The sequence below is a fragment of the Uloborus diversus genome, chromosome 4 (genome assembly GCF_026930045.1).
Source record: "Uloborus diversus isolate 005 chromosome 4, Udiv.v.3.1, whole genome shotgun sequence".
Classification (NCBI taxonomy): domain Eukaryota; kingdom Metazoa; phylum Arthropoda; class Arachnida; order Araneae; family Uloboridae; genus Uloborus; species Uloborus diversus.
Genome location: NC_072734.1, coordinates 142,468,840 through 142,613,018, shown reverse-complemented (window position 1 = coordinate 142,613,018; position 144,179 = coordinate 142,468,840). Strand labels below are relative to the sequence as shown.

The 144,179-nt window shown below is 33.2% G+C and overlaps 1 protein-coding gene across 2 annotated transcripts; it reads left to right on the top strand.

The window, feature by feature from the left end:
* The first annotated feature begins 27,358 nt into the window (after positions 1 to 27,358).
* Positions 27,359 to 137,470, top strand: LOC129221330 (long-chain fatty acid transport protein 1-like). 2 transcript variants are annotated; one of them, XM_054855797.1, is made up of 12 exons: positions 27,359 to 27,775; positions 116,689 to 116,839; positions 119,032 to 119,269; positions 121,304 to 121,465; positions 124,674 to 124,743; positions 126,175 to 126,376; positions 126,979 to 127,171; positions 128,194 to 128,337; positions 128,932 to 129,069; positions 131,811 to 131,975; positions 134,167 to 134,313; positions 136,212 to 137,470. In XM_054855797.1, the coding sequence occupies exons 1-12, from the start codon at positions 27,528 to 27,530 to the stop codon at positions 136,367 to 136,369; spliced, it is 2,016 nt and encodes a 671-aa protein (XP_054711772.1). In that variant the 5' UTR covers positions 27,359 to 27,527; the 3' UTR covers positions 136,370 to 137,470. The 2 variants fall into 2 exon arrangements, with proteins under 2 accessions (XP_054711772.1, XP_054711773.1); XM_054855798.1 differs by lacking the exon at positions 27,359 to 27,775 and adding an exon at positions 95,542 to 95,860.
* The last annotated feature ends 6,709 nt before the right edge of the window (positions 137,471 to 144,179 follow it).

Sequence of the window (144,179 nt, the reverse complement as noted above, 5' to 3'; positions counted from 1 at the left end):
TGTTGCTTTTTAATATTTCTTTAATCTTATGACACATTTATAGCTAACTATTTTCCTCGTTTAAATATAACATAGTAATATGAAAGAAAACCACCGATTGTGTGTTACACCATATGGAACATTATTGTTTAAAAACAACAAATTTAAATTTGTTACTGTAATAGAAATTCAATAATCATGTATACTAAAAGTGAAAAATAAAAATATTTTACAATGTTTCAATTTTATTCCTCTATTTTAATGATGATACAATTATTTATCAGTTACTGAAGAGATTAATGTGCCAGGAAATCACATGAAAAATATTGTAATTTTTTATGATATTTTAAGCAACTTAGGTTTATATTATTTGTATGTAAGGTAAATGTATTAAGATTATTTATTTAAAACATAACATGTTGCCATGATTATCAATCATCAAATCATACATCAGGAACAGGAAAGAAAGTTAGTATCCACTTATGCCAGAATTTCAGATATAAACCAAATTAGCCACTTACAGTAATAATTAGTGTTTGCTTCTAAACAGTTTATTTTAAATTTAATGTCGATAAATTTCCGATGCAAAAAATGGAAATGCATATACATTTCCCGTAAACAGATTAATGTTTTCTGTTTTACATTTGTGTAAAATTCAAATATTTTTTCAACAAATATTCAATATCTAGCTGAATATTCGGTCTGAACTTTTCCTGAATATTCGGTGCAATTGATATGTTACATGAATTTTTATAATGTACGCGATTGAAAAAAGACTTGTAGTTTATAAATAAAATAGAATTCTGGGTACTTATACTGTATACAGTGTGCTTATAAAAAAATCCATAATACAGCTTAGAATCAACAAATTGTTGGATTCTAGGAAAGGTGGTCAGGGGAGAATTTTTTTGACTTTTTTGGTTCTATTTTGTAGCTTTTGACTGTTTGATCACTTGTGGGGAAGGGGGGAGGAAACATGACACTCCTCTGTATTCACACTTGGTGATACAGCTACAGGAAGGTATAGCATTTAGTACAGAACTTTTGGTTTTGAAAATTGAACCTTTAAATTTAAACTGATTCTATCTCTAACATGTGTCGAAAAACTCGGCTACCCTTAAGTATGTACTCCATCATATAAAATAAAATCCTATGGATTTATGGATTTTAGGTTAGTAAAATTAAGAGAGTGCGTGTACATATGTATAGATGAATGTCACCCATGTAAAAGAAATCACTCGCATATAAAAGAAATAACCAGCTATAGGCTCAAGGCCTATTTATGTGTGAATGTGTCAATATTACTATTGCAATATTACTATTTTGACCAAATCACTCTACTTTATTTTCCATCTTCTGATGAACTCGTAATTGAAAATATACTATACATTTATTTTTTTAATATATCCATCATGGAGCGAGTTTGGATAAATATGTTTAAAGAAGCTTTTAAGTCATGAAATAACTCAGCATAATTAAATTTCATTCTAGTTGCACTAAGGAATCCTTTTATCAACATGAGTGAAATTTCCTTCATCCACTCATAGTTACAATGCTCTAGCATTTTGCTTGAGATGAACTTGGTTTATCAACACAAATAAAAAGGAACACTTATTTGAGTTCTTGTGTTGTTTTACTAAAAAAAATTCATACAGTGAAACCTGTGTAAGTTGACCACTTGCGGTGCAGTACTTTGGTGGTCAACTTAGACAGGTGGTCAACTTATAAAGGGGGTAATGATTTTTTTTTTTTTTTTTTTTGTAATTCTTACACCATGTATTCATTTCTTGACTAATTGACACCTACTCTTTCTGTTCAACTCACTTTCATTGTTTAGCATTACTTAGAAGCAATCTCTAAAAAATATTTGAATAATATCTTAAATTATTTTCCCAGAATGACGTATAATGTGTCATGCAAATTTAAAATTTCAGTAAATTGATCAAAAAAGAAAAAGTCTTATTGTTTATGAAAAGTTACTCATTTTATATTAATAGTTCCTAAAAATTTACAGCTAATCAAAAATTACGAATTTTTCGCTTAACAACAAAAGAAAAACAAGTTTGGAGAATAAAGGGGTTATTAGTAGTTTTCCCAGGTGGTTAAACTCAAAAGGAGATTTAGTTATGCTGCTGTTTCATTTAGTTGGTAAAATGCTGGTCTGGCATCAAAAATATTCTTGGAAAGCTATAAAAAAATAATTTGCTAAATAAAATTTAAAAAAATAAACCAAGTGGTCAACTTACAAAGGGTTTTTTACAATACTCCAAACCAAACTTGGTGTTCTTTAGTGGTCAAGATGGACAGGTGGTCAAGATAGAGAGGTGGTCAAGTTACAGGGGTTTTCCTTCATTATATAAGATAGGACTAATTCCGTTCCTGACAAAAGCGGTCAATATAGACATGTGGTCAACTTACAAAGGTGGTCAACTTTACAGGTTTTACTGTATCTGAGAATTATACAGCGGTATTATATCTGAGCAAACTACATTTGTAAGAAACATGCAACTTATCGACAGCTCTGCTATAACATCCGGAGACTGTCGCTTTGTCCTTGTAATGGACTCATCAGTCTGGAAAAGTGAATAACCAAGCTGGAGACAGTCGCCAACAAAGCTGCAAGGACCAACAAACTGGTAGCAAAAATAGATTTAGCTCATCAGCATGAGTTTTCAGCAGTAGTTCGATTCAACTAATTACGAAGCAGTAAGTTACCGCTCTTATGGCAGGGCTAGGACAGAACTACATGCAACATATCAACAACCTGGTTAGTTTGTTGGCACTCTCGGCTGCAATGAGAAGAACAACATCTGCCTCCTGCTCCGTTATAAACTATTCTAGATTGGTCAGTCCATGCAAAAACCAACCTGCTATAGTCAAGGGGATTTATCCCCAAATTCCTGCTCTTGTCCACCGGTTGTTACTATACACAAGGATGCCCATCCCTCCCCCCAAAAGACACCTGTTAAACAGGCAGGTTCTATAAATATTGCCCCCCCCGCAAAAAAGCAGCAGGGCCCCTAGTAGCCTACTGGATTGTCCTCTCCCCCCTGCAAAAATTTCTTTTTATAGGATTGAGTATTGTTAGATTTTAACTGCTTTAATATTTCTACCTATATTTTGAATTCATCAGATTAAATCTTAAAAATTTATTATTACTAGTAAGTTATTTCTATTAAGTAAGATTTAATTTGTTCATACGTGTTGAGTTTCTATATTTTTCCTCAATTTTTTTTCGAAAACATAACAAAATATTTTCAACATTTAAAATTTGAGTATAAGTTCCTTTATTTATTCATTTTTAGCCTACTTTCACAGTAAAAGTCAGAAAAAGAAGAAAAAAGCATGGAAGAAGGCTTAATGCATCTTAAAAATAACGCGAAAAACAAAAAAAAAAGTCAAAAATAAATAAAATAATTAAATAAATATCGAAAAATTAAAAATTGGAAAGTATAGGGTATTGAGATGGGGAAAAATGTCAGTCGGTCTGTCTGTCTGTCCCCCCCCCTAATAATTTTTGAATGAATCGTCCGATTCGAACAAACTTTTCTTTGTTCGAAAGATCTCGGCGAGGACACCTCAATCCCATATTTCACTTTTTGATTTGAACTATTTTTTGTTCAATTTTGAACAGTTCAAAAAAACTTAACATTAGTGCCTACAGGGAAATTCAAGGCAATTCCGAACTGTGAGGCGAATTTGCTTCAAACAAACTTTGTAGGAAAAAGCTTTTGATGAAAAACTTGTATATAAAATATCTTTTTGATTTGAACAATTTTCCGTTCAATTTTGAACAGTTTAAATCCCTTAACATTAGCGCCTACGGGGAAACTGAAAGTCAATGTAGATTCTGTACTTGAAGGCGGATTTATTTCAAACAAATTTTGTTGGAAATAGCTCTTGACGCCAGACTCCGACTCCGAGAATTTAGGGCACCTGACTCCGACTCCTGTGCCCGACAATTAATCGGACTGCGACTCCCCGACTTCGACTCTGACTTCGTAGCTTTGGCAAAAATGTATACGTGGAGGACAAATGACTGACTAAGATTCTTGATATTCGACTCCAACTCCTTTATCTCAAAATGAGATTGACTCCGACTCCGCAGCTATGGTTTTAACTGTGAAATAAATATTGTTAATATGACTTGTTTTTATTTTCACACTAAAGTTTTAATTTAGGTATTCAGTTTTCGGCGGATAAACTCGAAGTCCTACATAAAGATATGCGCAGACGATTTTTTTTTTGGACAGTGAAAATTATTTCTTTAAGTTGACATTTTATTGTTTTTATTTATTTTGCTAAGTTTATTAATTCATTTAAAAATTATTTTTAGCAACAGGGGAAAAAGAAAGATTTTTTTTTTTGATATGATGTATTTATTTTAATAAGCTTATTAATTTTAATTATTATTTTTTCGTTTTGAAAGCTGTTAAAGAATTTTTTTTAATGAAAAAAAGTGTATTAGCTGCTTTGTTTAAAAGGTGCCGCTATTTTATTTGTTCGTGTTTTGTTTTTCCTTTTTTTACGCATCTAATTTTTCTAGATGAGTAAGGAATATCTTATTCCTAGAAATCAGCTTAAAATATTAAAAAAATATGTTTGAAACAATTTGCGATTTTAGCTATTTTTCAGACTATTGATCAGGTACCTTTCTCCGCACACACCCCACCTCTTAGCCGTAGGCCTTAGAGAAAGTAGTATGGGTATACGGGAAAGTAGGCTCGTTTAGTTCTAGACGGAACTTCTTGTTTTGAAATTCGGTTTCTTGAGCCTTGCATCCGAGCTAAATGGCTTTTTAAATATCTCTTCTCATAAAATCCAACACCACAAATAGAACAGGTAAATTCCATGTTCATTTCGAGCAGAGCAACACCTATGAAGAACAATATTCAACATTCAGAACGAAAGCGCGAAAATATCATTCAGAACAACGGCGGGAATTGCGTCACCATGTCATGTGGTTTCAATATCCAATCAAATAAGACATGAGTAGAAGTCCCCGCGCCACAAAATCACGTGTACGCGCCATCCAATCGTATGAGACATGAGTAAGAGTCCTTTCCTAGGATGCAGGCGCTCGTCATAACTTAGAATCCTAACATTTAACTTTTCTCCTGCAAGTAATTCGGAACTCCAGCGCTCGAATACGCTACCTTGCGGTGATTTATAAAACTGCGAATGCAACTAAAACATTGCCACGTTGCGCTCCACGTGTATCTGTTGACGTAAACGCGGTCAGTTTGTTCTGAGTAACGCATTCAACATGTCTAAGAATGCCTTCAACAACAGAAATTAATTCGTCCCTTAGTAGTATTCTCGAGCTTCTCAAAATAATGTTAGTTTTCCTTATTTCTCTCAAAAAAGTATTAAATGGTGGAAGCGTAAACAAGAAAACTCTGGATTAACAAAATTGGATAACGTTATACCAGGTAAAATTTTTTATTGTTTTGTATGAATTTGTAAGAATATGAGTTTTTTTTAATCTTAAATTAATTTAACTAATCATATTTTACAGCAGCATTTAGTTGGAATGGACAGTATGCAAAATATTTTCTTGAATTTATTATCGTAGAACAAAATGAAAAATGTTTAACCGAGAAAGAATTTACTTTATTCGGAACTCCAGCACTCGAATACGCTACCTTGCGGTGATTTACAAAACTGCAAATGAAACTAAAACATTGCCACGTTGCGTTCCACGTGTGTCTGTTGACGTAAACACAGGCAGTTTGTTCTGAGTATTTATTAACGCAATCGATGTGTCTTAGTTTGCTTTCAGCTACAGAAATTAATTCGTCCCTTAGTAGTATTCTCGAGATTCTCAAAATAATGCTAATTTTCATTATTTCCTTAATAATTGGTAAAAGCGAAAATACTGGATTAACAAACTTGGATAACGTTATACAAGGTAAAATTTTTTATTGTTTTGTATGAATTTGTAAGAATATGGGGTTTTTTTTAATCTTAAATTAATTAAACTTACCATATTTTACAGCAGTTGGAATGGACAGTATGCAAAATATTTTCTTGAATATATTATCGTAGAACAAAATGAATAACCGAGAAAGAATTTACTTTATTCCTTTTATTCTCAGCTGAAAGGTTTCGCCAAATTTGATTAGGGTTATAGTTTAAGTATAGTGCGAGCAAAGTAGCCTTGGCGAGATTTCGCATTTTTAGTTAAACCATTTTTAATTTTTATCATGAGTGGAATAAAATGGTAGTAAGATTACAGAATTCGATAAGTGAAAAGAAATAATGGTCAATCAACTGAAAAGAAAACTACCACCATATATCCGTGAGAATTTTGTTGATGATTTGCATAACATGACACAATTAAATCGTAACTCAGAAATTAGAAAAATCGAAACAGAAAATTTTTAAATTAACCGATTCGGGAATTCGAGAGAAATAACTCAGCTACAAATGGAATACAACAAGCGCTAGCCAAGCAAGGCAAAAAAGTATCATCTTCTTTCGATAACAATTTGTAATGTCATATTGAATTTTCTAGCATTAATTGTTATTCTTGTCAGGCCACAATTATTATTTAGTTTTATCAAGAATTGATAAATATCGAATTCAACATCGTGGAAATAGCTGCTTAGAACTACGAACTACGTAGTTTGCATTAATCTTTGACGTTTAGTAATGCTTCTTGAATTCTCATTACTTTCTACGTGGGCCAGAATATCCACAAGACTTTGAAAATTAATTAAAAAAGAATAAAGCGAAAAAATGATACGTACGAACAAAAATCACAACACTTTTAGCATTTTCTTCGTTACCATGTGCTTTTGTTTTAGTTTTCAATTCCGCCATTAGACAGTGACTTCAGTGCCCCCTATAGTTCATTGGAGTTGCGAATTCCTTTTATTCTCAGCTGAAAGGTTTCGCCAAATTTGTTTAGGGTTATAGTTTTGGAATTGTGCGAGCAAAGTAGCCTTGGCGAGATTTCGCGTTTTTAGTTAAACCATTTTTAATTTTTATCATGAAAGGAATAAAATGATAGTAAGATTACAGAATTCGATAAGTAAAAAGAAATAATGGTCAATCAACTGAAAAGAAAACTACCACCATATATAAACTGTGAGTACACATTTTATTTATTTTGTTCTGAGTGAATTTGAATAAATATCAGTTTTTCAATTCGATGAAAAAAAAAAACGAACTTAACAACATTGACTGGACACTTTTCCTTAACCTAATTCCACATAAATGATTTAAATAACCTTTGTTACTACAGTATCCTACTGAAATAGAAAGTATGCAAATAAATTTTCTTGAAAATATGTATCGCAGAACAGATTGAAAAATCCAGAAAGAACGTTAAGAATTTGACTAATAAAAAATAAAAGTTCGCCAAAAATCTGTTTATAGGGTTATGGTTTTAAAATTGTGTGAAAGAATAATGTATCTTGACAAGATTTCGCATATCAGGTAAATCATTTCCATGACGAATGAATTAAATGCATGATTTCTTTAGATATCCAATCATATAGTCATAGAAATAAATTATCTAGTGTTAAACGTTACTCTTGACAGTCTGCCACGTATGTGCACTATGTGACAAAAATGTCAACAAATGCCGGAAATGTCACGAAACTGAACTTAATATGTATTAATGTACAGAAAAAACGGTACAAAATGAAAATGCCGTTCGAAGCGAACCAAAAATTTATGAATTCCGAATTCAACATCGTGAAAATGGCTTGCTTCAGAACAACTTAATGTGTGTTCTGCATTAATTGTTTACTTTCGTAATACTTTTTGGTTTCTAATCTCTTTCTATATGGGTCAGAATAACCAAAAGACTTTGAAAAATCTTTTCAAATGAATAAAGCGAAAAAATCATACATAACAACAAAAATCACAACACTTTTAGCATTTTCTTCGTTACCACATGCGTTTGTTTTAGTTTTTAATTCCGCCATTAGACAGTGACTGCAGTGCCCCCTATAGTTCGTTGGAGTTGCGAATCGATCACCGCGCGGTTGGTCAGGTTGCGGTAATGACATCACTGGAATTTTTCTGGTTTCCCGGTGGAACAGCTGTGTTTCCGAACGCTTGTAGTTACATCGCGGTAGTTTTACAGCAGACGACGCTCTCGTATACGCTCGTAGAATAATAATAAGAGTAGACCGAGCTATGGCAACCCTTTTGCTGCTCATAAACCAAACGATTCTTCCAGGTAATAGGAACAGGAAACATGCCAAAAGAGTCGCCAAAACGAACTCGTCGCCGCATTTATGCCAACCTCTGGTAATCGTTATTTGGAGTACTGATCACGGATTTATTTACACTTGATTTGATTTACACGAGGCGTGGTGATTATGATCCGCTATAATTGTTTATTTCTGGCATTTAACGGTAAGATTTTTACCTACAGTTTCAATTTAAGATACCGATTAGTACATTTTTGCGTTAACGCAAAACGTTTACGCCATTTCGTTCACACCAACGCTGACAGCTCCAAATGAAATAAAAGTTACCGAAAACTGATCAAAAACTATTACTAATGTCAAAATAATGCATAACTAAAAGAAAAACAGTTCAATCTCTGCACCTGGAAGTTTTTTTTAATGAAAATACATTGTCTTAAAATACATGTCGAGTGCCAAACTATAGATAATGCTGCCATCTAGCAACCATGCTGCCAAAGTCTTCGCCAAGCCCTTCCACTAGTCACATGATACATCTATGAACCAATTTTCTTTATCAGCAAGAATGAGAAAGCTCGGTCTACTCTTATTATTCGAAATGGGAAGATTGGGCGCCGACTATTGGGCGCCGGGAACATCGGGCGTCGAGCACTTTGGGCGCCGGGAACTTTGGGCGCCGAGCGTTTTGGGCGCCGGCAAGCGAATTTTGAAACCCTCTCAATTACAGTGCATTGGCGAAATTCGGAAGCTGCCAAAATGGTTGGCGAGAATTTCGCAGTGCTGCTCTTTGCGGAGCGCAATGCTGCTTATGCTCTGCTCAAGCGCCTCTGCTTGCAACCTGTGTTTGAAAACAAAGTTCATTGTAATAGTCGCGATTGTCATAAAGTTCTGTATTTTTAAAACTCTGAACGATATTCTTGGTCTAATTAAAGAATTATTTGAACACAATATGTATCAAGTTTTTAAATGTTGCAAGTCGTGTATGGATATTACGCTAGTTAAATTTTGTATTGAGACTTATAAATTTTGTTTACAAATGCTACTTGTGCAGTCGTGAAAGCTTGGCTTCATCTTCATACGTTATGGCTTTCATATTTTAACTCGTATTACATTTAAAATCCTTGAAACTTATGTTTTGTCACATACAATCTTATTTTGTGAAACAACCACGAATTTTGTTAGCGTTACTAAAAAGTTGTTATATTGTTGTCTAATATATTGTAAAAAATATATGAATTTTTTAGTATATATTTGACATTTCTTTTAATTCAGTATTGATTCAATGTATTTTAATTCGTAAATATACTTCAGTTTGATTCTTTTGTGTGTTGAAGTTACGCATAATTCAAATTGCAGACGATATTCCTTTTATATTTTCCGAAAAATATTAAAATGCATTTTACTTATGAGTTAAAAACTAGTTGGGTTGTGGAACAGTCAAAAAATATTAAGAATTTTTCCTACCTTTCCTGCAATCCTACTGATGATTAAAAAGTTAAAGTTGAAAATAAAGAATGATAACGGAATATCATATCAATTTATTTTAAATACTAATAAAATCTCGGTTGTGTTTCTTTAAAAAAAAAAAAACCTATATTGTCCCCTCAAAGCAACAGTAAGATATCTTAGTGTTATATCTGTGATTAGGTATGTTACTGTTGTTTTGAAGCTATGATGTATTTTGGTTTTGCATTAAAAAAAATCCGAGTTTAGACCAAAATATCTAGGACAGCATCAAGACAAGTAAAAAAAAAAAAAAAAAAATTCTTAAGATGGAATGGCAGATCTACCATGTTGCAATTGTAAGAACTCCCATAAGGCTAGAAAGATGATTCAAAATTGCAGCCTTTTATTTATTTTTTTTACTTAGTTCTATGATAGACAAAGACTTAATAAACTTTTTAGAAATATCAATATTTTGAAATTTACCAAACTAAACAATGAGATGGGCTGGTCATTTCTCAAGAATAGAAAATGACAGAGCTGCGTTGACGGTCTTTAGTGCGGTCCCATTTGGACAGCGACCAATGGGTAGACCAAAAACAAGATAGGTCGACTGTGTGGACTCTGATTTTGATTTCATTAAAATCAAAAACTGGAGGTCAACGACAAAGAGGAGGACAGCCTGGCGGGATCTCCTGAGAAAGGCCAAGGCTCGCATTGGGCTATCCAGCCAATTATGATGATAATTACAGACAAAGGGGTCCCCAAAAATATATTTCAATGGGCCTCTTAAACCCATAAATCAGCCACTGAAAACTAATCTTCTGGTAACTCTGAAGTAATTTGAAGTGAATATTTACCAAATACTTGAACTACCTATAATCTGTGAAAAGGTAATTGTTTCTTATTCACAGTAACTATTACAATTGGCTAAAATCACATTGGTTTGCTCAAGACATGCATAAGTACAGAAATTCTTAATTTCTTAGTATTCCTGAACTGCTAATACTTCGTATAAGCAGGCTTGTCATTTTGAATTTTTCCAGGGTTTGAGGGGTGGGAGAGGGTGTTTACTCAATGCAAATTTTATTGCAGAAACTACAACCCCTTATATGTAACATTAATTTCTCAAAGCTAGGGGTGAGGCAATTGACCCTCCTAAATGACAGGCCTGCTTATAGGAAGTTTAAATTTCGACGGGGTCAACAAGAGGCCATGTCTGCCTGGTGTAAACCTAACCGGCAGCTCTGTAATGCTGTGATTAGGATTTGCGTAGCCTTCACAATATTCCCAGGTTAGGTTTGCCCCAACTATAGTGGGCCTAGCTTGGAATCTAAGTGATATATTTATGGAGGGCTGAAAAGAATAAGGTTTTGTCAAAATGTCTTCTGTTAAAAGGTTCTCATTCATAAGGGCGTGAGGATTGGTAGGGGCACCATGGGCTCTCACAACCCTTTGCATTGAATCTTATTCAGCTCCCTATTCTGCACAAAGTATGAAGTTTAGAAGACGATTGAATGTCATGGAGAAGCGTGCCATATCTTGCGCTCACTTAGGCTTCAGATCTGGCCCTTCCCCCAATTTTCCTTCCACTGCGCCATAAATTCAAAATTAATTATAATGCAAGAATAATTAACTGCAAGCTCCTTCTGCAAACTTATATGGATTGCTTTGAACCTAAAAAAGAAAAACATGGGTGACTCACATGTTGTAGGGTGCTTACTTTGGCTCAAGAGCCTCCCCCCCCTTTCCCCCGACTACCAATCACTTCTGAAGTGCTCCAAATTCAGAGTTAATTACAATACAATATGAATAGCAACCCTTTCTGCAAGTTTTCCGTATTGCTTCACATGCCATGAATGTAAGGGAAAAAAACGGAAACGAACAAGTTCAAAGGGTGCAAGAATGCACTAGCCAAGGGCACTCACTTTGGCTCCCCTCCCCCCTCTAACTTAACTATCACAGGTGCTATGAATTCAAAGTCAATTATACAATATTTGCTGTAAACTCTTTTGATAGGGAACATTTTAATATAGTTAAGATTTTGGTGCAATCTGCAAATTGTTATCAATTATCAGTTCATTCAGGCAAAATTAACAAGGTCAAAAAAAAAATTTATTTTTTAGAGCTCTGAATATATTATTATCATTAGCATACAAATGAACTCACACCTATTAGACTATAATGATTTAGTACAGTTAAGGAGTGACACAAGCTCGGAGCATAAAACAATCGAAATGGAACAGCTTACAGTTCCTGGGGCCAATGACTACTGATTGCGAGTAGTTGGTGGTAGACAAACGTGTCATTTCAATTTTTTCTAGGAAATGGGGGGGGGGGGGAGTGTGCAAAGGCTGACACTGGTCGCTCAAATTCTCACGAGCCCCACAGAGCATAGGAGCAGTGACTCAACATCTTCCCACCCATCCTTTCCCCTTTTTATTTTTTTTTTTATAAAACTAAAAACTGAGACAGATGAAGGTGAAATTACAAATTAAATGAAAAGGATTATATTCTTTCCTGAGATAAAATGTATTTCTTAGATCATTAAATGGTAGTATTTTTTACAGATTTTCTCACGACATTTTTATTGTTAAAAAACTTTATGAAATAACCAAAATCTTCAACATATTGTTCAGAGAAAACCAATAAATTAAAACATCAACAACATAAGAGAAGCACTTTCAGATCGTATTTCAGTTACTATTCTCAAGAATATAAAAAAAAATCAACAGTCAAAGAAACTCATTTTGAAACAGCATGTATTATCTCCCATGTTTAAATCTGTTCTGCGTCTCTTTCAATGTGAGTTTATTGCGAATGTTTACAGCAAACAGAATTTTCCAAACATAACAACAATACAGACGTAAATTAAGATTCAGAAGAAACCCTACGAAAACGGAAATATTTCACAACACAAAAACGGTAAATCGTGAAATTAAAACGAACTAAAACTTTAAACAGCAATATTTCGCATTGCAATTTCTACCTCACAATTTAAAGGGTCGGCTCTGTTTACATTTTACTCGGGGTTGCTTTAATGTATCCAGGTTACCATGCTGTTTACTAGAACGCGCTCGTTTTTATTTCTCATTTCGCCAATGTACTGTAATTGGTTTTGTTCGGCGATCCTAACCGATCAACCACTGAGTAACCGGCTGCTAACCGCTGCGTTCTATCATCAACCGGTTACCGTATTAATATGTTGATTAGTTGATTGAAGCACGTGATCATTAGATGTCACGTGATCGATTAACCGGTAGCTACCAGTTGAGCTCGTAAAACGCAAGCATTCCTTGCGTTCGACGAACCTCACCGATCGACCGGTTACTAACCGTAGCGTTCTATGATCAACCGGTTACCATTCTAAGCAGTTGATTGGAGCGTGTGATCATTAGCTGTCACGTGATTAACTAACCGGTAGCTACCATAATGTAAGCATTGAGAGTGTTTCAAAATTCGCCGCCGGGACATTGGGCGCCGAGCATTTTAGGCCCCGGGAATACTGGGCACAATATGCTCGGCGCCCAAAGTTCCTGGCGCCTAAAATGCTCGGCACCCAAAGTTCCCGGCGTCCAAAATGCTCGGCGCCCAAAGTTCCCGGCGCCCAATTTATGGCGCCCAATCTGCTGCGCCCAATCTTCCTAGACCGATCATATGCTGCCTTGAAGTCAATGAACAGATGGTAGGTATCAATTCCGTACTCCTTGGTCTTTTCCAGGATTTGTCTTATAGAGTGAATTTGGTCTATGGTAGACTTCCTCTCCAGGAAGCCACATTGATAGTTTCCTACAACTTTTGAAACATACGGAAGAAGTCTACGAAATAGGATGTTGGAAAAAATCTTAAAAGCCACATTCAGAAGTGTGATACCACGGTAGTTGCGACAGTCCAGCCTGTCTCCTTTTTTGTGGATGGTGAAAATTGAACCCTCTTCCCATTCAATGGGCATCTGTTCCTGGTTCCACACATCACTAATGATCTTTAAAAGCTCATTGTTCAACTCCGGTGCATTGACAATAAATAGCTCGGCTTTAATACCATCTGGGCCAGGGGCCCTGTTTCTATTAAGACTTTTTAAGGTATACTCCAATTCCCTTAAGGTAGGTACAGGCATATCTTGTGTTTGTCTAAGAGTACTAGGCACTTCAAAGGTAACAATTTCATCAACCGGGCTGTCATTACCAAACAGCACCTCTTTAAAATGCTCTCTCCATCTAATCATTGTTTCTGTGTTATTACAATTCAATTCACCATTTCTCTTTCTGATAGTTGTAGTTCTGGAGTTAAAATCTTTCCTAATATCATTAACCAATTGATAAAATTTTCGTGCTTCTCTTTGGGTCTTCATATTTTCTATATCTTTGTATTTGTTTTCCATAAAGATTCTTTTCTTTTTCTTATGCATCCTTTTTTTCTTCCCTTCTCAACTCCTTATATAATTCAGCTGAATTTCTAGTAGAGTGTCTTCCAATCATAACCCTGTAAGCTTGGTTTTTTTCTATTAGTCAGTTCTTCACACTCCTCATCATACCAGCCGTTTTCCCTTTTATTTTTCTTAAGCTCTGGTATGGTCCCATTCGCTGCATTGTTAATCACCGTGACGACATCCTTCCATTGGTGTCTTTCATTTTCTACATAGTCTCTGCTTGTAAAACTTTCCTTTAAACAATTCCTATATTCTAAAGAAATTAGTTTGGGTAATTCTCAAAAAATCCAATTCGAGTGAGGTCAACTATTCTTAAATAAAGTGAAACAGTTAACATGATTGCTTTGCTTCAAAAGCAATGAGTGAACCAAGCCAATTCTTTTAAAAGTGGATACTTCTTGATACTAGGTACATGCTAGCATACATAATTTGGTGGCTCACTCATGACTTTGAGGGAAAAAGCCAATTGAAAATGCTACTTTTTAAAGTTTTTTTTTTTTTTTGCCTTGTTTGAGCTCGGATATCTGCTAAAGCCGTGAGCAACTCTCGGAAATAAGTATATGATTAGCTACTGACCACAGTATAGTACTGAGAAAAACATAAAATAGCAATGGTTTCTATTGACTTTAGTAATTAAACGGTCTTAAAGTCGACGATTTTTTTAAAAAATGGCCAAGTTAAGAGCTCAATAACTTTGTGCGTGACGGGTCAACAACTTTGGGACACAGCTGAAGTTATAGACTCATGTCAGAAGCCCATGGGATCTAATCAGCTTTCATAATTTAAGAATTTCAAAAATTATGATTTCAGTATAAAAGAGCGCTTTTTCATGAGTTTACATGCGTGCTACACAAAATCTAATGAGCTCAAAACTCACAAAAATACTAGAACGTATCAACAGCCAAATGTTCTTTAAACTTCTCAAATTTCATGCTTCCAGTATGTTAGAAGTTTCTGCAACTTTAACCACAACATGGCAATTGGTGTCGAAGAGCTAATCCGCCATTTGGGAGCACTATTTTTTGGAGATCCTAGATCCTCAGAACTCAGATGCTGAAAATTTGCATAAGTTAGTTTCAAAGACATCTCTACAACTCTATAAAATTTTATCCAATTCGGAGGTGATCAAACGGACCAACTTTTCCAGGTCCAACTCCCCCATTCCAAAGATTCGGCCGCTTTTTCGGACCTAGAAAGTATTCTGAACACAAAAATTTCTGTCGAAAAATATCGTAATCGCAAATCTATTCTGCAATGTTATGCCTGCCAGGGGTTTAACCACCTGGCAGAGAATTGCTTCAGGCATGTCAGATGTGTGGTGTGCGGTGAAGCACACAACAAAGCAAATTGCCCTAACAGGCAAAATCAGGAAAAATCTTGTTGCGCAAACTGCGGGGAGAACCATGCAGCCTCTTATAGGGGCTGTAAGGCCTTCCCAAAGCCCAAGATCAATTTAGGCAACCGGCGCTACTTCAACCGGGATACTGCCCGCGTTGACCCACGCCGCTCTTACTCTAATACCACTCAAGGCATTCCCGCCACTGAAAATGATCCCCATTTCAATAACTACCCTGAACAAAATTTCACCGATTTATTCTCAATTATACAGGAAATCAATAAAGTTTTCAACATCAATGAACTCATCTCCACTCTCAAGTCAATCCTCCCTATTCTAAAAAGCCAAGGCAACTTGTTAGAGAAATTATCCTCCATAGTTCAAGTTTTAAGCAACTTGGACTAATTTGTCTGTTTTTCCTTTCGCATTTTCAAGTACCTTTTTTCACCCCTCTTTCCCATGCATCTGTGTCCCCCTTAATTGTTCTCCCTTGGAGCCGCCAGGATCTCTCGATCGGCTTTCACTTTGGCCAATCACAGCTATGCCTCCCTTCGGGGAAATTTGAACAAAATATAGCACACAAGTGGATGCGGGGCTCCGCCCCAGGTGCCACAAGCATGAACTTTATACTTCCGTGGCAAACGGACCAATATGAAAAATCAGGCCAGTTGACGAGGAATGACTCTAATATAACATTATGCAAATTTCCCCTGCATCTTTTGTTATTTTCTGACAAATCTGTGTTTCTTTCTTTCTTTCTTTTTTTTTTTGGCTTTTTACTTATATTTTTACCTTTGAGCCTAAATCAATTAATTTATTTTTTAAAGTTTATTACTAAGTAGTGTATATGCAAAAATCACTTATCCAAATGCAATCCTTTTCCTAAAATATAGCATTGATTTATGATAGATATAAAGTAAAAAATAACCGAATTAAAAAGAAAAAAAATACTAAGCACTTTTTATAATGCACTCAAAAGGACAAAATAACTTTTCTGGACCCGAAAGGACAATATTTAAGCATTGCTGTAGTTTTCAATTATTTTAAGAGAATGAATCCACAAACGAGGAAAAGTCTAGACAGGCGGAGAATTTCTTATTATTATCTAACTTTCTGTCATAAATTTGAGTGTTGAAACATGCATATTTTTCTTCGAAAGTTTAGTTTGAAATGACTTGAGCCGCACTCTTCCTCGTTTGTGGAGTTATTTTCTTGGAACAATTGAAAACTACAGAAATCCTCATATAAATAATAGCCGATGATCGAGTAACCCACGTTTTTCAACCATGAAACCTGCGCCACGGCATGATCATTTGATAATATGTTTTGGTATCTTTATTATATTATTATACTAATAATAAAGCTGAAAGTCTCTCTGTCCGGAGGATGTCTGGATGTCTGTGACGCGCATAGCGCCTAAACCGTTCGGCCGATTTTCATGAAATTTGGCACAAAGTTAGTATGTAGCATGGGGGTGTGCACCTCGAAGCGATTTTTCGAAAATTCGATGTGGTTCTTTTTCTATTCCAATTTTAAGAAAAACAATATCATAAGATGGACGAGTAAATTACGAAATTATCGTAACGTGGAACCGTAACATGGGCACAAGCCAATTGGCGAGATATGAAATTATCATAACGTGGAACCGTAAGATGGGTACAAGCCAATTGGCGAGAAAATTCACCATACATTATTTGTAAATATACAGGCGAACCAAAAGACCTTTTGATTTTTCTATTACGGGAAAAGCCGTGCGGGTACCACGAGTTACTAATAATAAAGCTGAAAGTCTCTCTGTCCGGAGGATGTCTGGATGTCTGTGAGGCGCATAGCGCCAAAACCGTTCGGCCGATTTTCATGAAATTTGGCACAAAGTTAGTATTGGGTGAGTGCAAAAGTTCGTGCGGAGTCTATGAAAGAAAGTCATACAGTGATTAGGCAAGCAAAACTCTTTATTCAATCAATGATATATTCTCCATCGCTGTCTATAATCTTCTTCCAACGTTCTGGCAGCATACGGATGCCCCGATCATAAAAACTGCGTGGTTTAGATTCGAAGAACGAAGACACGACGTTTTGTAAGGCATTCAAAGAGTCAAGGTTTTTTTCATTAAAATGATTTTGCAATGACCAGAATAAGTGATAATCCGATGGTGTGATATCAGGAGAATACGGTGGATGAGTTAGGACATCCCATTTCAGGCTGTTCAGTTTGCATAGCATCTGTCTTGAAACGTGTGGTCTAGCGTTATCTTCATGAAAGACTATGCCTTTGCGATTTGACAAACTCGGTCATTTCTGTTTTATTTCTCGGTTCAGATTAGTTGATTGACGACAGTACTTGTTTGAATCAATCGTTTGGCCGGCGGGGAGAAACTCAAAATAAATTATACCCTTGCAATCCCACCAAACACAGAGCATCACCTTCATCGGCTGCAAACTGGCCTTTGCCATTGCGTCACCATGTTCACCTGCCTGTTTCCATGTGCGTTTGTGCTGAACTTGATGTACAGGACCTATTTTTCATCGCCCGTCACTAATCGATCCAAAAACGGCTCGTTTTTGAGCCGCTCGAGTAAAGATACGGCAGCAAAAATTCGCTGGATTTTGTTGCTCTCGGTCAATAAATGGAGCACCCATATATCGAGCTTTAAATCGAATCCGATTTTTTTTTAAACGCCGAAAAGCGGTTGATCGGTCAACGTTAAGTGCTGTAGCAACTTTCTCTGTTGAAATTCGCGGAGTAATCTGAATTAAAGAACGCAAAACGTCGTCATCAATGCCGGAGGGTCGACCTGAGTGTGGCTCGTCTTCCAGCTTAAAGTCTCCGCAACGAAATTTTGCAAACCATTTTTCCACAGTTCATTTAGCTGGTGCTTGATCTTGATAAACGTCTTGAATGTTTTTTACGGCTGCTGCAACGTTTATTCCATTCCGAAACTCGTAAAGCATAACATGCAGTAAATGCACTTTATCAACACTCATTTTAAAAGTAATCTTTCTCGAAGCAGTTTGTATCTGCACAAATTATTTTGATTGGAATGAAAGCTGCACACGTCACCTTTCCAACGATCTGCCTTACGTAGATAGTGGCATTAATGACAACACGTTACGCCCGTTCTAACGCCATCTATTGCAACTCCGCACGAATTTTTGCACTCACCCAATATGTAGCATGGGGGTGTGCACCTCGAAGCGATTTTTCGAAAATTCGATATCGTTCTTTTTCTATTAAAATTTTAAGAGAAAAATATCATAAGATGGACGAGTATATTACGAAATTATCATAACGCGGAACCGTAACATGGGCACAAGCCAATTGGCGAGATACGAAATTATCATAACGTGGAACCGTAAGATGGGTACAAGCCAACTGGTGAGAAAATTCACCAAACATTATTTGTAAATATACAGCCCAGTAAGCAAAATATCTTGCCTCAGTATTGCATAAAGGTTGACATGCAAGAAAAATCATCTTGCATTAATGCTGCCTCAATGTTGTTATGTTACTCCCTTTATGCTGTCAGCAGGCTGCCACAATATTGGCTGACAAGGTGTATGCAACATAATATCAGGAAAATATCAAGGTAGGCTGCTTTTGTAATATTGCATACGTATTGATATGACAGGATAATATCAAGATGTTGTCATGACAGCATAAAATCAAGGTCTAGGCAAGATGATCTTGCTTTTGTAATCTTGCATACGTATTGATATGACAGGATAATATCAAGATATTGTCATGACAGCATGAAATCAAGGTCTAGGCAAGATGATCTTGCTTTTGTAATATTGCATACGTATTGATATGACAGGAAAATGTCAGGATACATTGACATGACAGTATGAAATCAGCACGTTTGCAAGGTGTTTTATCTATTTATTTCTTTGTATTATTTTCACTTGAAACTCGAGAATGAAATTTCATTCTGTAATTATTTCTGTTATTCTTCAAGATAGTTTTCTAGCCTAAGAATATTTCCTTAAAGCTGACATCTGATCGGAAATTCATATAAAGGTATTAATAGTACTCGCAATTTCTATATGTTTTAGATATAGATATTTGGATAGCTTGTGGATGGCTGTTCAATAACCTGAATGTTTAAAAAAAATATCCATCTAAGTCTCATTTATGGATATCTGCTAGATATTTGACTTTTGGATATTACTTGATTTGTTTATATTCAGGTCTCTGTGGCAAAATTCTTTTAATTTAAAGTTTTGTTGATTTCAGGTGAGTTTTTTTTAAATTCATTTCCTTTTAAAATGTGATGAACTAAGAAAACTAACACTTCTTCTTCTAAACTTCATTGTTTATCAACAAAATCGCGATCGCGATACGGCGTGAGTTCGGTGGTAACAATTTTGTACTGGATACTTTTCTTTGCTGTAACTACATTAATTAATATAGCTATTTTCTTTTCTCAGATAAGTGTTTCAGATGCTGCTGATTTTGTGTTTTTCACATTTTAGAACATTTGTTGGTCAGCAAAAGTTAAGTGTTTGTATGTTACCTACCGCTTTTCCGTTTGATTTGAATGTCGGCCATTGCTACTTTGTTTGCTGTTTTAAAAATTTAGTGGAGTATTAAACTGTTTTGAAGTTTTTCTTTTCTTTATTGGTATGTTTCTTTGTTTCTGGTAAATGTATTTTTTTTTACTCAATGATAATTTTTTCACTAATGAGGAGTTAAGTTCACAGGTACCCTAACTTTGATTTCTGTTCGTGTATGTTCGATCTGCATTTCTTCCATAATGTTAACTTTTCATTTTTTTAAACATAAAAATCTATCTTGCAAGTAGGCTAGGTATTAACTTAGATTTCTTTGCATGTGTTGTGTTACTTTGCTGAAAGGATTAAAACTCTAAAGTTGTTTTGTGGAAATGTTTAAGGCTTATTTTCTAGAAATTTTTATGTTCATGAATGTTCAGTTTAACCATTCGATTTAAGCATGCATTCCCCCAAAACATCTATCCAGTTTGTTAATTTTTACAATTGCACATTGCTTGAATATGTGTTTGCATTATAAAGATAAAGATTGCATTTTAGTCTTTCCCCTTGTTGTCGGATGGCACAAAAAGGCCCAATGCTGGGTTTATTATTTGCATTCATGTTTTAGCACCTCATCGTTTACATTAGCAAGATGAGCACTACTATTAATATTATTTCTCCCTAAAAGCTATGAAATCTCATATGCTGGAATTTTGGTTTTACCAATGTATTAAAAGTGTCTCACTTACTCCTCCATAATAATAAGCATTTTTTGGCATGATTTTTTTTTTCAATTTCCCGATTGTTTTATTTAAATTCAAATGGTATTATATTTGCTTGAAAACTCAGCCCACTGTTGACTAAAAAGTGGTTTTGTTTAAAAATGCCAGGTTAATGAGAGTGCATATGTAAAGTTTTTCTCTCAGGTGTTTTCGTCCTGCCAGAATGTAGATGAGTTTTCTGGATTTGACGGGGTTATTAAGTATCAAGTTTTTGGAAAATCTAACATATTAAAATTAGTGTAATGTTTTATAAGTCTCTGAATGCTGTAAATTTTGCAACAATTAAATATGAATCCAAGTTAGCCAACTATTACTCATAAAAGTTTGGCTTCAAAATTCACATTGTATGTATTTGATGTGTAGGTTTCACTAGTGCCATACCAAGTTGCTCTTAGTTCGAGTTCAGAGCATCAACCTTGTTGACATACACTTTACCGAGCACTTAGAATGACACTAAATACTCATAATACAAAATACAAATTATTCTTTTGCAAATATTTAATTATTTTATAGTATGAAAGAGAAAATAGAGAATGAGAAACATCCGGAGAGGAACATTTTACCGCGTTTACCTAATAAAATTGATGTAGTTTCCTTTTTATGTTCCTTCTCTGTCAAGCCAGTTTTTTTTTTTTTTATTGCAGTATCCTGTGTTTGTCAAGTATGTTAATATATAATTCATAAATTGTTATGAAAAACAAGATAGCAAATATTTATTTCTTTATTTTAGCAGAGAAGAAAAAAACCAAGCGGAAAAATTACTGAGAAAAACATTCAAGAGGAACTATTTAAATTAATGTAGTTTCTCTTTTATGTTTGTTCTCTGTGTTTTCGACATCTTTTAAAATTATATCCTTTAACACTCAAACATATAAGGTAAGTATATCTTATAATTTAATAATTCCAAATGTGAAAACACATGCTTTATGCAGCATCAGTCCATTATTTTTGCAATTTTCTCATTTTTTGAATTAAAAAGTTTTCTTGGCTGTTTTTCAGAACAAAAATTAGAAAAGGGAGATGTTTAATTCAAATATTTTGGAACAGTTTGGACTTTTTGGTGAAAAGGTCTTCACGCCAGTTACATCTGCAATTGTGGTTATGGCTGCAATTTTCTTGAGTATTGTATACTCGACTGCAAGCTTACTTGACAATGGAGAAATAAGATGAGACCAAATGAAGGAAATAGTTCATTGTGTCTTTTCCAATATTCGGGGTAAATTACGCTCTACCGTTTAGAAATCAGATTTGTTCGTTAAACCCACGCATACTACCTTTTTTAGGCATAATTTCTGTCAATCTTTAAATATTTTCAATTTTACGAGCGAAGCAGCGCAGAACATTAAAACCATTTGAATCAAACACGCCAGCCAGTAGCAGCTCATACACAGGTGGTGATCTCCTCTTATTTGTGAAGCAGGTAGGGTGAGGAAGCTAGTAAGTGTGACGTTTTATCTGTTAACACGGTTTTTCTTCTGTGTGTCGTGATGATGTCACTGTCCACTTAAGTTGCAGGCAAGTATAGTTCCAAATGTCATGATGTTATTGTAATTGAAATTCTAAATTTTTACATTAAATTCTAAGTATTTTTTTCTGCTGTAATATGTATTAACAAAGTTCCAGATGTTGCATTGGCATTGCCAAAATAAGTATTTTTATAAATTGGTCTTCTCCCAGTATTAATCAAAATTAGGGCAACAGGTTCTGCCATGAAAAGTTGTGGTTAAAAATTAGTTGCGGCACATCAAAACCTGACTAGATAAAATTAAATAAATAATAATAATAAACCTGAATTTTTGACATCTTGAATTAAAATTAAGCTTTTTGCAATCATGAGTGTGCATGTACTGGTGCGTGTGTTTTTGTGTATGTGTATTTGTAAAGATATGTGAATGTTTGAAGGCGTGTGTGTGCGTAAAGACGTGTGTATGTTTGAAGGTGTGTATGTAGGATGCAGAAGCAACCGCACAGTAGGAGCGGATTCTGGTGGTCAGTGCTGCTGGTTAGACCGTGCTTGCTGGAGAAGCAGGACCTGAGCCAGTCAACGGTGGTACTCCCGAGGCTCCTTTTCAAAAATCAAAGGACTAACATCATTCACCGGTGAAGTGAAAACAAGAAGCAATTCCTGATTGCTGAAAACAAACATAGATGTTTTGTCCCTGTCAAATTTTCATGCAATTGTGATGTTTTGTTTGTATGCATTTTTTAAAATGTTAGTCAATAAAAACATTTTACAGTAATTTTGATGACATTAAAGCTTTTTTCACTACGTAGAATTTAGTTAAAAAAAGTAGAGATTGCTGTGTGTAACTCATGTAAAGGAAGAAGCATATAAAGGTAGGTCATTTTGCCTAGGAATATCAAAATTTTATTGAAGTTCAGTTTTCAGATTTGAAATTCGACATCTTTTAAGAGATATGAAACAAAATAAATATTTTCATATTTGTCTATTATTTTTTTTCAGATTATACATGCATTAATCACAATGCATCATAATATTTTAGTGTTATAGTTAATTCTTTTTGAACACTTATCAAATAAACTAAACTTTATTAAGTATTATGCTTTATTAAGTATAAAACTTCGAAAAAGAAAATGATACTTCAAAATTCAGAAAACTAGAATTTGCAAACTAAGATTAAATTTAATTCATTTTTTAGAGGAAATAGGAACCGTTTTGCAGAAAGGAGGGGGAAATACAGTCGAGCCCGCTTATTAGAATATCGGTTAACTGTATATCCTGCTTAATGTAATACATTTTCAATGTACAGAACCATTTATGTCTATTTTAATTCTGTTTAATAGAATATCCGGCATATTAGAGTAATTTTTGTGGAAGACTGGCTATTCCATTAGGCGAGTTTGACTGTATTTGGAAAAAATCGTAACACTGTGCAATAAAACATTTTATAGTGCACAAGTGATAAGAACTCATCCTTTGAGGATCATCAAGTCAATAGAACAAGCCTGTAAATAGAATGTTATTTTTATTAGAATTTTTGTGGCATATACTTTAAATCTATAGACAAACTTACACGTTTTAAGATTGTTTTTTTTATCAGCAAATAAGTTATTTACAAATATTAACACTTTTATTCATAAGTATCAGGAACAGATCTTACTCATGGTGCCAAATAAGTTACTTAAAGTATTAAAGCTTTCGCACTTAACTACAGTTATTAACATTTTTCCGAATTATTATTAGCAGAGATGCTAAATTTAGGTGATTTATTCATCGACACCAAAGAGTTGCTACTTTTTAACTTGTAAAATTGGTTAAAGCAAATTACTTGGAAAGTCTGAAACAGTATGCGAAAAAGTAAAAACTCCTTTTATAGGTACCCACAGGGTGAAAACTCATCCTTTAATGATTATTGAAAAATGAAAAGTCTGTAAATAACTTATGAATCTAGACTTCATTTATTACTAAATTTTGTGGAATATATTTTAAAGCTGTAAACAGATTACAGGTTTAAAAATTACAATTTTTTATATCAATAAATTAATTTATTTGCAAATATAACACTTATATTCATGACAATCGGTGAAAAAAATCTAGAACAGTATGCAAAAAAAAATATTTTATAGGTAGGTATAGAATGAAAATTCCTCCTTTGAAGATTGAAAAAAAAAGAAGAAAAGTTTATAAATGACTTTTATGACTGAAGACTTTATTTAAAACTTATTACTAATTTTTCTGAAGTATATTTTAAAGCTGTAGACAAGTTTACAGGTTTCAAAATCACAATTTTTGTGTATCAATAAATAAGTTATTTGCAAATATAACACTTTAATTCATATTTATCAGTAAAAAGGATCGTCACTGCATTGAGAAAGCAAATTTAAGATATTTTCCAAATAACTTATTTTTTAATACACAAAAAGTTGCGTGTTTTAAACCTGTAAATTTGTTTCCAGCTTTAAAATATATTTAAAAACATGAAATCTATAAAACATCGATTCTAATATCTCCTATACATCTATATGATCAAAAATCCATATCTATAACCCGTTATAAAGACATCCAAAAGCTTTCTGGACATTACATCCTATGAATAGGAAAGAAATATCCTCTACATGTGCATGAGCTATCCAGAATATCCCCTTCATATCTCTGAGATCGCCGCAGAACGTCTGGATATTTTGGATGTCACTGGAAGTTAAAAATTTTCAACCTTTCGACCACTGGTGGATATTCAATTAGACATTCGGACATCCCATGCACATGTTTTGTATTTGGCTCATATCCAGTTCTATGGCTAGTGGATCTCTTGTAGATAACTTTTAAAGATAGGTGGTTGTCTGGGTCAGCATTGAAAATATCCCATGGACAAAACACATGAATTTATCTTAAAGAATAACATAAATAACCATTGAATAAAATTAATCTTACTCATGAGATTGAAGTGATAATACGAAATTCTGGGCTTCATGTCCTTCGTTTCGAAGTCTAGGGACGAAAAAAGTTATTTTCGGCCATTTCTAACATTGATCGCACATCGTCTGCGATATGACTTGTTTAGTACTATATTAATAAACAAATTCAAATATCAGTCATTCATAAGTTATTCCTAAAACAATACTATTCCACACTAATAACTAAGCAACCAACTTAACGAAGCCTAAAGAACGCAACGCCAACGCCACGTGCAGCTCCTCTGAACCGACTGAATCCTAGGTCGAAGGAGGAAGATGTGCCAGCAATTCGAGGGACGCTGGGTAGAAAGAACTGTGCGCATGCGCAAGTATCAACGAAGGTCCACCTGTTCTATTGTGTACTAATTACCTTGACGGCGACAGCATTGACGGTGTCAATATGTATGCAATGTTGTTATTGTAAGGTAATATCAATATTGATATTTTAAGATGAATGCAATGTTGCATACGTGTTGTTATTGTAATATTGCTTTTTAATCTTTATGCAAGCTTTATGCAGTATGAAACACGTCAATATTGACGCCGTCAGTATAATATCAAGATCTGTCAAGATTGATGCAAGAAATTTTGCTATTAGGGAGGCGAACCAAAAGACCTTTTAATTTTTCTATTACGGGCAAAGCCGTGCGGGTACCACTAATGTTTAATATGGAGGGAAAGGCTTTATTGTGACAAGGCTGAACTCGATCCGGTATCTTAACTGTTTTACTGGTAAGACTGTTAATTCAGGGGAATGAAGAATCAAAAAGTGGTTGAAAATTAACGCTATCCACTGGACTTTAAAGTTAATCCACTGGAGTTAGGGTTAAAATTTCAAACATCAAAGTATCACTAAACAGGCAATTGCTTCGTTCAAATATAGAAGAGTAGAAGCAATTTCCACCCGTCATTGTTTGACGGGCGACTTTGTAGTACTTAAATATTGTCCTTTCGGACCCAGAAAAGTTATTTTGTCCTTTTAAGTGCATTATAAAAAGTGCTTAGTATTTATTTTAAAAATCTGTTATTTCATTCTTTTTAGTGTAAATGTATTTCAAAAATGGAATAATGTTACCATCACGAAATTTCACCTCTTTTTTTTCATATAAATGCTTCATACTAAAAAAAGGAAAAAAAACTATATACGCATCTAAAACTTTAAGCATTTAGCACTAAAAATTTATACTTTTTTCCTTCTAGGATTTGTTTGTGTACTAATTTGATTAGAACCATTTAAATATTAAAGGTTTACGAAACTAATTCATATTTCACAACAAACAAGTTACTCATGATAAAAATCCTAATATGTGTCTTTACTTAGCCCCGTTTTCGATTCGTCCTAAGAAACTAAATTCAAAGTGTGTTCTGCCCACTTGCTGCTAAAAAAACTTTTGAATTTTACGTTTACATGTACAATTTCTGAAAAACCCTCATTTTTTTCAAATGTCTCTAAAATCTGTTAAAATTAAAAAGTGGAAGTTTGAAGCTTTCCTTTTCAGGGAATGCAGTGGTTAGTGGTACTAATTAGCAACATAAAAAGAAAACGAAAAAAAAAAAAAAACAAAAACAAAAAACAGAAAGTTGTGTAATAAGGTGGCATTTTTGAGGGAAAAAAATGATTAAAACGCATTTTCTTTTTAAAAGACTGTGGAAAAAAAAACTTTCTCACACATTTCAAAATGTTGCATATCTTTTTAAACAGAAAGAAATAAAATTTTAGATAAAACAAACTGCAACAAAAAACGTTTTACTGTTCCTGAGATAAAGAACTGTAAAGATTTTGTTGAAAATCGCAAGTGAGAAATGATGCCGAGACGCCATCTTTGGTGGCCTGTATCTCGGCCTAGAGTCCCCATCAGGAATTTTTTTCGGCGAAAGCAAAACACACGCTTGTTTTACTTTTTTACGAATTTTAACATATATTAAATGAAGAAAAATCCGAGATTATCAAGGAAACCCCTTGATTGAATTGACATGGATTCTACCTTTTACATTTTTCTTTCTACAATCTTTGTAGCCGTCGGAGAAGTTTCAGTTTCAAGTAGCTTCAAGAGTCTTACTTTTTCTTTCCAACTGAAAATAAGAATTCCTTTTCCATAAATGTAACGAAAATTACCATAGAATGCGTCATGGATCAGCATATGAAAGAATGAAGGTCACGGACCTTAATAAAAAAGGAGCATTTCCTGATCTTTGTTCACTTTTGACATTGAAAAGAATATATCGATAGATCTGTACGAGTCATATCGATTATATTGTTTATGTCATCATGTTTCTTGAAATGATGCAAATCAGTATTTCATTGAAATGCTGAAGTTAAGTTTTTTTATGTGACGTATGTGAAACGTACTAAATTTCTAATGGCGGTTGAAGGAGTAACACGTGAATCAAGTTAATGAATTTCTGAATCACATTTTGTATACTATGATTGCTGAGCGACCGGTGCTCATATTCGAGAATAAAGATATCTTCTTTTGAAAACAAAAATGGAAATCCGCTTCACTCCTCAACGAATCGTTAAAAGACTTGCCCATGAAATATACGAAAACGGGGCATTATATAAAACTGATAATATGATTCGTGCAATTGTATTCTGGGGAATCACCACGGCACTATGGATTGGCAATTATTTTTCCTTTCTTGCATCCATATTTACAGCCTTTTCTATTTATGTTTGCATTGGAGGTTGGAGATTTGTGATTTTATTATACAAAACACTTGGAAGAGACTTGAGGTAAGTTGTTTTTTTCTTTTGTTTGGAAGTTCTTACAGTCATCTTACTCCCGTGTTTACTATTTTGATGTTGAGTGAAGAGGGGAGGGGTGTCCATTTATCTCAACAGCGTATTCAAGATAAAGTGTTTATTTTGGTGCACTTGTACTGATAAATAGGTTGCTAGAGATTAGTCACAATCTACATTTTGATCTGATAGTCTATTTAATTGCAGCAAATGTTACTTCTGCCAAGAAAATAAATAATATTTTTATTTTGTTGTTATAGAAAGTGTGGGATATTGCATTATTGGACATATTGTGCACAGAGATGGCTGTTAAACCATTTTTTGTTTCAAAACTTTTTTGAAAAATAATTAAAGTTTATGAGTATAGGCAAGGCTTTATTTTTAGCCAAAGAAGTGAGGGTGTCCTAAAATCTTGAGAACTTTTTTTAAATAGCTAAATAACTTGAATACCCATCTAATACATGTAAATTCACATAAAGTTGAAAAAGAAGTCTTAATTTGATGGGATTTCAGCTCCTGTGAGCTGTAGTCAAATTAATCCCTGTTAGTATCGTATTTGTGTATAAATCGACCCTCCACTTTTAGATATGGGAGAGGGGGGGGATTTTAAACCAGTGTACAAGTTGCGTTCAGACTCTCTTTAAAAATCGGGATCATTTTGCCTTGGTTTTAGAAATTAAATCTTCTTAAAAAGAGGGAAAATGAAATATAATAAACATTTTCACTATCAAAAATTCATGAATTTTACACTTTTGTACAAAATGGGTTCATTCTCAAGATAAGTCGATCATCCAACTTTTAACCTTATTTTTTGTTCTAAATTTCTAGCCTTATACGCAAGTGCATATGGTATATACTTTGACATTTCAGTTTTTTCAACTGGGCCGTTCCACAAATAATTCAACCCTTTGTCCCGCATGTAATGGTTCATATATTTCATTAAAAAGTAATAATTTTAAAGGGTAATGACAAAATTTTTTTGCTTAAAAAATCACATATAAGTATGTAGTAATTTGTTAAGCAGAAAGTTTGTTCATTAATATTTTAAACTTATTTTTAATGAAATATGAGGAAATACGTGCGGGACAAAAGGACTGTTTTCCGTGGAATGTCCCAACTATGGATTTATTTTGGGATAAAGTTTTGTAGGTGCAAATCCTGTTGTAGCGAAATAGGAACAATTCAACGTTTGCAATATCGGTGTAGTGAAATTTTGTTACAGCGAACTGATTTAGATGGTCTCTCGAATTTAGTTGAAACAAGATTGGACTGTATTATGAATCTTGCTAAATACAGTCGAAGCCCGATTTAACAAATTCATCAGTACCAAAACTTTTATACATTAAATAGAGACTATTCATAATATCGGGGTGAGAAAAAAAATGCACTTACATTATCTAAAAGCCCTAATAAGCAACTTTACAAAAATATCCATGATTAGAAAGTACAGTTTTTATTCAGCATTCGGTGACTTATTACACACTTGTTAATTTGAAATTTTAAAGTACCGAGTAGTAGATGTTTGACGATTTCCTTGATACTTTACTCGAAATGACTCTCTTTCGACTTTGTGGAGAAAAAAAAATGTTGCGTCATTTGCAGCCTGCTGCATGAGACATGTTTTTACAGTTTCCATGCCATGTAAAGCATTTGAAAAAGTTTAAATTTAAGTGTTAATGGGATTTTCATTACCGCCTTCTGCATCAGAATGACTATTCGTTGGTTGCCCTTCATCCATTAAAAATGGCTAATACAAAAGAAAAGTCTTTCTGCTTCGAACAAGATGGATGTTTATTTGGAAAACAATCCAATATTTCCTAACTCAAATTTACAGAAATGTGAAAAAAAAAAAACAAAAAAAAAAAAAAAAAAAGATATATTGGGGCTTAATATTTGGTAAATAAGGGTTTTTGCTTTCATTTTAGTTGAGAAAAAGAATTTTCTTAAAATTGCAAAATTCGTTAACTACCTATAGATTTGTTAAACTGGGGTCCGACTGTATTTGAATTAAATATAATAATGAAATATTTAATTAACTGCACATAAAAATACCATGACAAAAGCAAAAGTTTTGTTGGAGAAAAATGTGGTTGAGGATTATTTGGAACGATTGTTTAATGAACCAGAAAAAATTCTGGCAGGGGTTTTCAAAAATGAAAATTGTTGCTTTCTTTTTTTGTTCATTCCTAAAATGTGAAAATGTCATTCAAAATATTTTAAATGAACATTTGGCATGACTCGGTAATCATTTATTTGTACCACTTGTATAAAAATGCTGAATGATTTGTAAATTTGTATCAATATTACAATGACTTTAAAACAAAGAAAAAGTTTGTGGTGTGGAGTGAAAATGCATTAGGAAAAAGAATCTGTGACATGATATAATAAAAACTTTCATTTAATTCTTCACCAAAAGTTCACAATTCTACATATTATGTTTTGCATATCAAATTTGACATACCAACTTTTGGCAAACAACCACAGATGTATAACTACCGTTATTTTAATCTTGTACCCATTTTTCAAGGTTTTTCTGACTATAATTGAAAACCTGACTTCAGATATATCAATATCTTAATGACTGTAAAGACTATACATTGCTGGCCAAATTATTAGGCTAAGACTTTTAAAAGCAAATTCTTTATTGATTACATAACTATAAACACATTAACAAACAGTGAAATAATTATCTAATATTTAATATGCATTCTCTTGTTCTTGATGAGCATTCTAAGTCTTTTTTGGCATAATTTTCACAAGTTTTACACCATTTCTTAACTTTTTAAAAAAGGAGGTAAAAAATTGTTTATACTCGCTATTATATATACTCACATACGCATACTCACTAATTACCTAAAACTAACTTTAAATATAATAGAACACGCTAATAAAAAGAACTAATGAACTGTTTAAGCTGATTGAGGTTATGTTCCTTGTAGGTAGATAAACCAAGAACATAAACAAAGCAGACTGCTGCCACCTGCAAACATTAAATTGTCCTAAAATAACGTAATAATCAGTGTACAGTATAATTGTACTTTAACAGTAAAATAAATAGTATTTTAGTACAAATAGTGTACAAAAAAAACCTCTTTAAGTCTAATAATTTGGCCTGCACTGTAAATAAGAGCTAGGTCAATTGACCGTTCTTTCAAAACCATGATTTGTGCTGCGTGACCATGATTCTCTTTAGTGTTTTATTTATTTAGACCATTCGAGCCCTGTAAGGGTATACTCGCCGCATGAAGTGAAAAGGGAGGCGCTTGAAACCAGCGCGAGCACTGAGACCACAGGTCTATTGTACTCTATACTCGTCGCATAATATTACTTAAATGTTTAAGCATTGGAAAGTAATTTGGGGCCGCTCATGCTCATTAAGCCATAAGCTAGTTTATTAAAACCTATTCCATTTAAATACTGCTTCAACTATTTAAAAAATACTTGTTGATTAGTTGCTGCCAAAGTTATTTCTTGGGAGATACTTCGGAGGTTATCGTTGTGCTAATTCAGCCTAAAGCAGTTGGAGAAAATCATGAAAGCCACAACAATAATATAAAATGCTTTTGATATGCATTAAAGTTTCCAACTATTTTGGAAATCATGGATGCAAATAATGGATGTTTTTTGAGCCATGAGCATTTCTTGAAAAGTAAAGCAAGAAAATGGCTATAAGACAGTTCAAAGTACATCAAGTAACTTTGGCAGTGTACAGAAATAAGTCATACAAAGCAAGTGTGTTTGAATGCTTATTTTCTCCAAAACCCATTTTTATCAGCACTCGGTTATAACAAGCAAATATCAGAGTCTCGTCGCACTTGTTATATGCGGGTTCAACTATAGTAAAATTTATATAAATCGGATACAGAAAGTATAATAAACTGGGTCGGTATGACTAAGTTTATTATTACCAAATATTCCCCCCTGCCCGAGACACTTTTAGGAGGGTATTGTACCCTGTCCCCTTTCATTCAACATTTAATGTGCCCTTCCTTTTTTTTGCATTTCTCTCTGCGTTCTCCTTGCTCTTCCACAATTTATCAACATTTGATTCCAAAAGCAAAATTTCTTGCTCAGTAGGAGACCATTCACTCAAATATGGCTTTGAAATGTAACTCTCGTTCCCCTTGTCCGCTAGACACGGTATTTTTAATGTATATTAATCATGGTTAATATTGTTAACTTATTAATAAAAATAACCAAAACATTATGTAGTATATTTTGATGTATTGTTACATTATTAATATAAAAAAGAATATAATCCTGTTTTGCTTGTATTTTATATTCATAAAATTATTAGTAATGTAACAACTTTAATTCATAATAAATGTGCGTAATAAATATTAAACATTGCTCAGAAAACGAGCTGATGTGTGCATTATATTAACTCTCTAAATATCGCCAACAGTGGCCAAATTGAAACCAGATAAAAAAAAATCGCGAAATTTGTTGGCGACAAAAGAATGGCGATATATTGCCAAATGTCCGAAATGAAATTATAACACCACTTGAGTTTGCATCGAAATTAACAATGATTTCCCCCCAAAAAGGTGCAAATGACTCCTTTAGAAACACCCGAATGCAACCAAAAGGGGAGGTGCACAACTAAACCCTACTAGGAGTCGAGAGGTAAACTAATTTCAACTTTCTAGGACATACCGCTCTTGAGTTATGCAACATACATCCGCACATACGGACGTCACGAGAAAACTCGTTGTAATTAACTTGGATTGTCAAAATGGATATGTCGTGGGTCTATACGTTCCACGTGTGGTCGGGTTGGAAAAAAAAACTCTACATTCATTCAGGGGTGAGCAAAATGGAAATTAGGCCGATTTTTGAGTGAATTTTTTTTTTTGCGAATACAATATTTCCTTTTTTTGTAAAAGGAAGTAAAAAGAAAATGTCTTATGACTGCACTGACCCCGGTAGCAGAAACTGCGAGACGCGAGACGTGCGTCGCAGATTTTTCGGCGGCCTGCAGATAATTTTACCAAATTACAAAACAAAAGGAAGGGGGAAAAAAATAAATAAAAGAAAAAAAAAAGAAATACAACTTTAACGAGCTGATTTTTGCCTCACATGACTTCCTTTTACTCCATTTTAATGTCATTTTCCCATTATTGGCAATTTTAATGTGATTCAATAGTTTAATCTCTAAATATTAAAAACGATGGCCAAATTAAAACCAGATAAAAAAAAATCGCCAAATTTTCCGCCAAGTTGGCGACAAAACTTGGCGACCAAAAGACTGGCGATATATCGCCAAGTGTCCGCCAAATTGTAACACCACTTAAGTTTGCATTGATATTAACAATGATTTCCCCCCAAAACGGTGCAAAATACCCCCTTAGGAACATCCGAAAGCAACCAAAAGGGGAGGTGCACAACTAGACCCCACTACGAGTCTATGTACCAAATTTCAACTTTCTAGGACATACCATTTTTGAGTTATGCGAGATACATACGCACATACGCACATACATACAGACGTCACGAGAAAAGTCGTTGTAATTACCTTGGTGATGGTCAAAATGGATATTTCGCGTGTCTATACATTCTTAGGCACTTTTCCGCATGTGGTCGAATCGAAAAAAAAACTCAACATTCATTTGGGGGTGAGCAAAATGGAAATTAAGGGCGATTTTTGAGTGAAAATTTTTTCGCGAATACAATTACTTCCTTTTTTGTAAAAGGAAGTAAAAAGATCGTTTGGAGATCGCTTTTTGAGCGATGGATGCTTCAGCATTTCAACTAGAAACATAGTCGCCCTATTTGGTCATTCACAAAATCGAAGTAGAAAAGTGCAAAAGTTTTCAAAAACAAAGATGAATTGGATGTATTATCTTTCTGCCAAGAAATGAAAATAACTTAAAATCTACAGCAAATCGGTTTTTTTATTTTTATTTTTTAAAATAATTTTCTTAAGAAGATAAATTTTATGTGAAAATTTCACCTTATCCTCATTGCTTTGGACGCAAAAGCGCCAAAACTTTTTTACTAAAGTTTAGTCTCATGAGGATTTTTATTTTGAAAATATTTTTTGCAACAAATTCAGAAATTAATATCTTAATTTTTAGCGTAGTCGCCATGTTTGGTCGCCAAGATGTTGGTACGTAAGACTCATGAAGTGCCTACGTTTTCAAAAACGGAATTAGATGTTTATTGCAATGCAAACTGCTGAAAATTAAGCAAAATGTGTCTTTTTTTTTGGATAATTCTTAATTATAGTCTTTAAAATTGCAAAATTTTATCTTCAGAATATTATCTTATCTTCATTGCTTTTGAGGCTAATGTGCTAAAAACTGACTATTTCACATAAATTGTAGTTTTTTAATGATTTTGAATTTATTGCTACTTTTATGCAACAAATTCAAATATCTATTTATAACCATGAATTTTTCGCGTAGACGCCATGTTTGGCCATTCTCAAGATAGAAATAAAGGATACTAATACTTACCTAAGTTTCCAAAAACAGAATTGGATGTTTACCTCAACACAAACTATTGAAGATAACATAAAGTGTTCAATAAATCATGTTTTTTTTTCTTTTTATAAAATATTTTTTTGAAAAATGCGAATTATTATCTGAACAGTTGTATTTGATCCTCATTGATTTGAAGGCTTTGCTATAAGCTAAATATTTCATCTAAAATGCAGTTTCCTGCCAACTTCTCATTTACTAATTTAAAAAATTTAAAAACCCATTTCAATGCAAATTTTCCATATTAAAATTAATATGTCTTGAAAAATTGGTTTTCATAGTGTGTAGAGTTCTATTTATTTTTATGAAAGTAGTGAAAGCTGCTTCCCCCCCCCCTTATTGCTTTAAAACTCAGCGACAGTGGTGGCCACTGGCCAGTTGGAAAATTGTCCAAGTCTTGGCCTTCACAAAGGACTTGTGTATTTTATTAAAACTTAAAATAAAACTAATAATAATGCTGCAGATTATTTTCAACTACCGGAAGTAGTGTCGCAGACTGGCTAGAAAGTTTCTGCTACTGGGGCACTGACTAATGTATATTATTTATTTCTGAATCATATAAATGTAAAAGTAGCTAACAGAAGAAAAATGAGTAAAACAGCCAGTGCTAAATCAACTCCATTAAAATTGATAGAAGTGTAAAATGAAATATTAGACATAAGTAATGAAAGAAACCTTAATTTTAAGTCTACTAATGGTAATTACAATGTAAGAAAATAACGAGTGATTTGAGGATGCATTTGTTATTTTGAAGACTTTTGTTTGTAATGGAAAATACCGGATATATACCAAAATATCGGATATTTTCAAACCCTGCTGAGAAAGAAAAAAATAAGCAATATAACACTGCCAGTTTAGTGGCAAGTTTGTTTTCTGGCAGTCAAGAAGGTTCTGTAGAAACGTTTGAGATTTCAGTGGGATTATTGTTCTAATATTTACCAAGTAAGCTATTGTAAATATTATAGAAGATGATATTGAACTGTCCTGGCGAGCTGACAATAGTAAATAATATTATAGAAAAGTTAGAAAAAGGAAATTTTTTCATTCCATGCAAACTTTACACAAGAAGCTTTTGGTATCAATTCTTTTTTTATATCAACCACATATAATTTAAAATTGCACATTAAAGTAATTGTAGCATTCTTAGTTATGGCAATGCCCCTGTAATACTTCACACTTCAGTGTCCTTCTTACCTACCACTATTTGTGGCTTAACCAGTTGGATGGGACCTTGAAGACGGCCCTGATTTTTTTTATCCAGATCAGAGGCCAAGCAATCCCTGTACTAGCACCCCCAGAGGTATTGATTCACTTGGAGGACTTCGTGACCCACGACATATTTAATGTGCCCCAAACACCATTAATGAACACTGAGGATCTTCAACGGGCTGGGATCAAGCCCGTGACCCTTGAGTTACAAGTTTGAGGCCCCAACGGATTTGGGGATCAGACCACCACGGTCACCCCTGTAATACTGAATGCCTATCGCATTTGCCTCAAAAAGTGAACTTCCGTCAATGCTCGCGTTGACTTCTGATATGGAGGATAGTGTTACCTGTTGCTATCCAACAAAGGTGTTGACGCGGTGATGGATCCAAACAATTCAAATCAAATTGTTAGTTGGTTAATTTCGATTAATCAATTGTTTCTTTGCTATTAATTTCTAAGACCTTCAATAGATGGCAGTGGCCTTTGTACCAACATTGACTGGTCCTTGTTTTGAGTTTATTTTTATTCTATGTTTAAAAGCCAGAAAGCAATAAGCATTTAGTATTACGGGGCATTGGTTTTCTTATGTTTTGTATTTTGGATAGCCTATTAATAGTTAAATGGAATATGAGTACCAATGTAGGATATTTTCCCTTCCTTTATTTTTACTTTTTAATGATTGAATGTTGATAGATTAACATAATAAAAGTCAATTTGTAAATTTTAAAGCTAATTTGATATGATTGAAAAACACAGTGGTCTAGTCCAGAACCCTAGCTTGAAGCTCAAAATTAATTCTTACAATTCCTATTGTAGAACTTCTGTTTAAAACATGTTTTTTCATCATCTAATCAATTTTATGTACATATGTATGTCAAAATAAATTTCAACTGAACTTAACATTTTCAAGTAATTAAATTGCACTCCTTGAATTCAATATTTTCTTTTTCAATTTTTTAGTCCTAACTTGCAACAAATATTTGTAAAAATTGTAAAAAATTGATTTAGAATGACAAATTGACTCGCAGAAAAAAGTGCGATCAAGACACATGATGGAAGTGAAACTTATCTGTTCTTTTTTTTTACATTCTGAACTTTCTTATCTTTCCACATTTTCTCTCGCGCCACACCCTTGTTCTCTGCATCTGACTGAAGCATATGCACAACAAAATTGTATAAGGTATCTATACTATAAATTTCTGTGTGCATCTGCCTATGTGTCTGCAACTATCTCCTTTTTACTGGCATTGTCTATGAGGTCAACTGTTGGATGCAGGACATCCCGGCTAAGCCATTTCAGCCCTGTCTCGCTCCTCAATATATCAACAGCCCAGGTATGCCATTCGGAGACTGCTGTTTCATAATTGTTATTCCAGACTGATGAATCCATAACAACGATAAAACTGTAGTCTCTGTATGGGATAAATAGGGTGTCAGTATACAGACTTAGAATAAAATGAAAAGCTTTCTGCAAATATGAATCCAACTGGAAAATTTTAAAATTTTCTGCAAATAATTATTTTGTCTAACTCACCCTTGAATAAAGAATTAAATTTATATTCAAATATGAAAGAGACAAAAAAAAAAAAAATCTTTAAATCATTTTTTTTTTCAATAACATATATAGTTAGTGCTTATTTTTCATCAAATGAAGAAAACGGCCAAAACTGTTATTTTTTCCCAATGTTCTTTAAAAGGCTTTTGAAAAAAGGATTTAATAGAACTAAACTAGGATTATTTTTGAAATTCCTTTTAAAGAAAAATAAATAAATTAGCGTTAGCAGTTGAAAAAAAAATTCTGCAGAGCCAAAAATTTTCTGGGAATGAATGCCGTGCGGTTCGCGCATTCGTCTATGTTATGCAAGACTGTCGGTATATTGCATATAGACTAATGGGCGTATCTGTAATATGTAAATGTACGCTGTATGTGACCCACAGCCTTAGATAAACAACTAGTGATGTAGAGCTACATTTTGTTTCGCATTTTGCCAACAGATGGAAGCACATCATTTCAAAATAGAATGTTTGAACTGCCTAATTATGATGGTTAAGCATTGCAATGGAATTTGCAATGCAAATTATGACACTAGGCTCATGATTAACCACATCTTCATTTCAGCCAGCTGGCTATAATTAACTTGAAGTATGAAAATCGAAAAACAAGTTGGAAAAGAATTGGAGTTCTGAATTATGTATTATACATTATGAAACAAGAAATAAAACTAGAGGAATAAAAATAGTGCATTAAATGGTATCACTCTCTTCTCGATTGAAAAAATAAACAAATAAATAGCTCGCTGATGTGGTTCATTGCCTGACTCCAATATCGATGACTGTTGCCTGCATATATGGGTCATTCTTCAAAAAGTGTAACTTTTCTGTCACACAGCTTTTACAGTAAAAACTTTAAGGAACAGTTTATTTAACATTGATTTTTAGTTTCATCAATAATGTATCTATTTAAACTCGTCAACAATTTTTTAATAATTTTTATTTTAGTATATTTTTGGTTCACAACATGTGAATTCTCACCTCCGTGGCATGTCACACACCTGGTGTGACTTTATGTTGCTTAATAACTTGTTTAATTAAAAGTATATACTTATTTATTATTCCTTTCACCAAGTGTCTGAAATACTAATTGTTTGAGTGTATTTAATTTAATATAATTGTGTTTTAGTTTGTATTAGTAGGACAAGGAGTCTTGTCACAAAATAAATTTTCACCTCCGTTACCTAAACACAAAATGCCATTCCTCATTAACACGTGGCAGTAATGACATCAAATTTAATTTTCCATGATACAAGGGAGCCCATTTGTTTATTTTTATCCATAGTTGAATTAGTGAGATTTTTGTTGAAAAACAAGAAGGTAGATTTTTTTGCTTTAAAAACTTAATGTGGTTACTCTGACTTCTCACCTCTGTGAACTTGAATTTCACGGATGTAAATTAATGCAAAAAAAGAAGTAAACATGTTTTCATATGCTTAACATATGCAGATTGTAGCAACAAAGAAAAAAATTCCCTGAAAAATGTATCTGTTAGGCCTATATTGATGGAAAATTCCTGACCTCCATAAATCTCACCTCCGTGTCCGACATTATCAATGTCATTATTTCTGAGGTGAAAATAAATGTTGGAGGGGAAATACATCAATAATAAGCATTCTACCAAAATTATGAATTGCCAGTATATCCTCAAATTTACTAAATACTATTTTTTAACATACTAAGGGGCTCTGCCCCCTGCTCGCTGACGCTCACCAACCCCCGAAGATTGCTTCGCAATCTTATTTGATTCGCAAAGATTCAAATTGTCAGTTAGAAAGAAACAGATTAAAAACGCATTCTGTGAGCTCCCTTTGGAACAAAAAACACCTCTCCCCTGGTTTTCAAAATAACTTGTACGAATTTGCAGAGCCGTCAGGGCTGAGCATTGAAAAACTGCAGTTTTGTATGCTTGAAAAGTTGCTTTCATATTCGTGGTCTCTAGTAATATATTTTGCTCTTTAGCTCGGGGCTTGAATTGAGTTGAGCGTGAGATTTTCTGTTAAAATTGAAACCCTTAAAGTTTGTGAAGAAGAAACATGCGAATCGAAAAGACATAACTATGGCGACCCCAAATAAAACATCAACAATTTTACCGGAGATGAGATTATTTGAACTTAAATTTTTAATGGCTCGTAACTTTTTTCCTTAGAAGATAGAAGCTAAGTTTTTGGACCATAGGTGGAGTTGGATCTAGAGTAAAAAAAGCAGCGCTTTCCAGTGGTGTCAAAAGGAAAACTGTGGGACAATTCCTTCGCTTTTTACTGATAGATTTAATGAAGAAAGTAGTGTCTAAATTTTGGCTAAGCCTAAAAAAGTTAGAGCTAAAAGCACAAATAACTCCCGCCGTACTTAAGTTAGAGCATTGAAACAAATTGCGTAGAACGTGGAAAATTCTACCCTTTCCAACGATATATTAATATGTGCAAATGGTTTTCACCCCTTTAATGGACAATAATAGGCAATTTAAGCAAGATTTGAGCTTAAAAAATTAATTAAAAAAAACTTATTCGAATTAAAAAAAAAAACTAGGTGCACATCCTCCAGGGCTTGAAGTAATTTTGTACAAAATTTAAAGGCTGTAGGTGCTATGGGGTCTCCTGAACGCAGGCCCGCCAGACTTCCTTCCAGAATTTCTTTGAAACCTTACTTTTATCTTTACTAATAATAAAGCTGAAAGTCTCTCTGTCCGGAGGATGTCTGGATGTCTGGAAGATGTCTGTAGGATGTCTGTGACGCGCATAGCGCTTAAACCGTTTCGGCCGATTTTCATGAAATTTGGCACAAAGTTAGTATGTAGCATAGGGGTGTGCACCTCGAAGCGATTTTTCAAAAATTCGATGTGGTTCTTTTTCTATTCCAATTTTAAGAAAAAAAAATATAATAAGATGGACGAGTAAATTACAAAATTATCATAACGTGGAACCGTAACATGGGCACAAGCCAATTGGCGAGATACGAAATTATCATAACGTGGAACCGTAAGATGGGTACAAGCCAACTGGCGAGAAAATTCACCATACATTATTTGTAAATATACAGGCGAACCAAAAGACCTTTTGATTTTTCTATTACGGGCAAAGCCGTGCGGGTATCACTAGTTTACTATAAAGAGACAATTGAAACTACTGATTAAGCCATACTTTAATTAAGAGAGCTTAATATTATATTCCCACTAATCATTAAAATAGCTGATTGTTTCCACAATTAACAAAATTACTACTTTGATATTAAATTGTCCTCGATTTTTAAATATTAAAAGTTTTTTTTGTTTTTTTCCTGTGAACAAGGTATTTTTTTTATTTATGAGGAAAATAATTAGAACTTAACTGGGCCATAGTTTATGGTTACTTCTTAGTTAACACATTCATGTAATAATGAGAGAAAAAGAAAAAAAAGGTTTTGAAATTGAAAAAAATTTGCGTTCAAAAGTTACGTTTTTCTAGAGAATGACCCATATGCATTAGAAATGGCAAATATGGTATGTACAACAATAGTTGATGCTTTGAAAAAAATTTCGAATGACTACTAAATGAATGAAAACAAAATTATGTGTCTAGATGTCAAGTGACCTCTCTTCAGTAGATTTTTTTTTAGCATTCCTTCCAATGGTATGTAAAAAGCTTTTTAAATAAATTCACTCCTTTAGGAAATGTTTATTCTCGGGTTTTTCTAAATGACATTTGTTCTAGGCATTTCAATGCTATTTAACTGTTTTCTACAATTTTTAAAAATGCATGCATCAAATCTTATACACATTTTTTTTTCATTCTCTGCTTTAACTGCAATTTCGCTTAACTGGATTACTCTCGATTTTGTTTGAGTCCGTTAATCAGGAGTCTGCTGTGCTTAGCATTAATACCCCTTTGGGTACTATCAGGGGTTGCTCAGCTCTTGGGTCTGTATAAAAAAATAGAGCAGTCCTCAGGGCAGGGACGGATATAGACTACAATTTTAGGGGTATTGGGGGGGGGGGGGGCATGCTGAAGAATAACCCACCAAAAAACAAACGTAAAGGTTTTGGGTGCGGGACATTTCTAAAACTGCTTGGGTGTCAAAAAAAAAAAAAACAAATCAGTCAGGAATAATGCACCCAATTGGGTACAAACGTTACTAATGAATTTTAAAAGCAATAAAACTAAGTCTTATTTCAAATACAGTCGGATCTCAATAGCTCAAAGCTTTTACTCAAATATTTTTTTATCTCTAAGTTTTTATTGGGTCTCAAACTCTGTTGTGGAAGATTGTTGTGGAAACTTCCCATAATTGAACTGCCAATAACTGGAATGTTTTAGCCGGTCCCTTGAGACTTAGAGTTATCGAAAGTTGACTATTATTTTAAAACTAATTGATAAATTGAAAATATTACAGAGATCATTTTTGTTTCGTTCTTTTAGTGTTTGAACACAGTGTGGATGTATACTATGTTGTCAAAAGTTTGGGGGGAGTTCATGACCCCTATGACCCTCCCCCTGTATCCGCCCTTGCTTCAGGGCCTTAATCGACTGTCAAACTATGTGTGGTGGTATGTACAGAGACCTTAGAGTGTAGTGTACTTAGCATTTAACTGCAATGTTGCAGTGAAAATATTCTTTGAAAAAGACTTTTGTACTCTTTAAAATTTCAGTAGTTTTATTTGTTGTTCATTCTAAAACTCTGAAGTAAAAAATAGAGAATTGTTTGAAGTATAAAATTTTATATTTTGCTTCACAATGGGAACAGTATTTCTTCCCCTGAGAGATATATTTGTGCATTAGACAGAATTTACCTCTGTATAGATACAAAAACTCCAGATGAAACATTTTGGTTTAGTAACTAAGATATAGTCAAGTCAATAAAAACTTGAATTCACAGGTTTGTTGCTCATTTATAAATGAAAAAATGTTTTTCAAATAGTCAAACCTCATTAGTGTAAAGCTCATGGGACCATGATAGTTATTTCACGTTAACTACATTTCATCTAATCTGATAAACTATCTTGTTAACTCAAAGGACCAAATAATGTTAGCGATATTTTTAATTAAGCAATTTTGCATTAACGAAATTCAACTGTGCAAAGTTTTTCTTATGTGTTCAACGATGGATAGTAGTGATGCTAGGTAGGGAATTATAACACTCCTTGCTGTCCATGAAGTAGTAAATGTACTTATCGGAGCCGATTTGATGCTAGATCACTCCAGAAAGCTGTGTTCTGGTAAACAACTTTTCTGGAAAATTTTCATTTTGCATTAAATCAGTCGGGACTCGGGATTTAAGTATTCCTCATTGACATTCCGGAACGGAAAAATTTACGAATTCACCCCTGCTACATATATAGTAGCCAGTGGTGTCACTCCCTCAAGTGCTTTGAAATCCCCCCCCCCCCCCAAAATGAGACCAAAAAGCCTCTCGCATTAACCCTCCTAAACATTTCAATTGAGCTCTCTCTGCTGCACGGATCCCCGTCGTAAGCAATCTTTTGCTGCCTAGAAATAGAAACCCGGAAATTTTGGGATTAAAACCATTCCCCCCTGAATACTTTATTAATTTGGATAAGTTTTAGTCGTTTGAGCTTAAAAATCTACTGGCAATCAAAAGACAAATCCTTTTTGATAGTAAAAGTTTTACAAATATTTCTAAGAAGTATTAAATAATAAGGACTGCACATAATTTTGGATATTTAGCACTTTCAAGGTTTTTAAGAAAATTCTCTCTGGCCAATGAATTAGAAACCTTTGAGATTTGCATTTGAATGCGTGCTAGGGATGAAGTATGCAAGTTTTTCGTTGTGCCATGTTACACATAGTTAGAATGCTAGTATAAGTAAGGTGTAAGAGTCCTTTTCGCAATGAATGAAGTAAAATGGAAAAAATAACAAATCTTTCACCATTTGAAAAAGGGCTTATTGTTGGTGCCCGTTTAGCAGGTGCACCAATTTGGTAGACTACAGATCTCGCTGGGTTCTCAAAAGCAGTCATGTCAAAGGTTTTCAAAAGTTCAGAGTCAAAAGTCAGAATCAGAACCCACAGTTCTTTCTTTAGAAGACGTAACCACGGTTTAAACAGTTTTCCAACAGCATGATCGGCGTCGTGTCTGACAAATTGTATGGCAGAACAATGATTTTACTGTAATTCAACTGACACAAATGGTCAACCAAGGCTCTTTCCTACAAATTTCAGCTCGAACTATGCGCAGAGAATTTCATAGAATAGGATGCAAAAGGTGGTCCAATAAAATATTGATCTTCGGTTTTTGATTCATTGACCAGTGGGTGTATAACTTGCTAATTAACAACATTTCACTTTGTAAACAACTTTTCCAGAAATAAACAGTAAAGATACTTTTTTACCGCTCTCCCTACAGCTTTAAAATGTTCAAAAATTTTAAATCCCTAGTACTACCTGTACTCGCATGTCGATACTCCATGCTATGAATTTAAAAAAAAGTGCCTTGAGTTAACGAAAATCTTCCTGAAATAAACCATTTTCTTTTACTGAAATGTGCACACGATTTCTTCATAATCCCTGAAGAAACAAAACTATTGGAATAATGACAACTGTCCCTCAAAGCTCTCATTACAATTAGAGCAAGGTAAAATTATCCTCCTTCCGAAATTTATAAGTATTTTTCTCTGAAAGAGCATGCTTAAAAACATAGGATTTGATCATTTTTAAAATAACTTGAGGTTTAATGTTCTTTAACAATTATTTTAATCAGTGCGCAGATTCAATTTTAATTTTATGCCGCTGCACATGACATCACAAGTGATGAAAATGCCATTAGCACAGAGTGCAATATTAAATTTGTTTCTTTACTCACATGTACTGGCAACAATATGGTTGATAGCAAGTGTAGAAGAGTGCAATATTTAATGCCCTTCTTAATTATCGTAATCTGGAAAGGCGGTAGACAGCAAGTGTAAGCATTCAGCGAGCCAAAGTTCCTCATTTGTGACATTATAAAGACCACGCCTTATTTGAAAAATTTTAAATTTCAAAAAATTAACTTTCTTTGCATATTCTATACGAGAGTAATTTATTACCTACTAGCCGCCTGCGGCGACCAGCTGGTTCACCTTCTTACGCCATTCGCCTTTCTGTGCAAGCAGCCACCTACGGCGGCTGTTTGGCTAACTTGTCATTTACCTTTTTACTTCAAGTTTGTCGCCTTCGGCGGCTGTTTAAATAAATTAAGCAGCAGTATTAATCAATCCATCTCTACCTTTTTTTTGTGCCATTCACATTTTTACGCCAAGATTGCCGCCTTCGGCGGCTATCTACCTTTACGATCTATCTCTAAATTTTCTTATCCATCTCTACTTATTTTAACCTCCCTGCCATTTCCTAATAAAAACAAACATCACTCAAAAAACCGATTTTTTTTAAATTTAAGTTGAACAAAAAAAAAAAAAAAAAAAACCCGTAGTGTGCAAAAAGTAGCGTTTGACAAAGATGAAAAAATCTCGCTGTTTTTATTGAATTAAATGCGCACAACTATGAAATGTAACGTAATATAGATACAGCAAAAGGTCCAGCTTGTGGGGGGGGGGGGGGATGGAAAAAGAAATAAATGCAATCCCTAAATAAAACAAAAAAGGAAAGAAAAAAAAGCAAGCGCTGCTGGAAAAACACGTGGTCATCACGTCATAAATTGTAGAAAAGAGCTATATAGTAAAAAAAAAAAAAATTAACGTTGCTTGCGATTAAGATTCCATCGTAAATATCGAATCGAAATCCAAGTAGTGACGTCACAAGAATAAGAGCTTGAAGAAAGCTTTTTTTCGACCGATGCGTGAGGAGACATGATGTGTTCAGCATTAAAAAAATTGTAAAAAAAAAACTATTGCGTATTTTTAAGAACTTTTTTCTTCTGAAGAGGGCGAAATGTTTTTACTATTACCAACTTTAATTTTAGAAATGAGGCTTTGATACTTCTCGCAGGATGATATTAGAAAAAAATAAAACCCAGGAAAAACTGCAAATTAAAGGTTTTTTCAAAAATTCGTAAAAAATACAAAAATTGCTCTGTCTTCAAATTTTTTTCATTAATCATATTTAAAATTAAATTTCCTACCCTACAGTACAAAAAAAATTTGTGTGGTGCAATTGGTTTGGGGTCTGTGAGGTAAAAAGTACTAAAACGTGCTAAAAATCACATAAAACATTAAATAACTTTTTTTCTAATCAAAATATCAAAAATCGAAGCCCGAGGTGCACATCTTCAGCAAAAACTGCACCTGTATACCAAATTTCATCTTTCTAGGCGTTACCGTTTTCCCGGGATGCGCGCCACACACACACACACAAACATCTTATTTTATTATATGTATAGATTTATCTGTGCAAGGATCCGCGATTTTAGGTCCCCCGAATCTAAGTTTTTCCCTCATTTGACGTTTTTTCGTGTACTAATAACGTTAATTTTACCCGGATTGTGAGTTTGTCATTTATGAATTTCCGCAATTTAAGTTTTCCCTGAGAAGTAAAAAGAAAGAAAAGAAATGTTTTAAATTAAGCAGTATGTGTTTCATTTGTGCGTTTTTGAAGATAATCCACGTACAGTATGAGATGAGTGCTAATAAGCACGAAACTGCAGTCCTCGGCTGGTATGACTGAGCTGGCGTTGTATTATAACACGTTGTTTGAAGTTAATCTATGAAAACGGAAATGCTACTTGGACTTAGCGTCCGCCAATGAAGATGAACAAGAGAACCGAAAGCACCGCCCGTCGCTTCTTACAATATTGCATTGAGCTTACAGATAGACTACTTTCTTCCTCATAAAGACCAAGAAAAAAAAAAAAACTTGAAAAATATTTCATTTCTGGAAGATGCTGCATTTACTTTGAACTCGATGACTAAAAAGCAATCCAGACTGTTTTCAACTAAAAATCTCGGATTTGCAACTCTAGGTGTCAAAATTATCTAAAATGATACCAATAATAATGTTGTGTAAAATATAGATTTTACATGAGTCATCTTTACTACCTGAATTTTTTTCGATTTGATTTTTGCTTTCTAGGTATTTCTCGTATTTTACGTTTTTTTACTCCGTTCATTGTGAACGTGAAATCGGAGTTTCATTATATTGCATTTGGTTTCTCTATGACTCTTATCTTCCCTTTTTATGTTCCGTTAATTATTCTTCTATCCCTTTTAATTTAGTTTCCTGCTGAAGGTGTGTTTAACATAATTGGTTGGTGAATAAGGAAGTAGTTGCCATTGTTTGAAAGTGTTCAGAATTGGCATAGATTTCTGTCGTTCTTGTTAATGAAAATGCTTTTACCTTGCTTCAAGTTTTGGTGTGACGCAGTAATTTTCCGGATGACTTGAAACGATTAGGAAATAATCTCCGTAAAAGTTATACTTTCTCTCTACGCAACTTAGTTTTCAAATACTCATAGCTTCTGCCATGATTTTGTTTTCGAAATACAGTAGTGCTTAATTCGTTTTTTTTTAACCAGGAGATTGTTTTTAATTTTGATTTGCTATGTGCAAAATATAAACAAAACATTCGCCCTTGCACACACTCCTAGCGCACTTATTCCAAAAACACAGTGTGTTCTTTGAATAAGTGCGACAGCGATGTATATGGGGTCAGAAGAATTAAATCAGAACAATGAATGTTTTAACATTTGGTGAACGTACTTATTTATTTACAGCATTTCATTAAAGAAAAGACATCTTTCCCAAAGCGAAATTTCTTTTAACCGTTATTGCCCCTAGAATGCAGCTTTGGTCTTCCTTTCGAAAAACAGCTAAAATTGTTTTTGCTTGTTTATTTTGGAGAAAAAGAGTTCTTTAAAATGATGCCTTACTTATTAAGTTTATCGAAGTATTAAGGAAGTTATGGCACCCCCCCCCTCAAAAAAAAGGGAGGGGAACTTGGATTGCCAAAATCATGTTTGAGGAGTCAAATTCTTTTCCAAAATTTTTGCTTTGAAGCTCTTGTTAATCATAATGTATATTTTGATCCTGTGCTTTTATTTACTCTGAGGTTTACATTGTAACAGAGACGGCGATTGGGGCTTATAAGTGCGGGGGCAAGAAAATTTTGGAAGCTGAAGACTTTGCTTTTGGCTTTCTTTGAGTGAATTAAGGGGCTTCGGAAACTTTCCCCAAAAAATTTCGAAGCTGAAGTATCAAAAGAAAAGTCTTTGGTGATGTAAAGGTAACTTTCCAAAAATAATCCCGCAACGTGTGTCTGAAAAAAGCAAATTTAGGACATCTTTTGCAAACTGAGGGCAAAGCGTTCTGGGTTTTCTCCCGAATTTTTTGCAGATTTGAATCGTTTTAAAAACGCTATTTTCAGGGTATCTTTGAATAACTTAATGAGTGAAGAATGAGTTCGGAGGTTCTCCCCGGTAAATCTTTCGGAACTAATAAAGCCCTGAAATATCAATTTTAGATTTTCTTCGGCGACTTCAAAGGAAAGTGCAGAGTACTACTTTCGAATTTGTTTCTTTATTGGAGGTTTAAAAACGCATTTTACATAGTTTTACTGGTGTTAGGGGAAGCGGGTTCGCTTCTAAGAAAATTCCGAAATTGGAATCTTATAATAACGTAAATTTAGGCCCTCTTTGAAGGTACAAGAAGGAAGCGTGTTTACGGGTTCTCCTCTGGAAATTTTTCGAAACTAAAGCCTAAAAATGCAGTTATAAGCTACCATAGGGTGATCTTCCCCGAATCTTTTTCAAATTAAAATCTGAAAAACGTTCTGGCGATCTTTAATGATGGAAAAAAGTGCAAAGGGAAGTCGCCTCCCTTGCCCTCCCCCCCCCGAATCGCCGTCACTGCGTTGCAAATATCAAAGATTTGATTTTGGCTTAAAATTTTATGTACACTAATAGTCCAATCAAATTAGGTCATGACCCGGACATTCAAAAAAAAAAAAAAAAAGAAGTGCGCCTATACCAAGTTGTTCAGTATCATGAGGAGATAACGTACCAAAAAGTCCCAAGAGTTTGAGCGTCGGGTTTGGGAGTTATAGGGGGGCAAAGAGGGGGCTCAAAATGCAGATTATTGATTTATTTCAGCTGTATCTCCAACGCTATTCCTTTTCATGAAAGGGTAATTGAATAAAAGTTGAATTTATGGTACATATAACTAATATTACAAGTAATATTTTTGCAAAGATCTGTTTTTTTTTGGGGGGGGGGGAGATCCCCCTCCCCAACTTTGAGACATACAATGTACAAATGAAAAAGTGTCCTTGCTCGTATTTTATTGTTTTTAAAATAACATTTTTTGAGTAGGGGAGACTGCGGTTAGTTATTAGTTTTTTTCAATATTTTTTTTTACGCTTAACTATTTCATGTATTTGCATGTGTGGGACTTTAAAATGCATCTAGATTGTTTAACATTCATAACATATCTTTTAAAAAAATATTAGAAGCCACTATACCAAAATATTTAAAGTTTTTGAATAGATGTACATTGTAACAACTTACCCCACCACGGGGCATGTTGTTACACTATATGGGGTTAGTTGTTACATGAGATATATTTTAGTAATAAAATGAATTTTACACATTTTGCGGTTTATTATGTTACAATTTTAAATTTTTTTAACCACGTTAAAGACCAAAAACTTTTTGACTTTACATATTTACTTCATTAATGATTTAATCTGATAAACTATCATCATCATAACATTGTCCCGAATCACAATTTTTACAAGCATATAATTTATCAAACTTAGCACATCGGTCATGTGCCCATTTGTCACAATTACGACATTAAAGCCATTTAAGTTGGTACTTTGAATTCCGAGTACGGTTTAGCGCACTCCATGCAGAACCAATCTTCATAATCTTCATCTGAAAGACGCACTGTTTTGGACGCAAGGTTTTCCACTTTTTTTTTTCTCTTTTTGCCTGCTGATTTCTTCTTTGTTTGAGACAATCTTCTTTTCACAGATTTTTGTTACCCAGCTTCGGCTTGCAACACATTTTTTGCTGGTGTATGTTAGAGTGGCGCTGACCTATAGTTTCCGCTTGCGGACCGTCTTCACTTCTTCACTATCTGCAGTGTAGGAGAAAGACCTACCTTCGAATAATACAGTATTTATTATTATTGTTGTTGTCATTATTTATTCAACCGTACATATTAACAATAAATTAAATCATAGAATGAAAGAGATCAGAATTATTATTATAGTCAAGTCATCTAACTACAGTGTTTTATATAAATTAAATCATGCAATAAAACAGATCAGAAATACTATGCACCACCACTAGCATTTTTCATCTCTCTAGTGCCATGAAATTCAGCGGCTGCCTTTCATAATCAGGGTGGCGACAGATCAGGGAAATCAGGGAGATCAGGGAAAAGTCAGGGAACTTTATTAATCAGGGAAAAGTCAGGGAAATATCAGGGAATTTTGAAAAAATCAGGGAAAATTGATTTTATGAAGAAAAATTTTATTTTTTGCTTTACAAAATTAAGTTCTCTAATTCCCTACGCATTTTCCGATAATTATCTGTTCAAAAAGAAAGTAAAATTAATGAGGTGCGATTATACCCTGCCGTATATTTATGCATCTTTTTTCCTCAACGTCAACCACAGGATGAACTTTCTAAGATTGCTGTCTGTTAGGTTGTTTATTTTACCTAGCTTGAAATTTCCTTTTACGCTTTCAATGCTATGTAAAATAAACAACCATACAGGCAAAGAGGAAGCCTTCATTAATGCCTTAGCTCCTTTGCCTTTATTTCATTGTCTCGAAGTAATTAGCGTATCGCAATCACGATTTCAAGAAGAAATCTTCGATTTTTGAATTAATACTATAAAAGCATAAAAGTTATTACTTCTTCGCGTTTTTAATTAAATTGCTAAAATTGAACTTTCAATTAAAAAAACCTTGTTTTTTGCCGTTATACTATTTGTTATCACCGCAGATTATAAAGGTTTTCTTTTCTTCAGACTTAAGTGATTCTTTAATTTTATAACCAAGTTGTATTCTTCTTTTTGAAATTAACTAATTGCTTTTTTTTTCTTCTTGCAGTTCAAAGTTGTTTGTTACAATAACAATCTAAGATTTTTTTTCGTTACATACTGAAATCATTTGAAATAGAGTTAACTTGTGTACTTAAGTAAATATCTTTATTTTTTAATTCTTAAAATGCTGTATTCATTCATTAAAACCTATGTTTTTGATTAGGGAAAAGCTCACTATGAATGGATGTCAAATGGTTTCATCTGTTTTGCATAAATATGTCAATTAGTTATATAAGAATAACTACATTACTTCTATTCTTTCACTATTACTTGTTATTCTTGCAACATTTATTATACTGTTTGAAAACTTAGTTCAAAATAGTTTCAATTACTTTTTAGTAATATCATAAATACACATATGTTTTTAAGAGTAATTTTAATAGTTTCTTAAAATTCTTATGCTAAGTGGTTTCTGGAAGCAAAGTATTTTCTTTTTTTAAATTTTCTATAATCTTTCCATTGTAGAAGAATTTAATATACTGTCTTGTAGGTTTTTTCTCGCAAAAAAAATTGACTTGATACGGTTTTTTTTTTTTTTTTTTGACCATTTTATTAAAAAGTAGCATCTTTTTAAAATATATCTTTAGTTCAACAACTTTACACAACTTAAAACTTTTAAAATAGTGCATTTTATACAAACATACAATGGATTTCAAGCAGAGCAAAGAAAGAAAACCATTATCATTGGTAACGTAAATCAGGGAAATTTGGTGAACTTAATCAGGGAAAAGTCAGGGAACTTTTTTTCATAGTTCCTATCGCCACCCTGATAATGAACTACCTGCCTACTTCTTTAGCCACCTCCAGGTATGTTTCTTTAAGTGTTTTGCCCCTGTCCGTCTTGTTTTTATAGTCCCCCGCCATATCACCTTTAAAAACAAAATATAATATTAAATTAAAACTTGCATGGGGCAAGTTGTTACTTGTAACAACTAACCCCAACAAAATTAACAACTTGCCCCATACGACGCCATTTTAAATCTTGGCACATATTACTGGTATTAAATTTTTGTACAAAACTTTTAAATATGTTAGCACTTACCTGAAAATGTAGGCGTTCACGTGGTATAGAAATCAATCCGTTATCTGCATCGGCTTCGTCACAAATAGAAAAATAACAGCTGAAAGAAAAATTACTACCAGGCTCAAAAATCCGTTTTCCTTGAGCCCTCTCCCTGCTACTGACTGCAAGCAGTCCAGTGACCGTCAGGGAATACAGATGGATAAGTGCTATCATCTAGTGCAAGGAAAATCAGTTTGTACAGGTGATTAATTTTAAACTCGAATGTAACAACTTACCCCGTGTAACAACTAGCCCCGGTCTCCCCTACATTCCCTTTGCTTCCCCTCCTCATCACTCCTCCCCCCATGTTAATGAAATGACGGGCTTAATCGGGTCAAAATACAAAATTTTCACGTGTTTTTGCGACGTTTCAATGTCTATTTCTGCTAAATATTACACCAGATTAAATTGAATACAGGAAGTTCTTTAAAAACATGATCCAGATTTAGGTGTCATGTGTTTTTTAGCTTTGTCTTGTTCCTCACCATGTGTTTCATTTGAAAGATTTGTTCAAAAATGTTTAGTTTTGATAATTTAAATACTTTACTTCCTTATTATTCAGTCTTCAAAATTTCATTAAAGGTTTTAATTTCCTGGATATTAATTGATTAAACCACATCTTTAACTCTTCATTGGCCGAGTTTATAAGACGCTGGATTTTGTATGAATGACGTTTAACTTCTTAGTTAGAATTTCATAATTTCAATAATGGGAATTATATGCTTGTAACAAAAACACATTTAATGTGTCACTTTTTTCCCTATTTTCTTTCACGTTCTATATTTTCTGCCACTTTAGCTCAATTTTTCTTTTCTAACATTATAGTCACACATTTGGGACAAATTTTTTAGGACCACGGAGGTATGTACCGCAATGCGGCTTTTTCAACAATTTAATTTTGTTCTCCAATTTCATTTGTAAGTAAAATTTTCACAGAGATACCTTAATTTAGAGACAAAAAAGTTTTTACAATCTTTAAAATAGTACGTTAATGGAAACGCAAGTTCAAAAGTAAAAACCTACATTTTTCTTGAAGTAAACAGAAAATATGTTATGCCCCCAAGAAGAACAGAAGCGGATCGGATTGAAACGTAAAAAGATAGGTACAGACGTTGAACACACTTTGTCGAATTAGAACTGTGAAACACACACACAAGCGGTCAAGAATTCTTGTATTACAAGCGATACAAGAATTGATTATTCATCAGCATTCGATTAATTGTTAGACTGAAATATTGAAAGATTATGAACGATCTCAATTAAAAACGTTGAGCGAAAATAGTACACTGAATTTCCGTAAATGATTGAATCTAACTGTCAAAAATTGATGACTGCTTTTAGAACCGAAGCAGCACCGCTAGTGACATACTTGTTAAGCATTGGTTTCCTAGGAGCGAATCGCCGAGAAAAAAACTTGATACTTCTGCGCTTGCGCGCCCGAGCCAAATCGGCGTCGTGAGTGGCTACGTCGGAATCACTTGATTTTGATTTCTGCGTCACGCCGAGTAGCGACGTCAAAGCTCGGTGATTTCGCTTCTAGGAAACTAGGGCTTAAGTATTTCAACCGCAGGAAGGGAGGGGGGGGGGGGCGGAGAGATTTGAAAGTATAATCGTTACTCTTGCCAAAAAAGGTTTTAAAGAAATCCGAGAGTCTTTGTCATTTCGTTTTTTAAATGAAAGTAAAATGTTTGTAATTTTTTCTTAAACCTTTTCAGAAACATAACATATTATACATTTGAAAGCAAAAGTCTTATTTTTTACTTTGGAAAATGTTCCAAGGAAAGAAAGCAATTCAAACTTGAAAAATGCCAAAAATTACGCTTGAAAATCAAATCAAAACAAACATTGCTTAAATGAGTTCTTTCTGATGGTGCATTTACTTTTTTTCTGCACTTAACAGAGGTTATAGAAATAGAAGCGGCAAATCTGCAAAGTGAAGAGAAAACACAAATTATTTTTTTCGAAGACTTTAAGCAGGCTCCGATAAACCTCTGAAGTGGGAAAAAGCTCCTTCTCATTTCAGGGCCTCACAAATTCTGTGTTGGAAATTTTTCTAAAAATTCAACGCACATTTAAATAAAATTCACTGTTGCTACAAGTGTTATTTTTAAAAGTGACACAGCAAAATTCAGATCAATGTTTAACCTCTCCTCCTATCCGACAGATAGAATTTTTGTACATGACATACGTTTTCACTGAAATTGTAAACAATAAAGGGTGGTTAGTTGCTGGAACAGATTTGTCCTGTCACAAAATTGTTATAAACGTGCATTGAAATAGTTCGACCAAATTTGATCGAACCAGTTCTAATGGTTGCAGTACCTTTAAAAGTTGAATCTGGAATTTTTAGTAGTTTTTCAGTAATTTTTGGGCTTTTTGATAATTTTGAGGGAGAGCTATAGCTTTCCCCCGAGCATTTTGGGTAATCAAGCCCTGCGCTTAAGGCTCGACGTCTTATCTTTCCGATTTCAGAAACTACCCTTTTTCTATACATTCATCCCGACATCCGATTCACACCGAGACCCAAAAACAGACGTACAACAGAGCAGTGCAAAACTGCAATCGTTAGACCACCCAATTTTCTTTCTGTTTTTGACCTTCAAACTTTTAGAACCTGTGTGTGTGTGCGCTTTCGTTTCTATATTTTAAAACTTTGAGGATTCCTAATGATTATTTCTGTACATAGTACACTGTAAAAACGATTCAGAAACTTTGCTGGAAAATAATGGGCAGTTGATGTGCCCAATTTCGACCAGTAACATATCTTGCAAAAACAAAGGCCGTTTTCTGCTAAAATTCAGTAACCTTCCTGAAATTATCGTGGAAGCCTCCTGAAAAAATCAGAAATCTTTCCGTTAAAAGGATCTTCCTGATTTATCAAGGAAGTTCCAAGAACTCAATTGCAAACATGGTCAAAGCTAAGCCAGAACTGCAAGTAAGTAACGAGAATTTTACTCGCCTGCAATGCTTGCAGAGCTACATGGTCCATATTTATTAGCTCCCCTAGGGAACTTAATTGGCATGGACGAGCCGGAATGGAGCTGAAGACGATACACTTTATAAATACGCTCCGTTAATCTTTAAACTGGGAGCTAAAAATATTTTTCATATGAATGAAAAGTCTGCATTCGTGCAACTTGTAGCAATTCAGGAAGCTTTTTACGTTGAAACTTGATTTTTCTAGGAAATGGATAAAATCCATTAAAACCCCGAAACGTAACACGGAAATTCCGTACCAGTAACGTTTCGGATTTTTTTTACAGTGTATATTATTTTATTATTAAAAAGAATTTGTTTCAAATTCACAATTTAGTGTCTCTTGTTAAGCTATTTTTATTGATTAAGATTCGCTCAAGTTCATAAGTAATACTATGTGTTGAGTTTCAAGTTTCTCAAATTTTTACTAAAATATTACAAAAACATTTTCAGCCTTTAAATTTGAAGTACTGGTTTTTATTTAGTTTCTTAAAGTTTTTTGGTTTCTTAGGCCATGGAGCTACCTAAGTGGTCTGAACTCCTCCCCCCACCCCCTCCCCAACAGACCCCCGCATTGCTGCGGGTCTGCAGGTACATAGATTAGAGCCTGCGTACAGGAAAATTAAATCTCAATGCCATCTCTACGCCATTTTAACTTAAAATGAAAAGAAAAAAAAAACACTTCAAATATAGGATTACTATTAAGTTTCTTAGTATAATATCTATAGGCAGAAATGAATCTATAAAAATTTCATATTCTATATATCACAGCTCTAAAAAATAAAGAGAATGCACTTCGGAATTTATTTCTTATTCGATGAACAAATAAATGTCAACGTTATTTTGGATTGAGATACGTATAATTAGGCCTGTCATTTCTTTTACTGATGGGAGGAGGGGCAAAGGGAATACACTCGAAAATGTCATAGAAAAATAATAAAATACCTGCAATGAAACTTTTTTGCATTAATTGCACAATGTATATAGCTAAAAATCCGGAGGGGAGGGGGCAACTCCCCCCCCCCCCGAATGACGGATGTGTGTAAAAATAGCACTTGCAATGTTTGTAATTTGTTCCATATATTCAACTTTTATTCAACTACCCTTTCATGAAAAGGAATAGTGTTGGAAATACAGCTGAAACAAAGCAATAATCTGCATTTTGAGCCCCCTCTTTGCCCCGCCCCATAACTCCCAACCCCGACGCTCAAACTCTTGGGAATTTTTGTACGTTATCTCCTCATTATACTAAACAACTTGGAATAGGTGCACATTCCTTTTTTTTTTTAATGTCCTGGTTCGGCCCTTTTTCGACCTAATTTGACTGGACTATAAATATAAAGCACACAATCATCAGGAAAATTGACACCCAAGTTAAACTCTTTAATTAGGAACATTTAAAGACAAATTGCATAAGCTTCATATTACTCCAGTATGTATTAAAAGTAGTTTCACGAGAGGAGAGTAAATCGGATACTGCAGTGGCGTCACTAGGTGATGGCGGAGGGGGGGGGGAGGTCCGCCCTGGGTATTACCCGTCTGGAGGGGGACATCCGAACTGGAATTGCGAATTTTTGGAAAATATAAATTCAAATGAGAATTTTCCCCAAATATCCTTGTATATTATTTCTGTAGCCTGTTTTTGGTTTCTACGCCAGATTTTCCTCAATTCTTGATCGATTTCTTTGATTTACGCCTTATTTTAAAGCTTATGGTGCTGGCTACTGACGAAAAATAGACCCACGGTCTAAAAATTGTTTTTTTTTCAGCCGAAAAACCTGTTTTAAAGAACCAGAATGAGGTTTTCGCTTAAACTTATAACTTTAATTTGCGCTATGACCGACAGAGCTGAATAGCTTGATCGGCAGAGCGTTCTCTTCGTAACCAGGAGAATGTGTGTTCGGGCCCGCGTCCGGACAATCTGCAACAAAAAATTAGAGAAATATCGCGTATTACATGAACCCTTAATTAAGTGAATAACAACTATGAAGGAATAGAATAAGTAAGAAGGAAACGCTCCTTGCTGATATGAAAACTTGAAGTGACTTTGCTAAATTACTTCGGAATTGAACGTTTTTCTTTTTAAGCTTTGGCTCTGGTAAGAAAATTAAAGCATAATGTAAGCGAAAATATAAGTAACAGGTTTAAGATTTCAGACTACAATAGAATTGTTTTTTGTTCAGAAAAAAAATAATAAATCGTATATTGAAATATATATTCTTCTAATGAGTTTTTGACTCTTTGTACAAATAAAAAAATTACTACCTCAATTTGAAGGTTAAAATATATATTTTTTCTTCCTTTTGCAAAAAAACAAATAGCTTATCACATTTTTACTACATTCGAAAAGCTACGCTTAAAAAAGAGCATAGTTTAATTTATTTTGTATTTTAACCGTGCTGTTAAATGATGAACACGTGCTGCCATCTAAGTCATAACGGTTCAAGCAGCCTGCGGTAACAAATAGTAAAAATTTTCAAAAATAAAACCATTTTTCTTCAATATCTTATATATTATTTCCCTCTCATTTTAAAACTTATCAGGCTGGCTAATGACGAAAAATAGACTTACGGTCGAAAAATCAAGTTTTCGAAAACACCCCTTGCTGTTTCAAAACCTTGATGCCTGCAGTTCTTATGATTTTTTTTTTTCAGTAAAGTTCTAATGCAGTTTTCCAATTTTTTACGTCGCTTTCGGCAAAAAAAAAAAAAAAAAAAAAAAAGCCTGTGTGTGTTCATATTTTAATAAAGCTTAAAAGCACCGGACTTAGTTGTTCGGTTAAACTGATAAGTTTTTTTCGGTAGAGCGTTCGGCTATAAGCTATCTGAACTTCGGGCATGCTTGGGCTGTCCGACATAATATCAAATTTATATTAGTATTACGCATTACATGTACACATAACATACACACGTAATAAAATAAATGCAGTGGGAATGCTACTTGGTGTTTTGACTCCTTTATGCAGGCTGCAGTTATCATTCGGATAAGTTGACTGTTAATCGAAAGGTGTTTTTCACTTTTTTAAAGCTTTGACTACATCCAGACGACTCAGCATAATGTAAGCATAAAAAAGTATTAGATTTACCTAAAGGAAATCCTTTTTGCGCAGAAAAACATTTTCATTGTATGCTGAAATGTAGATGTTTCTAATAGCAATGTTCGACCTTTTGTACAAATGAAAAAATACTACGCCAAATTAAAACTACGAGTTTCACCCAGTAAACCTTAAATTTTTTATTCGCGCGAATACGATATAAAGCATTAAAATTATTATCAACTTCATTAGCAAGAAATCATTTTCTACTTCTCTGCTTTCTGCTGAAAAAAAAAAAACATTTTGTCTACGTTCGAAAAATTACACTTAAAAAACGGACTCAATTCAACTGGTTTTTGGTTCTGAATTTTACGTGTTCGATTAAAAGAGAAACATGTGCGGGCATTTAAGCCGTAACGGTTAAAGCAACCTTCTATGTGAAATAGTTCAATATTCAAAGATAAAAACACTTATTTTCAATCTAATTTATTACTTCTCTAGAATGTTTGTTTTAATCTCTACGTGAGATCTTCGTCATTCTTTATTCAAATTCCATGCTTTACGAATAATTTTAAATCGTATCATGCTGGTTAATGACAAAACATGGAAGCATGATCTTATTATTATTTTTTTTGGCAAAAAGCTTTTTTGCTGTTTTTTACTACGCATTCCTTCAATGAATAGCTTTCAAAAAGGAAGACGCACATACTAGGTTGTTAATCAGACTGGCGCCAATTCGAATCCGTGCCAATAAATATCTCTTTAATGTTTCTTTTTTTCCCGTCAGATGCTCACATGGGCAGGACTGTATTTGCCACAACCTGTTTTTTCACATGCACAATTATTGCTTTTTCACGAGTCACTACTCAGCCACACTTTTAATGATATTTATGTTTGCATTGAAAATATGTACGACCAAAAGGTGAGCGATGATCAAATTATCACAACGTTGCATTTAACGAGGTTTTGTTACTGATGTCTTTAAATTACATGCGTTCTCTTCTGCGCTTACTTTTTTTCGGTTCTTCATAATGTTCTTTCTTTGAAAATTTTAAAGAGCGAAATGTCTTATGAAACGATTCGAAGCACAGTGCGGAGTTCCGCACGGGTCGACTAGTTCTAAATTACACCTCCAAACTCCGTCCGCTCACAAAAGGAATTTGTTTAAAATCTCAAAACTGTCTGCAAATTTAGAAAATTTTCAGCGAAGAACATTTGCGTGTTCGTCTATATCAGCGTTTCTTAAATTGTGTTCCGTGGAACCCCGGGGTTCCACGAAGCTCTCTCGGGGGTTCCACGAGGCTTGTATGTTTATATTCCACATATTTCAAATTTGTCTCTTAAAAAATCGATAAAAACGCTGTCCCAAAATTAAAAATAAATTTACTTTTACTTTCGTATACTAATCTGAGCTTTATTACATATCAGGGTTAGCCACGATAGGAATAATTTTATTTGTCGCCTGAAATTGTGCCTTTAAGATTCAACTTCGAAATTTTTCCAAGCTCAGTCATAAAGCACCTCACTTTTAAACACTTCAATTTCGAAAAAAATCCGGAATTAGCTGTTGACCCCCAATATCCCCAAAGATATTTTAAAAGTGATTTCAATGTTGAAAAACTTATGGAAGGACACCCAAAATTCCCTTTCCTGCATCATTACCAAATATCGCGTAAAATTACGATTTTTGAGGTAAATTTCAAATATTCTTTTATTTGAAATTTACCTCAAACTACCTACTAGCTACTCTCTCAGTATCTGTGGCAGAAGTTGAAAGCAAAATTTAACATTCAATGAGTGTGGACCAATTTAAGTAAACATAACATATAACATACAATAACATCAAAGTCTCTGATTTATAAAGAACCTCAAAAATTGTTGTAAAATAAGAAACATTTTAGTTTTTAAGTTTTAAAATCTTTTTCTTTGTAAATATTAGTGAATTATCAACAATATTGTAGGTAAAACGCATAAGTATTTCTTTCCCTAACTAAGAAAATATTTTAATCATATAACTCATGCATTAATTCTGAGGTTATTTATTCCTTTAAAAATACTCAGAAACATGAATAGGCATAAGCGGCTCGTACGAGGGGACAAGGGGGGCAATTGCTCTCTCTTTCAATAGCATAGAGATTTTGCCCCCTCCACTTTTCTTTCAAAATTAAGAGTCGAATGAAAAATGATAGTGATGTTCTATTCACGTGTTTGAAGAAAGAAGCAACTTAAGTGCTTGTTTTATGTTTTTTTAGGGTATTATATCGTAAAAATTAAAATGGAACTTTGATTTTGTAGGAGGGAATCTTTTTTCGGTGGCCATCTGGTTCGCTTTTTGAATCCGTTTCTCGAATTTTTGGAAGAAGATCAATTCATTAATAATGACGTAAAACTTCAATTGCCCAGTTTTTGAAGAAAAAAATAGCTGTAAGGGTGTCGCTCGCCAAACCCGCGTCTCCCCCAGCCTCGCACCTAATTTGACCCCCCACTTTTTTCGTTCACCCGCCGCCTATGCAAATAAAAGTGTTTTATAATAATAAATAATAATCAGCAGCTAGCAATAATTTTCATGGTCTATAATGAAATGAAGTCTATTTAATTATCAATTTAACGGCAAATAGTTAATGTGATAGTCTATCTTTGAGATAAGAACCTGGGCTCCCTCTCAAACAGAATCTTGGCTACGCTACTGTAAACCATTGACAAAAAACTAAGGGTTCCACGAAAAAAAAGTGAGCATTTAAAAGGGTTCCACTGGTCAAAGAAATTAAGAAACGCTGGTCTATATTATCTCGGTCTACCTACCCCTCCCCCATATTGTGTGATGAGTATTCCTCTCCCGCCTCTAGAAAACTCTAAAATGAAAGATCTGAATTTTTGGTTATGGAATGGTAAGCTTTCTTCGGCAAACTCACTTAAAAAAAAAAAAAATAATAATAATAATTTGAATTTTGACATCTTGAATTCAAATTATGTTTTTCGCAATCGCGTGTGTATGTAGGAGTCTGTGTGCAGGCATGAGTGTATAGGTGTGTGTGTAGGTGTGCATGTATGCGTGTGTGTAGGATATGGACGCAACCTGGAGACGGTTTTCGCTAGAGGAGCAGCATCGTGAGGCCGGTCGACGGTGGTGCTGCAGAAGGAGGTGGGGGGGGGTTGGAATAAAATCAAAGGACGCCACCAAAACAGTCAAATAAGAACAATAAGCAATGTGATTGCTCAAAAAAAAAAAAAAAAAACATGATTTTGAGAAACAATGCTATTTGAAGTTTTTCTTTCTTGACTGTTTCTCAACCTTGTTTTTTTTCCCCCAGCCTTTTCTTAGATTGTTATCAACCTTTCCTGAAGTTTTTCAAACTTGAATTATTCCCAAGTTACCGAAATTCGAAGCCGAAATGTTTCAATTTAGCTGCGAGAAGCACTGATAATAATTACTTTTCCCCTTTTTAATGTAGTTTATTATAATATTCGATTCGATGAAAGAACCTCGACACATGAACTTGACGAGCATTTTGACCCAGAAGGTACGAAATTATGCTCGAGGCCGCAACCTTACCTGTAACTGGGCCACATCACAAGTCGATCGACAGTGTGCAGCCAATCAACAATGCGGAAACTTGCGTTTCATTTCTGTATTCGGAAAAGACTCGGTATCTCTCGTTTGTTCTTCTTCTGAAATACGTTGCAGTGTTTTATCTTGCGTGTTTAATCGCCACCATTTCGTACGATTTCTATAAAAATGTTGCATTATTTTTCAGACGAATTCGTCTCATTGACAAACGTGTAGCTCTTCGCTGTTTTCTTTAATGTGGGCGTGTACCGAATTACTGCGCGTTTTTTTCTCTCCATACATCTGTGATGTATATTTAATTGACAAGCGTCGATTGTAGCAAAAGAGGAAAACGTGGTTACGTCAAGAAAAAACTAATTTAGACCTATTCTTGGTGTCGAATATTTTCCTCCTCCTTTTGTTTCCAAAACGTGAAGCATTCTGATTCTGTCACTCCGCCAGCGAAAAAGCGTTCGTGTTACCGGAAATTCGTTGAACTTTTAAGTTGAAATTTCTTGAAGAATGGCTGAAATTATGGGAACTAAAGTGAGTGTTTGTTGTAGTATAAAATTCCAAAACATGATATCTTTGATTCATTACATTTGGGCCATTATGGATGACTTGTTTGGACTGAGCCAGAAAACTTGTGTGGCTAGAGGATTTATATTTTTCGGATTAATTGCATTGTTGCGCTTATATTTTGGAATGCACACTGTCGTAGCAATAGGACTGGCTTACACAGTGTTCTACTATGTTGGAGGCGATAAACAGTTTCATGTCATGTACCGTACTTTGGCTCGTGACCTCAGGTAAGAATTCCGCTTTGTTTCTCAACGTTATTCTGAGCACATTTTAATGCCATTTCATAGATGATTAACCCCTTCATCCGAAATTATGAAACTCTTAACCAAATATGTTTATATTTGGTGCTATACTATGGTAACGATAAAGGGCTTGGCTTCCACAGGGGGTGATAAGGGATACCTGTTGGGCCCGGGCCGAGCCTGAAGGGCAGGGCCTGATTACTGAATAGGCGAACTAGATCCTGGCCTAGGCCTCCCTTATTTAGGGGCCCCCAAATGGCTGAAATTACTTTAGTCTATGGCTAAAATTGTTTCAGCCAACGGCTAAAGCTATAAAGTTTGAATACAGGAGGCTCCAGAAAAGTATTTGGCCTAGGGCTCCTCGATATCTTAGTCGGGCCCTGTTCAAGGGAGCCCAAGATTGGTGAAATATGTGTAGAGACGTAGTGGTGAACAATATAAAAGGGGGGCCGTAAAAGTCATTTGTGACGGGCCGCAAAATTTCTGTGCACGTCCCTGGTAAAGATTATCTAAAAGACAACGTTTCAAGTTTGTAAGCAAAAAATTGAAGGAGTTATAAAATACGTCCAATATTTTAAACTACTATTATTGAAATAAATATTTCAGATAAAAAAACGATAAAATATTAAACTTCATTGAAAAATGTTCTCCAAACAATAATAAAACATAATAAAAGCATTTGAAATAATTAATAAAAGATTATATATTTTTTAAAAATCAGAAGAAAAAAAACAATCTCGCCTTTGCGACGAGAATCCATGGTTGGAAAAATGAGTTACTCTCTATCTCCCAATCCCTATATCTTAGTGTTTTTAATCCCAAAACAAAAAATTATTTCATATAATAATAAGCAGAATGTAAACTACAAAAAAAAAAAAAAAAAAAAAAAAAATCAAGTCATTTATGATGAATTATTAAATTATTTGCAGATGTCTAAAACCGTTGTCTGGTATACCGGACGCCGTAGGTCTGAAATGGTTCAAGAGATGCAAAAGTATTGGCATTCTAATCAAAATAAAACAATTTAGAGTCTAATCTAATTTTTACTGAGTGATTTCTTAGAAAATGTTAGTTGGTGCAATCATTTCACCGTCATTATAATTTAGTTAGAAAAGCAGTTCAGGAATCACTCGGAGATAAATCTCTTCCACTGTGCAAAATACCCATCATATCGCACCCCGGCAAAGAAGGTGACATGACTCAAAATTTAGGGAAAACGTACTAGCTGCCGATTTAAAATTCAAATTTTAATCCTTTTCTTACCCCAAAACTCACAGAAAATTGGTTTACATTGGTTTGAATTACGCAGTCAAGGGCGCCCGTATGCAAAATTTTAAGGGGGGGGGGCGACTCGGATATTTTCCCCATGGTTTTGCAGGATATTTTCCTCATAGAAACCGATTTCAGTACAGATTAGAGTTATTAAAATTTGACATTTTTAATAACTTATTGATTTATTGCTGGAGAAGAAATGTTTTTAAGTTGTTTCAAAGAAAGAAGTACTAAAAGCAAAGAAGTTCTAATTTCAAAGGGGGGGGGGGAGCTGGAGCCCACCCCTTGCCTCCCCCTCCCATATGGGCGCCTTTGTACGCAGTGGTGTAAAAACGATATTACCAATACTGATACATCATTAAATTTTCTTCAGAATTTAAAAGGAAAAATTTCGAACCTAAAGTATGCATTTTTAATTTAGATAAGAAAAACTATCCAGTAAACATCACATCATAATGTTTCTACACATATCCTCGTACAAAAAATAGCCGATGATCGAGTAAAACGCTTGTTTCAACAATGAAACTGGCGCCACGGCATGATAATTTGGTAATATGTTTTGGTAATGTTTAACATGCAGGGAAAGGCTTTATTTGTGACAAGGCTGAACTCGATCCGGTCACTTAACTGTTTTACTGCTAAGACTTTCATTTTAGGAAAACTATGAAACCAAAACAATTAACACTATCTACTGGAGTTTAGGGTTAATCCACTGGTGTTAGGGTTTAAAATTTCAACTATCAAAATATCACCAAACAAGCAATTGCTTCGTTCAAATGTAGACAATTTTCACCCTTGATACCATGACGGGCGATTTTCTAATATTAAAATATTTGAGATGAAATCATTAAAATCTGTTATTGCATAAAACCTTGATTTTCTCGACTCGAAATTTTTTTTTTTTTTTTGGAGTTGTGTCACTTTCCTTGCCGGGGTGCGATATGTGCATGACTATAAAATTTCAAACAGCTTAATAGTATTTAGGATATTTTCAGTTATGAATAGTTAATTTCATTCAATTGATTTCTTTTATGATAAATCATCGATTTTAAGTGAGATGCGCAAAACGTTAATTTTAATATCACTAATGGTATTTGGAACATGAAGCGGTAAGGATCTAAAACGATCATTTCTGTGACACTTTGAAGTATAATATGACTCAATGAAATTATTTCAAAATTAAATTGCATTACCATACCAATATTTAATAAAAACAAGAATAACCACGCACTGAATCCACATACTATATTATTTATCAAAATTTTTCCTCCGCCGAAGAATTTAGTCCTGCAATGCTACTTCTAAAAATGTTAAACATAAAAACTATGTCAGACATGTGGAGTGAATTAGCTCAGCTGTGCCGTAGTCAGAGAAACATTTGCTATTCTGAAATCAAACAGGTGTTTCTGTGTAACCAATCTCTTATAATTCCTTCATGTAAAAATCTTTGTGAATGCGTTTAAACTTTTCTGTGGAACACCATCACCATGTTCTAAATTGTATAAAGAATGGTCTTCATAAACTTTTATTTAAAAAAATACTGTCTAATTTTATAGTACTTTTTGATTGACGTTCTATTGTCGAGAACTGATAACAAACCACTATTATAGAGCGTTTTTTGTGTAATCTAATGGCATATGTTGAGTAATAATCGTGTAAGATCTTCCTTGTGACTGGAATTTCGATAGAGGGATGTGCGTTAGATAAATATGTTTAAAGATAGGCTGTTGATATAAATAAATATCGATACTTGACTTTCAAACAATGGCTTTCGGTTTTGGTTATGTAAAGGTGGATGTATGTATCTTCTTCTCCTTCCAAATTAAACACACACAATCTGATCTGTAATCTTTCCCCACTCACGTTTCGTGTTAACATATTTATCCATTTTACTATCGCTAACGAATTATATCTTACAAAAATTTAGCTCATCACCATCTCCCATTTTAATAAATTTAAGTAAATTTTTCTTATTGTTTTTTGCTTGAGAATATACATAAAGCCTTTTACTATTTACCCTAGAATTATAATCTAAATCAGATCGTCACATACTAACCAGGTATAATCTTTTGACCTCTTTCTAAAAATTTAATAGCTTTTGGTACCAAAAATGAACAACATGCTTCAAATTAATAAGGTCGTGACATTCTTTTATATATTGTAGTTAGATTTTTAGAGTTGTATCTACCGTAGTTTAATTTTGTATTTTGGAACAACACCCACCAATGACACCACAAATTACGACTCCAGGTGTCACCCGTGAGGTTCCCCACTGATAACATGTATTTACATTAAAATAATTGTTGGTAAAATGAAACCATTTAGTATCGGAATTGCACATTACTGACTGCGTATATAATTTGTTCTTGTTGATTACTTAGTGCATTGTTGTATCACTTACCTTTGTAAGTGATTCCGAATTTTTAGAGTTCATTTCGTAGGATATTTAGTATGAGTAGGATACTATCTGAAAAGATAGTCTGGAAGTTACGCAAAACTATTAGAAGCATAGCGTAATCAACTATACTTTTAGAGCAGCGTTTCCCAAAGTGTTTCGCGGAACCCTTGGGTTCCGCGAAAGGGAAAGAAGGGTTCCGCCGCGAGTTAGCCTTTGCATAAATTTATTTTCCACTAGTTTCAAGAAAAATGAAAAATCAGTGTCAATGATCAAAATATCGTTGCAGATTAAGGTAGTAGTCGTCACCGAATTTTGCATCGGAAATATAATAATGCTTCAGAAATATAGATTTATTTCAAATCTCGTTTTCTCTAGTCAAGACTATTTAGCAAGATTTATGAAAATATGTGTAGGCAGCACAAATCACAACTTTTCCATACGAAATATGCTGCCTATACAAAACAAAAGTTTTTAAATGGTTGTATGAACTTCCAGATGAAATGACGGTTTTTTGACTGCAGCAGATGGCATCAATATTTTCTGCTGTTTTCAATGTTTTACGTTAGGAACGACGACTGATAAATATTTTGTTGACATTTTTGGTGAATGGAACGAAGTGGCTATTTTCACTCAAAAGGGAACAGTAACCACATTTGTTGCGAGAGACAAAATAATAGCGTAAAAAACAAAGTTGAAGTTTTGTGTCCCCTGCCTAAAAAGAACAACGTAGAATGTTTTGCTCTCTTAAAGTGAATTTCTGACAGAAACAATCTCTGTGAAGAAAACGCAGTGCAACTTTCGTGATATTGTTACAAATTCTGTAAATAGTAATTATTTTTATGAATAATTTGGCTAAATTGAGCGTTTATTCCATTATCTTTCATCTAAAATTGTCTTAGTAACGTAACCTGTAAGTAGTTTCTCGTAATGAATGTACAACCCCTTTACATTCGAATGAAGTATGGTCCCTCTATTTTTAAACGATAAGATTTGCAAATGGAGTAAAAAGAAAATATGAGAAATTGGTAGAACAAGGTGGAGATTTCCTGGATATGACTCTGCTGAGTATAAAAGACTTCTGAAACTGTTCTCTTCAAAATGAGGGGTTTGCTAATTTTTTCGAAAACTGCCAATTTCATCGTGAATTAAAAGGCTGCGACTGAATGAAAAATACACCTTGCAAATTTCTTTTGGGATATTTTGCACGTCCCTTAATTGTTAATATAAAAAGAATGTATGATAAAAGACGTGCCCCACTTGCTCTGAAATGAAGTGGCTTAACAGGGCACCGGAGAGAAAAACTGCATACATAAGATTCATTTGAAATAAGGTGATGTTTTTAGACGTTATAATGATAATCGAAGAGAACGCTGTAATTTTGAGGTTGAGCTCTCTTTTTGATCAGGTAATCACATGTTTTTTTCTTTTTAAATGTTACCAATATTAAGGGATATATAACAGGGTGGCGACAGATCAGGGAGATCAGGGACTTTATTAATCAGGGAAAAGTCGGGGGAAATATCAGGGAATTCCGAGAGAAAATAACAAAAAATCAGGGAAAATTGATTTTATGATGAAAAAAAAATTTTTTTCTTTTGCTTTACAAATTAAGTACTCTAATTCCTTACGCATTTTCCACCAATTATCTGTTCAAAAAAAAAGTAAAATTAATGAGATGCGATTATACACCGCCGCATATTTGTGCATCTTTTTTCCTCAACGTCAAAGTATTGAATCTTATTAACCACAAGATGAACTTCTTAAGATTGCTTCTGTGTCTGTTAGGATGTTTATTTTACCAAGCTTGAAGTTTCCTTTAACACTTTCAATGCTACGTAAAATAAACAACCATACAGGCAAAGAGGAAGCCTTCATTAATGCCTTAGCTCTTTTGCCTTTATTCCATTGTCTCGAAAAAAATTATCGTACTGTAATCACGATTTCAAGAAGAAATCTTTGGTTTTTGAATTAATACTGATGAAAGCTTAAAAGTTATTACTTCTTCGCATTTTTAATTTAATTGCTAAAATTGAACTTTCAATCAAAAAAACTTTGTTTTTTGCCGTTATACTATTTGTTGTCGCCGCAGATTATAAAAGTTTTCTTTTCTTTAGACTTAAGAGATTCTTTTATTTTATAACCAAGTTGTATTCCTCTTTTATATATTTTGAAATTAACTAATTGCTGTTTTTTCAAAGTTGTTTGTTACAACAGCAATCTAAGTTTTTTTCTTCGTTACATACTGAAATCTTTTGAAATGGAGTTAACTTGTTTACTCAAGTAATTAATTCATTAAAACCTATGTTCTTGATTAGAGAAAAGCTCCCTATGAATGGATGTCAAATGGTTTCATCTGTTTTGCATAAATATATCAATTAGTTATATAAGAATAACTACATTACTTCTACTCTTTCACTATTACTTGTTGTTCTTGCAACAATGTATTATATACTGTTTGAAAATTTTGTTCAAAATAATTTCAATTACTTTTTAGTTCTATCAAAAATACTTAAGAGTGATTTTAATAGTTTCTTAAAATTTTTATGCTAAACGGTTTCTGGAAGCAAAGTATTTTTTTTTTTTTTAATTTTCTTTAATATTTCCACGTAGAAAAATTTAATAGACTTTTGTAGGGGTTTTTTTTCTAAAAAATTTTCTTGATATATTTTTTTTACTATTTTATTAAAAAGTAGCATTTTTTAAAAATATATTTTTAGTTCACCAACATTACACAACTTAAAACGTTTAAAATACTGCATTTTATACAAACATACAATGGATTTCAAGTGAAGCAAAGAAAGGAAACCATTATCATTGGTAACGTAAATCAGGGAAATTTGGTGAACTAAATCAGGGAAAAGTCAGGGAACTTTTTTTCACATTTCCTGTCGCCACCCTGTTATAAGATATCCGAGAATCCCCAGCCCTTAAATCACACTCTTTTCGTTCAGGATGAAATTGGCCGTTTTTTGAAAGCCAACAAAACGCTAATTCTGAAAGGGCGTTGCCTCAAACGTCTCTAACCTACTCAATTATCTTTTTTTCCTTCTCTTTTTTATAAACTAAGGAACAGTGTTTTCAGTAAGTTAACGCCCTATAGCCAGGGCTGGCGGTGTATTTCATGTAAGGAACAGTGTTTCATTCAACCATCGTTCTTGAAATTCTAGTCTTATTTTATTTATAGAAAAATAATTTTTAGGTGAAAAAATTGCTTAGCATAAGCAAGCACTTAGCTCAAGCATAAGCTTAGCACTTAGCTCAAGCATAAGCTTAGCACTTAGCTCAAGCATAAAATGCCGATTTTATGCTTGAAGATGGCTTGACGATGCAATTCTTTTATGGAATAAAAGACTTTTTGATTGGAAATAAACATTAATTTAGCTCAATTTCAAGAATCTGAAGCGTTTACCAAATTTGTGCAGCCCTCGTTGTCAATTACCATTAGTTCTTTTTGAAAGTTTTATTAAAAAAATAATTAAAAAAAAAAAAAAAATTTGGGGGTCGTTTTCGAAATTTTAAAAGTTTTTTTTTTTTTTTTTTGAAAGAGCAGTTGTTTAAAAACAAAGGATCTGACCATTTTTTAAAACAATTTGACAAAGTTCAATTTTTTTTACACTTCTGAACATGACATCACAAATGATGAAACGCCACTCACTGATGCCATTAGCGAAGAGTGCAATATTTCATTCGTTTCTTAACTCATATGTAGTGGCAACGATATGGTTGATAGCAAGCATAGAGCGCAATACTTTACTCGCTTCTGAATTATTATAACCTGGAAACGCGGTAAACATTAAGCGCGCCAGTGGAGGGCGCCAAAGTACATCACTTGTGACGTCATAAAGATCACGCCTTGTTTGAAAAATCGGGCATTTTAAAAACTAATTAAAAGTCAAAGGTTTTGTAAATAAAAGATTTTCCTCGCTCCATGTTTTTTTTTTGCTCATTCTATCAACATCAGTGATTAAAAGTATTACTTTTGACTGATGGAAGAGCCAATCCCATTGCAGCTGTAGGAAATTTGAAAAAAGGAAGTGTTACTGAGTTTGATCTCAAATTTTAGAATTTAAGTATCATTTGTTTCGATTTCTCTTGCTAGTAGCTGAAATCCGTATAATTCGGCGCTTTTTTTGGCGGTTTAAAACATTAATGGTTTTGATATCTTAATGGTGTCTTGTATCAGTGGTCGAATATTGCCGTGGGCAGGCAAACAGCAGTATCTGCAGAAATGTGTTTTCGAGATATTTGAAGAAACTTGTTTTGAATTCAATACTAACAATAGGGAATTCGGAAATGTTAGAATTCGACGTTTTTACTTCTTTTTACAAAAAAGTAAGTATTGTATTCGCGAAAAAATTTTCACTCAAAAATCGACCTTAATTTCCATTTTACTCACCCCCGATTGAATATTTGTCATTGAGTTTTTTTTTCGACTCGACTACTCGTGGATAAGTGCCTAAGGCCTACTCGTGGATAAGACACGCGAAATATCCATAATGACGATTCCCGGGTTAATTACGACGAATTTTCTCGTGACGTCTGTATGTATGTATGTATGTGCGTATATGCGTCGCGGTTGAAATTTGTTACGTAGACTCCTAGTGGGGTCTAGTTGTGCACCTCCCCTTTTCTTTGCATTCGGGTGTTTCTAAAGGGATCTTTTGCCCCTTTTTGGGGGGAAATCATTGTTAATTTCGATGTAAACTCAAGTGGTGTTATAATTTGGCGGACACTTTGCGATATATCGCCAGTCTTTTGGTCGCTAAGTTTTGTCGCCAACTTGGCGACAAATTTGGCGATTTTCTTTTTTTTTTTTAAATCTGTTTCAATTTGGCCACTGTTGGTGATATTTAGAGAGTAAACTATTGAATCCCATTAAAATTTCCAGTAATGGGGAAATGACATTAAATTAGAGTAAAAGGAAGTCATGTGATGTAAGAACATACACCATCAGCTCGTTTTCGAAACTAAATAAGCAAGCTTGTACAATAAAACTACTGTACAATAAATGACAAAAATACAAAAGAAAAATAAATTAGCAGTTACTGTCCTTTACCTACCCGAAGCAGCAAAAAAATTGAAATAAAAGAAAATGTTGGCTTTTTTGTGGTAAAACAGGAATAATTTTTGTCATAGCGTAAGAGGAAGCTTCGTATGTTTGCTGGAAAATATTTCAAGACCGGACTAATTAGACGTTGATAACGTGCGCTCATTTTAAATATTATCACGTATGTTGCAATCACGAAAGTTGTAGAATTTTCTGGTACAGCTTATCTTATTTCTTAAAATATTCAAGGTTGAAGCTCTTTTTGTGTGAATAAAGAATATACTATTCGTGCATGCCTCAACTTGTAAGTAGGGTAAAATTGTCATAGGAGTTCACGGGAGCTGAGAGCTCTTGCACTTTTCATTTTGTGCAAATTTTAACGTTTTAGGTGAAAATCAGGCTATTTACCTGGAAAAAATCTGGGGACAATAGAGTTTCTCCACTTATTTTGGTCGAAATTAAGACCTGCTTGTAAGTCGTGTGTACTGGTGCTCAGTCTGTAGTTGAATAAACATATTTGGGGGAAATCGCCTTGGTTTTTGGGGGAGGGGGTGGGGGCTCACTAGAAAAAGGTGGTTTGAAATCAATTTAACATTACATTTGCTTTATTTTTACAATAAAAACAAATATTTCAGGGGAATAAGGAACCTAAATGTTATACGTATTAATATTTAGAATGTTTAAAATATTATTTGAAAATGTCTTAGGTGAATTTTTAAAATATGGAGATTAAATGAAGTGCAAATACAAGCATGGAAAATACATAACATAAAAATAAATGGGGGAGAGCACTTTTTTTGGCATACTTGGTTGGATGAATCAGTGGCGTCACTGATTCATCCAACCTGGGGAGGCAGTCTGCTCCTGGTGTCACCCGGCTGGGGGAGGGGGTGACACCCAAAGTGAAATTGCAAGTTTTTTTTGAAAAATATGAAGCTAAAAGGCATTTTTTAGAAAACAAATTAAAAAATTTCCGGGGGGATAAATCCCCGGACCACCCACTTTTATTTTTTCTGTATACATTAGCCCACTTAAAATTTAGTTATGATGCAAATGTAGTTGTTTCTGAAAATTGTATGAATTTCATGTTTACATAAAATTTTGTTTTTCTTTTTGCGTCTGTAAGAAGGTGGGGGGGGGGGGGGGTTGACACCATAAAATACCGCTTTGGGTGTCACCCATGCTGGGTACGCCACTGGATGAAAGTGTTTTGGAGTTAATATCGTGCGATATTTGATGAAGAGTTACTATGAATCGGTTTAGATCGAGTGATCAGTGATAGTAGTTAGATGTAATGAAAGTTATGAAATCCAATATCTAACTCAATGTTATGTTCCGTAAAGGCATAATCCATGCAAATTGCACCTCGTGCCTGATTTTATTTCGTTGTGAAAACAATTGGCATTTTTTATAGCACCAAGTTCAGGGCATTCCTTCATACTGTTACAATCAATTTGTTTGATAATATTAGTTTCGTTAATGACAGGTAACGTATGAAAAAGTGTTTGCCAATATATGACCGTAACATTTTTTGTCCTCCGAAACTTTTTTTCCGAGTACGTATTACATTATTTTAGTTTTAACATTTTTAATGTTTTGTAAAACTAAAAGTTTCCAACATTTTTAACTTATAATTCCTAAAAACAATGTTATTTTTAGGAATATTAAAAGTAATTTTCAATTATAAGCGATTTCGAATTATATTCAGTTCAGTGATTAGGTACACTATGCATTTTTTCTACTCAAATTTATTAGTATTTGAAATTGAGTTAAATTTTGAAAGAAAGCATTGTATTTATAACCATTTTAAATAAAAATTTTGAAATGGAGAAAACATGTTCAAATTTCTCTAAAAAATTTGCAAATGATGCTGTTAAAAATTATTCGAGCTAATTTATGAAGTTGAAATGCGATACGTCTGAACGGGATTTAGTCATTGTTCAACTAGCAATAATATGAGTCGTTAAACTAAAGTAAAACCATTCCTTTTTCCATTTTATCCACAAAAAAAAAAAAAAAAATCTATATTTAAATATTTTATGAACCTGAAGGCCTCTGCTCTACTGCTACTGCATAGCAATCTAATGTCATACATCAATCATATGCAGGACTGCCTCCTTGGAATGTTTTTCAACTAATCATGGTTTACTTTTTTTTTTTTATTTAAACCTTTCAGATTTTAACAAGAGGTTGAACTAGCAACTATTAAGATCAATGACTTTATCGTTTCGTATGAGTTCATTATTTTACTTTTCTATCGTTATGTGAAATCTTTTCCTTAGTTTATGCTACATTGGCTGTCATAATTCCTCTCCTTTCAAAAGACCAATGTGTTGCATACTGCTCTTTTATGTAATCCCACTTACTTCAATATTGGTCTAAAAATAAAAATATTCTTTGAACGTGAATTGCGTCAAAATGAATGACGTAGTTGGCGTTTAAGGTAAATGTAGCGAAAAAGGTAATTAGGTTCTTCAGGTAAAAAAATTCTTAGGAAGAAATGCTATCTATATCTGCGTTTTATACGGCTGTGAAGATTCTCCGCTACCAGGGCTGCGGAGTCGGAAGGAAAATGGTAGACTCCGACGCCTGAGTTTTGAAACGTTCAACTCTAACTGCGGATTTTTTTATTTACGTATTTTTTATTTTATTTCATTTTTTCAATATTCAATCCCCAATGGGAAGGGGGGGGGGACCTCTAAACAGAGATTGGAATATTAATTCCTTTTTATGAAATTTTCGCGTTGTATTTTGTTGTAAACAAAGATGCATGTAATGTTAGAAATTGAATTTGATTACTTAAAAATCCCACTAAAAGGGAAAGGTTAGTTTACACCCCTTTTAGTTTTTTAGAAATTGATGTTGATCCAATCGTGTGCTTTCAATTTTTGAAAACTATAACTTGAGAGAAAAAAAGCTTTTTTGCGAAGTCAAAAAAACTTTTTTTGAGTGGGGGTGGTCCGCACCGTGGCACCCATGGTGGGTGACACCCTTAGTTCATTTCAGAGTTTATAAAAAATATTAATACTTTTATTCTGAAAAATTTCCCTAATAAATCTTAATATTTCATCTGTAAAATTTCAATGAAAATAGGGCATTGTATTGCCAAGAGATAATCTTTTAGATTCGCATCAACACTTATCTGAATTTACCGAACACCCTCAGAAGTTTCCTCCCGAACTACGACGGTTCCCGACTTGCTGAAAGGATTGATAACATTCCTTTTACTATTTTATAAATGAGATCGAAATAAAAACTATTATTATTTTTTTTTTTTTGAAGTGATTACTTTGAAAATAATAGGTAACAAAACCGTTTGCCGGCAGTTGCTATTAGTTAAAGAAAGTTAAAAAACAAGCAAACTGTTGCAGAAAGTTCAAAAAGCAATCAAGCCAGCTGGTTGCAAATGAGTTATTTTCTTATTAGTAGGCCAATAAAACCAATTGGCAGTCACTGACTCAGTGAAAATTAAAGAAAAAATAAGCCATGAGTCGGAGTCGGCATACTTTCTAGCTACTCCGACTTCTTTACCCTTAAATCAGTTCAATTTCGACACTGGCTCCATAGCCCTGTCTGCTACTGAGTTTTTGCCATTAACCCTGTTTTTTTTTTCCTGAAATCATAGAACTTGCATCAATTTCTTTTTTAGCCCCTCCCCCCCTTTTTAGCCTACTTTCCCAGTAAAAGTCAGAAAAAGAAGAAAAAAGCATGAAAGAAGGCTTAATGCATCTTAAAAATATCCCGAAAAACAAAAAAAAACTCAAAAATAAATAAAATAATTAAATAAATATCGAAAAATTAAAAATTGGAAAGTAGGGTATTGAGATGGGGAAAAATGTCTGTCGGTCTGTCTGTCCCCCCCTAATAACTTTTGAATGAATAGTCCGATTCGAACAAACTTTTTTTTGTTCGAAAGATCTCGGCGAGGACACCTCATTCCCATATTTCACTTTTTGATTTGAACTATTTTTTGTTCAATTTTGAACAGTTCAAAAAAACTTAACATTAGCGCCTACGGGGAAATTCAAGGCAATTCCGAACTGTGAATTTGCTTCAAACAAACTTTGTAGGAAAAAGCTTTTGATGAAAAACTTGTATATAAAATATCTTTTTGATTTGAACAATTTTCCGTTCAATTTTGAACTGTTCAAATCCCTTAACATTAGCGCCTACGGGGAAACTGAAAGTCAATGTAGATTCCGTACTTGAAGGCGGATTTACTTCAAACAAATTTTGTTAGAAATAGCTCTTGACGCCACAAATTCCAGACTCCGACTCCGAGAATTTAGAGGCACCTGACTCCGATTCCTGTGCCCGACAATTAATTGGACTCCGACTCCCCGACTTCAACTCTGACTTCGTAGTTTTGGCAAAAATTTATGGACAAATGACTAACTCCGATTCTTGGATATTCGACTCCGACTCCTTTATCTCAAAATGAGATTGACTCCGACTCCGACTCCGCAGCTATGGTTTTAACTGTGAAATACTTATTGTTGATATGACTTGTTTTTATTTTCACGCTAAAGTTTAAATTTATGTATTCAGTTACCGGCGAATCAACTCGAAGTCATTTATGTTTCTACATAAGATATGCGCAGACGATTTTTTTTTTGACAAAGAAAATTATTTCTTTAAGTTGACATTTTATTGTTTTTTTTTTTTTTTTTTTTTTGTTTTTTTTTTTTTTTTTTTTTAGTAATTGCATTAATTCATTTTAAAAAATGTTTTTGGCAACAGGGCAAAAAGAAACGATTTTTTTTTTTGATATGATGTATTTATTTTAATGAGCTTATTAATTTTATTTATTAATTTTTCATTTTGAAAGCTATTAAAGATTTTTTTAAATCTAAAAATGTGTATTAGCTGCTTTGTTTAAAAGTTGCTGCTATTTTATTTGTTCGTGTTTTTTTTTTTTTTTTTGATGAGTGAGGAATATTTTATTCCTAGAAATCAGCTTAAAGTATTTTAAAAGTATGTTTGAAAAAATTTGCAATTTTAGCTATTTTTGAGAATATTGATCAGGTACTAGAAAGTAGTATGGGTATACGGGAAAGTAGGCTCGTCTAGTTCTAGACAGAACTTCTTGTTTTTGGTAAAATAAAGACAGCTTAAAGAAAAAAAACTCCCTACATTTTTTTTTATAAAAATAAAATTGTTAGCCGCTAAAATCTGTCCATTCTCAAAGTAAGCAATATATGATCTTGTTTTTTTTTTTTTTTTTTTGAGCAATCACGATTGCTTATTGTTCTCATTTGACAGTCCTTGACGTTGGGATTATTTTTCAGCTTGGACCAGCAGCACCACCGCCCACCGGCGCGACGGCGGCACGGCTTCTCTGTTCCTGAGCACTGTCCCCCGGAATCCACTTCTGCTGGGTGGTGGCGTCCATGTCCTTCACACGCATGCTCATACACACTCGCCAACGCGTGAGCGCCTTTACACACATACACAGGCCTACGTGCACACACTTAAGCCTGCACACACACACAACTATACACACATAACCACCCAGGAGGAGGGACATGCTTGGGGGGGGGGAGCCATTTCTAGAAACAATAACTCTAATGAGTAGGGTATTGTCGCAACTCGTGATTGCGAAAAACATAATTTGAATTCAAAGTTTCAGAATTCAAATTAGATTTTTTTTTTTTTTCCCAATATTGTTCCATATTTTCAAACACTTACCTTCGTAATGGGCTCAGGGGTCTGTCCAGGATTTTTCACAAGGTCCGTTTTTTGTGAAAAATCAAATAATTTTGTGAAAAATGAATTAATTTTGTGAAAAATCAAATTATTTCGCAAAAAAAAAAAATTGTTAAAACGAAATTTTAGAATTTAGAGATGGCACAAACTGCATCAATTAAACTTAAAGTTAAGTGTTTTCCTCTTCTATGTTGAGAATATCATTCTGGAGTGTTTTTTATATCGTTCTGGACATTTAGTGAGGGGGGGTGGGGTTCATCGCTCTCTCAAGTATCAACATTTATCTACCATTCTACATTATGTTAAATTATACTAGAAACATTTCTGTACAGTATTTAAAATATTTGTAACAAAAAAATAAATAAATAAATAAAATAAAATTCAGACTAGGGTCAGCATTTTTAACTTTTTGACCCAAGAGACTTTTAAACAGCACAGAATTTCGTTTAAAACTTATAATAAATTCCGTGATTTTTACAAAAATAAAAAGATATTTTAATTGTTTACCTCTTAACAAAGCGTAATAAACATCAAAAATTAGAAAAATCGGAATCCCATAGCGGATGCAAAGAGATCGCAGATCTCAAAGTGAAGGCATCAAAAGTATAAAAACGGCTTGTAAAAGAAATATTTTTGATAAAATTATTTTAAAATTGAATTTTTGAGTCCTATGATAAACATTTCATTAATGTTTGTGGACACAGTTGAAGCAAAAAAAAAAAAAAAAAACCATCTATATCTATCCTCATAAAAGAAAATGGAATTTTGCTTTAAAAACTTGAAATGAGAGCTCTAACAAAAATAGACTTTTTATTTGCATCCTAATAAAGCGAAGTTAGTTTGAAAAAAGAACAAAATATGATTCTCATATCGGATGTTAAAAGATTGCATTTTTCAAACGGTAGACATCTAAAGAACAAAAAAAAAAAAAAAAAAAAAGGTAATTAAAAGAGTTTATTTAAAGTTAATCATCCTTGTTAGCATCGAAAAATCAAAACCCATATAATTTTTTCCCAAAATAACAGTTAAACATCGCACAGCACCTTAAAAACGCAAATATTGACAAGCTGGTAAAAGGTTGAGAATTTTTTCTAATCAAGTCATTGTAAAGGTTCAACGCCAGACTCTAAGTGGTGATAATTTTGAAGTTGGTAACCCTATCTGAAGCGATCATACTTTTCCCCCACCCTTACTATCCCTTTGCAGTTTTAAGTTCATTTCGCAGATATATATTATTATTGTTTATTAAATCATGAGCGGGGAGAAAAGTGCTTACCAACGCCTTTTCAGAAAAGTTTACAACAACACCGCTGCTAATTAGCTGTGATAAAACAAACAACAAGCATTATATTTATTTGGCAGTAGCAATTATTTATCGTTTGCAACGTCGCAAGAGTGCCTTTTTTTTTTTTTTTTTTTGCAAAATTAGACGATTTTGTATAAGTTGATCCCTTTAATTTGACTTCAGAAAAGGTTCCAAAAAATATCGGTTTATACACAGAAATATGCGTTATTTTGCTTTCACATTTGCTCTTTCAATAAACAATTTGTGAAAGATCCGATCTTGTTTATCAGAATTTTGTGAAGGGTCTGTTTTGGTTGATGGGGATTTTGTGAAAGGTCCGTTTTGGTTCATTGGAATTTTGTGAAGGGTCCGTTAACGGACCCAAATATCCTCTGGCCAGACCCCTGGGGCTATATATATCTTTTGATGTTATTTCGTATATCATTCCTTATTTACTTTTTTTTGAAAAAATAAAAATTAAGTTACAGAAAATTATCTGCATGTTTCCGTTTGTGCACGCATGCACATAAGGCAAAAAAAAAAAAAAAAAAAAAAACCACCATGGCAATAGTTTCTGTGGCAATCTCTTAGCATAAAAAAAAAAAAAAATCCCTACATGCGATAAATACTGCAATTGAGAGGCGGGGGGGGGGGGGGGTTGTTCTTCGAAATACTTGTTTTATTATTGTAGAAACAATGCATATACCTACATATTAGATTAGTTTCAAATCATTTTTTTTTTAAGTCTGCTTTTTGAGTTAAAGGAGGTATACGTAATGTGAATCGAGATTTTTTGGATTAATAAAAATTTTTAAATCTATAAAAGGGTGTGTTCCCCTGAATATTTTTTTCAAAAACAGCACAGACTATATGTGAAAGGATTTAGCCTTAAAAATTTCAACTATCATAGGAAAACAACCAAAGGATGTTGAAAATTTAACATGGTATTTCCATTCCCTATTTTGAGTTTAATCGTTAAATAAAAAAATAAATAAATTTAAAAACGCCCGAAATGGTTGATTACTAAGAACTGAATGATTTAAAAATAGTAAATATTAAAAGTTCACTGGTTGCTGACCATTGATTGTTTCGACTTCACCTTCCTTAGTATTAATTGTTGCTATGGTACCGAAAGGTCTGTGAACTCCCTTTGGTACACTCCTCTGCGATATTTGAGAATTGATTTAGATTAAGTAATATGTGCTCTAGAAAGAAAACAAATTCAAGCTAATTTTGCTTTTGAATCCATTTCCTGAAACACCTGTTTTATTGAATAATGTACATGTTCTAATATAGACGTTACTATGAATTTTGAATAGTAAACTCAAATCCTTTTAATCTTTTGTATTAAATGAAAATCTTAGCGCAAAATATGGTATAAATACATCTCCATGAAATCCAAAGAATTTGACCGTAGTCATACCTATCTGCATTAGTTAAGGTCTGCATTTGCGTTAATGTTGTATCTTTTTTACTTGCAATCCAATTACATATATGTGTATGAGATAAAAATTAGCCAATCGGCTGCATTTCGAGTATTAATAGTATTCTGTATTTGTTAAATTAAAAAAAGCAAACTTTTTAGAAGCGACGAGAGGCCATGACAGCCTAGTCAAGAGATTAGGGACCCGGCTTTTAGGGGTGGGGGGAAAACCCAGCTCGGAATTGGAGTGTAGTATAAATTTTATGGGAGGAGGGAGACTGGTGACCTAACTGATAAGGGGCCCTCTGCCGCCGCCAACTGCCCTGGTCAGGATTAACGAGAGTTCATGTGAGCCTAGTCAAAAACTAGGGGCCCGGCACGGGAACTGTGTAACAATAAGTTTAATGGTGGAGAGGGACCTGGAGAGCAAACTGACAAGGGACCCGTCTTGGCTCTAGGCGGCCCTGTCTACAATACTTATTTATTTCTTACGAAGTTTGCTCAGAACATTAGAGCTTTGCTGATAAAATTATGGATAAGTAAGCGAACAATTACTGTAAACAAATTTCTTTTAAAAACTTTTTAGGAATTGGCAATTTTATTAAGATGGAGCGCATGTGTACAGATGCCTATTCTCATTAGGCTCTCCGTGTAATATAACAGAAGGCATTCGGATTAGCCATTAATTATAGTCGTCACCTAACATTAAAAAAAAAAAAAAAAAAAACCAAAAAAAAAAAAAAACAGGAGGCAAAAATGACTATACTACTGGACGTGAAATTGCTGTCGTCAAAATTATTATTATTATTATTATTTGTGCAAAATAAGATTACGATCGATCACTAATTTCAAACCCTACTTTTTTTTTCAGAAGAGATTTTTGGTGTTAGTTTCTAGCCATTGTCGTAGAAAAGGGTGAAAAACAATCTGGCCCAGACAAGTTGAATAGTAACTCAACTAATTAAATTGTTGTGCAATTTTTGAAGAAGGATATACTTTAATTGTTCAGCATTGGTTAATATTTTATTTTCTTAGACAAAGAATTAACGTTGATAGCGTTACTTAAAATTCTATGTACATCATGTTGTTATCAAATTCCTCATTTCAAAACCTCGTACGCTAGTTACTTCAGAATCTTATGTTTCATTGTAGGGGAAAAAACTATTTACGGCTTTCAAGACAGATTTTTGTTATGTACCGTGTAAGGAAAATGTCTCTAGTTTTCCTTAATCAAACCACTTGTAGGAGGTTTGAGCTGTCAAGTAAGTTAAATATTTTGTTTACCAGAAGTCGGAGATCAGAGTTAGAGATTGTAATTGAATACTTGTCATGAGATTTCCATTATGTCCATGCATTGTGAAGCTCTGGGCTCTCCGATTTGGCTAATGCTGAGTACATCACGTGCCATGTTTTTTTTTTCTGATGTTTGTTTTCGTCTTATGACATTGTCTTCAAAGCAGGTAAAAAGTGCATTAAATGTTTAAAGAAAGATATATAGTTCTAGGGTGAAATCTGCATTTCGAATTTCGTGGGAACGGGGGAAAAAAATAAAGATCTACTACAGGCATATATTTTCTGGATGATTTAACATTATAAGTAGGGATTGCAGTACCGGTTTACCGAATACCGGTATTTCGAGCAATTTTTCAATTTGGAAATACCGGTATTTGCAGAGGCAAAACACCGGTATTTTCGGTATTAGCAGAAAATAATAGTTTCAGTTAAAGAATTTTCAAACTAACTTATTAAATATCTTTTATTTTAAATGTACATTTCTTTTTCCATGATACAGTACCAAAATCAATCTCTTGATGTAAAAATTTGGCTTCAAAAGCACGAACTAATAGAATATCATTAAACAAAAGTAGCGGAAGGATAGTAAAATGATATTTTCATTACAAAAATGGTGAGATAAATCGCATTTTTGTGCACCATGTTTTTGTTTTTTCCATTTCCCTGATCGCTCATTTTCCCTTTTGTGAAAGTTGAGGACGTGATGAAGGATTTCTAGACAATTGAGGAGGTGTATCGTCCATTGTTAATAGCATCACTGACCTGCGTGAATTCAGAAAGAGTATTTTCACTCGTTTAAAAATTCTTTTTAATTGAGGACTTGATTCGAGGAAAAGTTGAATTTTCAAATTTTGTAAAATTTCCGAATTCTATTTTTCACAATTCTGTGCTTACTGAAGTTCAGCCATGAGATGAATTTGGTAACTTTATCAACAACTAACTATTTCTGCGATTAATTTTTGTTTTTAGAAAGCTTGTCCCCATCATCGAGCTATGGTCCCCGCACAACTACTACAGAGCAAATGTAATAAAAGCTAATAATAATGACGCAGAACCCATTTTAACAGAAAACCGCATGTACCCTATGAAAGCCGCATTTAGCCACCATTGCTCTGTTATGCATTATCTCGTCAAAAAGCAAAATAACACCATGCTGGTTTTTTTTTTTTTTTTTTTGCAGTAGTATACATTAATCACGATTGTCTACTTAAGATCCAATTTAAATTTTGATTGCTTATACTTCCAACTGCGATCCATTATAGACCCATCTGTACTGAGAAACATTCGGAATTCCCTCGTGTGATGATTCCATCGATGATCTAAAAGAAAATAAACAAAATACCAGTTACGTTGAAGTTGAACGTCATTGAATTGAAGCAACGAACTACTTAACAGGCCGTAGATCGAAAGTCATGTCATCAAACTAAGTGCTATGTAATAATCATTTGTAGAGCAAGTTCCGTGTACTTTTTGAGTTGAAAACTTTCACTGATGATCAAGCTTCGTGATTTTTTTTATTTAAAAAAAAAATAAAAATAAAATAAAAGTCGGATTTTTTAAAAAATTTAAATCGGATTTTTCTTTTTAAATGGGGGTTCAAAAATTTGTAGATATTAATTACTTTACATTTATAAACATGATATATTTGATACAATAGATGAATCCATTCAACTTACTTTTAAAATTAAGATAAGTTCTCTAACTATTCAATAATATTTTAAGATTTATAAATAGATAAGATGTGATTTTGTTTTATGCTTTGCTTAAAGATATGGTTTCCATCATCATGTACGTTTTTAGTGTAAAATAATATGTTGCACAATTATTTTTCTGAACTAGATTAGTCATGGTGTATAAGAAAAACTCCAAATTTTTATTTTGTTTTAAACTCTAATTTTTTAGTAAAAGCAATAGAGTGAAAATCAGTTACACATAGAGAAAGAAGGATCTATGTAGTTTTGCCTGTTGAAGATAAGATAGTATAATGCAGTGTAGTTAAATTTAGAGCAATGCATTCTAAAAATGCAAAATTAATTTATCAAAGTAAAATCAACTGATTTTAATTAGTGATTTTGTGAAAAAAATCACTTAATTCAAATTAATTAATTTTTTTTAAAAAATCACTTGATATAAATCAATGATTTTTTTTTAAAAAAATCACTTGATTTAAATCATGATTTTAATCACGATTTAAATCAAGCTAATTTAAATCAACGAACTCTGCTGATGATTTTTTTACTTCGCCTTTCTGTTTGCTTTGTACTTAATGTTCCCCACATTTAAGATAACTTCGTTATGTTTCTTGGAAGCAACAATTTATTTGATTTCAGGTTTCATTGCACAAAATGATTAAAAGAATACTTAGTCGTATTTTTACGTAAAATTGTGTTTTCAAGAGTGAAAACGTGTTCTTTCTGTTGTCAGTTATGAAGGGCGCTGTTTCTTTCTTTCCCTTTATGTTGGATATTAAAATTTTGAACAGTTATGAAGGTAGAATATTTCTTAGCCTTTTTTTAATTTTATTTTTGTTAAATATAAGACTAGGAACCTATCGCTGTTAATGAACTGCGCAACCGCCTCTTTGCAAGTACACTTCGTCAGAAAACACGATTGCTTTTTCTAAATAATTGGTGACCGATGATTCACTTTCCCTTTATGTTGGATATTAAAATTTTCTTAAAGAACACTCGATATTGAGATCTATAAAAGGACATAGTACGTAGAATATTTCAAAAATAAGCTTTGTTTTACTATCCAAATGGAATAGGATCCTTTTTTTAATTTTATTTTTGTTAAATATAAAATCTGAGATACCAGAGTTCAGATGTTTGGTAGGATGCAAGTTTATAAGATAGGGGGCGATAGTGTTAGTGTAAACCGCGTTAATAAACTCGTACCCAGTGGCACAGGTGGAGCTTTGTAGGAGTAAGTATAGTTATCAAGGGCGCCCATATGCAAAATTTTAGGGGGGGGGGGAGGCTCAGATATTTTCCCCCATTAAAATTTGACATTTTCAATACCTTATTCATTAATTGCTGGAGAAAAAATGTTTTTACATTTTCGCAAAGAAAAAAAGTACTAAAAGCAAGGAAGTTCAAATTCAAAGGGGAGCTTGAGCGCCCTCTTGCCCCCTCCATATGGGCGCCCTTGATAGTTACCATTTTTCTGAGGGACTGGCGTCGTTTGCTTTTTTATGGTATTCTTCTGCAAAAGAAAAAAAAAGGGGGGGGGGGGGTTGCTCCTTCCCTCCACCTAAATGACGACTGCACATATTATCAGTGTATACATAAATAAATTCTCAAATGCGCCTTACAGCGCGAGTTAGGTTTTTGCCAGCGTTTTCTTTACAGCTGGAAAGATTTGTTCATCGTGTTGAACTATTATGTAACAAAGGAACGCACAAAAAATTCGTGTGGCTGTTTCTTTCGCACGCAGCAGGAAAACGCAACATTCAACATTGCTGAATCATAAGTGGATAAACGCAGTGATTTTGGTGTCATGCTCTGGAGAGCAAACGAATGTCCCCAGCAATTTGAAGGAACTTTACTGAAAGTGGTAGCATTGAGGAAATAATGGGCTATTAATGGTTCAAAATGACCTTCAATCTTTTTTTCTCTCTTCTCCGGTAATTCCTAATTAGTGGTAATATTTTTACAATCAATTTGGATTTTGGGTTTACCTTTTTGAAAGTTTCATGACTCTCTTACTAAAGTGAACTGTTGTTTCTAATACGGATTCTTTAAATATTGGAGTTCTGTGAGAAATAAGCAAATAAATTTAATGTAAATTATAAATCTGAAAGAAATTTTCGACCTCGATTTAAACGACATCAGAAGGTTTGCGATATTTGTGAAATTAAAACCAATTTTTTTAAAATACTCAAAATCAGTAAAATGAAACTAAAAATAATTAGCAGTAAGTTACCGCCCGTAAACCAGGACTACATGCAATTAATCAGACAGCCCGGTTATCACATCCTAAGACTCCAGTTTCGTTCGTATTAGAACTCCTCAGTCAGGAATAGTGAATACCCGAGCTGGAAGAAGATGTCATCTCATTGAAGCTGAGAGTGCCAACAAACTGGTAGATCAGGGTTTGTATAAAAATCGGTTGTTTGAAAAAAAAAACAACAAAAAAAAAAAAAAAAGGTTTTTGTTTAAACCAGGGGTTTTTTTTGGTTTAAACCGGGTTTAGTCGGTTTTTATTACCATTTGTAAGCAAAGCAATGTTATTTTACGAAAATCATGAAGATTTTATGCATTGATTGTTAAGGAATGTTTAATATTCATATTTGTTCCTAATTTCTTTGTAATTTATTAAATAATTAAGAGTAAAATCTTGTAATTTCATTTCATCATGCTTAGATGTTTTTATAGGAGAATATTGTTAGAAAATCTTTTAACTATTGTAAAAATTACAATACGTAAATGGTTCTTGATATAAATGATCAAAGAAATAATTTACTGTGATAGTTCGAACATTGTTAATTACAAATAAGCATGAATAAATTCTTGCAAATTAATTTCCTCATAATCATAGCTATCTTAAACATGGAAAGTATTTTACAGTATCTATAAATGAATCATAAGTCGGATGTACATTATACAACTTTAAAAATCAAAAGATCAACGCATATTTTGTTTAAAAATTTAAAAAAGATTACAAATCATGTTATTTACCTAATGTGTCAGTGACAACAAATATAGAAACATGAATGTAGTTTTAAGAAAATCATTGTTTTCCATTGTAGTCAGTATTCCTCAGGTTTAATGCATTTAGGAATATAATTTTTTTTTTGGTCAAAGGAAAAAAAAAACATTTTAATTAAAATCTCAGTACCAACTTAAATGAACTCTTTTATCATATTTTAATAATGAAGACTCATAAAAATTAATGGTTATTGATTCATCCGCCATTCATACATGAGACTTCTTTTATTATATTGGGGGATCAAAAAAGTTCTTTAAAAAGTAAAAATTTGGCATTCATTTTTTTTTTTAAATATAAGAGCATCATAGTTACTTGAATATTTTCTGTTATCATAATTTTATACATTTTCTTTTCTTGTCCTGACTGCATTGTCTATCGGGAATGCAAAAAGTGTGCTGGTATAAGCGCAATTTTATGCCTACTCTGTGTTCTTGGACTTCTTTAATTATTTTTCTCTCTTATTTAAATATTCTAATGCTAAGATATTTTTATACTGTGCGTCACTTTTATACTCTGCGGTAGTATATGAAGTTTTTGTTGAAATATGCTTTTTGGTCTATTTTGTGAAATGCAAAAGACTAAAAAATAATGATAGTTAAAAAATTATAAAAGAGATACTCGGATTTCTTTCCATATAATTTTAGAAAAAGTTATTTGCCTTGTATGTTTATGCAGCTAATAGGAAAGCTGCATCGATTTGAAAAAAGAAAAAAGAAAAAAAAAACTATTTATCAAAACCTGCATTTACCTTAAAAAAAAATATGTTTCTAAATTTATTAAATCTGTAATTTGTCTATAAAGCTTTGCTGGTTATTTTGCGTTAATTAGATTAACTCTTTACAATAATATGTAAAATTTATGAACCATTTTTGAAAAAACCATTTTTGAAAAAAAATGTTTAACTACTTGGTTTAAACCACGGTTTAAACCATGATTTAACCAAACAACCCTGTGGTAGATGAAGTGAATTTATCCTTACTAGCGAGTGTCCGCAGCATGGTGCGTAGATGGTTCAAAAATACATGTAAAAAAAAAGAAGTTTCTCCTAGATATCGGGACACCCCTCAATATTTTTAGACTTGTGGGTAGCAATATACTGGAAGAATTTTAGCTTTCTATTTCAACTGAAAGAGGGTGCTCAACTCCCTCCCCCAAACTTCCTAAGTATGGGGAGGGGAGTTAAAATTACATTGAACCGAAAAAACAATGCTACATATTATAATATGCACTAGTAATATGCATATACATTGCAAAAAAAAGAAAAAAAAAATTCACATAAAAACATCTGGGGAAATTAAATGTTTCTACATTTTTGACAGTTTTTATGCTACGGCTAATGTTAAATTAAGGGGTCAGTGAGCATTCTCTTAAAAGACGCCAAACTTTTGCAGCATAATCAATACTATTAGTAAGTCTTAAAAAAAATAGGAGTTGTCCTGAACTCTAGCTGAAAAAGTTTTTTTGAACCACGAGCGGTTCGACTCGTGAATTGAAACTAAAGCTTGGGTATTTTTAGCAGTAAGTTACCGCCCCTACACCAGGGCTAAGGTGCTAAATGCCTAAGCTTTACCTTCAATCCACGAGTCGAACCGCATCATACTGCTGACGCTCGCTGGTGAGATAAATTCACTTTATCAACCAGTTTGTTGGCTCTGTCCGCTTCAGTGAGATGACATCTGCATCCAGCTCGGTTATTCACTATTCCTGACTGAGGAGTTCTTATAAGAGCAAAACTGCAGTCTTGTGATAACCAGGCTGTCTGGTATAAGGCATGTAGAAACAATTAGTTTTATTTCGTTTTTCTAGTTAAACAAAATTTAGCTGCAATCATCAAATTAGTTGTAAGTTTCGCCAACGTAATATCGCTTTTGCAGCCGAATTTTGCTAGAATTAATTTATTTCTTAGTGAAACATTATAAACTTCATTTTTAATAGTCGCATTAGTTCAAAGCTCCCTCAACTGAGCAGTTTCATTTTGTTTGAAAAAGCTGAACTGAAGTACTTTCTGTTGCCCTGGGGGTAGGGGGGAGAGGAGAAGAATAGTTAAAAACGTTTCTTAAACGCTAATTTCGGACATTGAGTATCTGAGTATTCTTTCCTCAATAATCTATTTAAAAAAGGTTTGTTTGCTTTGGAGAAGGTAGTTCTTTTCCATAGCATAAATGCAGCAGTTTGTGCACAAGTGTGGACAGAGCAAGCACACTTGCTCAACAAGAAGCATCCTAAAAGTCATCAAAGATCATACGTATGAGATTTGATGAAGCTTCCTCACGCGAGTTTTCCGCTTGGACTATTCTTGAGAATGGACCCGGACACCACTATGAATTTTAACTATCATTGCCATTCAGGCTGTTGTAATCTTCAGTCAATAATCATTAAGAGGTAAATGTCTGGATTCGTTCCCCGGCTAGGTAATTTGGGCAGGTTTTGAAGAAACCCATGTTTGGTAACCGTTAAATTTTAAAGCTTGTGTATTCGTTTATTTAAGGCGGTGTTGCCTGGTTCCTCTCGGCTGCAATTTGTCACGCCGCGCCGCTTGCAAAGTATCACTGTTTTCTTTTCACTTAACTTATAATTTTCTTTTTGCTGAATGTCTTTTTGAAAAATTTTATACCTTAAAAGAAAATTCGTTGTTCTATCGTTCGTGATTTTAGTTTTTATCCGGGTTGCTTATTTAAAACCAGGGTTCGTACGCTCCTTCAAAACTCCTCCAATGCTCTTTCATTTAGGCAATTTTTTTGAAGGGCCCTTCAAACTCCTTCATTTTGGTTTTAACTCCTTCAAAACTCCTTCTTTTTTAGTTCAACTACATAATCTTCCTCTATGACAGTAACTTAATACTTCAATCGACAACTTAACTTCGTCACAAGGGCGATTGTATAAGTTGGATTTTAATGTAGTAATTTCGTATATTTTTTTTCATTAAGATGTAATTTACAAATTGATCAAAGAAGTCATAAAAATTGAAGGTGAAAATATTATTAGATTACCAAGCCATTTCATAAGTGAAGTAAAACATGCTTAAATGGTGATTGGCTATTTTTTCAAGTTTTATTATTTTTGTTTTTCCCTCCATTTGAGCGGCAAAAGTCAGGTCGTCTAATTATTATTTAAAAATACACAAGTAGATCTACTATGTTAAGTGATTGTAAATTGCAGTTATGATATTGTAAAAAGGGTCATCCACAAATGCTTTGTTGGGGAGACGGGTTCATGAAATTGGGACAAGGGGAAGAGAGAGAGGGTGACAAAAAGTGACATCACACAGTTATTGTAACAATATGTTTATAAAAAATATGACATGTGGCAAAAGGAAGAATTAAGTGAAAAGTGATAAAAGAGGAAAGGGGTTCAGATATGTTAAAAAAAGTGCAAAATCATTTAATGACAGCCTATTATGAAGTTCTCCTTCAAAATTTCATTTTATACTCCTTCAAAACTACTTCATTTTATTTCTGAAACTGAGTACGAACCCTGAAAACAATTTGCACGAAATAAATCATTGATTAAAATTATATAGGGCGCGTGGTGCTATGTGTTCTATATGAGCTATTCGCTTCATTGTCACTTTTTTTCCAGAAAAGCAAATATTGTTTTACATTTAAAAAGATTACTTGTAACCCCTTGAATCTGTTGCAAAGCATTATATTTTGCAGTTGCTGTAACATGTTGGTTTTCGCGTGAACTGTTTCTGGTCAATGATAATTGGAAGTACAGAAGGCGATATTACGCTCTAGTTATTTAGTTACTCAATAGATGGAGTACAGAACATAAAGAATAATTGATTTCAGTGGCACCATCTGTATTCGAAACGTCGCCGATTTTTAAGCAGTTTTGTTCATCAAGCGACTTTGCTGCACTGATTTATCTGTCAACGTCAACCAACTGAAATAATTTTACTGACTCCGTGCCCAAAAAAGCTTACATACAGGGCTTTAAAATGCGAAAAATGTCCATAGAACGTAACAAACGCATTCATAAATAAGTCATCGTAAATCAGAGCTAGTTTTGCATGAAACCGGCGCTGCGAAATTTCAGTTTTCTTTTGAATTTTCATGCTCATCAGCTGACATGTTTTTTTAAGAGAAGAATAATTTGTTAAAATATTGTTGATTTGATTAATGAACTAGTGTGTTTTTTTTAATTTTCACGCAAATGAAATTTACTTTAATTTTTTGACAGAAGCTATAACATAAAGAAATAAAAATATAATTAATCCCCCCTCCTCTCCCGTATATATATATATATATATATATATATTGCTGGATTAACAAGAGGAAGATCTTAAAAGATTGGTCAAAACAGTTTTGCATGTGAATGAAAGTTTCAGATGGGAATCTAATTAGTCATTTTTTAGGTCAAAGGTTTCCGGTTGCTTTAAAATTTTCGAATGTTCTCGAAGTAAACAGTGTTCGGGAAAAGTGAAAGGTTTGATTAATGATATGTTTCTGGAATCACTTTTTATTGACACTTTCCCTTTTCAGTCCTCATTATTTATTTTCCGTTGTTCTCGAATATCATTTGTTCTGTAAGGTTCCCTTGTCGTCGTCCCTGTACGTTTCGTTTTAAGTCTTATTTTTTTTGTTTGTTTCGTTAAGGGTGTAGTTTACTGCTTAGAATAACAATTGTTTTGGTTTGCATTCACGTCGACTTTCGTTACTAGAAGTTGTTTTGTCAAGTTGGAAGAAATTTTAACATAAAGGAGGGTGGGACCCCCCTTTTACATGGCCCACCTTGGGACACTATAAATTTCAGCTTTAATTTTGCAAGCAGAAATTAATTCTTTTAGAACATCATAGAGGACAGCAGGCTCTACTCTTCATTGTACTTTGGAATTTCTCACATTAACAGATAAGCACTAATCTAAATTTTCTGTTTTCAAAGGTTCGAGTTGCATTAATGGTTGGTTTTATTATTAAAAATTTCAAGTAGGAAATGAAATAATTCAAGTCGGAGCATGTGGGAATTGAAACATGTCCTTTCGTTAAAATTTCAAGGTTAAAAAAATGTAGTGTGCTGCTAAAACTTTAATAAACTAAACTAAAAAATTAACTTTTAAAAAGTAGATATATAATGACAATTTAACAACCTAAGTGGGGCAGGTTCGGATACTGTCCCATCAGTGTACAGTACAGAAAAAGCCTATTTCATTGTACTTAATAAATTTGTTGAGGGTTTTAAATGAACTAAAATTGAGAATAGGGTTTCTGCTCAGAAACAGCAGCAGAAAATGTTTTTAGTAATAAGATTTCAATTAGAGAGGCTGCTAAAACATATGGATTGAGTGAAAGAACTTTTAAGACGATATATAAATAAATTTAAAATAAGAATATAGAACCTAATAAAATTTGTTAGGCTGTCAGTTTGTAAATAAAGATTTTTAAATCAATTACGATTAGTATTTTCTATTCTTTTAAGTTTTTTTTTGCTAGTGTCCCAAGGTACCCCACCTAGTGGGCAAGTTGGGACGTTGTTGTGACTTTTTAATTTTGTATGAAAATTTAATTTGATGAAATAATGGAGTAAAATAAAATTTAACTGAAGCAAAAATGTCCAAATTACATGTTCAGCTAAGTTTGCATTATTTGAAAAGTTCAAAAGTGCCCCACCTTCCCCTACAGTACACTCCCAAAAACTCGGACTAATATTATTGGATGGCAGAACCATAAACGTTTTATTTTGTTGAAACATGGAGCGCCAAAGGCACAGCTTGACCACTGCGAGATGGTAGATGGACTGGATGTGGAAACTGATTAGTAATTCGTTTATAGTAGGTAGAATTATCGAGATCGCGCGAGTAGTAAACTCATTACTGCGTTGACCAGGATGTAGGGATCAGGCTCGATTATATAAAATAGTTCGTTTTGCACTGTCGTGGAATTAAACGTTATCGAACATCACCACTGCTGGGGAACAACATTTATCCCTCATCGTAGAAAAATTCTCCTCAAAAGCTACAGTTTTTACTTTATTGCTGAAAAAAATAGAAAAATACATATGTAAACATATACTCTTAAAACAATGCAGGAAAATCAAAGATCTATTAGTGCTAGTAACCATTAGAAACTACATCATTAATGCACAAATATTGCAAAGAGTTGCAAACACTTGTTTGGGGATTTCAATAAACCCCTTTTTCAATGCAGAAAATTTGGGCTTTTGGATGATAAGTCATCCGATACTAGCTGCACATGTCCGCAACTTCTTGCAATATTTATGCATAAATCATATTTACTGCGTTGCACAAATATATTTGTGCAACGCAAAATATATTTGTGCAACAAATATATTTATTGATATCTCATCTATTGGGTATTTTCACCTCGAAGTTCTAGCATTGGCATCTTAAAGCCTTTCCAGTAAATATCGTTTTTCATTACGGAAAAAATACATAGTAGCAGAGAGTTGGGAGGAATGGGAGAGCTGCATTTATGCCGAAATAAATAGTTACGCCAGAGTCTGAAACTTAATACCTGTTGGACAAGCTAGGAATAATTTTTCGCATTTTATTTCGACTCAAATGCAGGTGTCTTATTCCTCCCGACTCTCGCCTATATGTGAACGAAAAACTTAGCATATTAATTTTTTTTTTCAAACTTTCTTTTACGAAGTCAAGGAAGTATAGTATTCGCGAAAAATTTTTCCCCAAAAATCGGCCAAAAATTTTGCTTGCCCCCGAATGAATATTGGGGTGTTTTTCAACCCGTCCACACTTGGATATATTCCTATGAATGTATAGAAACACGAAATATCTATTTTGACGATCCTCAAGTTAATTACAACGGGTTTTCTCGTGATGTATCTCGCATAACTCAAAAACGGTATGGCTTGGAAAGTTGAAATTTGGTACGTAGACTCCTAGTGGGGTCCAGTTGTGCACCTCCTCTTTTGATTACATTCGGATGTTCCAAAGGGTCCACCACTCAAGTGGTGTTATAATTTGGCAATATATCGCCAAGCTTTTGGTCGCCAAGTTTTTCTGCCAACTTGGCGATAGATCTGGCAGTTTTTTTTTTCCTTGGCCTCTATTGGCGATATTTAGAGAGTTAACCATGGAATCACATTAAAATGTCCAATATTGTGAAAAAATATCTGTATAAAACGTTTTTCTTCTGCTTCAGTTCGCAACAAACTTGGGGTAAAAATATTTAAAGTGTTTCTTTGCTTGCACCAAGGCACTATTATAATTAAATTGGCGTAAAAGGAAGTCATGTGATGCACACATCAGCTTGTTTTTTCAAATGATCTAAATTCTGAGTTTCTCTTCAAAAAGCATCTCATTCATTTCATTTGCTGTTGCTCCATTGCAGTTCACAAATTTCTTATTTTTCGAAGCTGATGTTTAAGTTTTGTTTCCTGTACTGAGTGATATGTTTTCAATGAATGTTTTGTTCCATCTTGTGACGTACATTTAAGTAAATAAATCGCATGAATTAAGTTTGGAATTAATTTAATAACTGAATCGGTTTTTGATTGAGTGCAAATGAATTTGGTCATTAAAAATTTTTTTCATTCCTTTGAAACCCCAATCGTTTACAAATATTCAGATCACATTTGTTTTGCATTTTAATTGGATTGCATTGCTGAAATAATTTCTAATTTTTGAATGTATGAGAATTAGTAAATTAAATTTTTTCATTAATTTTTTCAACTGTCGCGTGGGATATTTAACATTAGAAGCGAGTGTTTAAATTTCAAATGTTAAATTAATCGCATTAAGATACGAATTCCGACTTTAATCGTACTTGAATTATTTCAAACCTATTCTTTTTCGATGAAACAAACTTGAAATTATCAATTTAGTCATGGCGTTCTAGATTGATGTTAATTTAAATGTGTGTTGTGGTCTACTTACGAAATCTAGGTTCGTACTTTAAGGGGCCCAACGGCCCAAGAAATTGAAAAAAAAAAAAAAAAAAAAAAAAAAACTAGCACTATGACCTTGTTGAAAATATACACTGCTAGCCTCTGGGGAGGGGGGCCTTACAGATTTTGTTGCGAGGGGGGGGGAGGGGGCCAAATTTTATAGATCAAGGCCTGGATGTAGCTGTTTCGTAGGTTTGCGTTGCCCCCTAGCTTATGGAGGATCAGAGGGAAGTTTTAGAATTTTTGTTCCTTAAAAGCGGAGAAATTAGTGTTTTTGAATTTAAATGCTTGGATAAGGTCTCAAATGAAATTTGCAAAAAATATTGCTTTAAGAACTTTGAAACTTTTGTTTTTAATAAAATTTGTATGATTATGTACTTGTTATAATGTTTCTATGCATGCATACATTCTTAACATTTTAATATTACATAATGATTGCTGTAATGAAATGTCTAACGGTGGTTACGGCCGCTTTCTACTTCCTTTTACAAAAAAAAAAAAAAAAAAATCAGTCAAAAATAGACTTTAATTTCCATTTTACTCACCCCCGAATGAATATTGAGTTTTTTTCTCGACTCGACCACACGTGGATAAATGCCGAAGAACGTATAGACACACGCGAAATATCCGAATTAATTACAACGAATTTTCTCGTGACGTCTGTATGTACGCATGTATGTATGTGCGGATATGCGTCGCATAACTCAATAACGGTAAGTCGTAGAAAGTTGAAATTTGGTACGTAGACTCCTAGTGGGGTCTAGTTGTGCACCTCCCCTTTTGGTTGTATTCGGGTGTTTCTAAAGGGGTCGTTTGCCCCGTTTTTGGGGGAAATCATTGTTAATTTCGATGTAAATTCAAGTGGTGTTATAATTTGTCGGACTCTTGGCGATATATCGCCAGTCTTTTGGTCGCCAAGTTTTGTCGCCAACTTGGCGACAAATTTGGCGATTTTTTTAAATTTAAAATCTGTTTCAATTTGGCCATTGTTGGTGATATTTAGAGAGTAAAGTATTGAATCACATTAAAATTACTAGTAATGGGAAATGACTTTAAATTGAAGTAAAAGGAACTCATGTGATGCACACATCCGCTCGTTTTATATTGTCAAAGGACGCTGTGCATCATGGGCCGGCACTGCATTGTGCATAGATATGAATGTTATCGAGTATGTTTAAAATGCTGTATATTTTTCCGCATAATTTCTCTTGCGTATAATTAGCAATATAATAACCCTTTTCCTTATGATTTACGTCTTCCAATTTTTTAAATCGCGTAATTGGAAAAAAATGAAAATAATTTTCAATACGCTTTGACTTTTAATCTTCATTGTAACCATCGGCAAAACAATAGTAATTGCTTTGATTCAGAGGCAATTTAACGTTATAAAAATAAACGAATTGTTACTCGGAAACATGTTTAATAATGAGAATAGCTACGCACTTTGATAGTCATGATCTTGGATTTACGAGCAAGTCTCTGATTACGATCTACTCCTGAAAATTAGTTCTTAAAAGGAAGTTTTGCCACATTTTGTTTAACTAATGGGGTATTTATTCTCTCTGTTCTGCTTAATTTAAATTTAATTTTCAAAAAAAAAAAAAAAAAACTTTCACTACTGTAGGAAAATTTAGCGAAGTATTCAAAAGCATTCCCATTGGTTTAAAGCTACCTGTATTATTTTGTAATTAAAACGATGAAGATCTAAGAAACATTAGAGACACACAGTAGTTTGCATTTTTTTTCCTCCAATACGCGCACAACTTTGGGAAAATACTGGGTTGCACTTAATGCCAATGTAGAGTTCCATTTTGTTTCAAAAATGGATGCCGAGTCCAATGTCAGTTTGGCGATATTTAGCTTGATTTCCACAGAGTCAGTGTTCAGCGTTGTCGATAGAAGTGATGCGTTGTTACAAATGTGAAGCCCTTTTATCCATCGACTTGTAACAATAATTGGGTTCTGCCCACTCTTGAAGGCAATTTTATTTTTGTTCCTGTTACACATTAAACAATTTCAGATTTCAAACGCTAACAAAAACTTTCTTCGAATTTCACAGTGTTGTTCTCTGTATTTAGCATACTTTATACGGGGTGCCCCCCTCCCAAGAGCAAAGGCGCAACCTCCTTAAATTACGCGAAGACCCTCCCCCCAAAAGCAAGACCCCTCCTAAAAATAAGAAAAATGCCCCTCAACACCCCCTAAGAATTTAAATGGCGCAGCCTGTGCCATGACCCCCCCCCCCCCAGGTGGGCATTCCTGCTTTATAGATGAAGGAAAGTGGTATATCTTTCTGTCATTCATAATTTTCTTAGAAAGTTCCTGTGCGTTCTTGAAAATTCCTATATTTCTTCGAAAAATTCCTGTACTTTGAAACTATTTTTGACTTTCTTTTGCTTTTTACTTATATTATATTACTCCAATTATCCGGATTTTCGATCTTCTGGATTGCCTTTGGTCCATATAAACGAGGTTGTATTGTTCTTTTTCTTGCAATAGTAAGGAAAAATGCCAATTAAAAAAAATAATTTTGTGCCGTCAGAACAATGTCAAGGTAGTAGTAAGTTTGATGAACTGCTTATTATTTACGTCTGAATGTATAGAATATTGGGAAATTTCTTATGTAGATATGATAGTTTTGTGTTTTGTGATTAAAAATTTCCTTATTTTTGTTATCCGCTGCGGAAAATAAAACATTTTTTTTCTTCCTCACCATTAAATTGCAAAACCATTCATAAAACTTTTCGTTGCCAAAACAAAAGCCCGTGTTTTGTGTTCTCTGTCACGCGAGTCACATTCGCTTTTGTTGTGTGTGTGTTTCTGGAGTTTGCCCTTCAAACACAGGCAATCTTCCTTTTTTTTTACCTTTTCCATTCGGGACGTTTCCTTTTTGCAGTTTTTCCCTCCCCGCTCGTTTCGTTTCACCAGAAACTGGTCAAACCGAAAACGACTGAATCATGCATAGATACGCGCTTTTCCTTTTGCCCCAGTTCCCCACGCCTGGCATTTGGCGGACTCTGACCACGTGGTTGGCCCTGTGCTAATGAGGAAGAGGCCGCGGTGGCGACTTTACGCGAATAAGGTTAAACAACGATACACACTCACAGCTGACAGCTCCACAAGGAGTTGCAAAGAGTGATCTCTCTGCTTGGGGAATATAATCGAATATAATATTGTGCGGCTTTGTGCTTTCACGCTGTCGTGATTTGGAACGCTCAGTTTCTTTCGATTGCGTTTTGTTTTTTTTTTCTTTTCACTGCCAAGCATTTCTGTGTTTTTTCCGGGTTGCACGCAGATCTATTGGCGTGCGTGATCGAGTACGGTGTAGATATACAGGCATACATCTCCAGTGAAGATGGGGATGAGACGACAGATTCACATGCTTCGTGTGTACAAGCGAACCATCCGCCGGGATTTGAAGTAAGTTTTTCCCTTCAACCCCTTAAAGCACTAGGTTTTTTTTTCTCCAGAAAAACTGGTCAACTTGTGCAGGTTATTTTTCGCAATTTCAGTTTTAACTAAGGAGCAGGGTGGCGTAAAAGCTATACTTAAAATGAAATAATTATAAAGGAAAAAAAAAAAAATACGCAACCAAAGTGTAAACAATTTGAGCACATAATTATTTTGAATTTTAAAATATTAAAATCAAACTGTTGTACTTACAAGCATAAAAATGAACATATTGTCTTTTCCTCGCCAATTTCTTTATAACAAAACAGTTCTTCACAAACCTATAGCAAATCATCAAAATGCACCGTGTGGTTTACACAAGGCATGCGTACAGCAGCCATTCATGATAAATTTCGAAAAATGAAAAGCCGAACACTCTTTTTACATTTTATGAGGCTAAGGTGGAGCGGGATTTTCTTTTTGCGTTCCAATTCCGTTTTTTAATTAAATTCTTTTCTCTACGATAGGAGGGAGGAAGGGTATAGATTTTCGTTTTGTTGTAGATTTAGTGATGTTTTTATATCAATTACCTTTCTCACTTGGGGAGAGGGGGGGGGGCTTCGTTTTTTACTTAATGTGGTACTTTCTGTTCAATTTGTCACCCTTCAAATTTTTAGCACAGGCATCGCCGTGCGGGAATAGTTTTGTGATAAGTAAGGTTCATTACAATCAGGCTTATCTATTTTTACTAGAACGGATCTCAAACGCGGGTACAGTAATCCGTGTGAGGAGACACGGGCAGGTGCATGTGCAAATTAGCCGATAACTTTCGCCAGTGTCGGACACGGGCAAATGCGTGAAGGGGGTTACTGAAGTGCACAAACTACAAACCTAGTTGTGTAAAACGTACGGCCTATAAATGCTGAGTTAAGAAGTCTATATCTCATAGACAAGTGATAGTTCCTATGTTAGTATTACAATGATCTGAATGCTTTCTTTTATTTGAACCGCCATAGCCTTAAAAATTGCGCAGACCGCCGGAGTTGGAAGAATTTGTAACTCCGCAAAGACAACAAATCACGTCTACGAGGTTGCTATAATACGTAAATTTAAAATGCTGCCAAGACGCCAAATCTCGGTAGTTGCGATTATCTGAGTAATTCCTAAAATTCAATAAATTTAACAAACATCACTGCAGCTGAACTATAATGATGAAGAATTAGATTATCCGTTTTTTATTCAGACACATGAGACAGTGAGAAGCAAATGGATGCAAGTGGACTATTTTAAGTTTCGAGTAAAACTCGTTTAAAGATCAGTTCCTAGGTAGGCTTTCATTGAAATTTTTTTTCTAAATCATGCTATTCAGCAGCACCCACCTGGGCTACCAGTACAATCTCTTGCCTCAACACAGAGGAGAGGTTCACCTACCATTTGTACTGGTTATCTCCAAATTTTTAATTTTGCCACTTGCATCCCTTTGCTTCTCACTGCCTCATATGTGATTAAACCTTGTTGAGAAATTATGGGAAAATTGCTTTGATATTGTTTTAAAAACGATTCACCATTTTGAAACAAAATATTCCTTTTTGTCACTATGAGCAGCAAGTCTGCTTTTTTTAAGATTTGCTTTCCTTTTTATCTATATTGCCCGGATTATCCGGATTTTTGATCATCCGGATTGCCTTTGATCCCAGTTATTTCGGATAAACAAGGTTATACAGTGCCCGCCACTAGTAAAATCACTGGATTATAAAATCAGCCGCTTTATAAAATCAAATCTGGAAGAACAGAATCATTACTATATAAAAATATGTTAGAATTATCTTTTAATAAAATCATCCTCGCCGTTTTATAAAATCAAACTTTTAGAGAGCATATGCTAATTCTTCTCTGAATAGAACCAGGATTTTATTTTTTCTTTCGGGATTTAAAACAGTGCAGCACTAATAAAATAACAAATTCACATAAACAAAAACGAAAAAAAAAAAGGTGAAGGTTGTACGTTTTTTTTCTTGGAGAGTTGAATGAAAAAAAAAAAAAAAAAAAAGAAGAAGAATGAAGCAGTCACAAGAGAACTGTTTCAGAGCCATATATTTAGTTGGTGCTGCCTGTTTCCACTTCGCAGATCTGTTTCGCCTTGCAGCCTGACCACTGAGTTTCAATCAGTTCGTGCACATTCAGCTATCTACAGGGGTTGACAGTTCATTTTTACAATTAAGTTAAAATTGTTAGCTAGCAAGTCGTGATGACTTGAGTGTGAAAGATTAATCCGAAATTTTGAATAAGTATGACAAGTTTCCAAAATGTAGTTAGTGTGATGCTGCAATTAAATTAGGGATTTCTCAATCTTTACTTTCAAATTCTCTTACTCAAACAACAATAAGTCACTATTTTAAGACCCTTGTGAAATTTTAAAAATGTACCTTATGTAAGTTAAAATATCAACTGTATATTGCAACTGAACTAAAATAATACAATACAACTAGACTAAAAATAAAATACAACTAATCGTTATTTATTCCTTTTTTAGAGTATTTATACTTGTGAAAACCTTATGTTTTTTTTTCAGTGCATGGGTGCCGGTTTATAAAATCAGCCGTTTTATAAAATCAAATGTCCTCAGAACGAATGTGATTTTAATAAGCGGCGGGCACTGTACTGTTGGAATTTAGGGGCTCATTCCACTTTAATAGAATTCGATCGAATCTGATATGATCGATTGTATCTAGATTTGATCTACGTACGATAGGGTATGTCATAAAAAAATGTTTTTTGAACTTTGACTTTCAGATTTCGTATGCAATGTATCTGCACCCGGGATATTCATTTCTAGTATTAGTTTTGAAAAATATTAAGGTTTAGCTACCAGGAAACAAGTTTGAAAGTTTTAAAAAAGGCCAAAAAAGGGGGGGGGGGGGGGGGCAATTTCCAAAAATTTTTATGAAAATTAAATTTTTCAAAATTCTTGTTCTGAAACCATTTAAATGATTCCTCTTAACTCTTTTCACATCTTTTTGATTATCTACATTTCTTTACGGTTTATTCAAGCAGTAAAACCTGTACATTTTCGTGAACCAAAAATCGATATTTTTACCATTTTTTGTACATTGCAGTATTTTGCCTTAAATGGTGAAAAAAAAAATATTTTCTGGACAATAAATGTGCACTGTGCACCTCTTTGTTAGAAATACAAATATATTTCATTGCATTATTCATTAGAGACGTACCGAGTCGCACTTTGGCCCAGTACCGAGTAATCTAGGCCTTTCACTACTTGACCGAGTAGAGTTTCAATTATGTTTTAAGAAGAACCACCGACACCTAGTAGTATATACTTCCATGTCCAAATAATAGTTTTTAAAACAAAATTCTTGCTGAAATTTAATTACGCATTATTTAAAAGATTTTGTTTGTCAGTAATTTTACAAATAAGTTATTTTTTAAATTTAAAATACACAAATAAATAAAAGGTAGGATTGGAATTATATAAAACGTATTATATTCAATCTACTATATACTTCTGGTCCGCCAAAGGTAGATAATTTTTAAAATCAAATGAAACAACGTTGAAAGCACAAATGTGCATGAGCACTGCAGACACGTGTTCCTGCATTACAAGGAATATATTTTTCAGTGCATAATGTGAGCTAATAAATGTAAAATATCCGACTTTTGTCGTATGTCTTTAAATCCATAAGCTCACATTTTGTGCATTGAAAAAAGCATTCTTAGTAATGCCAAAACACGTGTCTGCAGCTTTCCTGCACATTTGTGCTTTTAACGTTGTTTTATTTTTTAAGAAAAGGTATTTTTATGCTTCTTATAAATAATTTTGTTTTGTGGAAAAAATCCATTTAATAATATAAAAATTTCATATTTCTGTACTTACCTTTTTTGCCCCATTTTTAATAAATAAGTTTCATTAACTTTGGGGCATTAAAATAAAAGATTTACTCCATTGAAGCATAACAAACTTCATTATTCTCAAAATTTCATTTGAATTGTAAATGATTGCAGTATATTATATGCTTGTACTTTTTTATCAATTATAAAATCTGCTTTGAACAATATTCAATTTTTTACAACTACTCGGTATTGGCCGAGTACCTGATCAAAATTTGACCGAGTACCGAGTAGTTACTGAGTTCTCGGTACGTTTATTAATAACCTAGAACCCACCACAAGGAGATGGCTGCGCTTCAAGCTCCACTCTGCCCTTCCCATCCACCCAACCAAGAAGGATAGTCATGACAATTTACAAAACTTACATTTACACTTGCTGTTCAATTTTAAACGAGTTTCAGTGTTTGGATCAGATTATGAAGTAGTAATTATGATTTAGTTTTGGTATTATAATCGTAAGGATCAAGTTGTTCTTTAAAAATCCAGCTCTTACGTCTTTTGCCTCTAATCTAATGCCTTCCTCTAATTAAACTTCTATATATTTTTACTCTTGTAGGGTATGACATAAAAATGCATGTTTGTTTTCGACTTGGAACGTCCATTTTCCTGTGTATTTACCCATTTTGAGTTGATAGGTACAAAAAAAAGTTTTGGGAAAGTAATTTTAGATATTGGAAAAACATAATTTACAAAAAATTCCGGGTTTTCTATCAAAAAGTCCAAATACATAAAATACAAGTGCATAAAATTTTTGTTCTAATGCCATTCATATGCTTCCTTATAAAACTTTTTTCGCATGTCTTTATGATTATATACATTCCTTTGCAGTTTTTAGTTCGCGCCTAGCCAAAAATTTCGTGAAAATAACCAAAACCGATTTCTTTTAGCTTTTTCTGCACAGCGCAATATTTTTTTAATACTGTAGTTATAATTTTTTTTCGCTATAAATGTGTACTATGCAGTTCTTTGTTGGAAATGCAATTATATTTCAAGTGTATTAACAACCCCACCACCACGAGGAGGTTGCTGCATTTCGAGTTCAGTTCTGCCCTGCCCACCCACCCTGCCAAGTTATTTACCGTATTTACGATTACCATATGACTTTAAACAAGTTTCTACTTTTGAGTACAGGGTTGAAGTTGGATTTCGAGTCAGTTTTAGCATTGATGATCACAAGTATGATTTTTTTTCTTATAAATCAATATTTTTCATCTTCTCTAAATACCAATCTACCTCCTCTTTAACCAATTTCATTACCCTGTCAGCGGCCGGAATGTGAAAAGGGAACATTTGTTGAATTTGATAAAGCTTCTACTGTTTTTGGGTTATCAACTGTACTTGATGGATTTTTCAATGTAAACCGGAAGTAAATGTGACCCTGATCTTGCTGTGGAAAATTCATGACATTTCACTCGTCAGCGTTTGTTAACGTGAGCTAATGGAGTTACAGAGCTGTATATTGTTCAAGCTGAACTAATAAGATATGAGGATAATCTTTAGTCATATCTTAAATTATTCTTCATATCGTTCCATAAAACAAAAATTGAAATGAAATTCCAACTTATTGAAAGTTGCACAATGTACATTACGTCATTTGTCTGATCTCTTAAAAATCGAGGATCTTTCTATCCAAGGAAATGGCTACTTATGACAATTTGAAGAACTTGTTAGTGGTCATTGCAGAGGGCGACAATTAAAATGTAAAGCAGTTTAATCAGAGAAAGGCATAGGAGGCAAAAGATCAGGTAGACGCAAGAGATGGAAGAGCAGTTTTATGCTTATGATCATGATGCCAAAACTGAATCATTAGTACAATTTCATACCCTGTTCCAAACATTAAATTTCGTTTAAATTCATGCAGTAAGTGTTAAATGATAGTCTTGTAATGACTATCTTCCTTTGTTAGGTGGATGGGAAAAGCAGAGTGGAGCTTGTGTTTGTGTGTGAAGTGCAGCCACATCCTTGTGGTGGGTTCTCGGTTGTTAATGCAATAAAATATATTCGTATTTATATTTTGTAAGTATTTATATTTTTTATAAACTCTGGAATTAACTTGGGGTGTCACCCACCAGATATGTGTCACCCGGGGCGGATCGTCCCTCTCAAGAAAGGTTTTTGACTTCACAAAAGAACTTTTTCTCTCTCACGAAGCTCTTTACAGCTTTCAAAAATTGGAAACACACGATGTGATCAACATCAATTTGTTAAAAATTAAAGGGGAGCAAATTAATCCGTTTCAACTTTTTAAAGCGTTGGATTTTTAAATGATCTCGCCTATAAAATCGCAACGATTGGAAATTTTCATTTTCAAATAGAATTTTTAACATTGTATGCATCTTAGGTTTACAATATAATACATTGCGAAAATTTCGTGAAAAGGCATTAATATTTCAGGCTCTGTTCAGGGTTTTCTCCCCCTTCCCATAGGGGAAGAAAATTGTGGGGGGAAGGGAACCTTAAATAAATAAGAAAGCAGGAGTCCGACGTTTCAAAATGTCGGAGTCTGCCATTTTCCTTCCGACACCGAGCCCTGAATTATGTCATTAATTTATAAATAAAATATTAAATAAATGTGAAAAAAATCTTGGTCTGAAATTTCTCCCAAAAAATTTTTCATCATTCAATCTGAAAAATTTCCCAGTTCTGAATTTTCATGATAAAAATTAAGAGCTCTGCCGATACTGGGCGCAATACATTACTTTCGTAGAACTTGCAACAATCGACAATTGTACTTCAAAATCTTTTTCTTGCTCAAAATGAGTTTTAGATACATATCTGAAAGTATCTTGATATTTAATCTGAAATTTCCTGTTTTATGATAGACATTATGTTGTTACTTAAATCTTAACAATCGTTGTTTTACTTCATCCTTAGCAAGATACAAGAGACTGACAAAATGATACTTTAACACCTTGCTTACATTTTCGCTTTGAGTGCAGTGTAGTATTTGATAGTATTTGAATGATCGTTTTATCCATGAATTATCATCATTTGGCCTTCGCTTTATTTTTATTACCCGTGGTAGCTTTCCATTCTGCCAAGGCAAATTTCCTTTTCTCTCAAGAGTGCAACGTTTATGAAAGGTCACTTCGATATTGGTACGTGATGAAAATGTGAAATTTGTTTGCATTCCAAAAAAAAAAAAAAAAAAAAAATTAAACATGATCTTGCCTTAGAGTAGCGTTTCTTAAATTGTGTTCCACGGAACATCAAGGATCCATGAATACCACTCAAGACTCGAGGGTTCCACAAAACTTAAATTGTTTTCTTTTTTCCATTTTTTCTTAAAAAATAAAGTTTGAGTGAAGTGTTCAATGAGTATTTTTCGAATGAATGGTGGGAAAACATTAATGGTGGACCTTCAATTTTGTCAGCTCTAGAAGATGTCTCTTTTACTGAAACGGCACTTGATTCTCCCCCTTGCACCAGAAATTTAAAATGATGCCATTCAGTGAAATTCTGGTGCAATTCAAAAGTAGAATGTTCTCAGTTGTCACGAAATTTCTTGTTGACACTTACACTATTTGCAACTAAATTTATGTTCTATCACCACATAAATAGTGCTGAATCTGATCTGAAAATGCAACTTTCATCCTGAAAGCCTGATATTAAAGATACATCTGGTATAATAAAAAAAGGTACCTGTATCATAAAAATTAAAACTAAAAAACGAATTCTAGACGTTTAGAATGTTGCATGTAAATTATACTATGCAACATTTTAGGAATGGAGATGTAGGAGCAGCAGGGGTTTCACGAAAAAAGTCGACGTTCAAAAGGTCACTTGTCAAACAAATTAAGAAACGCTGCCTTAGAGTGAAGATAAATATAAATAAATGTGATTCTCTGTGATTGATGAACGCAATGGTTTTTTACTAACTAAATTCAAAATTTTATGTGCCACAACCCATAATTAATCTTCCAAACACATCGTTACTCACGTTAGAATTGCGTTTTATTTTTCACCTACGTTGGATTACGTCTGTGTGTGTTGATATTTATTTGTCTTGCTCAAGGTTAGCCGATATAGATCAGTCTATATATATCATAATATATATCACGATATCTATCCGAAATTTATTTTGAAAATATCATGATATTTTTATATTTTCGATATTTATTTTTTCAACTATGGTATTTTCAATTTAAAAGGTATATCAATCATAGTAATATTGTTCATTTATTATTGAAATTAACCAAAAAGTTACGTTCTGTATTTTTATGATGTATAATACATCTTTAATAAGTAATATAATATTCCATTTTTACTTGTATTTTAAATTCATAAAATTATTAGTATTGTAATAATTTTAATTCATATTAAAAGTGCCTAATTAGATATTAAACATTTCTCAGAAGAAAAGAAAATGTCTTATGACTGCACCGACTAATGCATATTATTTATTTTTGATGAATCATCTAACTAGACAAGTAGCTAACAGAAGAAAAATGAGTAAAACAGCTAATCCTAAAGGTGAACTCCATTAAAATTAATAGAAATGTAAAATGAAATATTAGGTATAAATAATGAAAGAAACATTAATTTTAAGTCTAACATAATGTAAGTATAATAAAATAAAATAAAGAGAGTTTTGAAGATGCATTTACTGTTTTGATGACTTTAGTTTCTACTAATTGAAAATATCGGATATATATCAAAATATCGGATATTTTCGGTATTTTCGAAAATATCATATTTTCGAACCCTTATCTCGTATTAGGTTATTTAAAAGTCATATGAAGTTGGACAGGATTTAGATCTCTTGGTAATTTCTTCAGCTGTTACCGAGCTTTTTAACAACTGGCGTAATGTGTTTCAGAGTTGCTGATTGCCGGAGCGGGACGATTATAAGCCAAAATTAAGAACCGCTCAAAAATCTCAAATACCGAAATATTCCCAGAAGTTGCGAATTTTCACTTGATATTTTTGCCTTGCTAAATTTTGCAAACTTACATAAAAAAGGCCATCTGAAGATCAGGTAGTTTTTTTTTTTTTTTGCTTTTGTCAGTTCAATTTCGAAATAGGTTTTAAAAAAATGAAATCAAAATTAAAATGTATGTGACAACAAAAGCAATGTTAAATAATCCGCTGTAGTCCGAATTTTTCATGCATTTTTTAAATATTTGCTTGAAATTTCCGCACTTTTAACTCAACATGATGAACACATTTTAAATAGTAGTCCACACCGAACTGCATGATTAAACGCTTTGCTGAAGAAAACTCACGTTAAATAATTGCCGTGAACTCGTGAGTTAATGCAGATCTTCTCTAATAATTAATTCGTCCTATTAGTAAAGTTGAAACGTTATGTATGTACTTAAATTAGCAAATTTAGTTTCATAGCATTCTAATCTTTGACCTGCAGAAAAAATATTCGAAGAGCTCGAGTATCTCTGAGATTGTGAAACTATTTTCTTATTTCGACACTTTTGGTTTCGAAATCAGTTTGTTTGCTTTTTCTCTTCAAGTTGGGGAGAGTAACCTTTTTTTCGCTAGCATACTTGATTGATTTTTTTTATTTACATCTGCAACGTAGCCTGATATGTTCCCATTACCTATTGGTTTACAAAGGGAGCCCCCAGGGCGCAACTTACCCGAGTGAAGTATGTCGGCTGAGAAGTGAGATTGGGTCAGCTTCCTTGTCTTCTCGGTGAATAATGCTACGTGATCTGATACATCATTAAAGCGCAATGTACAACGATGCTGTGTCTTGTTTTGTGTTTATGATTGCACAGTTTTGATGGTACTGAACAATTGGTGTCCAGTCAAAAATTTTTTTACAAATGTTCCGTTCCTAAAAAAATATGTATATATAACTCGTCAGTGAAAATGTATTTGCATGAACAAGTTACAGGGTGGAATTAACAAATTATGTAAAATCAGTTGCTTTTTGCTTTGCCGATAATTTTGTGTGGGTTTATTGGGATGATAGGGAACTTCCATTATTTTTACGTACTACAGTAAAACCTGTCTACATCGATACTGTTGGGACCTAAAAAAAAATATCGTAAATAGACAAGTTATCGTTATAAACAGTTTGATTATTCATGCTGACATTTTGCTGGGGCCAAAAAAAAAAAAAGTTATAGACATGTTATCGTTATAGACAGTATCGTTATACACAGGTTTCACTGTATAATGATCATTTTTTGTGTTATGCAAAAAGTTTTAAAAGTACCAAAGTCTCAAGCTGTGATTATTATGGAAAGTTTTATGTCTTTCACGGAAAAACAAACTAACAAAAAAAAGGTTTTTGTTTTGTTTGAGTATATGTGTAATGAACTTACTTTTTAATTAAATCAAATTTTTTACGTTTGATAGATCAAATCTATTTTGAGTGTCACCTGTGGCGGACCGCACACTTCGCCACCCCGTACTGACGGTACTTTCAAATACATGATAAAATTGAAACTTGTTGGGATAAAAATTGTTGTAAAATAACATTGTATCCTCCTTGGATATGATTATGAAACAACCTATATCTTTTTCTACCGACCAACAAACAAGTATTAGACTAGTTTTCACAACTCTGGCGTTGAGATCTAATGTATCTCTCGCATGAACTCTTTGTATCAGATAAATAAATTGTTTTGTTTTTCACTCAAAAACATAGCATGGGGTGCAATTAACTTGCCAACAAGTTTGACGATGTCAAAACATAATTCTTTCCTCTTACATTCCACGTTGTTGTTTCTTGTGAAGTAATGCCGAGAAATAATGTTTAGGTGACTGTTTTTGCCTCTCGGGGATGTTCAAATGAGCAGTATGACTGACAGTTCAGTTTTATGGTTAGGTTATCACAGTTTCAAGCAATTTTATGCTCGTCTATTGTTGCTACCAATCGCTTCATCATGGAGTAGTTTAATAAACCTTCACATGTCATTTCCAGTTTAGAAATAACGCAATTGGGAATTATAGTTGCTTGCTGTTACTACTAACTCCTATTTACTGTTAAAAGTGTTTTCATCTTTTTCGTGGAAATTACTCAATAAATCATCGCTATAGCATTATATTTTCATTCAACTGAAAAGGCATTTTTAATTTGTCTTCATGAAACGAAAAGAAAATAACACCAGTTTTATTGTTTCTTTTCTTGTCGAAATGATAGTTAATTTTGTCAGCTTTAAATTTATAGTGGGGACTGTGCAATGACTTCATTTATCATTTGTGCATACTACGTTGTAAAACTATTGTGTATTTGTTGGGAGTATGTATAGTTGATCTTTACTAATAATAAAGCTCAAAGTCTCTCTGTCTGTAGGATGTCTGGATCTCTGTGACGCGCACAGCGCCTAGACCGTTCGGCCGATTTTCATGAAATTTGGCACAAAGTTAGTTTGTGGCATGGGGGTGTGCACCTCGATGCGGTTTTTCGAAAATTCTAGTAGTTCTTTTTCTATTTCAATTTTAAGAACATTTTCCGGAGCAAAATTATTATCAAGATGGACGAGTAAACTGTGAAATTATCATGACGTGGAATGGGAGAGCGAATGAACATAGCCAATTGGCGATAAATTTGTCATCCATTATTTGTAAATATACAGGCGAACCGAATGACCTTTTAATTTTCAACTACGGGCAAAGCCGTGCGGGTACCACTAGTAATACATAAAACGGGTGCATAGGTTGGAAAAGGTTCAGAAGCCCTGCTTTGTATCTGTTATTTCTGAACGTAATCATCTCACAAAATTGGTAGAAATCGGAAATTAAGCGAATTGAACACAAGTCGTTGTTACGGAATTCGTAGGAGTATCACAAAATGTGATTTCCTGGATCGTCCTTGTGGAGGGAGAACCGTTTATTAGGGATCATCGTTCAAGATATTTTTCTCGTTCATTCAATATTAGCAGCATAGTGACTCAAAGGGGGAGAGATGAGTAAGAACACTGCTTCCCTTCTTCTGGTTAATTGTATGGTCAATAAACTGTAGATACAGATTTCGCTGGTTGGTCGTGATTGCGTTCTCTCTCTTTTTATTTTTGTTTCTTACAGTTTTCTCCGCTTAATATGATCTCATTATTTTGGTAATGATGATTGATAACGGTGATAAACGATTCACGAAATAAGATAAATTTGCCACTTCGAGTCAATATTTAATATCAAAGGAGTATAAAAAGTGTTTTTTTTATTCTGCATATTTACAACTAACCTAGAGGGCCTAATCAAGCCAAAGTGATGCCCAAGTCCTGGTAAATTTTGGTGCCCCCTCAGAAGAAAATCCGTGGATTTTCAAAGTAGTAGTTTCTAAAGAATTGTGGGTCGAAAGAAGTTTATCCTATTTTGGTGCCTATAAAATTTTGTTGCCTACATCCACGGACCTGCTGGACCGTACTTTAATTTGGTGCTGGCCTAACGGAGGATCAACGTTAGAACCAAGGTTTCGCACAAGGAAAGCCCAGATAATCCGACTTTTTGGATTAAGTAAAATTTTTCAAAAAAAAAAAAAAAACCTATGTAGCATGAAAATTATAACCTGTTTTATTGAAAAGCTTTTAATAACTTAATCTGTTCGTGTGATTTTCGACCTTGCACATTCAAAAATGACCCTTACCGCGCTGCAGTTGCTTCAGATGACTATTTTTGCTTCGTTGTATTTGTTACGTGGTCGGTTTTCTTTTTTTTTTTAACTAAACTGGTTTTTAAAAAAGAAAAATGGAGATCACACTTTCTGAAGACCTGTAATTTTCATGGCACCTTCAATCTTTCTGAATTTTATCCAAGCGTCTTCTTCCGCATGATCCGGAAGAAGACGCTTACGGTATAAGTATGATCCGGAATAAGCTCTCTACGTGACAGATAACGAGTTTGTGGTTGTTTGGTTAATCTTGAATACTCAATTGGACAAACATGACCTTAACTCCTACCAGAAGCGAGTATTTTGAAGTTGGTCAAGGTTATTTGGAGGGCGCATCGAACTCGACGACCTCATGTTGACCTCTCCTATGTTTTTTATTTACTACTGCGTTTATCAGTTTTGCAGATCACTTTCTTCCCCCAGGAAGTGAAAGTTTCCCGTCCTCAATGTCATTTGATGATATTTTGCATAATGACACTGAAGAAACTGGAATTGGTAAACAAATCGTTATTTGCAGCTGAAGTTGATCTTGAGGAATAAATAGGCTGCTTTTTTTTTTAATTAAAAGGGGAAAAAATCTAACGGAAGCTTGAAATAAAACATTCAGTATTTACTTTCAATGTATTTAGTATATTCAAAAGTTTTATGTGAGCTTGCTTCAGTGGTATTGATCTTTTGTATTGTATTGCCTTTTTTAAAAATATATTATGTAATCAAGTATATCAAAGAACGTGGCATCTCTGTAATTACCCGAATTGGAAATTGCTTTAACTTTTTTTATTTTAGTATATTGTGAAATAATTTAATTTTGATTACATTTATTTGTTTATTTATTTCGAAATTTTTGTTTTATTTTTTCTTTTGATCCACAACAGAGTATAAAAAAGTGGGGGGGGGGGGGAGGAGGAAAGTACAGAATAAGCACATTATTGAACCAGATTTAACTTGGAAGGATCATAATGTTAAATTTAAATAGATCCAAACAAGTTAGATGATGAAGCACAAAAATTTTAAATTTTTGAATCAATGGATTTTAAAACATCCCACAAAAGCTGTTTGTCGGATGTTCTTTTATACACAAGTTCGTCTTCTGCATTGAAAAGAAAATCCTTGTTCCTTCAAAACACGTGCATGCAATAATTTGCGATTTTTGTTCTTCATAAACGATGTTTGTTTCTATTTGAAGATTTTTAACACAAAGGTGTTTGTATCATAATGTTAATTTTTTCAACAACTGTAGAATTCCGGCTATCCGAACTCCGACTATCCGAATTGCTTGTTAGTATATATAGTATATAGTATTGGCGTCACAAAGAGCAATTAATGATCAATTGGCGAAGAAATCTTTTACCGTGAAACGTATTTCACATAATTTTACTTTGCTTCAAGTTTTTGAAGATTTTCTATCTCGCGTTTTCCCTGTTCCTTTGTAAATGCTTACGTCATACGACAAAAGAATTTATACTTACATGCAATTCCGAACAGTATTTATTCCAAGAGCTTGTCAGAATGCATTGTTTATTAAAGTTTTGATTTTTTGCTTTTCGTTATTTATATGCCTTGTATAATAATATAGTTTCTAATGTAATTGCATTCACTGTGACGTCAAATGAAGAAAATAGTTCCTCGTGGAAATGTCAAGTCTTTTCGACTTTTATAATTGCTTTTCAACTGTTCTAACCCGTTATTTTTACATTGTTCGAAACTGAAAAATACATCGGCTATTTAGTGTATTTAATCATACTCCTACAGCTGAATTTGTGAAATGTTTTCCCCTAACAAAACTTACAGAAGTAAAGGTAAAAAAAAAAAATTTTTTGTCATATATTTTTATTAAATTTGACCCTTGATTAAAAAAAGTTATATTCGTTCAACTAAATTGCTTGATTTTGGTGTTAATATGCTTCCAAGTCCGTACTTAGTTTATTTATTAATTGTTATTATTAATGCCTAGCAATTGAGCTAGAACTTTATGTAACACATTCGCAACTCCAACGAACTATAGGGGGCACTGCAGTCACTGTTTAATGGCGGAATTGAAAACTAAAACAAACGCATGTGGTAGCGAAGAAAATGCTAAAAGTGTTGTGATTTTTGTTCGTATGTATGATTTTTTCGCTTTATTCGTTTGAAAAGATTTTTCAAAGTCTTGTGGATATTCTGACCCATATAGAAAGAGATTAGAAACCAAAAAGTATTACGAAAGTAAACAATTAATGTAGAACACACAGTAAGTTGTTCTGAAGCAGCCATTTTCACGATGTTGAATTCGGAATTCATAAATTTTTGGTTCGCTTCGAACGGCATTTTCATTTTGTACCGTTTTTTCTATACATTAGTACATAGTAAGTTCAGTTTCGTGACATTTACGGCATTTGTTGACATTTTTGTCACATAGTGCACATACGTGGCAGACTGTCAAGAGTAACGTTCAACACTAGATAATTTATTTCTATGACTATATGATTGGATATCCAAAGAAATCATGCATTTAATTCATTCGTCATGGAAATAATTTACCTGATATGCGAAATCTTGTCAAGATACATTATTCTTTCACATAATTTTAAAACCATAACACTATAAACAGATTTTTGGCGAACTTTTATTTTTTATTGTTCAAATTCTTAACGTTCTTTCTGGATTTTTCAATCTGTTCTGCGATAAATATTTTCAAGAAAATTTATTTGCATTTCAGTAGGATACTGTAGTAACAAATTTTATTTAAATCATTTATGTGGAATTAGGTTAAAGAAAAGTGTCCAGTCAATGTTGTTAAGTTCGTTTTTTTTTTTTTTCATCGAATTGAAAAACTGATATTTATTCAAATTCACTCAGAACAAAATAAATAAAATGTGTACTCACAGTTTATATATGGTGGTAGTTTTCTTTTCAGTTGATTGACAATTATTTCTTTTTACTTATCGAATTCTGTAATCTTACTATCATTTTATTCCACTCATGATAAAAATTAAAAATGGTTTAACTAAAAACGCGAAAACTCGCCAAGGCTACTTTGCTTGCACAATACTAAAACTACTATAACCCTAAACAAATTTGGCGAAACCTTTCAGCTGAGAATAAAAGGAATAAAGTAAATTCTTTCTCGGTTATTCATTTTGTTCTACGATAATATATTCAAGAAAATATTTTGCATACTGTCCATTCCAACTAAATGCTGCTGTAAAATATGATTAGTTAAATTAATTTAAGATTAAAAAAAACTCATATTCTTACAAATTCATACAAAACAATAAAAAATTTTACCTTGTATAACGTTATCCAATTTTGTTAATCCAGAGTTTTCTTGTTTACGCTTCCACCATTTAATACTTTTTTGAAAGAAATAAGAAAAACTAACATTATTTTGAGAAGCTCGAGAATACTACTAAGGGACGAATTAATTTCTGTAGCTGAACGCAAACTAAGACACATCGATTGCGTTAATAAATACTCAGAACAAACTGCCTGTGTTTACGTCAACAGACACACGTGATGCGCAACGTGGCAATGTTTTAGGTGCAGACGCAGTTTTATAAATCACCGCAAGGTAGCGTATTCGAGCGCTGGAGTTCCGAATAGTATTCGGCATAGCCATCGCTCAATAATCCAATCGCTTATTCAACCTATTGATACGTGTGAAAAGAAAGCATAACTGCATCTAGTCTTACTCTTCGTGGAATTTTCTTTTCATTTTAATTCCTCCAAATTGTCTACTTTTTCTCTTCTGAAACAGACTATTTATTCTATTCATAAAGTCGTTGTTACAGCTTGACCACGGAGAGGTGGCGGATGACCTTTAAGTGGAAACATCAATTGTATTATCTGTCGTAGGTTGTTTGTTGTTATGTAATAGTTTGGATCAGCGGCTAGACTTCTCCTGCAGCGCTATAAGGAAATCTTAGCAATTTATCAGACTGCTTAGATAAAAGAGTATCTATTTTATCTATCGTTAGGGTTTGCTTTCGATGGATGAGACTGATTAGGTTGATAATAGATGAGTTTATTTTTTAGACTTTAGATAACCTCCTATGCTTTATCTGATTAATACCGATTTTAGGGAGAGGAGCGAGAACACGTTTTCACTTATCTCATCATTTTAAATTGTTTAAGGGTTTGGAAGAAAGAGTATGAACTCAATATTTATTATGCGTAAACAGAACTTGATTTGCTAGGCCGCTCACGGGAGCTCAGCGTCCGCACTTTAGTTTCATCAAATTTTTTACATATTGGACGGAATTCCGACTGTATTTACGCTTTAAAATAAGCTCTGAAGATTTTAGGGCTCCTGCACTTCATTCTTTCATTAGAAATTCGACACGGACCATAAATGCAACATTCGTATACCCATGTATAAATAGTTTTCTCAAAGCCAAGAAGGGCATGCCGTAATTTAGAGGGTCAGGCGGAGACTGTTGCCCCCCCCCCCGACTTTATTTTCATTTGTGCGGGTTGGGGGGGGGGGTTTCGATTTTTGCATTGAGTATGCAGTATGTACCCTTTTGCCCCCCTCCCCCCAGAAAAATTTGATAGACGGGCCTGAGAGAGAGAGGTAGTTCCCTCTCCTATAGATGTATCAAAAGATGAGTAGAGAGGCAGTTTAAATTCTTTGTTCCACATCGGAAAAACGAAGATCTGGCACTACAATTTCCTCCTGCAATATCTTCCAGTTGAAAAATTAAAAAAAAAGGGGGGGGGGATGCTTTCGCTTGCTCATATTAGACCCTCCAAAATTAAAACATGCATGCGTCACTGAAAAAAAAACTTTCCTTGTCAAAGTAAAACTCTTTTTTAATTAACCACCATTTTCGAAAACGTATTTTACGTTTTCACAAAGGGTTGTTTACCGAGTTCTCGGTTTATCTGCCTTTCTGCTTTCATTGCATAACTAATGAATTATCTTTCTGAAACCGTTGTTTTTGTATATTTTTGCTGGATGAATAAACACATATAAAAGTACGATGTAGTGGTATTAACTGATCAAGGATAGTGCAAAAACGCATTTATGATAAACTTTATGCGATAAAAATAAAAACAAACTCTTCGTATGAATTTAAGAAGACATATCAGCCATTCTAATCTTGAGACTAGCCAAATCATGTTAATAGTGAATGGCGTAAATTTATACTCGTAAAATCAGATTTTCTTTACATGTTCGTTCAAAAGAAACGCTTAATTTCTGAACATGATTTCTCTGTCATTCCACAATAAAACCCCATACTTTATTTAGCTAGTAGTTTAAAAGCTATTTCTGGACATAAAAATAATTTTTGCGAAGGATCCGTTTTTCCGATCCAAATTATTTTTGAATGTTCCTCTATTAAAAACTTTTTGTTCACAATGAATACATGTTTCACAGTAGGAAAAGTCATTTTCTCTGAAATTACCGGTGTGTGTACTAAAATTCGGCTCTTAAAAAGAAAAAAGATCCTTATCGGGGGGGGGGGGGGATTACTCTTCGGTTCATGCAAATTTGAAAACTTCTGCCGATTGCCCAATATTTTTTTTATTTATGATTTTGTGTGAATATAGAAATTCTCGATGCCACTGAAATTTGTGAATGGTTTAAAGAAGTAACTTTTTGCTATTGATTTGATAAAAATGCCTTCACACTTCAGTATTTTACAAAGCAGCTGTGATCCTTTTGCAGGCACTTTATTTAGTATGGAATGAGAATGTTTCAAGAACACGATTTCATGCAGCAATACGTATGTGAGAAGCAAATATCATTTACATGCTTATCTGCCTCAAGGTCAGGATGCATTTTTGGACTTGCTGTCCTTGAGTTTTAGAGAATGTCTAAGTTCAAATTGTTATGGATGTGAAAGTACCGTTTTTCCTTATTTATGCAATTTGTTCGTACCTCAGTTTTTTATGAATACTAAATAAGGAAGTACATGAAGGGTGTTGGGGCGCACATTGTGTGTGATCCGTTTTTCCAGTTTGCGCTTTTCACCAAAAATAAACCATCCAGTTTGAATTTTATCATCAGATTCATTAATCATCGAGCTCACAGACTGCTCCATTCAAATCTTTTGGTGGGGTTGTTATATATTGTCTTCAGGGTTGGCTTTCCGCCGGCAGAAACTGGTTTCTGCCCTGCCGGTGGCTTAAACTGGTTATAACCGGTAGAAACTGGCAAAAATTAAAAAGCATCTTTATTAATTCAAGTAATTACAAAATGATATTTGTTTAAGTAAACTAAAAAATGTAATTCCATTTCATCATTGTAAAAAATAAAACTCATTGCCCTTGATTTAGTTTGATCAGAAAGAGAACTGTTCAACTGCAGATGCTTGTAACATTTGCATTAATCTAAAGGATAAGAATCTTAAGGACACTTAAGAAAAAGAAGTGACATACAGATTTAAACAGGCAGTTACTGATCGTCATTTGCTAGCTTATATGCGTCATCTAAAATGCTTGGGATTAAAATTATCATGTGCTGAAGAAGAAAATGTCAGACTTTTACTTGCCATAGTAACCTCGATTTTATACCTAATATCACAGCTTTACAAAACAAATTGACCCTATTTCCCAAAACTTATTTTTCCAGTCAAATTTTAAAACCACCCCAGTTACTACAGAGTGGACCAGTTTAAAAAATATATACCTACAATTGATGAAAGTTTCAAGAATCTTTGCTGGATCTTTGATGGCATTGCCATCTAGTTCTGTTGCGAGAGTATTCTGTTATTTCTCCCCTATTCATATTAAATTAAGAAATCATTTATATTTTCAATCCACCTTTTCTTAGAGACAGCTGCAGATTGCAAAAAACATAATGTTTGATTTTTAATGATATTGTAATTAAATTGTGCTTTGGCTAACATTTCATTATTTTCCCGTGCTAAATTCCTATTGGGTATCAAAGATTTTCTTTGTCATTTTTCGAGTTTTTGCCAGTTTCTGCCACAAATGTGGCAGAAAGGGGTTTTTGCCATGTCGGTTTTAACCGGTTTCTACCAGTGGTTTTAACCACCTCGGCAGAAACTTGCCAACCCTGAATGTCTTAGTATGCTTTTATTCTGGAGGTATTGCTATGGATATGAAAGTAGTTTTCTTTGTTGTGTAATTAGTTCGTACCTCTGTTTTCTATGGGTACAAAATAAGGGAAACACATGGAGGATGTTGGGGCGTACATTGGTCCGCGTTTTCAGTTTGCACTTTTCATCAAAAATAAACCATACAGTTTGAATTTTACAGCAAGATCAACAAACCTATTTTTCGTTCGTCATCGGGCTCACTGATTGCTCCATTCAAATTTTTAGGCGAGAATATGCTCTATGGTCTGGGTATATGCTTTTAATTTGGAGAGTATGCTTCATAACATTTGATGGGAGGAGGGGGGGGGTGCACCTGAGATAAGAAAAACAAATTCTGCTAGTAAAAAGTTTAAGACCAATTTTTTAATCATATACTGATTTGATTGCTGTCAAGGGCGCCCATATGCAAAATTGTAAAAGGGGGGGGGGGGACTCAGATATTTTCTTCATGGTTTAGCAGGATGTTTCCCCCATGGAAACTGATTTCAGTGCAGATTAGAGCTGTTAAAATGTGACATTTTTAATAACTTATTCATTGATGGCTGAAGAAGAAATGTTTTTACATTTTTGCAAAGAAAAAAGTGCTAAAAGCAAGGAAGTTCTAAATTCTAGGGGGGAGGCTTGAGCCCCAACTTGCCACCCCCCATATGAGTGCCTTTGAAAGCAAAATAAAGTCTAGTAACCGAGCTCTAAAATGTAATCGTTTTTGTATTCGGTTTTACTTCAGCATCGTAAAAAGCCATTGAAAGTTTCAGAAACTATTCTGTATGTATATGTAGAGACATTCAATGACATTCCAAGCTATTTTCTCTCCTTTTCTATGATATCTAAAAGTTTATTAGAGGCAGGGCCTTGCACAGAAATGTTGGGGCCCGTCACAAAAGACTTTTGCGGACCTCCCTCCATATTGTTTACCACAACGTCCCTACATATATTTTACCCTTCATTAAAAAAATCTCGGACCCCCTTCAAACTCGGGCCAGGCCAACAGGTGTCCCTTCTCCCCCCTCCCCTGTGCACTCGCCAGATTCGAGGTTATGGCAATCCAAATTTCTTACTTACTCTTCATTAAATGTATGACTTCTAAAATGCACTGAACGATTTCAAAGGATTAACATTAAATAATAATGCATTTGAAATGGCTGATTCGTAATAAATGTAAACATAACGTTACAGTACTAAGTTTTAAGTGTTAAAAAGTAGAAAAATATTTAAAAGGTAAAGTTAGCAATAAGCAGCTTGTAGTAATATTTAGTACTCGAATGCAATAACTAATTCTTTACTAAGCTTTTATTTTGCGAGGTCTAATTGTTTCTGTTTTTTATTTTCAGGGGTTTGTATCGGTTAACAAAAATGAGGTTATTTATTCGTAAATGTCGGAAGCATAACAGAACAGTTGGACAAGTTTTTCAAAATCTAGTCAGAAAACACCCGGATAAAATGTGTCTAAGGAATGAAGACAGAAAATGGACATTTCAAGAGGTAATTTTCTTTTTTGTATAATATTAAAATTCCACTAAATCTATTTCTGAAAACATTACTTATATTTTCATTGCCATGTGTAGAAAAATTTTACTAAAATGTGCAATTATTTTGTCTAATTTACAAAACTACTTTGGGGATCACACATTGTTTTAAAAATAGTAAGAAACTTATAAGAAATAGAGTTTATAAAAGATTAGTTGAGTAAATTAACGATTTTAGTGTTAGTTTTTGCGACCCACAAGTCTTGTTAAGTGTTTTTACAAAAATTGCAATATTTGTAAAGGCTTCATTTCTGAGGTTGCGATTTTTGTTTCTATTCAGAAACATTATCACTAAATTTTTGAATATTCTTTACTTGGAACCTTGTTACTTTCAATATATGATCATTTTTAAGCATTTAACTGGAAAATTCGCGTATCCGGAATTCAAAGTTTCCCTTGCTTTCCGGATTGCAGGGCTTTTACTGTAATTTTCCTAACATTTTTTGCCATTTTTGATCAGCGTTGCATTCTGTATATTTTCCTTTTGAAGCCTTTTTCTAATGTGACCCATTGGTTATTAATGCTTTCATTTATTTACTTGGTCCACTTTGGACACTTTTTTTGTTTCTGTTAAAATCATGTAATTTAAAATCCTTAAAATGGAGGATTACTCATTGCGTGATTTCCAGAAATACTGAGCGATTCCAGAGTCACTTCTTCAATCCCAAAATAAAAGTTTGTCAAATTATTTTCAGAAATTCGCTTCTATATTTTCTTATTTAAGTGGAGTTAGTAGCCGAAATATTAAGTTTAAAATCTTTCTATTGTTGACTTTTGGCTAGATACATTTATGCTGCATTACTACTGGATTGAAACATCTAGAAAAGCAGTTCATTTGATTGATTTATTTTGGTTGGTTACAGTTTCTATTGGACCCCATAAATAATAAATTTTATCAGCCTGTATAAGAGCTAGCTGTTATGTATCCATAAAAGTCACAAGCTGCTGTTTTTGCATTTTTGACAATATTGGTAATTTTTTTTTGTCTTTTCTCTCATGTATTTTGGCAAAGTTTTCAACACATCCACATGCATAGGAATTCATTCAATGTAGTGACAAGTAAATCAGAGCTGAAAATTTTATTTTGCTATAACGGATATTTCATTTATTGTTATTCATTGTTACGGGATTTTACTGTGTTTCTGCTGAACAAAATATAAGCTATGAACAAAATATTATGTCAATTTTTATGTTTTATTTCATTTAGCAAAATAATTTACTTTAAATTCTAATATTACATTTTTTTTATTTAACATGTTATTTTACATGAAACAGACATATCTCTTATAAGTACGCAGTCAGGGGAAGATAGTTTTAGTGTTATACTAAGAGTTAATTTTATGAAGATTAATAAATTTAAGATTAACCTTCAGAAAATGAAAGTATTTAAAGTAGATAGTTTGCACGCTGTTAAAATTCTACTCATCAAAGAGAGTTACATAAAAGCCATACATGAAATTTGTTATGTAATCTGTTAGTGCTTTTTGTTAATTTTCTGATTTAGAACTATATTTCAAATTTTGAATTTCAGAATGAAATGAAACAAAGAATGATTAATTGTAATTGACATAATCAATTTTATTTAATGAAAATGTTTATCATGCTATTGTCTTCATTAAAGCATTTTTGAAATGATTAAATTTGCAAATTTAAATAATTGTAAAAATTTGATTTTATAAACCGAGTACCATTTCTATTTTGTAATAAAAGTTCTGTTTTACATAAATCTAAAAGATACCCCCCCCCCCCCAAAAAAATGTTTCAACCAAATAAAAATCCCTTTTTGAAAAAACAATTTTTTTTAAACCCCAAGTTAACCTTTCCGGAGCCAGTTTTTAAACCATACTGCTGCTTCTACTGTCTGTGTTAATATGTATTACATCACATGTAAAGTCTGTTATGACAACAGAGTAGAAAGTTCTTTCTTCGGTATTGGAAGGAAGTTTTTATGAAAATACTTGGCTGATATAATTAACTTTTCAGATGGTGTCACTATTGTTGAGGAACGGATTAGTTGCAGTTGCAGCTTTGTTGCACACTTTTTTGTAAATTTTGCCACAAAAATATTCGTATATTCCAGTATTTTTCACAGAAATATTACTTTCAGCCTCTAGTTTACCACTGTATTTATTTTTAAATATTTCATAGGTAGAAAATTACAGTAATCAAGTGGCAAACTGCTTTGCTGAATTAGGTTTTCGCCGTGGAGATGATGTCGCTCTGTTCATGGATTCAAAACCAGAATATGTTGGAATTTGGCTAGGATTGTCCAAAATTGGAGTTGTTCCAGCTTTAATAAATTCCAATTTGCGTTTAGACCCTCTTTCACATTCCATAACTGTAGTCAACTGTAAAGCAGTCATTTTTGGAAGTGAATTACTTGATGGTGAGTAATTTTCCTACCTAATACCATGTACTCCTTGTTTTGGAAATATACAAATCATATGAAATCTTATTGATTAAAGTGGAAATTTTTTAAAAACTTTTATGAGTTACAATTAAATTTTCCTCAATGCAAAATGTTTATTCATTTTTGTTAATACATTATGTTGGGTACTGTATGCCATTATGAGTTACAGTTAAATTTTCCTCAATGCAAAATGTTTATTCATTTTTGTTAATACATTATGTTGGGTACTGTATGCCATTATGGTTTTTATTGGTATTTATATTGTTTGAATAATTTTCAAAATGTGCTAAATTAACTCGTACTTGCTTTTCGTCTTGAATAACACTTCACAAGCTGTATTTTACCTTATTTTGTTATATTTACAGTGTATTACTGCCATTCATATTAAATTTGATTTGAACCATATACATTTGCATTAAAATTAGTTTTACATTATCTCATAAAAGTTTTGGAAGTAATACTTGAAATATGTTTTTATAATTTTTTAAACTATCAATTTAAAATTTTGTTACCTTTTTCAATAACTTTAATTAATAAGTTGATTAATAACTGAAGTTTCTTAAGCTTTTTTTTTCGATGAAAATATCAGTTTAAATGAAACCAGAGTTTTTTAATTAAACAAGTTGTGTTTTATTTTTTTTAACTCTCTGCCCCTAACCAACATCAGGGCTGTTGTTGCTTGAAATATTCTCTTATTTTCTTTTGCATAAGATACTATTGTTATCTTTTTAACTCCAGAGGCAAAATGGAAGGGGCTTTTATATCTGTTTTGTGTGTCTGTCTCTGGTATCATAGCTTCTGAACAGATGAATAGATTTTAATAATTAATTTTTCTTTTGAAAGGAGACTTAATCAAGTACTTTTAGCAAGATCTCTTCTTTTCATGACTTGAATTAAAAATGCAAAAATTTATATGTTTTACAATTTTAGTTAAAACTTACTCACACATTTAAATATTACTAGCAATCAAAATAACAATTTTTTTGCATCTGATGGAGTTTGTTCGAAACTTCCAATTTTGTAGAACTTAAATTATAACATTTTTAAGCAGATTTTAGCTAAAATTCAGTGCACATGATTGGTACCAATTTCATTGTTGGCTGGAAAGAAAGTTCAGTAATTTCAAACTTTATCTGTTGCCAGTTTCTATTTATTAACATATAAAATACTTGTAATTCATATTATTATACAAGAAAAGCTTTTTAAGGATTTTCAATTTTTTCTCTTGATTTTGCTTTTGCAACTAGCACATTTTATTAGTTGTGATTGTCTCTCTATTTCCCATGATATCTGGGAAAAAAATATATTTTATATATGTTCTGAGTCACAAGATCTATCTTAATATGAGATTATGAGATTGGCAATTCGGGTCTGGGTTTTTAAAAATAATTAATTTAATATTAGTTGCTAGTCATAACTGTAAACCATTGTTGACAATTTAGGAAACGATTTGCTTCATGGTTGTACTGGTTATTAAACATGTGAAACATGCATAAAATGTCAAATCCTCATTATCCTTATTACTCTTTAAAAAATTTTTGCCGTTTCTCTTATTTATGATAGTATAGTGAGAAATGTTACAACCAAAATACCTAAATGAAATACACTGCCAGCTCAGTCATTCCAGCCGAGGTCTGCAGTTTCGTGCTTATTAGCACTCATCAGCCCGGCTTAGGAGTGACTGTATTGGAAATGGAAACCCTCTTAAGGAAGTCAAGAGTGCCAAACAAACTGATAGCTAATATAGAGTTAGCACAGACCAGACAAGTGACCGAAGCAATGGTTCGGTTCAACTCGAAGATTGAAGGCAAAAAGCAGTGGTATTTTCAGTAAGTTACCTCCTATAGCCAGGGCTAAGGCATAAATACATGAAATAGCCCCAAGCCCTGGCTATAGAGCGCTAACTTACTGAAAAAACCTAAATATCTCTTCATTAATAACATTTTAAGACTCTTTGTCTTTCACAAATCTTTTTTTTTGTGAAATTTACTTGAATTTATTTAATTACAGCTATCAAAGCAGTAGCTCCTTTGCTGAAAGATAAAAGTGGTTTGCAATACTTTTGCCTGGGCAAATTTGATTCTACAGCTTTCCCAGCACGATCTCTCGATGGAATGATACAGCAAAGCTCAACAAGCATACCATTAGCAAATAATGGTGGCAACATGGATGGTCAGTGTTTTAGTTTTTATTATTTGTAAATAAAAAAAAGTATGTTCAGCTAAAAGTCCATCTAATATAAACGGGGAACAATATATGCAGTATCAAATATTGATAAATGAATTTTAATTATTGATATCAATGATTAAACTTGTTTAAATTATCTAAGTATAAATCTATATAAATAAAACAGAATATACGTGTATATATGTTCCTTATAAAAATTTTGTTTTTGTCGGATCTCGACCAAATTTGGCACGGAAGTACTTTGGCACTCGAGAAGGAACGTAGGGGGGTTTTCAAATGCCAAAAAAGTACCGAACCATTCGAACTTTAATTTTATGGCCCGAAAATTGTATTAAATGGTTCTTTCTTCCCAAAATAATTATCCGATCAGTTTAAATTTTGCACCATTCGAAAGCCCATGAAAAAAACCCTGAAATTGATTTAATCCTTCGAATTAAAAAAAAAGGCTGTAAAATTACTGGGGAAAAAATTAAAAGGATTTTTAAGCCTCATGGAACTCTATTTTCATGTTGAAAAACTATCGTTTGCGCAATCTCTTTTTAAATTAGAGTTCAGAATGTTGCCACTTTTTTTTCCCCCGGCTGTGACTAAATAAAATTTTGTTTTTATTTTGAGATGAAAATTTCTCATTTTGATTATTATTTGGCTATTTATCTTTATTTTGTTTATTTAGTTTTTGTACTTTCTGCAGAAGAGATTTTAGTTGTATTTATGGAGGGTTGCGTTTAATTTATTCGGGAATTTTTGATTTGCTGTTTTGTATTTGTAAGAATGATTGTTTTGATGGGAAATTAAATTTTAAGTTTTGTTTTTCTCTAATTGAAGTCTGATTGTTGGACATGTGTCACTTGACATAACTTTTATTTTGGAGGTAGACCGGGCAAAGCCGGGCAACGAAGCTAGTCATTAATAAATTCAGCTTTTTTTTTCCTTAACAATTGTCCTCCAAGGTATGTCATGTTGTTTCAAATGTATTTGAAATGTGAAAGTTTTTAAATTAAAAATAATTTGATAATTGTTTCCAGTAGATTTTAAAAATAATCTTGTTCATGGCTCTTTTGAAACTTTGGTAAACTCATTTTTTTCATAAATATTTCAATTTAGAAATTAATTGCGGAACAAAATATTGACACCCAAGAGAAATTTGAATTTTCAGTTTAGTTTTAGTGTTTCATTCAGGGTTGTAGTTTTGGCCGAACGAAACTGATTTTATTCAAGCCACGGGCTTAAACCGGCCAAAACTGGATTTAACCACCATAGAACTGGCCAAAACTAAATTACATGAAAATACACTTCTAATTTGTATGTATGTGAGAGATGTGTGCTTGCAACTAATAAATCTGTTAGTTAGGAGTTTTTTAATTAAGCACAGCAGTTTTAGTTAATTAAATATAATATTATTGAATTAATTTACATTATTATAACAATAGTAGTGAACGAATTTCAACTTTCTTCAAAATTAATAGCTGAAATTGCTCCAACTAAAACAAAAGACATAAGGAATACATAACAGCCTATAACATAAATATGGTAACTTTTCAGTAGTGTTGCTTTTTAATTTTCAAAGGGTTTCCTCCCTGTACCTTTAGTTTTGTTTTTAAGAAAATGCCTTTATATGTTTCTAAAAGAAGTTTTTTTTCTCTCATTTATTCTTCAAAATTACTCAAAATACATTCAAATACTTTGTACATTTGTGTGTGTGAGAATTAAAATCTATCTATTCAACTTACAATGTTTCACTCTATTATTTTTTTTCATGTTACTGCATATTTTTCATGTAAATCTTATCTTCTAAACATGGCATGCTGTAATTTCTACAAACTGTAAAACATACCATTTAGATTAATAATGAAAGACTATTGATTATGGTTTGTTTTGCATTTCTTTTTAATAAATTATTATTTGGTTTTCATTTAAAATTTGATAATTATCTAAATGGCCAAAACTGGGTAAAACTGATTTTATCCCGGCTGGTTTAATCTGGTTTTTTATCCATGGTTAAAACGACCACTGGATGAAACTCTTACAACCCTGGTTTCATTTGCAAAATGAAGTCAAAAATAACTTCTGCAGAAACTAGATATGAAGCAGTGAGAAGCAAAGGAAGGGATGTAAGTGGACATTTTCAAGTTTTGAGTAAAACGTGTTTAAATATAACATCTTAGGTAGGCTTTCATTGAATCATACTGTATAGCAGCACCTACCAGGGCTACTAGCACCATCTCTTGCCCCAAGACAGGAGAGGTTCGCCTACCATGTGTACTGGTTATCTCCAAATTTTTAATTTTGCCACTTACATCCCTTTGCTTCTCTCTGCCTCATATGTATTAATATCTATCTCAATGAAGTAGTGTGACCAGTGTATTCAGGGGCATGCACAGAAATTTTGGGGCCCATCACAAATGACTCTTACGCCATTGGTTACCCCTATGTCCCTCATATATTTCACCCCTCATTTTTAAAATCTTGGTCCCCCATCAGACTCAGGCCTGGGCCAATAACTGTCCCTTCACTCCCCCTCCCCCTGTGCATGCTTCTAAAGGTATTTGAATATAAACAATCGAAAAACTTATTTAATGCTTGTAAATTGTAAAATTGCTGCTCGCCTCAATTATGAATAAAACTTTAAATAACTTTTCTTATTTTCATAGTGATAATTATTTGGTTGCTTCAATTAAATATTTTTCTGAAAATTAAAAAAAAAAAGAAAAATAATCTAAATTTAAGGCATAAAAGTATGTTCTGTGTAAAAAAGGTTGAGGAAAAATATATAATATAAAATCCAAAATGCTGTAAAATAATGCATAAATGAAATTGTCATAAAATTTCATCTATTGTGAGTTGTCAGAGAGAGAAAGAGGTAGCTGTAAAGCCAATTAGAAATAGTCATGAACTTAATTAAAAATTACATGTTGTTAGCAATAAAAAGTCGGGAATTTGTGTATCAAAATCCCGACAATTGAATTTATAAAATAAAAAACAAATAAGTAGTGAGAAAAATAGTAGTTAGACAAGCAGTTGGAAAGCATTCCCATTCTGATTTGATTAGTATAAATTCTACTGTTCTAGTGGTACTTCCACAAAGGTAATTACATTTTCTCATTAACTGTACAATTCATTGTTAACTGTGTTAAATTAATACAATCATATCTCAAACTAAATTCTATTAACTGTTTTTTTTAATTACTTTTAGATCGGCTGTTTTATGTATATACATCTGGTACTACTGGAATGCCAAAGGCTGCCATCATTAGACATAGCAGGTAAGATAAATGGTTGTTTATGCACATGCGAGGCATGTCAAGCCGATATACCCCCCTCCCCTAAAGAAAATAAAAGATTGAATTGCCCAGATAAACAAGCAGCAGTATTATCTTACAAAGCATGGTATGTTTTTTATTTTTCACACTTTGGTAAAGTATTCACTTTCATCCAAGAAGATGAATTCTGTAGTGAATTGATATTTTTTTATTATTTCCTATCGATCTGTGTTTATTAATTTGTGCTTTGTTAACTTTACCTCTGTTTGAGCTGCAAAATATTGTTTACTGTTTCAGTTTATTTAATTTCATGTTCTGACTGAACAATGATATTTTATTCATTGTTTTAAAACTGGAAGAATCCCCCCCCCCCTTCACTGACAGTAGTCCAAAGCCGCAGAAACAAATCCAGTTTTTACTTTTACTCCTACAAATAAAAGGAACTTCTCAAAAATCAATCATTGGATGCTCAAGCATTAAATTTTTTTCGAGTGCTTTTGTTTTGTATGCAAAATCTACCAAAAGTGTTGCATGAAAATGGAATGAATTACTATAAAATGTACTTACCACTTTTGTTTTGGTTAAAAGTTTGCTTTATAATTATGATTGTAAGATATGTGTTTACATTATCATCTGAGCAAATTTACTTGCATATTTTTTCCTCATTCAAATTAAATTACTTTAACATTTGTCATATCTTTTGAACAAAACAATTTAAAAACAAAATATATTTTTAACCTGACAAAATAAAATTCCTGGGACGTTTGTGAGCCTTGATTTTGAAACTTTTAATCTGTTGAAAATAGATTCAAAGTTTTATTTATCTAAAACAATATGAATTCCTAAAAATCAATTTGGTATTTTTAAATTTTGTCACTTAGCATCATGTAAGAAGAGAGTGATTTACAAGACTTTCAAATTATGGGCCCTTCTCTAACTACTAATTCTTTTAAACATTCAAATGAAATGACTTACATATTTCCCATATCCCTTTAACAAAGCAGTTTACAAAACAAAATGAAATTCCTAAGATGTGATCCTTAAGATGTTGAAACTTTTAATTTGTAGAAAATAGATTCAAATTTCTATTTATCTGAAACAATGTCAATTTGCTAGTTCTAAATGTTGTCATTTAGCAAGATAATTTAACAAGGTTTGTGGAATTGGAAATGAGCAAGTTCTCATTAGTTCCATAAAGTAACTGTACTTTTTGAAATTACTTCAGCACTACTTTTTTATTTTGTGAAATATTTGCATAATATAAGAAGATTGTGATTTGAAAGACTTGCAAAGTATAGGAATGTGCGATTTTCCAAATACTAATTCTTTTAAATAATATTTTCGCTGTACTTTGAAAAAGAAAATCATTTTCTGTGGTTATGCATGTTTGTTCGTTCATTTATTAAACAAATTTATTATTTTTTCCCCTTCAAGGTTCATGTGGCTAGGAGCTGGTATTCACCATATGAACAAACTTCAGTTTGACGATGTTCTGTACACTGCCCTTCCCCTGTACCACACTGCCGGTGGCATCCTGTCGCTATCTCAGACAATTCTTTTCGGGTGTTCTCTAGCCATAAGAAGCAAGTTTTCTGCATCCAAGTTTTGGGATGATTGTATAAAATATGAAGCAACTGTAAGTCCTCATAGTTTAAATTTAAAGGGTCCTAGAGAACCAAAATTACTTTCATGTTTGTATGTGATGATAAATATCAAGCTTTTCATGTAAGCTTGAATTATTCCAGCGTTAATGAGGCACTGTAATTATTTGCCAAGAAAATTGTATATGCCAGTTGCTTAATTTGAAGGAAGGCTTTTTTCAGTGCTAGAAAGTGGACCTATGCAATTTTTATAAAAATTAAATTTTTTTTACAAGAACTGAGAAATTTAAAATGAAATTCTTTCAAAAAAAAAAACCCTTCACTAATGAGAAAAATTGAATTATAATATTGTCATTAGAAAATTGACGAATGTTATAGTGTTAAAGATAGTACCTCTTAACTGAATCTGTTAACTATTCTAAAAAGATTGAGCTGAGCAGAGTTGAAGCAACTAAAAAATATTCAAAGTTGATGCAATGTTTAATGTCCAGGCTTCAAACTTTTATTAATATTTTTTTACATATTTATTTGCATATTATAAAATTTTCAATGAATTAAAAGTCAATTCAATGCTTCTCTTGCTGTCATTTATACTTTCTATTCTTGTTAATTTGTTTTCTATTTCATCTTTAAATAGGTTGCTCAATATATTGGTGAGTTATGTCGCTATCTCCTCGCACAACCTGAGAAACCACAAGAGAAACAACATAAAGTTAGGTTAATGTTCGGAAATGGTTTGCGTCCCCAAATATGGAAGCAATTTGTAGAAAGATTTAATATTGCAAACATTGGTGAATTGTATGGATCAACAGAAGGAAATGCTAACGTCAGTAAGTGAATGACCAGTTTATTCAATCTGATTAATTTAATTGAAAGCTTAGATTATTATTCAATTGCTTAGGTTAAGCAGTATACTCAAAAGATTATTCTATCAATAGCCTTATTTTTTATGATTTGCTTTTTCTATTTGTTACATTACCTAAAATTTAAATTGATAGTGAAAGAATCAATGGCAATTTTTAAAAAATTCAAAAAAAAAAAAAATTGTTAAATCTGAATGGTGTGTGACTTAAGACACTTGCATTGATTTTAGAATTTTGCAGATGACAGTTCACTGATTTGTATATGTATTTTGCAATGTTATATTAATAACAAAGCAATCTCTTCCTCCCCTTCATAACTATGAATAAAGTATTAAAAATGTATTCTCTAAAATTATTTTGAGAGCAAGTTTTTGCCTATTTTAATGTGTGCATTTTGTTTATCTTTTTAAAGAAGCCTGTCCTTATAATTAAATAAGTTTTTGATACTAATAACTTTCACCTTTTTCTACTCGCTCCTATTGAAAGCCCCACAGACTGAGCTTTCATCTCCTATTTCTCATGCCTCTTATATTTTCAGGCTAGAATGAACAAAGTTCAAGCTAAATAATATTCAAAAAATCAAGAATAAATATTTATATTGAACAAACACCTTTATTTATGGAATTTCCTTGAGTAAAAAAGGGGCACTTTTGACCACTTTCTTGACAATAGTTAGATAGTTATGGGGTTAAGATAATTGATGGTAAAAGGTGAAGTACTAGAGTGTCTGTCACTTCTATAAATCACGTTTGTTCTAAACAGTTTTGATTCCATAAAGCAACTGATTCAATAAAGTGGCTAATTTAATAAAGCTGGATTTTGTTCTGTTTTTGATGATTTGATTCATTAAAATGGTTGGTTCAATTGACCACCGATTCAATTAACCGGCATCCACTGTAGCTAAAAGGTAATTGATGTCCAAATGATAGCTTTTCTTTATGATAATGTTTTTAAGTAATTTTAAGTGTATATGTTTTGTTTATTTACAGTCAACATTGATAATAAAGAGGGAGCTGTTGGTTTTATGTCTCGAATCATTCCCACAATTTATCCTGTCAGCCTTATAAAAGTAGAACCTAGCACAGGTGAACCAATTCGGGATGAAAAGGGTTTATGCATTCGTTGTGAACCAGGTAATTCTTAATGCAGTGACTCTCTTATTCTGTTTTTATGATAGTTGTTACTTTTCTTAAACATAATCCCTTAACTGATTTTGCTACAGTTCTACTGATGCATGATTTATTTCTCTTCCTATTTATTTTGGTGTTTTAGTCACCAAAATGTAATTAAATGATACATCCTCCTAAAAAAAACCATGTCAAAAAAATCCCCCCCCCCCCACACACAAAAAAATCTAAAAGAATACTTCATTCAAACAGTTGCAAAGAAACATTGTTTTCAAAAAAAGATTTTTTTTTTTGTTGACCTTTTTAAAGAAATAGTTTTATGAGTTGCAGTGCATCCCAAAATTTTTGCCAATTAGTGTACCAGTGAAAATTGCAATGCATCTTAATCATTCTTGTGTGTTTTGTAAATTTTCAGCCAATTTTAAAGTTTATTTATTTATGCATTTATGTATTTAACTTTTTTCATGAAGAAAAAATTAAATACATTAATGCAAAATTGATACTTTTAAACTATGCTGCTTTCAGTTGAGTTTTCTTTATTATCAACATTTTTGATTGATTGCTTTTTATGTGAGAATGACAAGTTTGCATTTGTTGTAGGTCAACCTGGGGAATTTGTAGGTAAAATAATTGTCTCGGATCCAATAAGACAGTTTGATGGTTATGTAAACCAATCTGCGACAAAGAAAAAGATTATTAGAGATTGCTTTCAAAAAGGAGATACTGCCTTTCTGTCTGGTAATGCTTAAATGTTTTAATAGTGAATGTATATATTTGTATCTTTTGAAAATTTTATTATGTTAACTCAAAAAAGAAAAACTGTATTTACTGTCTTATTAACCCTCTTGTAGCCAGAATATTCTCAGTCGGTGTTAAAGTCTAACTAAAAGTCATTTTCACTTGTAATAGGGCAAATAAAGCTACTTTGTGGTTTTAATAATATCATTAGTTGTTGCTGCAGTTTAATTAAACAAATACATTGATGTCCATCGTTTAAGGTCATGGTCATCAAATCTGTGATAACTGGAGAAATATTCAGTATTGCCACAAAGTTTGGTGCAGTTGGATATTACAATGGAAAAAAAGCATGTAACAGCATAGTGCCGCAGAAAAGAGATTAATTGGATGGTGTTATGAAAAATGAATTGACTTTCAAAAATTCAAAAGATGAGTTATTCACATAGGTTGGTAGATAAACTGACATAATATAGGGTGCAAAAAAGATTTAAGCCAAATTCTTCATTACTATGCCATCTAATGAATAAAATGCCGACCAACTTCTATGAAACTGAGCATTGATGTTCAAATTTTAATTCGATGTACTCAAAAGTACTGTTAGGTGGTTGACCTATTTTTGTATAACACTGTCCAATCGGTAGTTAAGATCCAAGTAATATCGAAAACAGTCAAATCATGATGCAAAATATCTCAGCCAAGATTCATCTAATATGGAGTTTCATTCTTGATCCACTAATATACTAAGCTCACAACGAGGTGCCTTGCTGTTGATGAGGATGTCAGTCAATGAATGTTTGTGGCGATAACTCCATTCTTTTAAAAATAGGCTTATTAACTCAAAGGGTATGAGCAGGAGAGAGAAAAAACAGAAGTTGCTCTAGTTTTGGTAAAAAAATCTATTGAAACTAAAGATAACCTAGGCCCTTGTAACATGATTGACGGTAATGACAAGAAGTTCGGTCTAGAACTATACAAGCCTACTTTCCCGTATACCCATACTACTTTCTAGTACCTGATCAATATTCTCAAAAATAGCTAAAGTCGCAAATTGCTTCAAACATATTTTTTAATATTTTAAGCTAATGTCTAGGAATAAAATATTCCTCACTCATCTAAAAAATTAGATGCATTAAAAAAAATAAAATAAAAAATAAAATAGCAGCACTTTTTAAACAAAGCAGCTAATACGCTTTTTTCCAGTTAAAAAAAATCTTTAACAGCTTTCAAAACGAAAAAATAATAATTAAAATTAATAAGCTCATTAAAATAAATACATCATATCAAAAAAAAAAAAAAATCGTTTCTTTTTCCCCTGTTAAATAAAATTATCATTAATTAAATCAAAAATAATTTTTTAGATGAACACCTACCAAAATAAATAAAAACAATAAAATGTCAACTTAAAGAAATACTTTTAATTCATTGTCAAAAAAAAAAAAAATCCTCTGCGCATATCTTTATGTAGAAACATAAATGACTTTGAGTTTATTCGCCGAAAACTGAATACCTAAATTAAAACTTTAGCATGAAAATAAAAACAAATTATATCAACAATAATTATTTCACAGTTAAAACCATAGCTACGGAGTCGGAGTCAATCTCATTTTGGGATAAAAGAGTCAGAGACGAATATCCAAGAATCGGAGTCAGTCATTTGTCCTCCGTGTATAAATTTTTGCCAAAGCTACGAAGTCAGAGTCGAAGTCATGAGTCAGATTAATTGTCGGGCACAGGAGTGATTTGGAGTCAGGTGCCCCTAAATTCTCGGAGTCGGAGTCTGGAGTTTAGCGTTAGGAGCTATTTCCAACAAAAATTGTTTGAAAAAAATCCGCCTTCAAGTACGGAATCTACATTGACTTTCAGTTTCCCCGCTAATGTTGAGGGATTTGAACTGTTCAAAATTGAACGGAAAATTGTTCAAATCAAAAAGATATTTTATATACAAGTTTTTCATCAAAAGCTTTTTCCTACAAAGTTTGTTTGAAGCAAATTCGCCTCACAGTTCGGAATTACCTTGAATTATTACCCTGTAGGTGCAAATGTTAAGTTTTTTTGAACTGTTCAAAATTGAACTAAAAATAGTTCAAATCAAAAAGTGAAATATGTGAATGAGGTGTCCTCGCCAAGCTCTTTCGAACAAAAAAAAGTTTGTTCAAATCGGACTATTCATTCAAAAGTTATTAGGGGGGGGGGGGGTACAGACAGACCGACAGACATTTTTTCCCATCTCAATACACTACTTTCCAATTTTTAATTTTTCAATATTTATTTAATTACTTTATTTATTTTTGACTTTTTTATTTTCGCGATATTTTTAAGATGCATTAAGCCTTCTTTCATGCTTTTTTCTTCTTTTTCTGACCTTTACTGGGAAAGTAGGCTAAAAAAGTGGAGTATGTAAATTATTTGATACAATACCTTTTTATTGGTAAAATGATTTGCATTATGTTCAAATGATTTGAATCCTGTTTATATTAATCATTTTTTAAATGAAAGATATTAGTTTTCTTCCATTTAAAAAGTTTCTGCTTGTGTCAAAATATGTTGCTCCAGTTAAATTATAGTTTGTTCTTTTTAAGTTGCATTATTTTCAGGAGGATTTGTTACTGGTATCTATAATTGTATTGTTAAAATTTTTTTTGTAAAATATTTGATCTATACTCTGTTTTATAGTAAAACATATTGTTAAATTTGAGTTACCAGTAATTGAGTTTGATTTAATGATTTATTTAATTCCACAGGTGATATGTTGATGATGGATGAGGATGGGTATTTATTTTTTGTGGACCGAACAGGAGATACTTTTAGATGGCGTGGTGAGAATGTCTCCACTATGGAAGTGGAAGGAGTTATTAGCAACATTTTGGGACTGACTGATTCCGTCGTCTATGGTGTAATGGTTCCAGGTAATTGTAAATGTTTTATACTTACATATGTATTTGACATTACATTGCAACTCTCAGAAGGTTAGTCCCGAACAAATTTCAATCACCTTCCTGTACTAATTTTTGGAAAAGGAATTTCTTGGCTGCATGCAGTTGGCAAGTTTGTTTCTCCTAGAACTAGAGAGAGATTCTACAGCAGTCTTTGAAGCTATTGAAAATTGATTGGGAGGGGCGCTTGTGAATGTTTATTTATTTTATTCTTTAAAAACGTTATCAGTATCTCACAGCAAATATATCCATATGTTTAAATGATTTTTCTTTTTTCTTAAGGAATTTTTTTGAATATCTTTATTAAAATACAGTCAAACTCGGTTAATACAAAATGCCAAAAATTCCCAAATTTATTTTTATTAACCGTTATTCGTAACAACAGTGAATAAGTGAAATGAGGAAAATAAAAAAATTCATATATAAATTTATAACAGAATTGCTTTGCAACTCATTTACACTGTCTACCTTTTCACAAATTGTTAGTGCTGTTCCTTTTACGCTCGCCATCTTTGGCTTTTTATGGGCTACCAAATAAAGCAACATTCAGTTTATAAGAATCCTCAGACTGCCATGCAGGGATAGATACTACAGAATTTTTTCTTGCAGGAACCAGAAAAAGCTAAGCTTATTTACAGTATGAAATAACATGCTTTATCGATCTTCTAGAAGAGGCTAAGTAGAAGGGTCAAAAAAAGTGGGACAGTAATTTTTATTGTGTAAAATGTTTTTAGCAATCACTGAATAACCAATTCGAAGAAAGGTGATAATAGGTGGGGGGGGGGGGGGGGAGGCCAGGTGGTAATCCTTCTATCCTTGGTGGTAATACCCAAATGAAAAGGTACAGTTTTATCTTCAAGCAGACTGACCTGTCCGAAGGAAAACAAGTGTATAATTACCTTTAGCTCTTTCAGAATAGCAGAGGCCTTGGCAACCCACAATAGTTCAATGCAACAGAGAATATTTTCCACCCCCTAGAGAGCTAACAAGTATGAACTTGGGGTGTGTGTTAAAGATTATGAAGAAGCAGGTGATATGAAAGACAATATGGGGATAATGTCTGCATTGACAGCAGTTTCACTCAAAATTTTCAGTGCCACCTGCAAAAGGTAGAATAGCTGTCACTACTTGATGGCTAAAAGGAAAGGGTTGTAAGTTACTCACAGGATTTTGGAATTTATGGAGATCTTTCTAAAGTGACTCAAAATTGCTGAAAAAGAAAATTGAAGCACTCAATTGGGATTTTTTTCCAGGAGGAGGTCAGAAGTTTTGTTCGTCTTAACAGAAACTTTCATTTTAATCTACGTAATATCCGTGATATTTTTAATGCAATTAAATAGTAAACCAAACTTAATTAACAAAGTGTTCATTTTAGCTGTGGTTTCGCATTAACCATGGTCGTATTAACAGTAACAGAGTTCAACTGTATTTCTTTACCTAATGGTGTGAGAGGGACAAATTTGGTAACCCCAAAAGATTAATTTAAAATAAATTCTTAAAAGTTTTATGAAATGAAAATGTGATCTATTGTATTATTTATGGGTATTACTTTTTCTTATGTGTACAAAATCATACTTGTTGACAATGTACCTTTTTTATTTTTAGCATATATTTCAACCTTTTGAAAGTATTTTTTTACAGTGTAATTTTCAAAAATTAAATCTGTTCAGATTTACCTGAACTTAGGATCAGTGGGTTTCTACTGTGTTTTCTAAAAAGCAAAGAACTTTCTTGTTGTGTCTTGAATAATTTTAGTACTGATGAAGGAGCTCCATTGTGGTCTTGAAATAGCAACTTGTAACATTTTCTTGACAATTTATACTTTATTTACTTTGTTTTGTTTTTTTCATCTTAATCACATTATGGAAGTGTTTTTTTTTTATTTATAATCATTTGTGTCCCTTGCAGAATTTTGTGTAAACCTTCTTGTTTTTAAAAATTTGTCTTTATCTAGCTATTAAATTTATCACACCATTTTAAAGCTTCTGCAATAACATTTGTTGACCTCCTTGTCTCATGATATAATAATGTATGATTACCTATAAAGAGTTTCTATTTCAAAATTTACAAAAAGCTTTTTTCAGGGTTCATGAAAGCAACTCTCATTACTCTTGTCTGGTTTATTTATGATTGTCCTATTTGTAAAATAAAAATGTTGTTTTAGGTTGTGAAGGTCGTGCTGGAATGGCTGCTATATGTGATCCTGAAAATGTTGTAGATTTGAAGTATTTGTTGGACGAAATGACCAAAGTTTTACCTTCCTATGCCATCCCTCAATTCATAAGAATACGTGATAAATTAGAGTCCACAGGTAAGGTTTTTTTGTAGCATCATGTTTGTTGTCTGTGGAGGGTTAGGCTTCACGATACTGTGGGAGTCATATAATATTAAAAAAGGATTGATACTGTGGGAGTCATACAATATTGAAAAAGGCTAGCATCAGGTCTTTTAAAAGCTATTAAATATTAAAGCTATTGCTTACAGTGTACTGTTTTTTCATTACTCAGTTTTAAAAAAAATGAAGACAAAAGTGCAACAAATTAGATTTCTTTGATTGTGTATTTCCTACTAGAAAGTTGACTTGAAACAATTAAGCAATCAATGTTTTCTGCTAAAACTCTTGTCTTTAAATATTTTCTAAATTTTATGCTGAGAATCAAAATAATCTGATACTGAAAAAAAGGGGGGTGAGTGGGAGGGGGGATGTATTATAAGTAAATAATAATTGGGGAGGAGCTCATAAGTACTAAAAAAATTTTTATGTTGATCAAAAGTTCATTAGATATAATTAAGTTTAAATAGTAAACACACACACACAGGTACTGTTTTATTAACTTCATTTGCATTGTAAACAACAATGTTCAAAAAGCATACAATTTGCTAACATTGGAATGCAAACATGTTTTTTTGGTTACAAAGAGTCCAGCACCAAAAATTTGAGTGTCTCAGAAAACTTTGAGAAGCACTTTGCCTGCAGAAGGAGTTGTTTTGAACTTCTTTCGCCCATAGCCGTTAAATGCCCCTTCCCCTGTGCAAAGCCCTGAATATTCCCTGTAGGGCTTATTGAAGGGCCATTTCATGTAAAATGATAATTTTGTCTCGTACGTGACGCCTCATACATTTCCTTTAAAAATGACAGTTTAAAAGGGCAATGAACAAAATTTTTTGCTTAACAAATTGCAAACATATGTGATTCCTTAAGCAAAAGATTTTGTCATTTCTTTTTGAAATTATTGCTTTTTAATGAAATATATGAACCGTCTCTTGCAGGACAAAGTGACTACTTTTTCGTGGAATGGCCGAATACATAAAATTTTTTCAATGGTTTAAAATATTGTTTATCAACAAATGAGATATGTTTCCTTTACTTTAGAACCTTTGCTTTCACTATCTACATTTTTTTTTCCATTACTATACTATCAGAGCAAAAATATTAACTAATTCACACAGCAAGTTAAGAGAAGTTGACTTTGGATGTTCCACACGTGACGCATGCAAATAAATTGAAATTTAAATAACGAAATTCTTCAATCAAACTATAACTGTGTCAGGAGTATCTTTGTATCAAATGCAAAAATTAAAAAATGTGCTTACCCTCGATTAATACATTAAGAGATATAACAAAATGTTAGTGAAATTTAAGCCTCTGATTGTCCCGCAAGTGGTGGTGGAATGGCCCTGAAGCTTATCAAGTGATTTGACAAATATCTCAATGTCCGTGGTAGTATGTGAGAAAATAAATTTATCTTATCTTACTCAAATTTTCCTATTGAAGCAAGTTTTATTCATTCTATTAATGTAATTGAAAGATTTTGTATCAAGGATAGGCAATATATAAAAAAGGAAAAGAAAGTTATATATGAGATAGTGCCATGCAAAGGGAAGTAAGTGGACATTTTCAAGTCTTGAGTAAAACAAGTTTAAAGTTGCCTTCCTAGGTAGTCTTTTATTGAAAAGTTTTTCTAAATCATGCTGTATTGCTGCACCTACCATGTCTATTAATGCTATCTCTTGCCCCAAGACAGAGGAGAGGTTCACCTACCATTTGTATTGGTCATCTTCAAATTTTTAATTTTGCCACTTACATCCCTTTGCTTCTCACTGACTCATGTGTATGTTTGAACATTTTTTTCCCAATGAACCTACAATCATCCTTTGTATATGCATCCATATTTAGACATATTTTAATGCAATATTTTTTATTTTTAGGTACATTTAAATTAAAGAAAGTTGATCTTCAGAAGGAAAGCTTTGATCCGTCTGTAGTCGCTGACCCATTGTATTACTTGGATAAAAAGTTAGGTGCTTATGTTCCATTAAATGTAGAGTCATATTCAAAGATTTGCAAAGGACAGATTCGACTTTGAGTTCAAATGACTTTTTCAGAACAATGTAAAAATATTTTGTGATCAACGCATGTTTGTATGTAGTTTGTTCATTAGCCAAGCTGTAAATCATCTGCCCAAATGTTTTGTTCCTTAAAATGTGGAGACTTCTATGGATTATTTATGAATTTTATTCAAAGGAAGTGAAAATCTATGATTTTTATTGTCAGATATTTATAGATATTTTTAGATGCTTTAGTGTATACATATTAGTGTTAATGGAAGCTTCAGAGAAAAATATTTTCAATGAATTATATTTAAAACTTGTGGATTCAGTATTTTTCGTACTTTAAAGAGAAAAAAATGGCAAATTTCCCTGAGCAAATAATCAATGTTTCAAATGTTTTTCAGTCCTTGAAGAATACTCAAAAAAAGTTTTTCTTGTATTTAAACATTGTGAAATATGTCTAGAGATTTTCCAGCTTCACAGCATTATTTTCCATGCCTTGTATCTTCCACTATTCATTCATTTTCAAATCATTGGTCACAGATGCTGAAAATTTTGCCTCATTCCTTCCATACTGCATTAGTTTTAGGAAAAAATGAATTGCACTTTTAACAATTTTTGTAAGTGTTGAGCGGCAAAACAATTTACATACTCCTATTTTAAACATTACAAATTTCACATTTTTGAAGTATTTGAAATTTATTTTTGTCATAAGAAAACATACTTTTTAAAAGTTTTTTTTTTCTTTTGAATCTCTTATAATATTCATGGTTCAGAAGTTTTTGTGTATGTGATATTTATTTAATTTTCTTTTTACTTTCCTTTCTAGTTTTTCTTTCTTTCCATTTCTTTCCCATTTTTTAAAATTATTGCATTTAGGAAAAAAAATCTTCAGTTTTATGTGCCATGATCTTTTTGCGAAATTTTCGGATTGAAAAATTAGGAGATTTTGTCTTTTTAAAACCATTTATGATAATAATGTATGATTTTTTTTTCTATTGCTTTTCAAATATTTTCTTGGTGCATATAGATCATCTTAGTTTAAGAAAAAAAATTATGTTGTTCCTCTTTAAATGTTTGTGTTCTAATGTATTTAAAATGTTTGTTCAATTTTTACCAATAAAAGTAGGAATTTTTTATCCTGTGTTTTTTTTTTTTTTGAAAAGCAAAAAACTGAAATCACATTAACACACTTGAGTCTCTGTTTAACATATTGTTGCTGTACTATGAGATAATAGGGAAGTTTTCGATTTTTCAATTTTATTTTTATATGATAGAGTAACATGTATGAACATCATAGGTGAAAAAATTTTTTGTGATACGATAAGTAGTTTTTTTAATTAAATTTTAAAGTTCAAGCCCTTGTGATGTCAAATGGCATAGGAAGTGACGTCATGCGCTCTTCCGATAGGACAGAAACGCTAGCGAACCGGTTCTCATGTCATGGGAGAAACCGAAGAACGTCCATTCGACTTCGAAGATGAAACGTAAAAGGCTTATCTCCTCGCATTAAACTCCTTGCGTTTCTGGAACATTAAACCTCTCATCCTCTCGGAAATATTCAAATATCATCATTGATATTATTTGAGGAAGATTATTTGGATTGTGCTTTAACGAATCCGGCCTCCGTAGTGTGTTCAAAAGGATTATTGAATTTCTAAAAAATAAAAATATCAGAGCGCTCAAAATGTCCCTAGCGAAAACAAGGGATCCTCGGCGGAAGGCTGCTCATTCGCGCTCTGTGACGTAGGCTCGTGACATTTCAGAAGAGCGCACTTTTGCGCATGGATTTTTAAAAATTCATTAAAAATCAATCACAATGTTTTGAAATTCGGCGATGGTGAATTTTTTAGTTTTGAGGGTCAATTAACAATATCCAATAGCCAAAATTACAGGGCTCGGAGTTGTCCTAAAATTCCTAATATTCCTAAAATTTTTATAAATGTCCTAAAATGTCCTAAAATTTACATTTTTGTCCTAATTTTCCTAAAATGTTATCAATTCTTTATCATTTTGATATTTCCAGCTGTCAAGCTGTGAATTTTTGCTTTTTGTTAAGCATCCGAACTTTCCCCGTCTTTTCGATCATCGAGCATTCCACGCGCGAATTCGTTCTCTCCTTTCTCTGATCGGGGATAATGGGTAAAACCGATGACGTCATCAGGAATCCGCCTCCGCTTTGTATGACGTAGGGAAAAGGAAAGAGATAAACCAATCAAGTGCTGAGAGAAACTCCACGCGTTCGCAAACAGCTACCGATTGACTGCGGTTAACTGGTGACTAGCCGCTGACGTCATGTGATTAACCAACCGTGGTCGACCGGCAATATGCGAACGCATCATAGAACTTTTTTCTTGCGCTGTGAAGTAAAGTGAAGTGAGTTGATTTGTTTATTCCTCACGTTTGTTTGGCTGTCTTTTTTTTTGTTTTGCTCACGTGTTGGTGCGATCATTTTGAAAGCGGAATGTTCTTTTTTGAATGATATTTACATAAAAAGAACAAAATGCCTCGTTTGACGAAATTTTCAACAGCTTGGTTGGAAAAAAAGGATAAAAATGGGGATCCCATTAAAAATTGGTGTATCGCTACGAATAACGAGTATGAAGCCAAGTGCGTTCCGTGCAATTATGTAATGAAGGTTGGAAATCAGGGATTTTCTCAAATATTGTCCCACGGGAACAGTGAAAGACACAAAAGAGCGATTCGTGGACTTAAAAATCAATCAGTGTTATCATCATCCTCAACTGCTGGGAATACTTCAGTTCTTCAAGCAAGTAAAGAAGTTTTGCTATTTTCTTTGGCAGATAAAGTTCTTAAAGCAGAAATCTACTTGGTTTTAGCTGCAGTGAAGAATAACTATTCGTTTGCATCACTGACTGATTTGTGTCAGTTATATGGTGATATTTTTGGTGATTCCGATGTGGCTAAAGGCATAAAACTATCCGAAAAAAAAGTGAGGTATGTCATAAATTTCGGACTTGCACCTTACCTGAAAGGTGAACTTCTTAAAGATGTAGGAGGATCATATTTTGCTATACATTTTGATGAAAGTACAACAAAACAAGCCAAAAAGCAACTTGATATTTGTCTTTCATATTGGTCTGAAACGCAAGAGAAAGTAGTGTACTCATACTTTGATTCCTACTTTTTGGGGCATGCTGATGCACAAATTCTTCTTAGTAAATTGTTAACTTTCCTTGATGATAATAACTTAGAAATAGCAAAACTTATACAGTTGTCCATGAATGGCCCCAACGTGAACTTATCATTGAGGAAAAAGTTGGATGGATTTTTAAGTGAAAAGTCACTGCCTCCTTTGTTAAACATAGGAACGTGTTACCTCCATGTACTTCATAATTCTTTACGCAAAGGATTAGCGAAGTTAGTAGAGGTTTTCGATATAGATAGATTTGCTATTGATGTTCATCAATGGTTTAAACTATCACCTGCTAAAAAAGAAGATTATCATTACTTACAAGAACAAATGTTAGATGATGTCTTAGCCAACCATGCTTTCATCCGACACGTAGAAACCAGATGGTTGACACTTGGACCTGTTTGCGACAGGTTAATTGAACAATATGAAGTATTAAAAAAGTACTTCTTAAAGGAATGTGTTGGACAAGATATTATTAAGTCGGATAGATATTCACGAATTGCCATGTACCTAAAAAAACCCACCACAATAGTTTATTTGCATTTCATTTCATTTCTTTCATCAATCTACCAACCATACACATTGCTTTTACAGAAAGAAGAACCTATTGTACATGTCATGTATTCAAAATTAAATGAGTTTGTCAGGAGTGTTTTATTGAAGTTTATGAAAACAGCAGTTGTTGGCGATAAAAAAGGTACCCAGATTTGTGCCTTATCTCCAGACAATGCAGAAACCTGGTTAGATGCAAAAAAAATTATTATCGGTCAAAAGACTACAGATGCGATGAAAATGAATGCAGTGGATAGGTCTTTTTTTTTATGTGTTAGGAGTGTGTACACAGCTATTTCTAATCACTTATTAAAAAATCTTCCCATTTCAAATTCCTTTTTAAAAGATGTAGAATGTTTGTGCCCTTCAAGCAGAAAAAAGTCAAACTCCAAATTGTCCGTGTGCCGCCTTGTAAATTATTTACCGCAGATATCAGATGTTGGTAACCTGAGTGACCAAGTAGGAGAAGAATGGCTCATTTACATGTGTGATGAGGACATAACAAGTGTAGCTGACAAGTACAATGACAGTTTTGATGTATGCCAATACTGGGGTGAAATTTCCAAAATGAAAGATGGTACTGGAGTTCTAAAATATGCAAATCTCTCAAGAGTTGCTAAAGCTTGCCTCACATTAACTCCTGCAAATGCTCAGCCTGAAAGAGGCTTTTCAGTGAATAATAATATTGTTACTAAAGAAAGATCGTCGCTTTCAGAGTTGAGCATCAATTCTCTTAGAATGTGTAAAGATGTAATCCGGCAACACAAGAGCATCTCGGATATTAAAATTACAAAAGGAATGATGACATCAGTGCGAAGATCTCATTCAGAATATTCGGCTTATTTGGAGCAGGAAAAAGCAAAAGCAAAAAAACACAAAGCAGATGCCGAAGCAAACGAAACTGCAAAAAAGTTAAAACTTTCAAATTCAGTTGAGTTACAAAAATTACAAAGTGAAGAAAAAAAAATATTAAGTGATCAGAGTGCTGCCCAAAAATTGCTCAATGAAGCAACAACAAAATTAACAAAAGCTATAAATGATAGCGATATGTCTGACATTAAGGTTGCTCAGATGATGCTATCTACTGCGAACTCTTCAATGCAGATAGTCAATGAAAAGCTTGCTGACTGTCGCAATAAGCAGAAAGTATTGAAGATATGAGATATATTATTTGATTTGTATTAAGTAGTGTTTGGTTAGATAAAGAAGAGAAGTTTTATTGTTTTTCGAAATAATTTTTATGATTTGTTTTTTGGGTATTTTTCCGTTAGCCAGGCGCAAGCGAAAATCCCCGAAATCGAATACATCTAACACGAGTTGTAGGTAAATTGGCGGATTTCTACATCAATTTGGCAAATAATTACTTAGTGTTGGGTGTAATCGTTTGGCGATTTTCGCTTTCGCCCGGCTAACGGAAAAGTAGTTTTTTTGTGAAAGAGATATGTTCAGATTTGGATGCAGTGTGAGTAAACATTATTAATTAGTTTTGTGTAACTAATGACAGGTATTTGAATAAAAAATGTATATCATATTTCTCATGTCTAATTTTAAAAAATCCATCTTCATTCAATATAACTTTATCTAATTCATTTAAATTTTATGTGAAAATGTAAAATATTAAGTTGGTTTTAAACTCCTGTATTTCTTTAAGTCGTAAAGAAATATATTTTCAAAAGGTATACTTGCCTAAATGTACAGGAGAGGACAAAATTGCGAAAATCCCATATTTGCATCTTATCAACTTTTACAAAACATATAAAAAAATAGGAACCTGATACTGCAGGAGTCAAAAACAGTAAATACTATTTTTATTTTGACTAATAGTTGGTACGTAGGGCTATGAAGCCCATATCACATGTCCTAAAAAATGTCCTAAAATTTTAAAAAAGTGATGTCCTAAAATTTTTAAATTTCCACTCCTACCCCTGCCAAAATATGAACATTTAATAGGTTGCAACTTCCCTATTTGTACAGGGGTGCCCCCCTAAGTGTAAGGGCGCACCCCCCTAAATAACGCAAAGACCAGCCCCATAAGTATGAGTCCTCCCTCCCCCCCAAAAGTGAAAAATGCCCCCTCAAAACAACCCCTCTAAAAATTTCGATGCTGCAGTATGTGCCATAACTCCACCTACATGGGCACCCCCGATTTGTAGCATGTGAGCTTAACTGAAAGAACAGCAAGTAGATGCGTCATTTATAAGTGTCAAGTGGTCAATTACCCCAACCCCCTCCCTCACTTTGAAAAATTAACATTTTTTTATGCAAGCGGGCATGGTCTTCGTAGTTTGTTGCCAAAATTTATATTGTGCATACACCTTAACTCCCCCCCCCCCTCCCTGGAAAAATTGAAAATGATGGGCCTGATTAACGAGCAAGGTCATGAGAAGGGAGAGGGCAATTGTCCCAGGTGCTAAGATATGAGAGGACATACAGTGGTGGCCAAAATTGTGGACACTAGGAATTTTTTGTTTTTAATTTTGCATGCATAAAAAAAATTTAAGTTTTACAAAATGCAAATTCGTATGTACCATTTTAAAGAAAATTTAATACTGCACTCAATGTAAAAAATAAATTTAAACATTTGCAATGCAAAAAAACTTGCACATACTTTATAAACTACTCCATAACTGTTTATTAATGTCCTAGCCAATCACAACTGTTTGCGGAACCAATCAAAGGTTAGTAATAGAGAAGTTGCAAACCTATTAAATGTTCATATTTTGGCTATTGGATATTGTTAATTGACCCTCAAAACTAAAAAATTCACCATCGCCGAATTTTAAAACACCGTGGTTGATTTTTAATGAATTTTTAAAAATCCATGCGCAAAAGTGCGCGCTTCTGAAACGTCACGAGCCTACGTCACAGGGCGCGAATGGGCAGCCTTCCGCCGAAGATCCCTTGTTTTCGCTAGGGACATTTTGAGCGCGCTGATATTTTTATTTTTTAGAAATTCAATAATCCTTTTGAACACACTATGGAGGCCGGATTCGTTAAAGCACAATCTAAATAATCTTCCTCAAGTAACACCAATGAGATATTTGAATATTTTCGAGAGGATGATAGGTTTAATGTTCCAGAAACGCGAGGAGAAAGCGTTTTACGTTTCGTCTTCGAAGTCGAATGCGTGACCTTCGCTTCTCCCCCTAGCGGAAGAGGGGATGACGTCACTTCCTATGCCATTTGACGTCACAAGAACTTGAACTTTAAAAATTTATTTAAAAAAAACTACGTATCGTATCGCAAAATTTTTTTCACCTATGATGTTCATACATGTTACTCTATCATATAAAAATAAAATTGAAAAATCAAAAACTTCCCTATTACCAACAAAGTCTGGCATGTTTTCAAAGTTTGCCTTTTGTGAAGTGTAACATTTCCTATAAGCATGCAAAGTTTAAAACTCATCGTAATTGTCCACAATTTTGGCCACCATTGTAGTAAAATAAGGTGTTGTATTTTTTCTTTTAAAATATTCTTTTTTTTATGTAGTTTTTAAAATGTTAGCTTGTAATACACTTGTAGATTAATTATAGATTTGTTTCTTGTTTTTTTAGTATATGATACCTATAGATTTCAAATTGAGTGTTTAATTATGTAATACAATGAAATACAAAGTAAAAAATAACGTCCAAAAAAGCACAAATTGCAGATTACTGCAGACGCCTGTTTCAGCGTTACAAGGAACGCATTTTTCAATGCAAAAACTAATGAGCTTATGGATGAAAAGCCAAAAGCAGATAAGCAAAAAGCTTGAAAGATAAAAATAGTGGATTAACCAAACACCAATGAGAAAATTAAACCAATAAAGAACCAATAGGAATGCGAACAGAAGGCTGGAGCTCTCTCATAAGCACAGTCGAACCCAAAGAAAGAATTCAATTGGACAGCTTTAGCTTAATCTTTCTCCAATTGAATTGGCATTCAACATGCTAACAACCCTTTAAGGAACATAAACTCTAAATTAGAATATTGATTTTTACAGTGTTCTCAAAAATAAAAACTTATTTTAGACAGTAATTATTTTTGTTGAGAATATTAAGATTCAAAATGAACTTAGAACAATATGACCCATAATGTTTATTAAAGAATTAACAACTCTCAGGTACATGAAAAACACAATACCATGCATTGCC

What these genes read in the sequence shown, in the direction of transcription:
- LOC129221330 (XM_054855797.1), top strand. Translation starts at nt 27,528, where the DNA reads ATGGAAATCCGCTTCACTCCTCAACGAATCGTTAAAAGACTTGCCCAT. An exon ending in ACACTTGGAAGAGACTTGAG is followed by an intron (nt 27,776 to 116,688) that starts GTAAGTTGTTTT and finishes TTTTATTTTCAG; the next exon opens with GGGTTTGTATCGGTTAACAA. An exon ending in AGATACTGCCTTTCTGTCTG is followed by an intron (nt 129,070 to 131,810) that starts GTAATGCTTAAA and finishes TTAATTCCACAG; the next exon opens with GTGATATGTTGATGATGGAT.